The sequence below is a fragment of the Apodemus sylvaticus genome, chromosome 1, assembly GCF_947179515.1.
Source record: "Apodemus sylvaticus chromosome 1, mApoSyl1.1, whole genome shotgun sequence".
Taxonomy (NCBI): Eukaryota; Metazoa; Chordata; class Mammalia; order Rodentia; family Muridae; genus Apodemus; species Apodemus sylvaticus.
In genome coordinates this window covers 51982598-52103233 of record NC_067472.1, presented here as the reverse complement: position 1 = coordinate 52103233, position 120636 = coordinate 51982598, and the positions used below count along the sequence as shown (strand labels likewise).

At 40.4% G+C, this 120636-nt stretch overlaps 4 protein-coding genes across 6 annotated transcripts; all 4 read right to left on the bottom strand.

Moving 5' to 3' along the window:
- Positions 1 to 2318: 2318 nt before the first annotated feature.
- On the bottom strand, positions 2319 to 17037 carry Ms4a1 (membrane spanning 4-domains A1). Its single transcript, XM_052189725.1, has 7 exons — positions 16875 to 17037; positions 10772 to 10945; positions 10207 to 10326; positions 8684 to 8743; positions 6320 to 6556; positions 5296 to 5397; positions 2319 to 4012 (listed from the first exon to the last, which is right to left on the bottom strand). Exons 2-7 carry the CDS (start codon positions 10928 to 10930, stop codon positions 3794 to 3796), a joined length of 897 nt encoding a protein of 298 aa, XP_052045685.1. The 5' UTR covers positions 10931 to 10945; positions 16875 to 17037; the 3' UTR covers positions 2319 to 3793.
- Positions 17038 to 23570: 6533 nt separating this feature from the next.
- Positions 23571 to 32396, bottom strand: Ms4a5 (membrane spanning 4-domains A5). The gene is made up of 5 exons (XM_052173004.1): positions 32244 to 32396; positions 28769 to 28897; positions 27366 to 27422; positions 26261 to 26413; positions 23571 to 23675 (listed from the first exon to the last, which is right to left on the bottom strand). The coding sequence occupies exons 1-5, from the start codon at positions 32394 to 32396 to the stop codon at positions 23571 to 23573; spliced, it is 597 nt and encodes a 198-aa protein (XP_052028964.1).
- An 8269-nt stretch (positions 32397 to 40665) lies between these two features.
- Positions 40666 to 55906, bottom strand: Ms4a14 (membrane spanning 4-domains A14). The gene is made up of 8 exons (XM_052172992.1): positions 55769 to 55906; positions 53892 to 54020; positions 52550 to 52603; positions 49605 to 49754; positions 47389 to 47487; positions 43150 to 44110; positions 42986 to 43074; positions 40666 to 42805 (listed from the first exon to the last, which is right to left on the bottom strand). The coding sequence occupies exons 1-8, from the start codon at positions 55904 to 55906 to the stop codon at positions 40700 to 40702; spliced, it is 3726 nt and encodes a 1241-aa protein (XP_052028952.1). The 3' UTR covers positions 40666 to 40699.
- A 6607-nt stretch (positions 55907 to 62513) lies between these two features.
- On the bottom strand, positions 62514 to 80017 carry Ms4a7 (membrane spanning 4-domains A7). Of its 3 annotated transcripts, none has more exons than XM_052172971.1 (7): positions 79863 to 80017; positions 77091 to 77250; positions 69761 to 69895; positions 68187 to 68243; positions 66632 to 66838; positions 63380 to 63481; positions 62514 to 62684 (listed from the first exon to the last, which is right to left on the bottom strand). In XM_052172971.1, the coding sequence occupies exons 2-7, from the start codon at positions 77235 to 77237 to the stop codon at positions 62583 to 62585; spliced, it is 750 nt and encodes a 249-aa protein (XP_052028931.1). In that variant the 5' UTR covers positions 77238 to 77250; positions 79863 to 80017; the 3' UTR covers positions 62514 to 62582. The 3 variants fall into 3 exon arrangements, with proteins under 3 accessions (XP_052028931.1, XP_052028923.1, XP_052028937.1); XM_052172963.1 differs by lacking the exon at positions 79863 to 80017 and adding an exon at positions 78014 to 78157; XM_052172977.1 differs by lacking the exon at positions 79863 to 80017 and having other exon boundaries at positions 77024 to 77105.
- Between the last annotated feature and the right edge of the window lie 40619 nt (positions 80018 to 120636).

Below are 120636 nucleotides of genomic sequence, written 5' to 3'. Positions count from 1 at the left end.
TTAAAAAATTGATTCACAGGATTGAGGAAACCTCAGCGTTCTATAACTCCTCAATTAGTATCCACTCATTCCTTTACCTTTGGTCTCAGGAAACCATCATGGGCATGTTGTGTAAATGGAACCAAATAACATATGAACTTTTTAGACAGGCTGCTTGTTCCTTAGCAGGATGCCTTTTAAGTTAATGAGGAGTACCTTCTTTTGCTAGATGAGAATGTTCATAGTTTTTCCAGTTCATTCATTAGTTGGTATATATTTTAGTTGTTTCCAAATTTTAGTTATTTTGTCTATGGACAACTGGACTCAAGTTCGTGTGTTCACATTTCTACCCTCCTTGGGCATCTCTCTGCCTGGTAGTGAATTTCCTGCATCAAATGGAAGTTTTACATTTAGTATTTTTAATAATTGGAAAATAATTTTCCAAAGAGATGACATAAGTATGTGTATCCGTGTTCTATGAGCATTTAATTCCACTACATCCCAGAGGCACTTTCTTGTGTCTTGCTGTTGACGGCCAGTCTCATGAGTGTGAAGCTGTGTCCCACACTGAGGATTTTGTTCACATTTTCCTAGTGTATAATGATGGTGAATAGTTGATTTGCTTATTGGCCATTGGTACAATTTGTTCGGAGAAGTACATGTTCCAATCATTTGCTAATTTAAAAGTTCAGACTACTCCCCATCACCCCCACGTTAAATTAATTTAAGCTTCCTCTCTGAATTCTGGTGACAGTACCTTTGTCAGATTCAGGATCTGTAAATGTTTCCCCTTTATGTGAGTTGTGTTTACACTTTTAAAATTTGTGCCCTTTAAGTCATAAATTTTTAGAGCCTAGGAGATGACAGCTCAGTGGTTAAGAGTGTTTACTGTTTTTTCAGAGGACCTGGGTTCAGTTCCTAGCACTACATAGCAGTTCAAAAGCCACTTTTATCTCTAGTGCCAGGGGATTCAATGACTCTCTCTGCTCCAGCACACATGTGGTACAAATAAACACACAGGCTCACATAAGTGCACATAAATAAAATAGTTAAAAAATCTTTAAAAATCAAAAATTTAAAGTTTTGATGCCTTTTAATTTTTGTTAGTTGCTTATTCTTTTGCTATCATATTTAAGAAACTGTTGTCTAATTCAGGATCACAAATTTTAAGCCTTTACTTTTCTTTAAGGTATTTTTTAATGGCAGCTTTTACATTCATGCCTCTGATCCATTTTGAGTTAGATTTTTTTGTCCTATGTGAGGTAAACATCCTGTTTATTTAATTTTGTGTAGCTATCATGAGTCTCATGAGCATTTGTTGAAATGGTTATTCCTTTCTTGGAGTCCAACTCATTATCTTTGTACACAGTTTTATTGTCTTCAATCAGGCACTAACATTTTTGAAGTTGCGGGCCTCAGTCTTGTCTTTATAACTTTCTTAACAGTATGCCTTATCATATGTTGTGATTTGGATCTTAAATACCCTCTAAATATCTGCTGCTAAAAGCTTGAAATGCCCTTGAAGGCTATTGGGACCCAAACCTTTGCAGATTCTTTTTGCCTCTGAACTGTCGCAAGGGGTGCAGCATTGTGCCCCCACATACCTCGTTGCTTGGTATTCTTCTGCCTTATTTCTTGTCCTCAAACCATGGAGCTGATCAGTCTCTTCACTGGTGGGGTGGGTGTCTAGTCAGTGGGTGCGAGTGATTTTTTTAAAGCTTTTGTTTCTCTACGGTTAGAAAATTGCTTTTATAAAAATAAAAAATGAGAGGAAAATCTAACTTAAAGCTAGAGTTAATACCTTCTGCTTTGATAAACATGTCTGCCATTGGGTAATGCAATTTGATTCTACAATAAGGGAGGATTCTTGGGGGAGGCTCACAAGAATGTTTTACTCTCTTTAAATAGACACTAAAATTCTCATAGTCATGAGAAATTGGTAAAGACTAATTATTTGAGAATCTAACAGTGTCTAAAGTAAAATCCTTAAGGAAATGCATTTCGGAGAGGGGAAACTTTACAAATTGAATACTGCATTTAAATTTTTTTCAGCTCAACACTCCCCCTCCCACCCCCTCACTTTCTCCAGGTACTGCCATTTCTTCTTTAGTTTAGGGTACCTTCCATGTGCTGGATATGGAAAATCATGCTGTGGTTTACAAGAGTGAGCAGTACTTAGTAGTGACCTACTGGATGAATAATTTCCTTGGAAGCATGTGTCAACTATGTAGGAATAGTTCAATATGACTGGATGTGTCACTATTCAAACACGGATTAGTGTTATGCTGCAGAAGGCATCCCATTGTTTGATGTTATGAAGAAGAAAGTAACACCTAAGGTGGAGTTATCTATCACAGGCATGGACACAAAGTTTTATTTACTTAGAACTTCTTTTGAAGACCACACAGGGAAAAAGTTCTACTTCCATTTTCTTTGTAATTACAGGAAAATTCTCCCACCAGTAGCCTCTAAAAACATAGAAATATTCCAAGGAATGTAACTTAAATTGTTCATATACCCATCATGTTTAGAAGCAGACTGGTCATGGTATGAATGATAGGTTATGGTGAGATCTTCTTAGGCTAACAGTGCTAGGATCCCTGCACAAGAACAGGGATGGGAAAGTATGGTGGCCTGAGATTTGGTATTTTAACTGTGCCGTTTCTTAGCAATATCTTTTTGTAGTATAGTGCATATAAGACGTATTTATAGTGCATCTTATAACTTACCAGCTAATTGCATATTAATGTCATGACTAGTTTTCCAAATGTTGTAAGATTATGGGTGTCTTTATTCATATGGTGTCAAATCCAATTCTGACTCCTTCGTAACTCAACATATTGTTTATAGAGTATGTTCTTTCATATTGCTTATGCAGACTTATGGGCATAGATTATTTGGTTATTTCAAACATCACTAGAATTTGAAGAGCTGGGACTGACTCAAGTCCCCACAACTATTATAGAATACCTTGGCTTGCTTCTTACTTTCAACTTAATTGCAAAATAGTGATAGGGATTCTTTCATGGTCATGAAAGATCAAATGAAACTATTTCATAAAGTATTCTGTCATCTGGAAAGCGCCTTGTAAGCACAGATAGCTGTTGCTTATGATTTGAGACCTGGGTGCCCATTAATGATATTTCTGTCTCACCATTCTTTCATCTCTTGACTACAGAATACAAATACATAAACAATGTGACCAGAAGCCAAGAAACTGGAGTTGGGCAAAGTTAAGACACAGAGACTTGCTTATGTGTAAGCTATGCTTTTTGTACAGAGACAGGCTTAGGAATAGTCCTCTCACAGCTTCGCAAGTGGGATACAGAAGCTTGAAGAACATGCCATATTTTGTGCCTTCCACACAGGTATATAGGTGTCTTATTTTCTCTCATTATTATTACTATTTCCTTCAAACATCCCTAATGCAAAAGGGACTCCAGTAAACGTGTAGAACGAGTCAAGAGAGTTCATAGATGAATGAAACAATCATGTGTCTTTTCCCTCTGCTGTAACTGCTGATGGAGGAAATGAGGAAAACCCATTACCACTCCTGAGACTACCCATCCAAGGAAAAGGTGAATGAGAATTACATTCTTCAACATTTTTGCCAATGTAAGACTCCCTAAGCAAGGACAAAGACAATCTTTTATAATCACTGCATTCTCCAAATGTGAAGGAGAGCTAGATGTGGCTTCTCTATGCAAAGATAAGCTGTGGAAATATGGAGAATAGATTGTGAAAGGCCACAAGAGAGAAGGGTAACTATGTGTCTTGGAAGCTCTATAAACAATAAAGCTTATAAAAGAAGACTTTAAGGAGCAATCTCATTTTCCACTGGCAAGGATTCCTGCTCTTGGGGAGGTGCTGGAAAGTTTGTTTCTGCTTCCTCTTCTTCCTCCTCTTGCACTGGAATAATTTCAATTTCCTCTTCATTCTTTGGCTGGGAAGACACCCCACTTAGCTCAATGATTTCTTCTTTCATTGTAATCTTCTGCTCTTTTTGTTCTCCAGCTGACAGCAGAACCACATTCTAGAACACAAACAAACGCCTGTTGACTTTGACCCTTGACATACCTTCCAACAATCTATGTATGTCCAACTGCCAATTTATTCTCAGGCTTTTTGTTTAGTTAACTCTATACTATAGATTCCAGGACTGGCTACATGGATGCTCAAATTCTTATCAAATCACCTACCTATTAAATCTCAAGTCTGAGTAAACCATTAAGGGCTTCAGGCATTTGCCATTTTGCCAGGAATAATCATACCACATGAAAAAACAAAATGTTAAAAACAGAGGAGTCTAGATTTAGAACTGATCTACCTTTGGTGATTATAACCCGGGGAAGCGATTCTCATTCCACCTTCGTCCCATCTTTGTAATGAAGGAATCAGTAATGATTACTAGGTTCTAAGCTAAATCTTACAGTCTGTCACTTTGAGGTAGTTTGTGATAGAGGTACTATTGGAATAGTCACATTTCCCAGTTTTGGAGACTCTAAAATACTATTGTTTTGGAAGTAGAATGAGTGAAGGGAGAAGGCTGAGAAGGAAACACTAAAAAAATCTAAGAACCAGTGACTTTGTCATCCTCCAGCCTTCCACCATCCTAGCCTATGTATTAAGATGGGAGAGGACATGTAATCAAGGTGTGAATAAGAATGTTTACCATAGGCTTACATTTTTCAATACTTGTTCTGCAGTTGGCAGAACTGTTTGGGAATGATCAGAAGTGTGGCCTTGTGGGAGGAGATGTGCCACTGGTGGGAGGCTTTGGGGTTTCAAAAGTCAAAGCCATTTCTAGTTAGTTCTCCCTGTCTCCTGAGTTTCGGTCAGAAGTAAGCTCTCAGCTACTTCTAACTGTTCTAGAGCCATGGCTAAGTGCCATGTCCTCCCCATGATGGCCGAGAACTCTAACTAATCCCCTGGAACAGTAAACCCCAAATAAATGCTTTCTGTTATAGGTCACCTTGGCCTTGCTGCCTCATTACTGCACTGTGTAGAACAGTAAGATAAAGTGGGAGTGGGAGTCTGAGGTCAAGTAGAGGGAAAGATGGTTGGCAGGCACACTTGCGTACATGGGGAAGGAACTGTAGCATCTGTCTAACCACGCAGTTACTCTTCAAAATATTTTCTGTCACTACTGGTGTTTTTTGGTTTCCAAAAAAAAAAAATAAATAAATAAATAACAAAACATTTTTTTCCCCAATGAAACTCCTAGTTCCAAAATTTCACCAGATCATATTATATGTAAACAATTTTTATGTAGAGATCAATTGTTTAGGTGGTTGTGGACAGGTAACTCCAACTTACAGATTTGTGTTGGGAACACATTCTTTTCCACTCATTCTCCACAATGCCGGCTGACACAAGTTTCTGGAAGAAGGCAGAGATCAGCATCAACGACAGAATGGCCTGGAAAGCACAGATGCAAAGGTTAGATAATAGCAGACGGTCGTGCACAGTGCACAGCCAAATGACTGTAACCCAACAAGCAACAATTCTGTATAGTTTTTTAGGTGAGAGAACTGAGGTGCTGTGGGGAGTGGTTGCTGTGAGATAACATCTTCAGGTGCAAGAAAGTAAGTTGGAACCAGGAAACTGAAAAATCAACTCTTTTTAAGAAAGAGTCTCACAGTAAATTCTTTCAGCTTGGCCTGGTACCATAGCTCAACTGGTAGGATACACCCCTAGTACACTTGAAGTCTTAGGTTCCAGTCCTACTATGTAAACTAGGCATATCGGCACATCCCTATAAAATCCCAGCACTAGGAGATGTGGAGTCAGGAAGATCAGCCATAACACCCTTAAACACTGCATTCACAATTCAATGATGACTAATATATCAATAACATTTTAGGAATTTCTTCCATGTTTTTATTAATAATAGTAATTGTTAACGTCCTCAATGACATTAACAATGATGAACACAGAAAGCTTGGTGTGGTGGCATGTGCCCATAAGTCCAGCATTCAGGAAGTAGAAGCAGGATTGTTGTGAATTTGAAGCTAGTCTAGGCTGAACAGACAGCATTAGACCACCCAGGACTACACAACGAGAGCATTCCTCAGAATGATAAAATAGAATCTCTTATACAAATGACACTGTTCTAAGTGCATTGCCTATGGCAACTAATTTGTTTCTCAAATCAACCCAAGGAGATACAGAGTTTCACTCTCTGTATTTTACAGCTAATGAAATGGAGGCAGTGTATGAGGAGGGTTCTAGTCCAAATCCACATACAGAAAAAATAGCAGACACAGAGCACCTGGACCTGAAGTTGATGCTCATAATAAAGCATAGCACATTTCTGAAGAATCACTGCTTTCATACTTACCAAGAACACAGACTGCACACTGTTACAGTACTTTGTAGATGGGGAGTTTTTATCTGAGGAATCAGATGGTTCACAGTTGTAGATATCAACATATATCTTGGGAGTTTTAATAAGATCCAGTCTCTCCATTTTTAAAAAATGAGAAACTGTAATGTTAAGTATGTCCATGATTGAAAGAATTATTCCAGAAATGGCAGCAAAGAGGCTCAGAGAGTTCATTACCACTTTCGCTTTGACCTGGAACAGAGGTGGGTTTGTTCATTAGATTTGACTTCTGTTTGAAAAACTTAAAACAGGATATGGGATTTCAGCCGATTCCCCTGAAGCATGAAGACACCGCCCCTGAGTTCTGTTTCAGGTCTTTCTATGGATTTTATCCTCTTTGCTGCCCCGTTTAGCCTCCTCCCGCACTTTTCCAGTCTCCTTGTCTTAAGCCATCACCATCCATTCAATTTATGAAACCAAAATTCTGGTTATCCTTTACCCACATTTTGTATCTGCCACCACTTCCCAGACATGCCGTAAACACTTAATGAGCAAGTGAGGATTAGTGGTACCTGGATCATTACCTTTTACATAATACCACAGTGGGCAGAGGGATAAGAAAGCTTTTGCAGCATGGCTAAATCTCATTGAAGTAGATATAGACAGAACCTTCTAGGCTTGCATAATTGTTTTGACTAATCTTGTGTTAACTCCACATGCAAACTAGAGTTATCAGAAAGGAGGGAACTTTGATTGAGAAAATGCCTCCATAAGATCTGGCTATAATCCACATATTAAATGATGTCCAAAAAGAATGGAGGAGTGGCCCCTGGTTCTGGAAAGACTCAGTGCAAGAGTATAGGGGAATTCCAGAACAGGGAAGTGGGAAGGGGTAGATGGAGGAACAGGGGGAGGGAAGAGGGCTTATGGGACTTACAGGGAGTGGGGACCCAGAAAAAGGGAAATCATTTGAAATGTAAATAAAAAATGTATAAATAAAAAAACAAAAACAAAAACAACAACAACAAAAAGATCTGGCTATAAGGCACTTTCTTAATTAGTGATTCAAAGGCAGGCGCCCAGGCCATTGTGGGTGATGCCATCCCTGGACTGGTGGTCCTGGGTTTTATAAAAAGCAGGCTGAGCAAGCCATGTGAAGCAAGACAGTACGCTGCGTTCCTCCATGGCCTCTGTATCAGCTCCCACCTCCAGGTCTCTGCCCTGTTTGAGTTCCTATCCTGACTTCCTTTGGTGATGAACAGCAATGTAGAAGTATAAGCTGAATAAATCTTTTCCTCCCCAACTTGATTTTTGGTCATAGAACTTTGTCACAGCAATAGAAACCCTGACTAAGGCAACCATCGAATAAAATGTATCAGCCATAACAATAACACCTCTGGTCCCTTCTGATGTCATCCATCAGGGCAAATTTGTCCTGGTAGCACAGTCTAGAGAACATGGCTGTGACTGCTCTAACCTGTGTGGGTGATAAAAGCTTGGTACCTCACATGCCCTATGGTGAGGCATTCTGGATGTGTTTCACTAACATAGTTCACTCCTGGCTGTGACTTATTGATGGCAATTTTGTAGTTTGGGCTAGATTTCATATTTGTAAATTCCCCTAAATTGATTTTTTTCAGATAATTTATAAATAAGAACCATCTCAATCTACTCAGTTCTTTATCAACTCAAAGTGACTTGCACTTAGTGAGTATAAGTATTGTTAGAGGATTTTCTAGAGAGAAATTTGGTGGTGATCTCTGGTCACCCACCCAGATTTAGGAATTCTGTAGGTTACTTATTTTAAGAGGATATAAATAAATCTTTATGGATGATCAACTGTAGGCCTTATGGCTACACTATCGCACAAAGTGCCACATCTCATCCTTATATTGATTTTCTGTGTCAAGACTAGCACTTCTGTTCATGGGGTGAGGGTGGGGGTGGGATGGGGTGGGGGTGGAGACTCCAGGGCACTCCTGCACTCCCTTGGGGTTCTGAGTCTAATTGTAAGGCTACAATTAGGCTGGAACCCAACTCAAGCATATGGACCATTTTCCTAAATGGAGTATCATTTCCTAAATAACATTCTTTCAAAATGTGCCAGGTCTGTCATTTCCACAGGGAACTTAGCATTGAGAAAGTATTAAGTGCGGTCTTCTGACCCTGCCTTTGATTCCCTCACCATGGACAGACTTAAGGCAGTGCTATGTTTGAGTTTCTCTTGAAGAAAATCACATCACAACCAGAATGATATAGGATCCGCTGCTCAGAGAAGAGCCTGTGACCGCTAAGCTCTTTTCAGGGTCCCTGGGCTTGTTTTCTACTGAGAAAGTGGCTGTGTGTCTCATGTGTGGGAAAGGACATATGATTACTTGCCAAACTCTTCCTGGAGGTTTTCTCTGCTGCGGCTGCCAGGAGTGATCCTGAAATAATGTACTGCAAAGAGAGAGGTGGACAGAAAGGGGGAGGGCAGAAGGGGAGAGGCAGAAAGGGTGACTGTTATTCACTGATACCTGGTTGGGAAGGAACCATCTATCTATGTATCTATGTATCTATGTATCTAAGTATCTATCATCTATCTATCTATCATCTATCATCTATCTATCTATCATCTATCTCTATCTATCTATCTATTTTTTGTTGTGTGTGTCTTTCATTAAACTATGCATTAAATTTTTATCACATTAAATTATTTCTTGGCAGCTATATTTCTTTGTTATTTAGGTTTATACATGCAGTCTATGCTGTTCAACCTTTGAGACATTAGCTAGGAATAGAATAAGAAAAGAGAGACAGAATTCACACTTTTCCTTGTCAGTGAGAACTCTCTGGGCCCATACCACGAAATCGAAACATAAGAAATCATCTCCAAGAACATGACTTATTCCTTATCTACACAGGCTACAATTAGACTTTGTCTCTAGTTTTTTTATGTGTGTGGCTGTTTTGTCTGCACGTTTGTGCACTAAGCGCATGCCTGGCCAAGGAGGCCAGAAGAAAAGTGTTGAATTCCTCTGGAACTGGCATTGTAGGTGGATGTGCGCTGCCATGTCAGTGCTGGGGATTAAATCTGGGTCCTCTGGAAGGGGAGCTGGTGTTAACCATTGAGCCATCTTTCTAGCCCATCTCTCTCATTGTAATCAGTGAGAATGTTCATGTAGGGGTTATAGTGCCTAATAGCCTTGATGCCACTGAGTGATCATGCAGAAGGCAGGACTTGAATATGCTACACTTCACCACATTGCTGGTTGCTACAAGAAGCAATAGTAATTATTTCTCAGTTTTCTTTTCTAAAGCTCAAGAAATAAAGTGCAGTAAAGTCTTATGACCAATCTACCTTGGTTCATTGAAGCTTCAATTCTGGACTTACTCTTAGAGGGACAAGGTCATGAAAAGTGTCCTAGCAAAATAAACACTACCTAGTCTCATGTCACCCACAGAATTATAAGGCTGGAAAACATATACGTTAAGTAGCCCAAAGAGTGGGGCTGAACTCATAAGTACAAAGGATTGTTTGAGATAAAAATAATTTAATCAGGTGCCTTAGTAATTAACAAACTCGTAAGGACAGGGGAGGACTTAGGATGTTTCCATTTCTCTTTTCCTTCCAAAGTGCCAAATATCCAGCGTCTTACACCTTGTGCTATGCAGAGATCCTGCTTTGTCCAGTCTTCCCTGAGAACAGCTGGCAGAGCTCCTTTCTGTGGATCCACACGGAGCACGGCCACCCTCACCCACAGGAGCCTTGTAGTCTAGTCTACCCTTCCTACTTAACTATGCCAACCTTAGAGGATTCTTCCTGCCCATATTACTTCCTCAACACAGAGACAACCTATATCTTTTTGACTTTTCCCCCTCCTTCAACATCTCAAAAGTTGTTTCTGTTTATTGCAACTTACCAAAATGCCTCCCCACAGAGGGTACCATACGCTCAAACAGATGGGTGCAAAGACCCCCGTGGGGATCATCAGCAGTCCCCCCAGGGAAATATGGAAGAGGCCATTCATGATTTGGACAGCCTGGGGAGAGAAGAAAGGCACTGGTAGTGAACTGAACTCACTGGTCGGGGGCAAAGGCAACATGGGAGACCTGAGACCCCAGTGGAAAGCATGCAAAGGTCCTAAAAGGAGTGGTCGCACTGCCAAGAATTTTGCCTCCTTCTTTTTTTTTTCTTTCCAGATCTCTCTCTCCCACCACACAGGGCATTTACAAGGAACCGATATGTCTGGAATCTGAGTAATGGACCAGCCTGGTCCTCCAAACCAAGAGATGATGCAAGATCATTCTGCAGTGATCCAGGTGCTACCTGGTGCCCTCTGGCATCACCCACTGTGAGAAACATGAAGAACACAGTCACTTAGACCTGCCTGTGCAAGGCAGACTGAATTCCATGTACAGCCTGAAGCATCAATGTCTGCAGGCCAGAGTATCTCCAGAGTGTGGAGTGGAGGAAAACAGTCTTACCCCCAAAGCCTTCGATTCCCTCATGAAGAAGCTTTGTGTGGGGCCCACCAGTGAAGATGTCCTTCTGAGGTTCACTTTTTGAGCAGGCTGCATGGCAAGGGGGCCTTTTGTAGGCTCTGTTGGGAAAGGTCCACTTGCTGAGTTTCTGGGTGTTGTCATTCTGTTTTCAAACTCCTGAAAAATAAGATAGTAAGGTGAGACCAAAGACAAAGTCTTGGCAATCTTACCTTCTGACACCATTTAATACTTCTACATGTCCTCTTCTTAGAAGATTCAGGTGTAAGGCAAGGTCTACTACTATGCTATAGGAAAGGATCTGGAGGGGCTATCTCAGGTAAGGGAACATGTGCTCAGGAATCTGAGTTAGAATGATAATCATGTTTGGACACATGTTAATGTTCAAGAAATCATGATGTAGTCAATTACTCTACCAGTGAGCTATACTCTTAGAACATAGCATACCATGAATGTATGTCCATATGTATTTTTCTCTGCTGGGGCTTGAGCCCTTAGGCCTTGTGTTTGTTAAGAAAACACCACTAAGCTTCATCTCTGCTCTATGCATTTGTCTAGCTGGTCCCTCCTTGGCTGTTCTTATGACTTAATATTCCAAAGCATTATTTTTATTGGCTTGCTCATATGTTCAGAAGAACAGTGTAGTGTCCCAGAGATGCCATTCCTGATTATGGCTGGGACTGTCCTTAAATTCAGGAGGGATGTTGCTTCAAGAATGTTCTCTGATATCACATGTGAGTCAGACTGCCTGGTTTTAAACTAATTCTAATTACTCTGAGGTGTTGGTCAAGTTCCCTGGGCCTCTAGTTCTTCAGATCTAGACTGAAAATAGTAATAATCCTTGTCTCACAGCTTGTTACAGGAGGTAGATGATCATGGTTCATGTTGTCAGGTTTTTTTTCACCCAGGTGTAGTTTAAACACCAGCTATCTCCAGAGGCCTTCTCTGAAACTCTCCACCTATCACACACGCTCTTGTGTATGCATGACCCCTGCCTGCCACAACACATCCTGTTCTAGTCACCTCATTTCAGTTATTACTGTGGTAAATTACCTTATATGCAAGTTTCTTGCAGTTCTCTCTTGATAGAAACAAACGATGTTGTTGCTTCTTGACCAGTATCTAAAACAATGCTCACATGTTACAGCTTCTTAATAAACATCAAAGGGATGCTAGATTTATGCAAAGCACCCACATCTGAATAAATATTAGCTGCTTTGTTGAAATTCTTGTTATACACTTATAAGCTGTAGTTTTTTACTTTATGCATCTATAAAATGAGAACAGTGTCCTTCCCATAGAATTATCAGAAGTGAGTGGCCATATGTGCCTAGCACGGGGAAGATGGTAGCGAGTACCATCTGCTAGTGACCATGCACTGCTTCTGAAGTGATGAGACAATGAGCCACAGTCCTTCCAGCTCTGACAGGTTAAGGCTGTTTAGCCTTCTTCATGTGTCTTGTGTTGGGAGTATCCATCCATTGGTTATGTCAAACACATATTTGAATGCCGTTGCTATTTTCTGCACCCTGGATATCCCTCTGTAGGGTCACACATCTGGCTAATTGTAAGCTGTGGAATTAAGACTGTCTACCCAGGTTGCTGAATCTTACTAAAGACATGGAGGGCTGGGCAGGTGAATCTCTTACAGGTCACCCTATTTTATCAGTACAAAGAAATCCCTCCTCTCTTTTGCAGAGGAGGGGGCAAGGATAGACAGGTTAGGTAACTCACTTGAAGTTATATAATTACTAATGATCTGAAAAGAAGCCCTAACTTGTCAACTGAAGTTCAGACTCACTGCTCTGACACTGTGGGCAACAATTCTGTTTCTCTTCCTTTCCCTTCGAAATATGCACACTCTGAATGACTTAAAGCAACCCAGAATGTGACCTGTGTGCGCCAATAGCTTCAGGGAAGCATTTCTTACTTTATTTCCCTCCTGTTCTAAATTAGCAGCTGTCACTTGGCCCAGGGGAATTTGCTTCATCACACGAGACCACTAACCACAAAAAAAAAAAAAAAAAAATTACATAGCCCACCAAGGAGTTTGCAAATGAATTCTGGTTTAGAACTAGAAAAATCTCAGAAACTAGTTTGTTCACATCACAAATATGGATCCTTCTTCTGGACACGGGGCATCCTTTTGCAAAGACCTTATACCTCCCTCTGTGGATCCCCAGGCTAGATTGTATGACCACAGTTATTTGCTGGAGCATGAACTGCATCCCAGGGTTATTAGTTGTGCTAGTTCCAGTTTTTCTTCTACCTCCCAGGAGGCATTGCATCACCTTTCAGTAGATGTGCCAATAGAAGTTCCCATAAGTTATTTTCCCAAAATCTTTTGGCAACTGCGGAATGAGATAGAAGTCATTTCACTCCATTATAGGGAACGAACTAATTTTAGTGATGGTGACTTATGCAAGGTCATTAATTATTCAGGGTGAAGGAAATGATTGGACTACTATTATAATTCCACCTGAGTTATCAGCTGCTCATTAAGTCTTGGGTCTGTGTTGTGACTGAGATAAACCTTTTATTTTGGCAAAGTCTGGTGGGGGGTGTCTGTATGGCCTATTGACAGTAATAGTATGGAGAGAAGAACATCCTGTTAGAAGAATATTTTTGGAATAACTGTATATCTACAAAATGTTGAATAACTATTACTACAAAATAGTATTTTGTAGTCAAAATAATTACCTTCATATGCCATCTTACACTAATGATCTCCCTCTTCTCCTTCTCTTTCTCACACACATGAGGGCACAGCAGGTTGGGACAATAAACTTACATTTAATGGCAACAGAAGCTAGAGCTGGTTCATATACTCCCACAAATGTAGGTTTTTGCATCATTGCCTTATTAAAAAAATCATATAAAATTGCTTCAAAAGACTCCAGCTCACAACAAAGATTGTTTGGTAAATTGGAAGGGTTACAGATCACATTGGTCAAATATGACAATATGGGCTTTATTTTTGCAAATATGAAAATCAATACTGTTACTGAAATGATGACTTAATTTGCTCCCACACCATTCCATCTTATTACCCACTGCAGCTCCCACAAACCCTCTGACTCCTAAAAGCACAACCATTTTTTTTCCTCTGTCCCCTGAAGCTCTCAAAGTATCTTAGCTTAAATAATGACTCTTAGGTCCAATAATTCCATCATCTTCTGAGACACTTGAAGCTCCCCAACCTCAACTTCCCCCTTTGCCACTCAAAATAGCTTTGCATTTGTTCTCCCTGCACCATGCTATGGCTGCAGGTGAATTTTACATTCTTTTTTAACTCTTTTAGTCCCTTTCCTTTCACCAGATGTTTCCTCTTTCCAGATCCTCCTTCCTGGGACCTGCTCTCACCCTTGTGTGGCAGTGTATAGTAGGAAGAGCTGTCCACATTTGTGATCTCTCTAAAAATAGGATAAGTGTAGTTGTCCTGGGGTTGATATGATAATAAGTATTCAAGGAATAATTACTGCTACTGTCCCTTATTATGCCACCTTGCTTCCTAGTCCCCAAACTCTCATTTTAAAATAAAGTGATGTCCCCATTACCACCCCGTTTCCCCTTTCTTCACTTCAGCTTTTTCAGTTTTTGCTTTCTACCTTTCCCCCAGCTTCCTCCTCTCACACAGTCCCTGATTCTCTCCAACTAGACTCTGCCACTCAACCAAAACTTGTCTGTACAAAGGTTGTGCTGTAGCCTGTGTCCTCAGCAGTCATGTTTGGACATGACTCCTGCCTTCTTTGCTGAATCTGCAAAAGCTTTGGGCTAGTCCTCCCCATCTCTCTCCACGTTCTGCCAACCTCCACATAAGGACCATCGTGTTACCTCAGGCTCTTCCTTGACTGAGGCTAAGAACTACTTCAGAGTCAGCAGCTGTTTGTGTTTATTATTTTCTACAACTACTTTTATGTGACTCTTGAAACACCCTGTCAGTCCAGCAAGGGAACTGTGCAGGATGATATGGTGAACCTGCCTCCTGTGATGCTGTGAACTCAGTCTTAAACAGACCATTGTGCTCAGCACTCTCCTTTGGCAGGTAAATGCTCAGGATGCTTTCTGTTCACAAGGTGATAACCTCCACTTCACCTGACCATCGGAGAAACAAAACCATTATAAGGAAAACAGGGAAAGTCTGTCTGTCTGTCTGTCTGTCTGTCTGTCTGTCTTTCTCTTCACCCACTTGCCCCTACATACACACTTATTTTACTGCTTAGTTCCAGGAGTGCATTAGCACATGGTTAAAGTCAATCCTTCTACCCCTTGTCTTCGGCACCCTCTCTCACCCTTGGCTTCTTAGATTGTAGACAGAAAACAGGGTTTGTGCTTAGGATTCCACTGCCATGTTGGAAATGCTAGACAGTAAGCCATAACACTATCCATGATGGCGCTTACACTGAAGTTTTAATTTTGGAAACAAACTCAGCTGAAGCAAGAAGAATGAGGGTTTGAGTCTTGTAGCCAGGATTGTTTTCTAATTTGGTCTCAGGCAATCTTTTTTTCTTTTTTTTTTTCTTTTTTACTAGATATATTCTTTATTTACATTTCAAATGTTGTCCCCTTTCCTGGTTCCCACCCCCCCAAATCCCATAAAACATCTCCCCTCCTCCTGTTCCTCAACTCTTCCCCTGTTCCCCAGTCAACCCTCTCCCACATCCCTGTCATGGTATTCCTCTACACGGTGGCATCAAATCTTTCTAGGACCAAAGGCCTCTCCTCCCTTTGATGTCCAACAAGACCATCCTCTGCTGCCTATGCGTCTGGAGTCATGGGTAACTCCATGTGTACTCTTTGGTTGATGGTTTTGTCCCTGGGATCTCTGGCAGTACTGGGTGGCTCATATTGTTGTTCCTCCAATGGCGCTGCAAACCCCTTCAGCTCCTTGGGTCCTTTCTCTCGCTCCCACATTGAGGACCCTGTGCTCAGTTCAATGGCTGGCTGAGAGTGTTCCCCTCTGTATTTGTCATGCACTAGCAGAGTGTCCCAGGTGACAGCTATAGCTGGCTCCGGTCAGCAAGCACTTGTGGGCAGCTACAGTAGCATCTGGGTTTTGTAACTGTATATGGGATGGATCCCTATGTGAAGAAGGAGGAATATTCCTCCACTGCTGGTGGGATTGCAAGCTGGTACAATCACTCTGGAAATCAGTTTGGCATAATAGTACTGGCGGACCCTGTTATATCACTCCTGGGCATATACCCAGAGGATTCTCCAGCATCTAATAAGGACACATGCTCCATTATGTTCATAGCAGCCCTATTTATAATAGCCAGAAGCTGGAAAGAACCCAGATGTTCCTCAGTTGAGGAATCAATACAGAAAATGTGGTATATTTACACAATGGAATACTACTCAGCTATTAAAAACAATGAATTCATGAAATTCTTAGGCAAATGGATGGAACTGGAAAATATCATCCTGAGTGAGGTAACCCAATCACAAAAGAACATACATGATATGCACTCACTGATAAGTGCATATTAGCCCAGAAGCTTGGAATACCCAAGACACAATTCACATGTCAAATGATGCCCGAGAAGAAGGAAGAACAAAGTATGGATACTCTGGTTCTTCTTAGAAGGGGAACAAAATACCCACAGAAGGAGATACAGAGACAGTGAGTGGAGCAGAGTCTGAGGGAAAGATCATTCAGAGTCTCAGGCTGTCTTAAAAAGATTCAGTATCCTAGGTTTAATATTCATGATGCAGAGGACCTTGCTATTGTTCCCATTTTATGGATGGGAAAACTGAGGCATGGACAAGTTCAGTAACTCACCCAAGATTATGCAGCTTCTATGTAGTAGAGCCCCAGGTTGAATACAACATTCTAGAGATCTTATCTCCATGTTAGAATCCACACACCACCCATTGCCCAGAGTCATTTTTGAGAGGGGGACGAGTTAGGAGGGGGTGGCCCATCCAGCCTTGAAGTTACCACACTTTAAATCATGCTGCCATTTGAAAGTCTCACCAGGGACAGCCCAGATTGAAAGCTGGCTCTCTAGTCCCTAAAACCACTCCTCTTTTCATCCGGCCTTTCTTTTTATAAGACTCACTAAAACAGAGCAGACTCAGTCCTTACCTGGGTCTCCAAGGCTTCAAGGCTCAAGGGCCAAATTAGCCGCTCACGGCTGAGATCAGCTGGCCTCTTCTATCTCAAGTACTTGAAGATGAGTGAGACACACCAGGTCAGGAGGGGTACCTTTGACACCAGGTGACAGGAAATTAGCAGCTTCTGCTACCTTGAGATTTGCTCCAATCACTTTGCTTTGATATAAAGGATATACAAAAAAGTTTCTGCCTTGCCAGGAGGTTTCACTTCTTAAAAATTACCCTGGGGACTGCCTGGTGTGCTTCATGCTACCTTAATTAGAAGAACTTCTGCGCCCCCGCCCTGTAAGCAGGTGTGGATGGTGGGTCCCCAAGGGCTGGAAGAGGCCTAGAAATTCTCCAGAGATGGCTGCCAGGGACTGACCTGACCTTCACGCTTCACTTTTGGGGCTGAGTAGGTGGTGGTGGGGCACCCATGCAAAGATTCCGAGCCCCCGATCAGGTACACTTGGGAGTGTGGGGCTTGTTGGTTTTTAAACAGTACCGTCATTTGCTCATACTCAAAGCTCTAGAGGGCCATGCAAATCTTACATCAGATTTAGCAGAAATGGCCTGAAATCTAATTTGTCTCTGTAAAACATGCACCCAGAAGCATGAGGCAAGACTCAGCCCCCATCTTGGGTGCTGTGAACCGAGGCAGCACTTCTACACACGAGCCTATCCTCTTCCTTCCTGCTTCCCTCTCTGCAGTATTTCTTAGATCTGTAATGGCTAACTTCAGTGTTGGAGCAAGTAGTGAAGTCAAAGTTGGTGACATGGGGAAAGTCTATAAACATTTGAGAGGCAAATACTAAATTTTTCTTAAGCCTTTTCCTCTTTGCCATACACAACCTCATGTTACACTTATTTTTTTTTTTTTTTTTTTGGTTTAAAGTTGTTTTTTTGTTTTATTATTTTTTAATAGTCATTACCTCCTCCCTGTCCACCCTCCCCCACAGTTCAACATTTTATTCCTCTTCTCTCCCCCCCCCCCCCGTCTCCAAGAATATGTTCCCCCCAACCCCTCCAGGCCTGCCCACTCCCTGGGGCCTCGAGTCTCTGGAGGGTTAGGTGAGTGAAGTCTTCTCTCACTGAGGCCAGACCAGGCAGTCTCAGCTGTATATGTGTCAGGGGCCTTAGACTAGCTAGTGTATGTCGCCTGGTTGGTGGCTCAGGAGAGCTCTTACTGGTGGAGAGCTCTTAGAGGTCCAGGTTAGTTGAGACTGCTGGTCTTCCTATGAGGTCAACCCCCTCCTCCGCTTCTTCCAGCCTTTCCCTAGTTCAACCCCAGGAGCCCCGACTTCAGTCTACTGGTTGGGTGTAAGTACCTGCTTCTATCTCAGTCAGCTGTTGGGCCTCTCAGAGGGCAGCCATGCTAGGCTCCTGTCTGCAAGCACACTATAGCATCAGTAATCGTGTCAGGCCTTGGAGCCTCCCCTTGAGATGAATCCTAATTTGGGCCAGTCACTGGACCTCCTTTCCCTCAATTGCTTCTCCATTTTTGTCCCTGCAGTTCTTTTAGACTGGAACAATTCTGGGTCAGAATTTTTGACTGTGGGATGGCAGCCCCATCCCTTGGCTTGATGCCCTGTTTTTCTACTGGAGGTGGGCTCTACAAGTTCCCTCTCCCCACTGTACGGCATTTCATCTAAGGTCCTTCCCTTTGAGTCCTGAGAGTCTCACTTCCCAGGTCTCTGGTGCATTCTAGAGGGTCCCTCTACCTCCACCCCCCAGGATGCATATTTTTGTTCATTCTACTGGTCTTCAGGGCTTTTCTCCCCAATACCTGATCATGTTCCCCTTTTCCCTCCTCCTCCCACCCAGATTCACCCCATGATTGCTTTGTTCTCCCTCCCAAGTGGGATTGAAGCAACCTCACTTAGGTGGGCCCTTTGGCTTGTTAACCTTCTTGAGTTCTGTGGATTGTATCCTGGGTATTCTGTATGTGTTTGATTAATATCCATTTACTAGTGAGTCCATACCATGCATGTCCTTTTTGGGTCTTAGTTACCTCACTCAAATGGACACTTTCTCCATTTTACCTAAAGTGTTGAAATACAGTAACTATATTAATTAACATGAGACTATTTCACCCCTCTCCCTCCTCTCTTTTCCCTCCCCTCTCTGTCATTTAAGATGGTTTAGATATGATTAGGACCACTGGGCAGAAGTATTTCAGGGGAGGCTGGTTTTAGTGGAACATAAACATGCTCAAGTTGCTGAAATTGTTTATTAGTTGTATCAGAAAACCCAGGTCACAGACTCTCAGTCTCCTATAGGAATGTTGTAATGGTGTGTGTGTGTGTGTGTGAAAAGGACAGGTCTGCCAGCCATTCAAGATCCCAGTTGTGATTCTTTGTATTTTTTGCAATGTGGTGGATATAATGACATAATGTCAGAGTCTGTTTTGGCTGCTTCAGTAGAATATCTTAAGACTTTTATAAATTTATAAATAACAGAGACTTAGTTATTAAGGTTTAGGAGTCTGGGATGCCCAGGGTTTTCATGCTCTGATATATGCCATGGAGATGGCAAGAGAACAAACATTCATGGAGGGGATTGGGGAATGGGTGTTAGCTAGTTGTCATGGTAACAGTATTAACATTATAGGGTAGAGTCCTATGGCCAATCACCACTTAAGACCCACTTCTCAGCACTGCCACACTGGGAATTAACTTCTAATCTAAGATCTTTAGGAATGTATCCAAACAAGAGTGCTCCAGACCCAGGCTGTAGTTGAGACTCATATCCAGACATGGTGGGTGGGCTGGAGATATGTACCTTTTGGCAGGGCAGGGCCTGGCAAATGTATGGCCTTTGAGAGTCCTGACCCAGAGATATATCACCTGATCTTCATATTCAAGACCGATTTTCCTCCAGTCTTAGGCTGTTTGTTCTTCTAGTCTTTCTAGCCACTTGACTTTGGCTCAATGTGAATCCCTCCCAAACTATCTCGAATTCAGTTTATATGGTCAACTTAAGTTGTCTTTGCTGATTTGGACTGAGTGTGCTCAAATGCCTACCACAATTAGGACTTGTCAACTATACTGCCTTCGATTCTATGCTTTTTCCTGTTTTATGCTTGACATTTTGTTGATTCTATAAAACACTTAACATGTTTCCTTTGCTGTATACTCTTTTATTCTGTGACTCCACTCTTGAAAAGATGTTGTCTGACAGTGTCTGCAAGTGTAACAACTTTTATCCAGTTAGCATTTGCAGATCCACATATACCACTCCCACCCCATCTCTCAGTACAGTGTTTCCCTCTTCTAAAGAATACATTCTTCGTCGTGATTATTTGTGTCTCTTCTTACTCAGCCTGTGGTCTCTTTAAAAGTAGGGCAAGGCTTTTCTGGGTCAGTCTTGTGCTTTCTGCAATGTTATGGGAAGTAAAAGTCCTGGTTTGACTCTTTCTCCCATGATGATGACGGCTAGCAGGCAGCTCATTATTAGGAAGTAAAGTGATGGCATGTCACCAACTCCTCAGCAAAGCTCTGACACCCAGGACAATCTCCCTCCTGCGGGATTTTGTTTCAATGCATTGAGAAGGGAGAAGCAAGGTACCTCAAAACTGAGGCTCAGTTTCAAAGTGGAGTAGAAGATGGTTACAGACCTAAAGATATAATGTTGTGCCTATAATGTAAGTTTAAACATTTAACATTTGTTTTTTAGTTCTTTGTGCTCTGAGGGAATACTTCCCATTTTCTAACAGGAAAGTAACATTCATCAAATGCCCATGAATATGCCAAGTACTGCCTATGTAGAAAGTCTGATAACACACACACACACACACACACACACACAGTATCAACTGTTTGTTTTATGATTAGAGAAACCAATGCTTTGGAAATGGAGAAACTGGTCCCCAAATGCACTGTTAGAAATTAATAAAATAACATTTTCAAAGCAAGAAAATCCTAATTATAAGTCCCTACACCATTTATCTAGTGACTTCAAATTCTAAGGACTGAAGGCTCACAGAACCAGGTAGGTATTGTTGAATTTTAGCCTAGGGATTTAAAGCCTGTAGTGTTTAAATATGTTCAAGTCTGTGACTGTGCATGATAAAATGACATTTAATATTCAGTCTAAATTACCAGTCCTTACTGTCATGTGTCGGGTTTTTATCTTTAAATACTTCTAAAGCCTTATATATCTGGACATCACTTGCTCAGTTATCATAGTTACCAAATATTCTTTCACTAGAACCTCTCTCCATGGGAAATAAAAACTTACCTCTCTTGCCTGAATACAAACACCACCAGCTTTGAGCATACATCAGCTCCTTGCAGCTCAGAGCAGAAATCTAGGAAAGCTTGTTAGTTCATTCATTTGAACAGGCTATGATTCTCCCTGTACCCAAGACAGCATAAAATTGAGACTTGCATGTGATAATGAGATACCCTTTGTGCTCTTAGAAAAGTTGGCTGCTTTGGGTTTCAGTTTCATGTCTGTGATAAAAGGCACACCTCCCTCACTAGGCAGCCAGAACAGTTGAAATGATATAGGAAGTACCTCAGTGCTTAGCAGTAGCCACCACAATGCAGTACAATGTAGTGGTTCTCAGAGTGAGGATTGGAAAGTTTCTGAGGCCCTCAAGACTCTTTTTGGGATTCATGGGTGCACAAGGGTTTTCAATACAACATAAGGACCTTAAAAAGTGTTAGAGGTAGTTGTGTTCTGTCCAATGTGAATGCTGGGAAACAAACTATGGAAAAACAGGAAATAATCTTGAGCCATCTTTCCAGCTCCCACATTAAGATCTTATTTAGCTTTTTCACTGGGTCATGCTGGTGCATTCCACAGTTTACAGAGCATGAGACATGACAGACCAACTACTGGCAAGAGGCCTCCAAAGTATCTGGTTGCCCCCATTTTCCATGCCGCTGTCTTAAAGCAGTGTCTCCCAGATACTGCGATGGAACACCCCATGAATCACTCTCTGAAAACTGATGGAGTGCATGGCTCTACCACACTCTGATGAAATGGATGTGTACCCATGGTGCACTGGGGATGTGTGTGTACCCATGGTGCACTGGGGATTCTAGGAGTTCCTCAGAAGATGTGAGCCAAGTGTGTGACCCATTTCATTAAGTGGCTTTGGAAATAAAACCAGTGACATTCTCCGTGCCACTCTAGAAAATATAGTTGTTTTGGGGTAAAAATATTGTTTCTGTCAACAGGTAATGGCTCTTAATTTTGAAGGGTATAAAGGGGTTAGTTCAGAGACTGAAAAAGAGCTTGGGAGATAGGCATTGTTAGATAAGGAGTGAGACTGCTCAGGCTGTGGAACCAGACTTCCTGTTTCTGTGGACCTATCACTACAAGCCCTGTGACGTTGGACAAATCTTACTCTTTTTGCATGTCAGCTTTCTTGTTTGGATAGAACAATAAAATTTGCCCCAGGATTTTTGTGAGGTCAAATAAGCAGCAGCTGTATCACTTGGCACAAAGTCTGAGACATAGTGAGTCCACCAATATTTGCCATCGTTGATTACTGATTTGAGTATTTACCCTAGTTTGATTCTCTGTTGCGATGGTAAATACTACAGCCAAAAGAGGACAAAAGGTGTTATTTGCCTTATACTTTCAGATGACAGTTCACCACTAAGGAAAGTCAGGTCAGAGACTCAAAGTAGGAATCTGGAACAGAAACCATGAAGGAATGAAGCTTACTGTGTTCTGCTACCCACTGTGGTAATTTGAATAAAAATGGCCCCCATAGGCCCATAAGGAGTGATGCTATTAGGATGTGGGGCCTTGTTGGAGCATGTGTAGCCTTTTTGGAGGAAGTATGTCTCAATCTTCCTTCTTGCTGCCTATGAATCCAAAAGTAAAACTCTCAGCTCCTTCTGCCATACTTCCCACCATGATAATGGACTATTAGACCTCTGTAACTGTAAGCTGGCCCCAATGAAATGGTTTTTTTTTTTTTTTTTTTTTTGTAAGAGTTGCCATGGTCATGGTGTCACTACACAGCAATAGAAACACAAACAAGCATCCATACAACCAGCTAGCTTTTTTTATATAGCACCCCCAACACCTGCTTGGGGATGATACTACCCACGGTGACATGGGCCCTCCCACAGCAAGCATCACAGTGTCCCACAAACATGATCACAGGGCATTTTATATGGGCAATTTCTCTTCCCAGGCAACTCTAGTTAGTGTTGAGTTAAAAATAAAAACTAACCAGTAACAGTACAGTTAACTTTTGTAGATGTCTGGCTCATAACATTTGATGATCTTGTGATTTCAAGGCACAATTTGCTGACCAGCCCATTTTTCTTTCCGGTTCCTCTTTCTGCTTCATGGAGCAGGAGCCCTTTTGTGGGGTCTCTTAGGTGACTCACCATGAGACTGCCACGAGTAGCAAAGTCATGTGACTTGGTCATCCCTGAGTCTGAGCCTTGGATAGCTTTGCTTTTAGAGGAGCCATGCCACAGTGAACAAGAGGGGGGTGATCACACCAAGGTACTCATTCTACTGTAGGAGGAAATGCCATGATCAGGGGGCAGAATGTGCTTCACCAGCCAAAATGGTACCCTATGAGTCACTCCCAACCCATTTTGCTTCAAAAGTAATCGTGAACTTTAAGTGTGTAAGTGTGTTGGCTCTTTTTCATAAGCAAGGCTGGCCTCTGAGTTGTATCACTTTGCGTTTTTACTTGTACAGTGCTATTTATTCAACAGCATCCCCCATATCCTTCTGAGTGGCATCCCAAAACTGAGGAAAAGAGGGAAATGAAGAGTTCAGCAATGCTGAAGATCATCAACATAGCCAAAATCCCCTGCAACAGAGAGAAACATCATAGTCATTATACTAGGACAGTTTTCTGATCATCACGAAGTTGTCACACTGTTACCACATGATAAGCCTTCACCTCTCGAATTAGTGAAAGATAATGGGAACATAAGTAGTACCAGCATAGCATATCATATCATAGCATAGGATAGCATAGGATAGCATAGCATAGCATAGCATAGCATAGGATAGCATAGCATAGCATAGGATAGCATAGGATAGCATAGCATAGGATAGCATAGGATAGCATAGGATAGCATAGGATAGCATAGGATAGCATAGCATAGCATAGCATAGGATAGCATAGGATAGCATAGGATAGGATAGCATAGGATAGCATAGGATAGCATAGGATAGCACAGGATATATCCTATCCTATCCTATCCTATCCTATCCTATCCTATCCTATCCTACCCTACCCTATCCTATCCTAGCATAGGATAGCATAGCCTAGGATAGAATAGCCTAGGATAGCATTGCATGGCATAGCATAGCATGGCATAGGATAGCATGGCATAGGACAGCATAGCATAGGATAACATAGCATGGCATAGGATAGCTTAGCATAGCATAGCATGGCATAGCATAGCATAGCATAGCATGGCATAGGATAGCTTAGTATAGGATAGCATAGCATAGAATGGCATGGCATAGCATAGCATAGCATAGCATGGCATAGGATAGCTTAGCATAGGATAGCATAGCATAGAATGGCATGGCATAGAATAGCATAGCATAGGATAGGATAGCATATCACAGGAAATTGTTTAAGAAAAATTAAATGGGATATTTGCTAAGTTATATACAAATGAAGTTCTCCAAGAATGCATATCTGAGAGGTGATCTCTTGAAGGATGAAGAAAGTCAAGAGATAGGGAAATGGTAAAGAGAAAAATAGGAAAGGAAAGAAAAAGCAGGGAAGAGAGACAACCAGTACTCCAGAAAAAGAGTCACTCAGAGAACAAGAGACACGAAGAGAAGCTCAGGCTAAAAGCAGCACTGGGATCTTTCTAATTGGTGTGGAAGACTTTTAAAGTATGTTGCCCCAATGGCAGCTGAGAGCACGCATAGCCAGCCATACAGCCCTGGCCAGCCCAAGCTTGCCCTCTTCCAAGAACAGATCCTTCTATTGCCATTGCAAAAGTTCGTGTGATTAACAGTCTGTTCTAGGCTATATCTGTCTACTGTACCTTAATGATAGGTTTGAGATTACCTGTTTTTCTTTTTAATAGCAATGTGATATATCAATATCAAAATACTTTACAATTCTGTCACAGGAGCTGATTTATTCCCTTAATTTTTCTGTGGTTTTCTTCCCTGTTGTTTTTGTTTTGCTTTGAACATGCTGCAGCCGTGTTCTCATAAGACTTGAGTTCATACAGGTGATTTAGGTGTGATGGAGAGAGATACTGGGCAGAGAGCTCTGTGTGCCTTTTATGCATGTGTGTATGTTGTCTCATCGGTGTGCCACCTCAGGTAATGATGCATTTTCACCATACCCCTGACCGCCATCCTACTTCATTAATCCTTAATGCAGCCTGGAAGCTTCTGACTGCATCCTAGTGATGCTGATCACATTGATTAATAAATTCCCAGACTTTTGATAGAAAGCAAGTTGAAGGTTTGTGTGTGTGTGTGTGTGTGTGTGTGTGTGTGTGTTGTGTGGGGAGGGGGTAGGCAGGGGGATGAACTCATTTTTAAAAATTAATTTATATCCAAAATGTTGCCTCCAGATCCCCTCCCAGAATTCTTCCCCCATCCCCTGTTCCCTTTGCCTCTGAGAGGCATCCCCCTTCTCTGGGGCATCACGTCTCTACAGGATTAGATGCACCCTCTCCCACTGAAGTTAGACAAAGAATTTTTCTGCTACAGATGTGCCAGGGACTTCAGATCAGCCTGTGTTTGGTCTTTGGTTGGTGGTGTAGTCTCTGGGACCTCCCAGGATTCTGTGTTAGTTGACACTGTTGGTCTTCCTATGTGGTTGCCATCCCCTTCAGTTCCTTCAATCCTTCCCCTAACTTTTCCATAGGGGTTTATGACCTCAGTCTAGTGCTTGGATGTAAATATCTGCATCTGTATATTATCAATATTTAATATGCCTATTTGACTATCTTTTTTATTTATAGATTTATTCATACCATCTTACATTATTTTACACCAATTATCATAGTGCTTTGGACAGAGCAGAAATGTCTATTTTCAATCTATCATACTTTCTCAGAGCTCTAACCTAAATTATTAAAACCAAATAAAAACCATAGACACACACAGTTATAAAGTATACAGGGAACTATGACCAAAGAGGACACTTGTAAGCTCTGCCATTTAAAATCATTTTATATTTATATTATCCTTAGTTACTTGCATGTTTTATATCTTTTATAAGTTGTTAGCATTTATTGTTCTATTCCACTATGCGTGGTATAATGCTGATCTAATACAATGGGCTCCTGAATGAACAAAAGGAAATATACGTGTATCTATAATACTATCTGGATGGTGCTGACTGGGTGATAGCCTTTTTGTTGAAACCATCTGCTTCTCACCCTAGAAATGACATAGGATACTTACAACGAATAGAATGGTAATAGCACCACACTGCATACCATCTGGAGAATAGCCACAGATGAATTCTCCATCTAGGAGGAAGCCAAATATGAGGAGAATGATTCCAGCTGCTGCTCCCAGGGCACTAAGTAAATTCATCGCCTGGCTCATTTTTATCTACAACAGAATCAGAAAATAAAAGACTTAGGCCTGTCTTGTTTCACAAAGAGGTGAGGGTGGAGGACTGGAGAGATGGAGTTTGACAATGCCAAGAAACCATATATACATATATATTTACCATATATACAACTCATTCTGTGCCTGGCTTAACTTCCATTCAAACAGAGGTATCTATGGCCTATTTAAATGTTTATTTAAAGACTGTGTTTAACTAAACACTGCACTTCTCCATCACTTTTCCATCTCCCTAAAAATTAAAATCTTTAGGGCTGGCGAAATGGCTCAGCAGATAAGGCACCTGCAACTTGACAACCTGAGTTCTATCCTTAGGACTCAGATGGTAGGAGAGAACCAAGTCCTAAAAGCTATCTTTGGATCTCCACAGGTACACTGTACATGGAAATGTACCTCCACTCCCCGCCCTCCCCTATACACATAGCTAATAAATAAAGGCAACACATTTTAAAATTATGAAATTTTAGGATGCTTTTTGATGCAAATAACTTACTGACTTATGACTATCTAATATCTTTGTTTCTTTGACTAAGATAGACTATTCCTACAAATATACATGGATCAGCAATGTATTCTTTATCTCTGGAATCTGCTTGTGATTTAATTAGGTTGTGTGCACTGTGCTTTTCCTGTGAGTCAATCAATAGCTTGTTAAAGCATCTGGAATCCAGTAGGCACCAAAAATACTCATCGAAAGAACAAATGAGTGAATGGCTAGATTACTGAGACCTACTCTACATTAACAACAGGGGACCAAGCAAGGATGGAGTCACTCAACAGTTCTGTGTCTCTATATCTTCATGTAGACCATGAGACTCTGACATGATAATCTGGAAAAGTGTCCCAATATGAATGGCTTCTGATTCTATGATGATTTTTGAATCCAGGGAAATTTCTCAACAATTATTTTTAATAAGGTAGACATAGAACTCACCAGAGTGTCTGTAGTTTTTCTTTTCAGAGCAATCAGGAAGGCCCCAGAGTTAATGAACTACAAAAAGAATAATAAATAATAAATATCCTAATGATGGACATGAAAAGATGGTGCTGAGGGTCTCTCAGGTCAGGGCTCTGAACACTTCTTTCCTATACCTTCCTTCTAACTCACAGAAACCCCACCTTACAGAGCAGAGGACAAAAGGCTGGATCTTTAGTCTGAACCACCTCTTTGAACAAAAGGTTGTTTCTACCTTACTGGGCTTTCATATCCTTATCCATTTTCCTGTTGTTGATCTGTTATTGATATCATGACTCAGCTTCCAAATGCCCAGTGTCATCAGTTTATGAGCACTAAGGCCATATAGTTATCATAGCCCAACCAGTTTATTCTGTTGGATGCAAACATAAGGCACAATTTCAGCCAGAAGACTGATAATTGAAAAAGAAAAAAAAGAAGAAAGAAACCACACACACTAATTTTCATGGAGGTGGATCAGATATGGCAGCCTCATTGTCTAGCAGAAACTTAAAATCTGAGTTCCGTCCAGCTGTGTTTAAATTTCCTGCCTCTCCCTCCAGATCCATTAGTAGAGAATGCTCTCCCAGACCTTCTGACAATGAAACCTTCTTCCCTTTTCACGCAGACACCCCCTATTCCCATCCTCTGTAAATGCTTTTCATCTAACTAGATAGCTCTTCATTCTTTAAGACTTGGTCCAGCTGGAAGTGACTCTGGACAGTGCCCTTTCTTTTCTAGAAGCAGCTTCTGTGTCCTGTGTCAGTATTTCTCATACCCTATGAAGAACTGCCACTGGGGACTGGCTTCTACTGAATCCTCACACCCTGCCCATTCTCTGAAGCTAAATAGGTACTAAGCTAGTAGAAACTGTGTACAATTAAATCCGCATCTCTTTGTGCTCAGACACTTGGGAACTGTCTCTGCTCCTTCACTTTCTGCAGAGCAAAGTGCTTATCAGTGTCTGAAGCAACACCATATAGATGCAAGAAGTATGCTGACCTCATACCATGATTTCTTCCTTATTAGACTAATGCCTATTGGAGGATAATCACTACTAAAATTTGGATCTCCATTGCCTTGCTCCATAAATACAGTTTATCATATGTTGCAAGTAATTTTGGATGAATTAATGGGTTACAAAACCACTGTAAAACCTAAAGGAACATTCCCTCCAAATTTCAAGACCCAAAGATGGGCTACCATCAGCTCTGGTGATTCAACAGAGCAGAGAGCTTGCTTTAATTGCCATGAGGTTAGGCTTAGTGGCACTTTCTGCAGAGTCACATACCCAAATCTATCTTGTTTCATAACTAAGAATCCATTCACTAACACCTTGCCTGGTTGACATACTTTTAATTGAACTAGATTTTAATACTCACCAAAGCAGAGCCCCAGAAAGGATATCCTGAGATAAATATAAAAGGAAACCTTGGGTATGGGTTTACCAAGGTGAAAAGGAAAATGACTCCAAATGAAAAGTTCATGATTCCAAACAGGATCTGGGTGGTCTGCAAATAGAGAGGAACGTCACCACTCAGGGATGGGGCTAATTGTGCTTAAATAATTAGTTCAAGGCTCTGGCAGTTATCCTCTTTATAGCCAAGGGAAGAATAATGATTGTTCCTTTATGATATTCCTTGATGGTTTCTTACTCCTACTCCCATCTGATAATTACTGAGAAGAAAATGAGTCTAACCCTTTTGCTCCCAAACTCAGGGTCAGCTGTGCCATGAGTGGAAAATTCCAGGTCCTATTCTTGACTCACTAAAATCACCAGGTCATCAGCACATATGTGTGAATGCTGACTCCCAAATTACTGAATCAGCCTGGCCTCAACTGGACACCCAGGGAAATCCTGTGTAGGGGGAGGAGCTGATACTAAAATCTGATTCCCTGATTGGTTCTTGGTTGTGTCAATAAAGAAGACAGAAGCTAATTGCTGGGTGAAAGGGAAAAGGTGGGATTTCCGGTCGGAGAGGAAGCGTTGGGCACAGGGAAGGAGCTTTTTGGCTAGGCTTTGGAATGAGAACGTGCTGCAGCCCTGTAAGGTCTTAGGGCAACCAGAACCAGCAGCCTCTACCATCTGTAGTTGGCTGTAACAGGTCTGCTGATAAGAGCCCAGCAATTGTGCTGTCTGGCTAGTTTTAAATTAATAAAACTGTCTAGTGTTTTTCTTCCTCTGAGCTAAGGTGGGCAGGGGAAAGAGAGAAGATGGCGTGATAGCTGGCAGTTTGGTGAAGCTAGCTGAGAGGGGCCTGTGGAGTGCGGACTGCAGCTCTCGGATGTCCGGGATGGTTGCAATCGAGTTGGAGCGAGGCTAGAATGCGGGCTGTGGCACTGGGCAAGGAAGTAGCATGTTTTTAAAATTACACGTTACACTCTTGAATGTGGATGATTCTCACATTCTTGGAGCCTTTGGGAGCAGTGCTGTATTGCCTGGCGCAGAGCATCTCTCTCAGGGGCTGTTCTCAATGCGCCCTGTGCAGTGCTTGTGAGACACATTCCACAGGTGCTGTTAATGCTGGGCAGGGGGTTGATGGGTGCTAAGAAGCCTGACAGGGATGACAAAAAGAGCTGAAGGCTTATGGCTAGGGATTATGTCCTCTGTGACCTTTTCAGTACACTTCCTTGGAGAGCTCTTTTGTTACTCATTTAGCACCTTAGTCCTAAGAGGTATTGTGTGTATTTTCATCACATCTGAGTGACTACCCCTCTTGAATGTACCACTACCAACTTCCATACGTCTTAAAATGAGTTCGCTTTCTCCCTTTAAACCTGATTTTCTGACTTCTTTTTCTCTGTTGTTGATGCTGTCGTCTTTCTAGAGCTAGGGTCTTCCGGTCATCTCAAGTTTCTTGATGGCAACAGTTCCAGAGTAGCTAACTTTTCTGTTATCTCTACTCATGAAACCATGCATAGTTCAGCCAGCAAGATGGCTCAGCAAGTAAAGGTTCTAGCCACCGAGCCTGACAATCCTGAATTCAGTGCCTGGAACCCACAGTGGTGGAAGGGGAGAGCGGGGTCCTGCAAGTTCTTCTCTGTCTCCATACGATCATGTGTACACACAAACAAATAAATACATGTAAAACTACAATTAGCATTCTGGCAGAAGGATTGAAAAAACTACATATCCAGCTTCTATCCCATTTTCTTGTTGTAGACAGCACTGGGATGCTGACTTCATAGCTTTCATGTTTCTCCTACATGTCGGGGGATATGTAGAGATATCCCTCCATCACCCATCACCACTCCAGAGCACTCACTGATTCTTCCACGCAACAATATGAGAATGAGACTCTTCATGCTTCCTCTTGGCTTGTTAGCTAATTTCTTGTCCTACAGAACACGATTCCGTTGTATGGGTGTGACAGTGACTAATTTGTCAAGCAGGCTGATCCTTTTACTAGTCTTAAATCCTTTAAGCCTAGGTTGACCTCCCCCAGCTCTCCTCCCCCTCCCCCTCCCTGTGCTTCCCTTTCTTTAGCTCCCAGCGTGTCCTCCTTTTGTTTCTACTTGTTGAAATGCCATTTCTTCAGAGTCCGTATGAAATGCCCGATTCATTGTGGAATGTGCTTGTTCTGTTTAGCTGGAGCAGCTGTTCCAACTGTGGGTGTTCCCATGCCACTCTTACCATTTATGACCCTTCTAGATACTATTTTCATGGTATTATTATTTTCGCATGAAACCTTTATTTTTCTAAGTGAGGAAAAACTAGCTTGTATTTTTTTTTCTGTGAAAACAGCATCTAACATAGTTGCTTGCACCTAGTTCAGTTTCTGTTAAAGCAAACTGTTTCATTCAAGCTTGGAGTTCATTATATTTGAAGAGATGAACTTCAAATATGCTGAATATGCTGAAGCAGAGTACATTAGTGTTTTTTCTCACATGTCACAGAATGGTCTTTATTTCTGGTTTAATTTTATTGTATTTATTCTATTTTATTTTATTGTCCTGAAAAGGATTACTTTCTGCTTTCCATCATGAGAGGCCAGTGCTCAAAGGGCAAAATATTCTCCAAGATATGTGTAGCATTACTGCCTCAAACATATCTCACTACTTCCTACCTGTCCATTATCATAAGAAAGGTTTGGTAAATAAAATAAAATAAAATAAAAAATTTTTGTGGAATGACAGGTTGATGGATGGAGAAATGAATGTTTGCCAGGGTCCATCCAACCCTAGACAAAGAACTTAAGGCAACTAAAGGGAGACTTGATCTTTTCTAGTGATAATCCCCACCTCCAATTGATTATCCAAGTACAATCAGCCAGCAACACTAATCAAACTCAGAAGGTTGTATTTATATATTTGTGCATTTATATACATATGTAAACAATAACAAAGAAAAAGGGACCATAAGTTTGAGAGGGAACAATGGGGAGGGGCCATGAATGAGGTTGCAGATGACGTACTTATAAATTTAAAAAATTAAAGAAGCTATTCTAAAAAATCTTTATACTTATATGCATAAATAAACATATATCTGAATACTGTGTAAGAGTCTGAGTTCTGAGGTCTGTTTGGGAAGCTGTAAAAGTGTATGTTGCAGTTTGCTAAGAGAGGGAATCTGAGCTAACGTCTACTTGGTTGACCTTTTACCTTTTGCTCTCTGAGATTGAGAGAAATAGAAATAGAAAATTCTCAAAGATAGTTTGGAGGCTGTAGTTTTTAAGAGTTCAAGAACATTGAATTTATTCATTTTATATTTATTTTCCTATTCACAGAATCTAGTTCATAATTCATGTAGAAGCACAACTCATACTTCCTGAATTGAGTGGCAATGACATATGGAGTTGATTCCTATTGGACATTGTGTGCCACCAGATTTTATATATAGGAACATATTTTACTTACCCCTAAGATCTTCAATTTTCTAATAATGATTTTCTGCACTCGGTTTTGGGAATTGTAGGCTGTGGCTGTAAGTTCTGTTGTTTGGTATTCTTGAGTGGTGACCTCTGGAGGAAACACCAGGAACATGGGACTATGCACATTTTTTGAATTCATGATGGTATAGTTGGTTTTGTCAAGTGGAAGAAAAGGATATAGCTGGTACTCCCATTTAGACCATGTTCGTTTCCTTGGCTGAAGCTGTCTAGAGCACTGGCATTGTTGTACTCTGGCTTAGAATTATAGAACCATAAAGTCACAGAGTCATAGAATTTCAGGTATGGCCAAAAGCGTAAACATAAGAGTTAAAGTGCCCATGCCCGTGTATTGGTTTGGAGAAGGTGACTAGTAGTCTTGGTTTGATCAGAAAATACTGTGACTTTAGGCAAGTCACTTACTCCTTTGTTCTTACAACTACCTCATATATATATTAACCTGTCAAATCTTTTAGTTCCCAAGTTTCTAATTCTTCCATTTCAGGTGTAGAGAGGACAAAACCTCTCAGGCCTTAGAACTCATCAGTCATATTATTCATGTTGCCTGTCACTTAAAAGTTTTTTTGTTGTTGTTGTTTTGCTGTTAACCTCATTTTTGCAGACTTGTTTAATATACCACACTAAAGCAGAGTGGCTTCAAAGAACTACAATTTTTTTTTTGTGGGCACTCTGCCATTTACATTGCTAGTTTTTTCTGGGTAGTACTGTTCTATTAACCCCTGCAAAGTTTTCTTAAACATCTATGGTTCAATAGTGGATTGTACAGAATTAGATAGTCTCAGTCATGTGTCTTCATCAGTGGATCTGGCTGAAAAAAATGCAAGAACATAAATGAGCAGAAGACTTTATTTTTAACTGTGTGTGTGTATGCGTGCGTGAGTGCGTGTTGATGTTTTTGTGAATGTATGCATTTTGTGTGAAGGTACATGCAGAGGCCAGAAGAGTTCATCAGCTCCTCTGGAGCTCTTCGCTGCAGTTACCTCTGTCCCACCATGTCATTGATCATATATATATATATATATATATATATATATGCACGCACACACATATATATGTATATATATGTATGTATATATACATACGTATATATATGTATACATACATACATGTATATGTGTGTGTGTGTGTGTGTGTGTGTGTGTACTGCTCTGTTATTTTCTCACATCTTCCTTAATAAAATTTTCTGTCAAGACCAGCCTCGTGCTAGCTGAAGGTTACATCCATATATCACAATTTCTTTTTGAGTGTATGTTTCTGACATTTAGCTTTGATGGACATAGAGGCATGCTCATGGTCATCCTTCATTGAAATCGTAGGGAGTTTGTTCCATTTCCTTTGAGTTAAGTACTATTTGGGCCAATATATATATTTCAGTATATATATATATATATATATATATACATATATATATATATATATATATATATATATATGTATATATATATATATATATATATATACTGAAACATTTACCAGTCCTGGATCCTCCATCCCCAAAAGTTCCATAAGCCCCTCTTCCTTCCCCCTGTTCCCCAATCCACACCTTCCCACTTCCCTGTTCTGGTATTCCCTTACACTGCTGCACTGAGCCTTTCCAGAACCAGGGGCCACTCCTTCCTTCTTCTTGGGCATCATTTGATATGTGGATTGTGTCTTGGGTATTCCAAGCTTCTAGGTTAATATCTGCTTATCAGTGAGTGCATACCATGAGTGTTCTTTTGAGACTGGGTTACCTCACTTAGGTCAAAGGGATACAAATTGGAAAGGAAGAAGTCAAACTATCACTATTTGCAGATGATATGATAATATACTTAAGTGACCCAAAAAACTCCACCAGAGAACTCCTACAGCTGATAAACAACATCAGCAAAGTGGCTGGTTATAAAATCAACTCAGACAAATCAGTAGCCTTCCTATGCTCAAAGAATAAGCAGGCTGAGAAAGAAATCAGGGAAATGACACCCTTCACAATAGTCACAAACAATATAAAGTATCTTGGTGTGACTGTAACCAAACAAGTGAAAGATCTGTATGACAATAACTTCAGGGCCAGTGTATTTTGTAAAGCACTACATGGCCTTCATTTCCCATGTTTTAACATTGCTGTGGGCCTTTTCAATTTTATTTTTCCCCAAGCATGATAACATTCTTATAACTATCTGATAAATGGAGAAATAACTTAATTTTTATGTTTTAATTCATTTAAACTACTTCTCATGATCCACCACAGGACTCATGAAAAACCAGAATTAATCCTAAACCATTTTAGAAGTTAAGCTTATTCCTTGAGAATTTCATATATGTATCCAATGACCACTTAATGTCTCATTCTCAAATTCATTTATTTAGTAGCTGTTGGTTCAAGATAAAAATATCTATTAACTTCTCTGTTCATGTTAGTTTACATATTTATTGAAACATGTCATGTCTTCTTTGGACTGTTGATGATGTAATAAGGACATTTTAAGTGGATTATAATGCACTTGGTCTGTAAGTCAAGTCAATGTTAGTAATAATAGAAAATGCTATTAGCATTACTTATATTATTTCTGTTCTATCTATTATGGTCAAATATCTTATCTCAATTTATTTCCATAGTTAATTATTTATCAGATTAATATGTATCTATAAGTTTAACCATAAGAAATTGACAGTATCACAATGCGTTACTGCAGGTGTTACTGTCCTGTGGTTCTCTATTGCAGGTGGTTGCTTGCTAATAGACATCTCAGGTGTGTTTATTCATACATGGATGGTGTATCTGAGCTCAGCTTTAGAAAGCTTCATATATCTCCATGTGTCTTATTTTCCAGCATTACAAAAATCTCCCTTCACGTGAGGCCCTCTAACTTTAAAGTGGTATATGAATGATTGAATACTATTTGTTAGGCCTTAAGGTTCCCTAATCAAACCTTTATCTTGTTGCTGCCTGTTCTTGGGAAGTTAATGATGATGCAAGTGTTCAGACTGAGTTCAGGCTTCATCTCTGATTTCCTTGCTTTGTAAGAAAGAGTCCCATGTTCTTTCATTTATGTCCTACTATAGATGAAGCTTAGTTTTCTTTGTTTTTAAATTTCTTATCTTTCTATTAAAAAATTCTCTCCTTCCAAAAAACCCATATACAATGGCTAGAGAACAGGACATTGGCAAATGTCCTCTGCCTGGAGGTCTCCAAATCTTCTGGGTGTCATTGTCTCTTTAAATCACAGTGAGTCTAGGTCTTATTCCACAAGGGACTGTGAAAAGTTCATTATTTCCCCCAGTGTGTTCAGCTATGTTGGGAGATCTACAAGGAGACATGAGAGGAGGAAAGTGGCCGGGTTTCTGTTTATCCTGGGCTGCTGCTTTTAGGACTGACTCCTAACACTGTGCCGTCCTGCTGGTCATTGGACTGAAGCCTTATTACCTTCAAGTAGTAATGCTGCAGCATTTCAAGTTGTATAGATTATTTTAAAATAAAAATGGCAACCTTTTTTTTTAATATAACCTCCATGTCTTAGTCAGGGTTTCTAATCCTGCACAAACATCAAGACCAAGAAGAAAGTTGGGGAGGAAAGGGTTTATTCAGCTTACATGTCCACATTGCTGTTTATCATCAAAAGAGGTCAGGACTGGAACTCAAGCAGGTCAGGAAGCAGGAGCTGATACAGAGGACATGAAGGGATGTTTCTTATGGGCTTGTTCCCCTTGGCTTCCTCAGCCTGCTCTCTTATAGAACCCAAGAGCACCAGCCCAGGGATGGTACCACCCACAAGGGGCCCTCCCACCTCAATCACTAATTGAGAAATTGCCCCACAGCTGGAGCTCATGGAGGCACTTTCCCAACTGAAGCTCCTTTCTCTGTGATAACTCCAGCCTGTGTCAGGTTGACACACAAAACCAGCCAGTACACTCTTACACTCAAAGAGCAAGCACTAGGGATTCCCCACTAGGTGTGTCTTCTGACAAATACTTTCTAATCCTACTCACTGACTGGGCAGTGCATCCATATACATGTTCTCTGTATAGTACCCCCTTGTGACTACCAGGGATTTTGCTGTCAAGGACAAATTGGTATTTAATTTATGAGGACTGATGTTTGTTGTTGTTTTTATGCTCTTGTGCTTTCTACCATCTAAGAAAAGGTTTGTGTTTGTATGTTCGGGCCACCATAACTAAGTACCTGAGATTGGGTGATTTAAACAACACAATTTTATTTGTAATTTTAGACAACAGAAAATACAAAATATGGGTGCCAGCAAACTTATATTTTTAATTTTTTTTAGATTATAATTACATCGTGTCTCCCTCCTCTTTGTTCCCTCCAATCTCTCCCATATATTCATCTTTGCTCTCCTTCAAATTCATGGCCTCTTCTTTTTTCACTAATTGTCAGTATATTTCTAAATATAACCTGCTCATTCTGTATAATGTTAATTGTATGTATGTTTTCAGGGATGACCGTTTGCCACTGGACAACCATTTGGTGTGCCCTTTGTCTGGGAAAGACCTTCCTCCATCCCCAGCTTTTCTCAGCTGCCTATAGTTCTTTGTTTAAGGTTGGAGAATCATGGGCTTTGCTTCATCCAGTTTGACATGTTAATTGGTACCATCCTCATTCAGTTCATGTTTGGGCAATCATATTGGAAAGACTTTGTGACCATAAATTCTGATGTTACTACATGATGCAGGCTCCCAGCAAACTCCTTGATTATGTGGCTTTTTGCAATCTTTTTACCCACTCTTTCACAGCATTCTCTGAACCTCATATGGTTTTGTTTTGTATATGCTTCCACTGAGACTGTGCTCCACAAATCTGCATTTTGAGTTGTTATGGTTTTTCTATAGACAGATCCTGTCTGTTGCAAAGAGAAGTTTCCTTGATGTGAAGACTATACTTGTCTATAAGTTGGAACTAACTTGAATATCCCTTCCCTGGGAACTAGCTTTCATGGTGCCAGAGGCACTATGTAAATTTCCAAAAGAGGGAGGCATTAACAGTTCTAGCAAACTAACATGCCAGTGAACCACATCAACAATCAGTATGCACAGTAATCCTAAAAGCACAGTAGCAGTACACAAAGCTTGGTGGAAACCAAAAGCTAATTATACATAAGACCAATTCAACAAGAGGGAAACCATTCTTTTTTAAATTAGATATTTACATTTCAAATGTTATCCCATTTCCTGGTTTCCCCTCCTCCCCCTTAAACAATCCCCCTCCCCATGCTCACCAATCCACCCACTCCTGCTTCCCTGTCATTCTCCTATACTGGGGCATGGAGCCTTCTCATAACCAAGGGCCTCTCCTCCCTTTGATGTCCTACAAGGCCATCCTCTGCTACAGACACAGTTGGAGCCATGGGTCCCTCCCATGTGTACTCTTTGGTTGGTGTTTTAGTCCCTGGGAGCTCTGGGGGTACTAGTTGGTACATATTGTTGTTCCTCCTATGGGGCTGCAAACCCCTTCAGCTCCTTGGATCCTTTCTCTAGCTCCTCCATTGGGACCCCTGCTTGGTACTAGAAATCTAGTTTTCAGACTGGTGAAATCATGGCTATCGGGTAATAGTCTATAGCCTCTAATTTACTAAACTAGCATAATCCCTAACAACAATCTATAAATAATTGTTCTTACCTGCAAACCTACGTTTTTATGGCAGCTCTATTTTTGGCTGATGTCTTTTTGATACCTTTATATGACATTTCCTCAACTCTCTCTCTCTCTCTCTCTCTCTCTCTCTCTCTCTCTCTCTCTCTCTCTCTCTCTGTCTCTCGTGTGTGTGTGTGTGTGTGTGTGTGTGTGTGTGTGAATGACAAAGTGTAATCCAAGTTAGCTTCAAGCTTACTGGTCCAGGCTGCCTTTGAACTCACAATTCTTCAGATTCTAGAGTGTTGGAATTATAGGCATATGCCACTATAGCAGGGCACTACTGCCATCATGAGGGTCCCTCTCTTGTATTTTCATCTGAACCTAGTATCTTCAAAGCTCTATTTCCAATGTTATAACATTAGGAGTTAGGACTTTTGCATTAGAATTTAGAGGTGGGATATTTCAGCCCAAAGGAAAGAGATAATTGATTAATGCTATGAAGCAACATCTACTATCTCTGTCATCTATCTATCTACCTATCTACCTATCTACCTACCTATCTATCTATCTATCTATCTATCTATCTATCTATCATCTCTCCACCCATGTAATAATGGTTTGTTCACCTAGACATCTATGACTAATATGATTTTTGATCTAAGGAAAGCTTCTGTGGAACAGAAAAAACTCCCTTTCCTGATGTTTACTATTTAAAAAACAGTGACTCTTACACATTTGTTCTGGAGTTTTCTAAATAAGCTCTTCAATCCCATCCAATATAAAGATGCTAATGTGTCTGTCTTCAATCTTAGAGCACTATTAGTCCATGGCTTGTCCTGATTCCAGAATCTTACAAAATTTCCATTCCTCCTGCTCCTATCTAAGCATTTATAGACAAGAGTCTAGGTGACACTCACTGCTCATGATACCTGAAAATGTTTTTCAGAGTGCATAAATATGAGGTTGATTGCTGCTACTTTTTCCCCCTGGAAAGAGTAGGGAGAGGGGGAAGGAGATCAGGGATTTTAATTCCCAAAGCAAGCACAACAGAAATGATCCACTACTGTGTGTTCTATTTTCTGTAGTACAGAGTTAATGTTGCTGAAAACTAAATACAAGATCTCACTTAGCAACTGGCTGGATAGCAATGCAAGTTGAATTCTCTGTTCTTCGAATCACTGCTCTTAAAGTGGGGTCCTTGGTAAGGACAATTGGAATTCTAAAGTTGGAATGGCTAAGTATGGTAAGATTCTGAAAATCTGAAAACATTGAACCCTGAATTCTAACGAGTCTACTATATTCAGGGGAAGAAGTGTCTCTGTCCCATCAGGGCCTAACTGTGTGAATAATCCCTGTTGACTGAAGAGACTGAAGGCCTCATCAGAAGGAGTTGCTGTGTTGGATGATACTACTTCAGAGTCAGGGCACATCTCTACCCATCCTTGCTGTTTCTGTACTTTAACTGGACTTAATTGCCTGAAGACTCCAACTTTATGGTAGAAAATGTGGTTCAGGAGGCTTGCTAGACTACATCAAAGTACTCGAGCTTTCTTCTCTATAAATACAGAATCCTAGAGAACACACATGGAGATACATAATATAGATAAGGGCTAATTTTGGGATATCAAAATGTTGGATCTAGGTTAATTTATTGATATATTTTTATCAAGCAGAATTTCTGCATTTAATGTCTTTTTAACAAGGAGTTAAAAAGGATTCTTAACTGGTTGGTTGAAATTTAGGTCAAAATATGGCTCATGTGAGTAAACTGAAAATCCCAGACCTGTTTTGCTTTAATGTCAAGGAAGGATTAAAAGCTTTTGAAGTATTTCATGTTTGTCAAGATCTCGTCACCCAGCTTGGGGCATTTCAAAGGCACACCTGTACCGTATGGTGATACATTTGTGAGGATAGCGCCATGTTCACAGGTATAAGCCAAGAGATGACTCCTCTGGACACTTAGGATGATAGACAGTAGGTTCAGGATGGCAACTGTATGCCAGAAATGGAGCTTGAGGGCTTTGGCATCGCTTGTCGAGGGTCCCTCAAAGAGGACTTAGCATAGGAGACAATTCGTTGAGCATCTTTAAAAAAAAAAACAGTAGGAAGTAGGGAGTTGAAAAACAAGTAAGAAAACAACAGACCCAATTCCAGGGCAAAGAAAATACTGTGTAGGCAAGTAAATCCAAAGCTTTAGAGCTGACACTAAAGCAAGATCTTGTCAAAGACATCAAACAGGAAGAGGGTCAGAAACTGATTGGCTTGGAGGTTCGTTTCTAACACAATTTCTTTGAGCACCGAAGATGAAATTGGCTCCCAAGACTGACAAAACAGTGAGAGCTGGCCTGTGTGAAAGAGAACAAAGTGGACCTCCTTTCAATACAACCCAGTTTATCATATTTTCTACTATAACATGCACATGGCTACCCTTCCCTGTGTTCTACTCTTCTGTCCCTAGCTATGTTTCACCAAGTACTGGGCAAACATAGTACACATATCTTCAACACAAATGTGGGAAAAATAGTATTATGGGAGAATAGATCTGTGAAGTAGTAATCCATGAGATGAACTGATGATCACAAATTAAAAAAAAAATTGATAACAAAATGTTTACAGTTTACATGAGATTTATTCCTTCAACCCCAGAAGATTCTGATATAGTGTTAACATTTAGCTTGTTGTCATTTTGATTTAAAAAGGAACAAGTTCTTTGAAGATCCTGCGTTCCCTTTAACTGTGGTGCATGAATTAGACAGCAAGGTTAGGCAAGAACACAGGTTAGGGAAGAATCAACCTCTTTCTCCTCATCTGGTTCCATTATCTGGATATCTGTGGTTTTTGGTTAGATGTGCATGTTAGTCTGAATCTTCAGATTGCTGTTGATCTCTTTGATATGATGAGGAAGACGTGGCATTTAGATCTTTGGATGAACCTGAGCAAGGTGTATTGTTCTGTACCTCTTGCTCTGAAGCTATGTTGGATAAACAGGTTACATATGTGTATGGAACCAGGCTCTGACAAGAAACAGGGTAATTATCTGGCCTCATGTCTTCTGGCTGCTGGTTTATTGGTTTCTGGCAGGTATCTTCTGTATCTCCTGGTTCTCTGTCTCTTGATTGAACATCATCTTCATATACATCTTCTATTAGAACACCAGATTCAGAGTCTTGTTGCCTACTACCTTGACACAGGCCTACTTGAAATATAAAGTTTTGCAATTGATGATCTGGGGTGTGATGAACAATGGTGGTGCGGGGTTGGATTTGTTGGTATAGCGCCCTTTGTCTTAAGGATTCTCTCTCTAATAGCTCTTGGGATTCCCAGTCTAGGGAAGGCTGCACTTCAAACTGCCATTCTTGTGCTTTCCAATCTTTGTTTCTCCAACCTTGACTTATCCAGTCTTGGGATCTCTGGCTAATAGGCTGCCAGGATGGAGTTGACCAAAATGAACATGACCTTTCTGTGTGAAAGCTTTGGGATTCCCAATTATCACACAACTTCATTGAGGCTCTCTTTACTAGGACTTGTTGTCCTCCTTGCCAATTTTGGAGCTGGGTCTTTGGGACTTTCTGCTCTTTGGGATGCTGGTCTTCCTCTGGTTGAACTTGAGCTTGTTCTTCTGGAGGTTGCTCTTCATCAGACTGCTTATCTTCATCCTTTCTGTCACTAAGATGTTGTTCTGGCATTATCTCCTCTACAGATTTTTGGTCTTTGATTTGCTCATCTTGGGATTGTTGTACTGGGACCTCCTCTTTGGCCTGCTGATCATCAGTTTTCTGGTCCTCAGCTTGTTGATCTTCAGCTTGCTGATGTGGGAATTGCTCTGTGGTTTGGGTAAATGCATCTTGTTTTCCTGTGGTACTTTTCTTTGGGGATATCCAGGCTTTGATTTGCTGATCTATGGATTTCCGTCTTGTAGTTTTACTTTGTAAGTCCTCAGAATATCTCCTTGGTTTCTCAGTTTTGACTTGAAGGTCCACAGAATATCTCTTGGGATAGAATTGCCCATGTTTGCCTGGCAAGGATAAGGAAAGTCTTCTTGTGGGTTTCTTGCCCTGATTAGACTTCCATTCTTGAGTCAGCTCCATGACTTCCGTTCGGATGTCCCTATAAAATACTTCTGGATATTGCTGGATTTGAACTTGAAGATCTGAGAATGGCATGTCTTGAGGTACTGTATTTTGGGTTTGTGAACTTTGGGATAATTTCTCTTGAGATAGTATGTCTTGATATTGTATATTCTGGGATGGAGTATTTTGGAATGGAGTATCTTGGAGGATAATCTCTTGTAACGGAGTCTCTTCGTATTGGATGTCTTGGGATGGTGTATTTTGAGTTAGTGTATCTTGGAATGGAGTTTCTTGGTATGGAGTCTCTTGAGATGATGTGTCTTTAGTTAGTATATCTTGGAATGATAGCTCTTGGGGTGGAGTCCCTTGGAGTGGAGTCCCTTGAGATGGAGTCCCTCGGGGTGGAGTCCCATCAGATGGAGTCCCTTGGGGTGGAGTCCCTCCAGATGGAGTCCCTTGGGGTGGAGTCCCATCAGATGGAGTCCCTTGGGGTGGAGTCCCTTGAGATGGAGTCCCTTGGGGTGGAGTCCCTTGAGATGGAGTCCCTTGGTATGGAGTCCCTTCAGATGGAGTCCCTTGAGATGGAGTCCCTTGGTATGGAGTCCCTTCAGATGGAGTCCCTTGGGGTGGAGTTCCTTGAGATGGAGTCCCTTGGTATGGAGTCCCTTCAAATGGAGTCCCTTCAGATGGAGTCCCTTGGTATGGAGTCCCTTCAGATGGAGTCCCTTGTGGTGGAGTCCCTTGAGAGGGAGTCCCTTGGGGTGGCGTTCCTTGAGAGGGAGTCCCTTGGTATGGAGTACTTTCAGATGGAGTCTCTTGGTATGGAGTCGCTTCAGATGGAGTCTCTTGGTATGGAGTCTCTTGAGATAGAGTCCCTTGGGATGGAGTCCCCTTGGGTGGAGTCCCTTGGGATGGAGTCCCTAGAGATGGAGTCCCTTTGGATAGAGTCCCTTGGGAGGGAGTCCCCTTGGGTGGAGTCACTTGGAATGGAGACCCTTGAGATGAAGTCCTCTTGGGTGGAGTCCCTTGGGATAGAGTCCCTTGGGATGGAGTCCCCTTGGGTGGAGTCACTTGGAATGGAGACCCTTGAGATGGAGTCCCCTTGGGTGAAGTCCCTTGGGATGGAGTCCCTTTGGATAGAGTCCATTGAGATGGAGTCCCTTGAGATGGAGTCCCTTTGGATGGAGACCCTTGAGATGGAGTGCCTTGAGATGGAGTCCCTCGGGATGGAGTGCCTTGGGACAGAGTCCCTTTGGATAGATTCTCTTGTAATGGAGTTGCCTGGAATGGTATTTCTTTTGTTAGTATATATTGATAGTGAGTCTCTTGGGGTAATATATCTTTAGTTAGTAAATCTTGGTATGATAGCTCTTGGTATGGAGTCCCTTGGTATGGAGTCTCTTGAGGTAGAGTCTCTTGAGATAGTATGTCTTGGGCTAGTGTATCTTGGTAGGGAGTCTCTTGGAATTGAATCTCTTGGAATATGTCTTGAGCAAGTATATCTTGGAATTGTATGTCTTGGGATGGGGTATATTGAGAAGGGATGTCTTGGGATTGGTTGTCTTGAAATGGTACGTTTTCAGAAAGAAAATCTTCAGATATCAGATCATAAGACTGTGAAATATGGAATGATGGCTGTTTAGATTGTAAGACTTGTGTTGACAGAGATGCCATTAATGATTGGGATGACAAATTTTCAGGTGAAAAATGGAGGAAATTATGTGAAGATGGAGTTTTAAGATTTTTGACTGATGCATTTTCATAGTCAAGCAAATTGGATTGCATATCAGAAGTTTGATGTATAATAGATGATAGGTCCTCATCATTCAGGTGATCAGTTCTAGAGTCTTTCTGAGAAGGAGTAATTTCTGAAGAGTGTGGTGTTAATGGGGGAGGTAGAGCATTCAGTTTGGTTTCTTGCTCTGGGGAGAGTGGAGGAATAGCCTCCTGTTCCTCTGGAACATGCATAGAAGATGTACCTTTATCACTTTTCTGTGGTATAGTTTGGGGAGCTGAAGGATTTCTTGAGACTCTTAACTTGAAGAAAGCATAACCTCCTAAGAAAACACTTTTTATGCTTGAAGCTCTATTATCCTTGGAAGGTTTTTCTTGAAACTCAAATTGTAATGTATTGTTTTCTTCTGGGGCAGGATGTTCAGTATTTTGAGGACCTTCTGAAGGAAAGAAGAACACAGCCTATAATATTAAGGAGAATGGAGAGTGTTAATAGAGAATTGTCTTCATGTCTTTTTTTTTTTTTTTTTTTACTGTATTCTCAGATTATCTTTCCTCTTTCATGTACAAATGTAGGTAGAAGGGAGAGGAAGAATAAAACAGCAAGAAGCTCTCCTGTCTTTCCTATCTATTAATAAGTATTAATTTGTGTGAGTCACTATCCTTTTAAATTTGATGAAAATTACCTCAGGATTTCTCCGATACTGATTAATACTAAATTTTCTAAGACATTTAAAGCATCAGGTTAATAGTCACACACAAAAGTCTAATATTTGATTTATTAATCATCTAGATGAACTGAGTGTTACTAAGGGCATACAGATATTACCACCCTTAAAGTGCTTGCAATTATAATCAGACAAACTTATGAGTAGATAATGATAAAATTATTAGCACACACCTATTATTGACATAGGTATGATATTCTGAGGAAGAAGTTAATTTACAATATCATTTAAAAGAATGATATAGTCAAGAAAAAATATCTACCCAAAGAGTTAAAAGACTACTATGCTAAAACCTGCAAAATGTTGCTGAAAATATTTATAAGGAAAACTAAACAAATGGAGATCTTACCCATGTTTGTTTATAAAAAGGTTTAAGCTTGTTAAAAAGTCAACTATGTAAAGATATACAAATTCAATACTATCCATATCAAAATATAAATAACTTCTCTCTCAGTTATACAGAAAACAAAATTTAAATTTATATGGAATATTAAGGGGCCTAGAAGAAGCAAAATAATTTAGACAGAAGAATACTATTTAGAAAAATAATTAAACTTCCATAAAATATAGGAAGATAGACGGGTAGATAGAATAGAGAGCCCAGAAGCCAAACATACACCTATAGTTCTTCCAGTTTTAAAAGTAATACCAGGATCATTCTATATAAAAGCACAGTCTTTTTTTAGCAATGGGCAAGAAAAACTGGATAGTCACATGTAAAAAATGGGCTGAGCATTTACCCAGTATAGACAAACAACAACTCACAGTGGATCAAACTTAAAAGTCAAAAATGTACAATTTGGTGGGCCCCTTTCCTCTGTAATTCAAGTATCCTGGAATGATTCTGACCACAGATTTTCCTTTTCCTTTCTAGAAATATCCTCATAGACAAGCACAAAGGCCTTCTTTGGTCATCTAGGCTCTTTGTAATCCAATCAAGATGTAAATCAGAATTAGCTGTCACAGATTTGCTTATGATTTCATGGGAAAGACAACAAAAGAGGGTTGGAGAGATGGCTCATTTTGTAAAGTACCTACTGTACACACACAAGGACCCGAGTCTATATGGAAGAAGCCGCGTAAAAAGCAAAGCATGACAATACATTCTTGTTATCCTAGCCTTGGGAGCATGGAAATGAGCTAACCACATCCATGAATCCCAGGTTCAGTGAGAGACCCTGTCTCAAAAACAAAAACTGGCCCAATCAAGGAAAGCCACACCATGCTAACACAAAGTGCATGCATGAATATGCACTTACATATGCACACTTATGTTCACAGACCACACACACAATAGCACACATACAAGCAAACATGTAATCACAAAAGAAAGAAAAAGAATGCATAAAGCAGATTTGATAAAAATATGACTTTTGTTCATTGAAGATACTGTCCAGAATGTTAAAAAAATACTCTGAAGGGTGAGGGTGGGATGAAATATTTACAGACCATATGTCTAATAAGAAATTGTATATATGAAAACACTACACTTCAAGAACAAAACAACAATAAATAAACACCCTAATTAAAAAATAGGCATGAGTCTATAAAAAGCTCTTGTTCAAAGATCTATCACTGCAAAAAGGTGCATCACCATAAAGAAAATCCAAATTGACCTTTGTGGGTATGGTGGGAATAAACCATGTCTTGACAGTAGGTAAATAGATGTATATGTTTTGTCAAAACTTACTGCATGGCATACTTAGAATGGGTGCATTTGATTGCTTAAAGATAAAAGAAAGTAAGGAAATAAGCAAACATTCCACTCAGAACACCCTATACTGGTGTTGTAAATTGGAAAACAAGGTTAGAAACTGCCCCATGCCACTCAGAATCCTAGTGTTCTGTGATACTGGAGATATTAATTAACCTTTTTGTTAAGTCTTAGTCCATTTTGATGTAAAAAGATACAAGGGGGCTGTATTGGCTGGTTTTGTGTGTTAACTTGACAGGCTGGAGTTATCACAGGGAAAGGAGTTGAGGAAATGCCTCCATGAGATCCAGCTGTAAGGCATTTTCTCAATTAGTGATCAATGGGGGAGGGAACCTTGTGGGTGGTGCCAACCCTGGGCTGGTAGTCTTGGATTCTATAAGAAAGCAAGCCGAGCAAGCCAGGGGAAGCAAGCCAGTAAAAAAACATCCCTCCATAGCCTCTCAGCTCCTGCTTCCTGACGTGCTTGAGTTCCAGTCCTGACTTCCTTTGGTGATGAACAGCAATGTGGAAATGTAAGCTGAATAAACCGTTTCCTCCCCAACTTGTTTCTTGATCATGATGTTTGTGCAGGAATAGAAACCCTGGGCATTGATATAGTATTAATATGGATATTAAGTTCTCACCCAGTGATTACAATAATGTGTAACATTATAAATAATCAATAAAGGTAGAAGGTATAAAATTTCCACTTTACTATGGCTTTTCTACAAAATCCTGTATTTCCCTTTTTATTTTTTTTCAGGAAAATAAAGAATTATATATGAACAGAGATAACTAAGGATAATATATACAAGGAAGGAAAGGAAGTTAATCTTAAAGAGTAGAGTGAGCATCAATTTTAGGTTCAGCTCCCGGTGACCTTCCTAAATTTAGGAGTTTCAGTGTGGTATCTCAACATATTGCTTCTGTACAATGCAGGCTGATGATCTCATTGTGGATGCAGTAGCACCAACTTCTGTGCTATTTGTACTCTTAGAGGTGGAAGGAGACAAGAAAATCAGGATTGTTGGAAGCTTGTGGGCAAGAAGGTCTGGAGTACTCCATAGTGAACAGCAGGAGAGACCTTTTCTCAAAACAGGGGACAAGGTAAGGACCAACATCTGAGGTTATCCTCTGACCTCTACCCTTACTCTGTCGCATGAGGATGCCTGCCCCCTACCCCCCACACATGTGCATGCATGCTCTCTCTCTGTCTCTCTGTCTCTCTCTCTCTCTCTCACACATATGCACACACACACACACACACACACACACACACACACACACGCCCCCAATTTTCATGACAAACTTGGGCGCACCTCTCTTGGACTGGTCCAGCATCTGCTTCTTAAGGATACAATAGTCACAGAGATGCTGAACTCTACTATGGTGATGATTAATAAGACTGACAAAATTCCCTGTAAATAAGGAAGAGAAAGAAATCATATTTAGGACAAAAGAGGCATCACTTTAAAAACAGAGGCTGAGAACATTTTACATCCTATGGCTGATTTTGTGAAAACTCATATTCATGTTGTTCTGTAGCTATTAAATGATTTCATCATTTTCATGTCTTTTGAGCAAGAAGGAGGTAGCAAACTCCAATGTCCATAGGGCTAAGATAGTTTCTGGAGTGAAAGAAGGGGCACAGTGGAGGGCAGTAGCATTCCTAAAAGCATCTGCCACTTAATTGCAATGCATGGATTCTGTTTGGGAATACAGTAACCCAATGTTTGCTTTTTCTTGACCAAGGAAGCTAGATATGCACATTCTTTGAAGGGAAAGTTTCAGCTATGTACTCACCTATGTTAGTCAACTAAAAAAAACCCTTCAAGATGGATCTAGTGCACAGATTGGCATTTTGTAGGCACTACTTTAAGGTAATGTTTTGATTAAGAGGCAAGATGGTGCAGTGTGGTATTCAAAAGACTTAAATACTAGATTTGTACCAGCAGATTATACCAGCAAAAACTGGGTTACAATTGGTCCCAAGGCCAGCTATGCTGGGAAAGTAACTAAAGCTCTCTGAATCTCAGTTTCCTCTAAACACATGCAGAAGCTTAGATAACTCTCTTGTTGCTAAAGCTGAAGTGTGTACACACTACTGTGGGGAGTTCCTTGACTTCTGCCTTCTAACAGGAGAGAATTGGCCCCAGTCCTTGTGAAATTTCCATCATATGCACTTGGACAAAGTAGCATAGGACTTCATTCTTCTATAATTGTTTTCTAACTTCCCTTAGGAACTCAAGTCTAATTCTGGAGTCTGTCTCAGCACATTCAAGAAAGTCCTTTACTTCACTTCAATGGGTGATTACAGGAATTAAGTCATAGAAGATAATTTCCCATGATTCTACTTCACCTTTGTTCTATTGGTTCACATTTTCGAATTCTAGACCCAAGTATTCAGGATGTTACTATCAGAAAGAGACTAATGCTCAGACTTTGCTTTGGGATCAGAGGAAAGACCTACTGGAATCTTTGACATAATTGAAAATGATTTCAGCACTGGCCTGATGACTCAGCATATATAAGCATTTGCTACTATGCCTGACAACATGAATTTGAGTCCCAGGGTTCACATTTTTAAAAAAAAAAAATTATTTATTGTATATATATGAGTACACTGCAGCTATCTTCAGACACACCAGAAGAGGGCATCAGATCCCATTACAGATGGTTGTGAGCCACCATGTGGTTGCTGGGAATTGAACTCAGGACCTCTGGAAGAGCAGTCAGTGCTCTTAACCATTGAGCCATCTCGCCAGCCCAGGATTCACATTTTTGAAGAAAAGAACTAATTCCTGCACATTTTCTCTGATGTCCACATATAACCTATGCATTATGAACCACATACACCTCAAGTAAATTAGTCTAAAAAATAATATAATTATGTCATGTTATATGATAAAATAGACTCTTAAAATCTTAACTATAATTAGGGGTAAGAGAGATGACTCAGCAATTTTGAATGATGTCTCTCTCCAGAAGGACCTGGGTTCAATTCCCAAGCCTACACATGGTGGCTCATAAATATTTGTAACTCCAGTTCCAGAGAACCCAATGCTATCTTATGGCCTCAGAAAATACTAGGCATGCATATGGTGCACGGTCCCACATTCAAGCAAAAGACCCACATACATAAAAATAGTAGGTAAGATAAACATTTATGTGTAATTGTGTTTCTTAGTAAAGGAATATATCATTTACCCTATTGATTTAAAAATTATATAATTATATAAAATAGCTTGTTTTAAAATTATTGGAACAGCTTACTTAAATATTTTATTCTACTATATTTAGTATCATGCCAACAGAGCAATTTTTGATCAGCAAAAAGGTAAAATTGAATACAATCGATGTGATAATAGTTATTACATATATAGCTAAAAGTAGGATTAAAATTCAAGAGACTATGTTTCCAGAACCTTCTATAATTCCATAATATGAAATCAGGATTAAAAATCAACTCATCATTGTGTCATGGACAAGGCTTGGCTAAGGTTTTGAACTCCTTATTTGGAATCAGATCACTCACAAGGAGAAGTGTTCTGCCCACAACACATGGTCCTTCAAGGGAGGGTGCCTGACAGTATTTGTGCTGCTGTGTAAAACTGAAGAGGATCAAAGCAATCCCAGATAATGCAGCCACCAAGCTGAGGACATTCAAGGTTGTGACGGCTTGCTTCTGGAAAACAGATGATATGATAAAACATGATAAAGCAAGTAAAACTAAAGGTAAATATACCTTATAAGAAATTCTCAGAACTCTTCTACTTCTAGAGGACTCATTAGATCCATGTGATTAGAAGGCTTGACAAGTTCAGTTCTGACTGGTCATAGTCAAAAGGTAAAGTAAACTATAGAATGGGGGAATAATAACCTATAGATAATGCTACAGAAAATGTTCATCTCATCTCAGCAACAAACCCTTTCATAACCTGGAAGGATCAACTGATATATATCAACTTGGAAATCAGACTTGATTTTGAGTCTAGCTCTTATTAGAACTTGTGCCAACTATTTAAGCCGTCCAAGTCTCAATTTTTACCTTTAAAAATGAGAATGACTTTAGAGCAGTATTTATTTCCTAAATAGTATATACTAAATATGTATCATTAGGCCCGGGTCTATCTTAAAAACTCTTATGGGACTTGAAATCCCACCATTATGTGGCTCACTTCTCTTCCCCAGGAAGATCAAGTGGTAATTAACAAAATCATTAATATGGTTAAAGATGGTAAAATTGTACTAGAGGTTAAAGAGTCCCTTTTTGTAAGCTCAGTACTTCAACCATGGGAGGCAAAAAAAAAAGTTGATTGCTCTACTTAGTTCCCTTCAATTAAAAAATATTTATTGAGAATTTCCTATATGAGTATTGTTTACAACATTCCTTTCCCTCTAACTTGTCTTGGGTTTTCCTCTCATTCTTCAAATTCGTGACCTCTAATGATTACTTTTTACATCTATGCACATATACCTACTGAGTTAATTTATTGTGTGTTTGTTTAGTGCTAAACACTTGGGTTGGGATCATCTACTGGCTTCCACAAAGAGCATTAACAGACAAAGTTGTTTGGTGGATATATGATCCTTCATGCAGACTGTACCTTACAAATTGACACCCAGCCCTAGTCTCACCTGACCCTTATTACAGGATTGAGATGTCAGGAAGACACTTGCTACCCATGTTTTAGAGAGGCATTGTATTTAGAAACTAAGTGACTGAGTCATCCCATGCTTGGCAGAAAAGCTGTGGTGGAAACCAGGTCTTTTACAATTGTACCCCCCATGTGTCATGTCAAACCTCCTTCCACCTGTAAAGCTCTCCATGAGGCATGGATGACCATTGAGTATGTCTCAGTCTCAGCTCTGGAGAAGGCAATATAGGGACTGTCAGTATTGATCTCCAGAGGGTAACATGGGTCCATTCATTCCCTAGGACCTCTCACTCAGGTTTATAACAATCCCTGATGAAACTGACAGAGGGCAATAAAAACAGATCCAATAATTTTGAGAGGAAGCCCCATTGTTTTCAACAATGATTAGATGAGAACAGGAACATTTAAACATCACCGTGTCCTTTTATAAGTAATATCTTAATCTTCAAAGTATCTCTGAGAATCCTCTGGGTATATGCCCAGCATGTAATAAGGATACATGCTCCACTATGTTCATAGCAGCCCTTTTAATAATAGCCAGAAGCTGCAAAGAATCCAGATGTCCCTCAATGGAGGAATGGATACAGAAAATGTGGTATATATACATAATGGAGTACTATTCAGCCATTAGAAACAATGAATTCATGAGATTCTTAGACAAATGGATGAAACTGGAGAACATCATCCTAAGTGAGGTAACCCAGTCTCAAAAGAACACTCATGGTATGCACTCACTGATAAGTGGATATTAGCCTAGAAGCTAGGAATACCCAAGACACAATTCACATTTCAAATGATGTCCAATAAGAAGGACGGAGTGGCCCCTGGTCTTGGAAAGGCTCAGTGCAGCAGTGTAGGGGAATACCAGGACAGGGAAGTGGGAAGGGGTGGATTGGGGAACGGGGAGGGAGGAGGGTTTATGGGACTTTCGGGGAGGGGGGGATCCAGGAAAGGGAAAATCACTTGAAATGTAAATAAAGAAAAAAAAGTATCTCTGAGAGATAATCTCTTTTTGAGTTGACAGAGCAATGACAGCCAGAGAGCTCTGACTCAGTCCTAGAGTCATGTGACATCAGTGCCACATTTTGGTCTGGTCCTCAGGCAGGCCTCTGAACTAAGCCTCTGTTGGTGTTTGAGGTGGTGTTGGAATAGGCCGTGAGGATTACTGTCAACTTTGAGATTGAAGACATTTTGGTCAGATGATTTTTGTATTGGAGGACATCTTGTGCTTCCTTTGTTTTAAAGCACATTTAGAGAAAGTTAAAGAGTTGCTAGTGGTTAACAGCACTGACTGCTCTTTCAGAGGACCTAGATTCAATTTCACAAGTTGGCTTACAAATATCTGTCATTTCAGTTACAGGGGCTATGACACCCCCTCTTCTGGTCTCTGTGGGCAAGAGGCATACATATTGGGCACATACATACAAACAGGTAAAACACTCCTACATATCTAAAAGGAAAATGCATGCTTAGAAACAACTCTGTAGCTGACAATATGTACCCTATATAGTTATGACAATCAAAAAATATCTTTGGACACTGAAGTATTTCCTTGGGGAAAGAGAAGGAGCAAAAAATCTACTCCCAAATAAAAATCATTTAATTATAGCCATGCAGTGTGGTTCCCAATGAATAGCTTTTATTTTGCTTGACCAGGGAAGAAGGATCAAGGAGAAGAATGCAGGGATAAACCATTCAAGGCTGGGTTTCAACTAGAAATTTGATACTTAAAGAACTTTCTGAGAAACATTAAAGCTTAAGGCCAAAGCTGTCAGAAAGCAAATAGATTTTAAACAAGATAAAAGTCATCAAAGTGACTTACCGGAATTTGTCTTCGTTTATCATGGAACATTGTGACAAATCCTGTCAGAAAAAACTGTTCAGAAGACAAGAGGTAATAATTAACAGGTGCTGCATTTAACCTGTCTACAACACAGTCTTCTTTGGGTTTTCAAACTGCTTGTAACAACCCCCAACTCCACCCACAAAAGCATCTAGTCTTTCAAGCCTGAGTGTTGGGGGAAAAGTCCTTGTTTTTAATTCCATCTGTAGGAGTTGGTATAGGTACCTGTAGACAGTTGGGTATTAGTGGTTAAAGTCCTTTTATCTATGTGTCTGAGAAAATCATTTCTCAGAAAGGGTTTTGTTTAACATTACTTACAGACCTGGGACATTACCAAGAAGATGTAGTTATGCATTTAATGATTGTCTTCCCCATGGAGAATGGATTTTCAAAAGGCAGCAAATACAACCTTATTAAAATCCACACCTGTCGATCTCACAAATCATACAGTTGGAGAGTGAGGAGGTAAGGGCTGGGTTTACCTGCTCTTTAGAGTAGGTATAGTTGAGAAATCAACATCATAGTAATTTACTGGAAAAGTGAAAAATGTTGCCAGTTGTTTTTGAAACTCAAGCTATAGAAAAGGCATGGAATGCTTATCAAAACACAGTACTCATTTTAATAGAGACAGTAGTCTCACTGGTTCCTTTTTTTATTTATATTGATTGACATGTATTCAATCACGCATCTCATATCTCAAGCATGATTCTAATTTCTGAGATTATAAAAGCAAGTAAAACAAACCCACTCTTGCCCTCTTGTATATTTTAATTTGAGATGTTCTAATGAGTTTACCCTTAAACGTTCAGCACAGGATTACTAAGGCTTAAGGGTTCTGTGGAACTAGCATTGTAATAAGAACAGTTTTATGGCTCTGTGATCACCCGTGAGTTAGAGCCATAAAAATCCTCTGGAGCTAAGAAGGATGCTGAACTACAGTGATCTTAAAGTTTTCTTTCTCACTGAGTCTGACTCTGTGAGTGCTTCCTGCATGTGCTCCAGTTACTTGTGTTCAAGTGCACTCATCTGCATAGGATAAAGTAGGCTATCTACCCATTTCATCCCCCAGATCCATACTGCAAGGATGTATTATGCCTATTGGCTTTGGAAAACTGCTCTGTGCCTAGGGACAGTTGTCACTATAAGGGTGGTAGGAAAAGGCTACTGGAATGATATGGAATAGCTTCTTTTGCCATGGAGTGGATTGCCTGCTTGATATCCTGGAAGGAACACATTTGTTAGATTTATTGTTATAGAGATAAAGCCAGTTATATTGGCCTTTATAGCAATTTCTGATAAGTTCTTAGCAGATGGTACTTACAATAACTGCTCCCCAGAATGGATATCCTGTGAGGACCACGAGAGGAAATTTTTTGGATGAAAAGATGAAATTAAGTGCTAATATAATTCCAAAGCCTAAAATGACTAGAGAAAGGAGAATCTGGATAGCCTGGAAAGAGAAAATGAACATGAGGTGACCAGAGCCCAGGACTGGGGGCTGCCCTAGACATACCTCTGGCTGCAAACTACCCCAGTCCAAACATGTCCCATGTCACCACCACGCTTGAGTGCCTCCTAATTTTAATTCTCCACTGTCTTCCTTTACTATTGCCCAGAATCACCAGTATATCTTTCAGCATACATATTTGAATTCATGTGTGATTAAACCTAGTTTTGTAAGTGGTTATAAACTTCTTGAGGACAGGGCTCCAAAACGATTCTCTTATACCCCTTCCTCTTCTATCTCACTGACATCTTATAATTAGCCTCCACATTTTCAATGTTAAGTACAGTCATTCCTTGGTTTGCATGAGAAAGTAGGTGGGAGGCCTGGTTCCTGGATTACGTTCTGAGGAAGTTTAAGTCTCTTGTATTAAAAATACATAATATTTGTAGATATTCTATACATATTCTCTTCTTTGTACACTTTTTGTTGTTTAGACAAGGTCATCTTCTGTATTCAAAACTGTCCTCAAACTCACTGTATAGTACCGGATGACTGTGATCACCTGACTCTCCTGCATCCACTTCCCAAACTGGGATGGCAGGCTTATGTCACCACACTATACTCCTCTGTGTATTTTAAATAGTCTTTTACGATGGTAGTATGTAATGTGCCATACACATGAGCATCAAAAACTTAAGCATCATGCATAGGAGTGAATACAATACTTAAGAGAATGTAAAAGCAGTAAGTAGTTGTTTATTGTACTGTCTGTGGAACGGGTACAAGAAAAATAACTGTACATGTTCAGTACAGGCAAGATTTTTTTTTAAACAAATTTTTTTTCACACCATGTTGGTTGAACCATGTGGTTATGCATCCTTTAGACCTAGACTCCACTGGTGGGTTTTGACCTCACTTTCACTGGCTTCTTAAGTCTGTGAGAGGTATTACACACTGGGGTCACTTCCTCAAGAAGGTATTTAGACAAATTTTATAGTTCCTTGCTTCCCTGTGCTAAAAATCAAAGATCAGAACTAGCCCTACCAACCCACAATGAAACATCTCTAGGCGCTCCCTGGAGTTAGGTGAGTTCTTAGAACAGTCACTCTTAAGAGTTACTTAATCCATCACCTCAGCAGCATTTCTGCATTGACAGCTGAGAGTTAACATAGACCCAAGACACACTGTGCATTGCACTTCTAAAGAGATCATTTGTTTCTCTTTGTTTTAATCAAAATCCAGGGAAGTGTCACATAGTCTCTTTGGATATGATTTTCTTGCACAAGGAATGACTTAGATGTGCTGCTTTTATATTTTTTGAAAATTTCGTATATGTATACAAATTCATTTATCACATTTACCCTGTTACCTTCCTTACCCCCTCCCACCCATGCTGACCCTTTCTTTCCAACTCTTCTTTCATTTTCAAGTCTTTTTGGCAACTCACTGACTTTAATTATAGGTGCTTATTTTGTGGGTTTATTGGAGCATGGGCAAAACTTACCAGTACTTACACTACTGAAGAAAACTACTGACCTGCCCCTGCCAGCAACCACTAGTTGTGAATAGCTCCTCTAAGAAGGTAGAGATTTGTGAGCTTCCTTCACTCTAGGAAGGATACATTGCAGAAGAAAGGCCAGGGAGGCTAACTTATTCTCTGAATGTTATTGCACAAAGCCACCTCTGTAGACAAACATGAAGATACAACTCCTTCTTTCCCCTTTGGTTACCCATGATAAGGCAGAACTCACCCCTAAAAGTTTTGGCTCCCCCCTAAGGAATTCCAGCAGAGAGCTATGAGGTCTATATGGATAGGCAGTCAAGACAGTTTCCTCTGGGTCTATAGTGATGACATGGTTCCTTCTCTTCTCCTCAGATGGTGACTCCATGATTCAGTGGCAGAGCTTTGTTAGGAGAGGAGCGAAAGGATATCGTAGCAATAATCATGATGTATTTCTTCCCTAGGGCCCCATTGAGTCCTCTGCAATGAGCGCTTAGCAGTTATATACTACTAGAACCACAGAATCCCAGTCATTGAGTCATAGAATATGAGAATTCTAGAGTGTGCCAGCCCTCTCGATTCTTACACAGGAAACCTGGAAAGCTTATTCTATTATCTGATTGCTTGCAAAGCAGGATAGTAAACACAAAACTAGATAGATGGCACACACAAAAGGAGTTCCTGTGTTTGTAGTCACATATATGCATACCTATACATATATACACATACACACATACATATGCATACACATGTATTTCACAGTTATGCTCTGATACTCTACCAGATACTAATTATAACAACATATGGCTTAGAATTTTGTTTTTCAGCCTAAGTTTTTATATTCATCTGTTTGTTGTGATTTCAACTGCCAAATCATCAAGGTAAACAGTTTAATAAGGCCAAACATAATATATGCAAGTATCATCTTAAATATTTCCTGGACTGCAGCAATCAAATATACCAAGGTTTCTTAACTTTTTCATATTGGCATTTGGTCATACTACTTCTCTTGAATTTTTCATGATCTTGCTTATGAAACATAAAGGGACTAAACCTTTGGCATATCTGGTATGCCCTAGGCCCTGTACATAGGGTTTGGTTTGTTTCAATGTGTATTGCAGTGGTACATTTGACAATATTCAATGCTCAAACTGAGGACTAGAAGGGCCATACTGCCAAAGGATAAATACCAAGGGATAGGTGAAGGAGCCAGTCTTTCTGTCTCCAAAAATCTGTTTTTATTGTTCAATCATACTTTCTCCTTTTGCAAATGGAATTTCCTTCTTTTAGAAAAAATGTTATTGTTTAACAATATGCCTTATAGTATAAAAATAGTGAATTGTGACTATGTTTTCCAGCCCTTTAAGGATATAACAAACAAACAAACAAACAAACAAAAACAGTCAAGGAAGCAAATGATTTAATTATAAATGGGCAAGAGGTCTAAACAGAGAGTTATAAATAGAAGAAATTAAAGTAGCTAAGAAATAGCTCAAAAAGTGTTTATTATTCTTAGCAATTAGGGAAATAAAAATTAAAACAACCTTGAGATTTCATCTTACTCCGATAAGAATGACAAAGATCAAAAACACTGATGACAAATACTGGTGATCTTGTGGGGAGAGGGGAATCTTTATTCACTGCTGGAAATGCAAATTATTGCAACCGTTCTGGAAATCAGTATGGAGAATCCTCAAGGAACTAAAAATAAATCTACCCAATGGCCCAGCTATACCACTGCTTGGCATATGCTCAAAGGAGTTGACATCCATCTCACAGTCCTTGCTCCTGCTCAGGGAACATCTCAGAAGAGGGAGCAGAAAGATTTTAAGAGCTGGAATACCAGGATGTCTGCTTGAAACAGTCTTTCATAGAAATGGCTGCATAAAGAAGATCTGGAGAGCCAGGCGGTGGTGGCGCACGCCTTTAATCACAGCACTTGGGAGGAGAGGCAGGCAGATTTCTGAGTTTGAGATCAGCAGCCAGGGCTATACAGAGAAACCCTGTCTTGAAAAACCAAAAAAAAAAAAAAAAAAAAAAAAAGATCTGGAGAATGGTAAACATGCTAATGTGAAAGGGTGAAAAAAATCTCATGGGAACCTACGTCTATATAAAGAAATATTGCCTGCTAATGACTGCTGAGAGAGGAAGAGTTAGCCTCCCCTAGGGATGAGTTCCCTAATTGGTTGTCCAATAAAAAGGATTCAGCCCTGAAATCATATGCATACAACAAATACAGACTCACTAGGCTATGTTAATATATTTGTGCATAGTTGTGAATATATATGTAGCATATGTATATCATCTATATATAAAAATAGTAATCAGGAAGGAGGAAGTTATCAACTTGTTAGGAAGAAACATGGAAGGAGTTCAATGGAGAGGACTTGAGAGGGGCTGCATGGAAAAAATGCAGGGGACAAGTAATGCCATTATATTTTAATTAAAATGTTTAAGATGATAACAACGACGACAACGACAAGAAGACGACGATGATGATGATGTAAATAAAATAAAAGACTTCTTCCTTTCCAATTTGTATCCCTTTGACCTCCTTATGTTGTCTAATTGCCCTAGCTAGTACCTCAAGTACAATATTGAAAAGATAAGGAGAGAGGAGGAAGCCTTGTCTAGTCCCTGATTTTAGTGGGATTGCTTCAAGTTTCTCTCCATTTAGTTTGATGTTGGCTACCGGTTTGCTATATATTGCTTTTACTATGTTTAGGTATGGGCCTTGAATTCCTGTTCTTTCCAAGACTTTTAGCATGAAAGGATGCTGAATTTTGTCAAATGCTTTTTCAGCATCCAGTGAAATAACCATGTGGTTTTTTTCTTTGAGTTTTTTTATGTAGTGGATTGCATTGATGGATTTCTGTATATTGAACCATCCCTGCATCCCTGGGATAAAGCCTACTTGATCATGGTGGATGATCGTTTTTATGTGTTCTTGGATTCGGTTGGCAAGAATTTTATTGAGTATTTTTGCATTGATGTTTATAAGGGAAATTGGTCTGAAGTTCTCTCTCTTTGTTGGATCTTTGTGTGGTTTTGGTATCAGCATAATTGTGGCTTCGTAGAATGAGGTGGGTAGTGTTCCTTCTGTTTTAATTTTGTGGAATAGTTTGAAGAGTATTGGTGTTAGGTCTTTTTTGAAGGTCGGATAGAATTCTGCACTGAAACCATCTGGTCCTGTGCTTTTTTTAGTTGGAAGACTTTCTATGACCCCTTCTATTTCTTTAGGGGTTATGGGACTGTTTAGATGATCTATTTGGTACTGATTTAATTTTGGTATTTGCTATCTACCTAGGAAATTGTCTATTTCTTCCAGATTCTCCAGTTGTGTTGAGTATAGGCTTTTGTAGTAGGATCTGATTTTTTGAATTTCCTCAGTTTCTGTTGTTATATCCCCCTTTTCATTTCTAATTTTGTTAATTTGGATACTGCCTCTGTGCCCTTTGGTCAGTCTAGCTAAGGGTTTATCTTTCTTGTTGATTTTCTCAAAAACCAGCTCCTGGATTTGTTGATTCTTTGTATGGTTCTCTTTGTTTCCATTTGATTGATTTCAGCCCTGAGTTTGATGATTTCCTGTCTTCTTCTCCTCCTGGGTGAATTAGGTTTTTTTTGTTGTTGTTGTTCCAGAGCTTTCACGTGTGCCACTAAGCTGCTAGTGTATGCTCTCTCTTTTTGGAGGCACTCAGGGCTATGAGTTTTCCTCTTAGCACTGCTTTCATTATGTCTCAAAGATTCGGATATGTTGTGCCTTAATTTTCACTAAATTCTAAAATGTCTCTGATTTCTTTCTTTATTTCTTCTTTGGCCAAGGTGTCATTGAGTAGAGTATTGTTCAGCCTCCATGTGTATATGAGTTTTCTGTTGTTTTTGTTGCTATTGAAGTCCACTCTTACTCCATAGCCACAAACAATATAAAGTACCTTGGGGTGACTCTGACCAAACAAGTGAAAGATCTGTATGACAAGGACTTCAAGTCTCTGAAGAAGGAAATGGAAGAAGACCTCAGAAAATGGAAAAATCTCCCATGCTCATGGATTGGCCGGATTAATATAGTTAAAATGACCATTTTGCCAAAACCAATATACAGATTCAATGCAATACCCATCAAAATCCCAACTCACTTCTTCATATAGTTAGAAAGAGCAAAGAGCAATTCTCAAATTCATCTGGAATAACAAAAAACCAAGGATAGCTAAAACTGTTCTCGACAACAAAAGAAATTCTGGGGGAATCAGTATCCCTGACCTCAATCAATACTTCAGAGCAATAATGTTAAAAACTGCATGGTATTGGTACGGTGACAGGCAGGTGGATCAATGGAATAGGATTGAAGATCCAGAAATGAACACACACACCTATGGCTACCTGATCCTTGGCAAAGGGGCTGAAAACATCCAGTGGAAAAAAGATAGCCTCTTCAACAAATGGTGCTGGTTCAACTGGATGTCAGCATGTAGAAGAATTCGAATTGATCCACCCTTATCTCCTTGTACTAAGCTCAACTCCAAATGGATCAAGAACCTTTACATAAAGCCAGATACTCTGAAGCTAATAGAAAAAAAACTGGGGAAGACCCTTGAGGACATCCGTACAGGGGGAAAGTTCCTGAACAGAACACCAATAGCTTATGGTCTAAGATCAAGAATTGACAAATGGGACCTCATAAAATTACAAAGTTTCTGTAAGGCAAAGGACACCATCAAAAGGACAAATCGGCAACCAACAAATTGGGAAAAGATCTTCACCAACACTACATCCGACAGAGGGCTAATATCCAATATATACAAAGAACTCAAGAAGTTAGACCCCAGAAAACCAAATAACCCTATTAAAAATGGGGTACAGAACTAAACAAAGAATTTTCACCCGAAGAACTTCGGATGGCGGAGAAGCATCTTAAAAAATGCTCAGCATCATTAGTCATTAGGGAAATGCAAATCAAAACAACTTTGAGATTTCACCTTAAACCAGTCAGAATGGCTAAGATTAAAAACTCAGAAGACAGCAGGTGTTGGGGAGGATGTGGAGAAAGAGGAATACTTCTCCACTGCTGGTGGGGTTGCAAATTGCTACAACTACTCTGGAAATCAATCTGGTGGTTCCTCAGAAAACTGGGCAGGTCACTTCCAGAGGATCCTGCTATATCACTCCTGGGCATATACCCAGAGGATTCCCCAGCATGTAATAAGGATACATGGTCCACTATGTTCATAGCAGCCCTATTTATAATAGCCAGAAGCTAGAAAGAACCCAGGTATCCCTCAAGGGAGGAATGGATACAAAAAATGTGGTATATATACACAATGGAGTACTATTCAGCCATTAGAAACAATGAATTCATGAAATTCTTAGACAAGTGGATGGAGCTGAAGAACATCATACTAAGTGAGGTAACCCAGTCTCAAAAGATCAATCATGGTATGCACTAACTAATAAGTGGATATTAGCCTAGAAACTTGGAATACCCAAAACATAATCCACACATCAAATGATGTCCAAGAAGAGTGGAGGAGTGGCCCCTGGTTCTGGAAAGACTCAGTGTAGCAGTATAGGGCAAAACCAGAACAGGGAAGTGGGAAGGGGTGGATGGGGGAATAGGGGGAGGGAAGAGGGCTTATGGGACTTTCAGGGAGTGGGAAGCCATAAAAGGGGAAATCATTTGAAATGTAAATAAAAAATATGTCGAATAAAAAAAAAAGAAAATAAAAGAGTATGTATTGCTCTTTCAATGGGCTGGAGTTCAGTTCCCAGCACTGATATATAGTGGCTCAGAACTTCTTATAAGGGGCAGCTGATACCTCTGGCCTTGAAAGGCACATGCGTGTGTGTGTGTGTGTGTGTGTGTGTGTGTGTGTGTGATTTCAATATATATTGTAATCATTTAGTAAGAAATAAGTTTTTTCAGATCAATTTTTTATTTGATATATATATATATATATATATTTTTTTTTTACATTTCAAATGGTTTCCCCTTTTCTGGTCCCCGACTCCCCGAAAGTCCCATAGGCTCTCTTCGCTCCCCCTGTTCTCCCATCCACCCCTTCCCACTTCCCTGTTCTGGTTTTGCCCTGTACTGCTACACTGAGTCTTTCCAGAACCAGGCCACTCCTCCGTTCTTCTTGCACATCATTTGATGTGTGGATTATGTTTTGGCTATTCCAATTTTCTGGGCTAATATCCACTTATTAGTGAGTGCATACCATGATTAATCTTTTGAGACTGGGTTACCTCACTTAGTATGATGTTCTCCAGCTCCATCCATTTGTCTAAGAATTTCATGAGTTCATTGTTTCTAATGGCTGAATAGTACTCCATTGTGTATATATACCACATTTTTTGCATCCATTCTTCCATTGAGGGATACCTGGGTTCTTTCCAGGTTCTGATTATTATAAATAGGGCTACTATGAACATAATGGAGCACGTACCTTATTACCTGCTGGGGAATACTCTGGGTATATGCCCAGGAGTGGTATAGCAGGATCCTCCAGAAGTGACGTATCCAGTAGAAAGAAATGTTATTTTTTTTCACTTTGTACCCAGGCCGACCTTGAACTCATGGCAATCCTGTTTTAGTCTCTCAAATGCTGGGATTACAGGCCTGCACCATAATGCCTGGTTATGGTTTATTATTCCTTTTGATTGTTGGAGTGTCAAACCCAGGACCTTGTATAGGCTGTCATATTTTCAAAGAATCTCAAATGCTTTTGGAAAGCATAGTGTCTAATATTTAAGCAAAGGAATATTCAAGCAATGCAGAGAAAGACCTTATCCAGCTGTATGACCCTGTCAGCTTCCAGCCCTGTACATGCCTTCTCATTTAACAACAGACGATGAAACACTGTCTGCTCCCTCTATTTGGAGAAGTTCATAAAGTTTGTGGTCATTACAGAATGTGGAATCAGGGAATTTTGCTGCCTTGAACTTTAGGAAATGATTTTCAATGGAAATGAAATGACTCATATTGAAAGTACAACAGGAAAGCTTTTCTTCAGCTTTTTATTAGGATCTACCAAGGCTGAGGCTTCAGGAGGGTCTAGCTGGGCTCTGCACTAGATCTCTTCTTTCTTCTTCTGTATTTCATATCCATTCTGCAACAAATTGCTTTTGACAAGTTGAGTATGCTCTTGTGATTGAGGCAAGAAAAATGTACCCTAAAGAATAAAATTTATTAATAGAGTTTAACACTTTGATTTTGGGGGTAGGGTTTAAAATATTTTCATATATTTCCCTCAATATATAGCTATGCATTATAGTAACAGTTTACATTACTACTTATGCAACTTTATCATAATATACGGTTGCAGCAATATTAGTTCAAGCAAATGCCACTCTCCGTCTCCACATTTGTTGTTTTCTAGTCTCATAGTTGAATCATAATTCATTCAAATTCTAACTTTTTCTCATTCACTGTAGCATTTAGGAGAAATGAATACAGTTAAAAATTATAACACTATGGGCTAAGAGAAAGCAAGGGAAAGATCAGAAAGACATCAACAAAACAGTAAAGTCTTGGTAAAATCACATTAGCAAGGGTTTGGCCATGGAAACTCTCTAAGAAGCCAGATGTCAGTATGTATTTCAAGAACAAGGCTGTATAAACTCTTTTTCTATCCTGTATTTTTTTTTAATCTAGGTCTTGGTTCACTTTTGAAATTTTATGAGCCAACTTCTGGAAACATGTAGTTTCTTGGGGAAGGATTTTTCTGTCTGCTCTGCTGTCCCGTAGGCTACTCTTTAACTCTTACTCTTATTATTAAAGTCACTTTCCATCTGATCTTTTGGGCCTGCCTCATTGCAGCTCAGAGCAGTGGACACAGTGGGTATCACAGAGATATCAGGTACTTACCCCAGGCTTGTTGGAGTAGACTTGCTTCCACCAAAAGATAGAACTGTATACAGCTAGCAAGACCTCCAGCACAGTGAAGAGGAGCATCATCCCCAAAGCACTCTGCAAAGCAGCACAGGCCTGGCTGGGACCTCACACAAAGCCTTTGGGCCCCACTGAGAGGAGGTGGGGGTGGGGTGGGGCAGGGTGGGGCCGGGGTGGGGAGAACAGAAGGAGCAGAGGCAAAGGCTAGATCTTTTTCTCTGCTTTTTCATTTAGTGATCAAACAGAGATGAGAAGCAAGAGTGATTGGCCATCCATCTTTGCTCATTTTTGCAATTTCCTGGTTGTTCTTGCTTCATCCTGTTTTCAGGTGTGGATTCGAATCCACTTACCCTATAGGGTCTTCTGTGGGTTCCTTCAGCATGCAAGTTCATGTCTTTGATTTTGATAAACTCTCAGATAATTATTTTTTCATAGTCTCTCTCCTAACTCATTTCAATTGGAACTCATGTCCAACCTTTCTGAGTAACTTCAGCCTCTGTTCCATTCACATTTTTCAAATTTGATATGATTTAATGATATATTTCTTCAAATTCATTAGAAATGCTTTACACTGCAGTTTTCAGTTTCAAAGATAATTTTTCTACTTATAGTTCCTGTTTATCAAGTCCTCCTGTCCTTTTGGTCTTACTGTCCTATTGTCGAGTTTTGGTCTTGTCTTAGTCAGGGTTTCTGTTACTGTTATAAAATACCATGACCAAAAGCAACTTGAAGAGGAAAGGGTTTCTTTTAGCATATACTTCTAGGTAATAGACCACTGCTGAGGGAAGCCAAGGCAAGAACTCAAGGCTAGAGCATGGAGGAAGGAACTGAAGGCCATGGAGGAACATTGCTTACTAGCTTGCTCCGCCTGCTTTCTTATAAGCACTCAAGCCTGCCAGACACAGTGAGCTGGACCCTCCCACATTAATCATCAATCAAGCAAATGAACCACAGCTTCCCGACAGGACAATTTGATGGGTCCATTTTCTCAGCTGAAGTTTCCTTTTCCCAGATGACTAGCTTGTGTCAAGTTGATATAAAACTAGCCAGAACAGGTTCCAATTATGTTAGTTAATTAATTAACTATTAACTAATCGATTAATTAATTAACATGTATAAGAATATTCTTTTATTATGTCCTTGTTCAAAAGAGTACATGATTTCTACTTAGGCTAGTAACTTGCATCTTTGCTCTACCTGTTGCTGCTGCTTTCAGGTTCGAGTTCATATTACTCATATTTTTATCATTATATAGTTTAAGTACAAATATGGTGGCAATTGTGTTAGTATATTTCTTTAATATGTGAGAATCTTGTGAGTGGAACTGATTGGTATGTCCCTAGACAACTGTTTTAAGTTTGATTTTGTAAGGACCTCAGGAGTTTCAGATACAGAGATACAGAGCAATTTTAAAATCTCATTATAGAAGCACCCCTAGAGTCTACGGACATGTGAGTTGAGATGTGCTAGCTGATTGAATGGATTTGTGAAACTTCCTGGGATATTGAGTACCATTTCTTTCTCCTATTGATACAAGTGAAATGAATTTCTAATCTGTTATTAACAGTAAACTCTTACCCTGGGCATCCTAGTCTCTATCACCTATCTCTGTGCAGATTCTGCTAATTTTCTGGTTTGATGATTTGTCTTTAGAATCCTTGTTAGCTTCTGCAACCTACACCATCTTTATGTCTTCCTTCCTCCAGCTTCTTTTTATTTTTTCAGTCTTATACACACGCACACACAGAGTTATGTTTGTTCAGGTTAATGCTGTATTTATTAAAAATTAGCATTCCTTTGAGGTTGACTTATTCTTCCATGTTGCAACTTTTCTGATGCTAAGGAAGTTCTTTTTGGCTTTACCTATATGAGAATAGGAGACTATTTGATGTACTGAAGTTAATATTAATTATAACAGTCCCTGGGAGGGCTTTTCACATATTGATCTATCCTGTCTGTTGTGCAATGTGATCTATCCTGTCTGTTGTGCAGTGTGATCTATCCTGTCTGTCATGCAGTGTGATCTATCCTGTCTGTTGTGCAATGTGATCTATCCTGTCTGTTGTGCAGTGTGATCTATCCTGTCTGTTCTGCAGTGTGATCTATCCTGTCTGTCATGCAGTGTGATCTATCCTGTCTGTTGTGCAATGTGATCTATCCTGTCTGTTCTGCAGTGTGATCTATCCTGTCTGTCATGCAGTGTGATCTATCCTGTCTGTCGTGCAGTGATCTATCCTGTCTGTTGTGCAGTGTGATCTATCCTGTCTGTCGTGCAGGGTGAGCTCCTGGGCTTTGCCTGATCACTTCTTTTTTATTTTTTATTTGATATATTTTTTATTTACATTTCAAATGGTTTCCCCTTTTCTGGCTTCCCACTTCCCGAAAGTCCCATAAGCCCTCTTCCCTCCTCCTATCCCCCCATCCACCCCTTCCCACTCCCCTGTTCTGGTATTGCCCTATACTGCTACACTGAGTCTTTCCATAACCAGGGTCCACTCCTCCGTCCTTGGACATCATTTGATGTGTGGATTATGTTTTGGGTATTCCAGTTTTCTCGGCTAATATCCTCTAACCAGATGAGTTTCTGTTCTCTTTCATTTCCTTTAGCTCTCAGATCTGATCTACGTTTAGAAAATAGGCTAAGCCAGGCTTGTCACTAACACTAGGCTGTCAAATTTGTGCTAAGTAACTTCTGCCCCAAAGCACTGATGCTTCACAGGAGTCATATCTACTGGGTGGTTGCCTCCAATTCCCCATTCCTCTTTGCCAGCCCTAGGCGATGTGCACTTAGGAAATTAAGCACTTTGTATCCGTTCCAAGTCTCAGGGTACCTGTGATTAGAAGGTAAGCATCTCTAATCATCTAATCTCTAATTTCAGCTCCAGGCAAGGACTCGAATGAGCTTCTCATTTCCCAATACAAATAGCAACAAACAGCATTGCTTGCTGTGATTTAAAACATTCTATTGTATTTTCTTCCTCTCTTCACAGTTCCCCTTTCTGCTGTGGTTCATGCACCTCCCCCACACTGAATCTGCTAGCTTTCTGTCATATTTGTTTACTGTTTTTCTTCCTGTCTGCCCTTGACAGTCAGGCCAGCATGACCAGAGACTGCTGAAAAAGCTGTAACTATCCAAGTGTGTGTGTGTGTGTGTGTGTGTGTGTGTGTGTGTGTGTGTATGGACAATGGAGTTTTACATGATAAGATGTTCAGTCTGGAACTACTTACTATAGCACTGACATAAGCCAGGTGACAGTTCTTGTCTTCATTCTTCCAATGGTGGGATTTCAAATAAGACAACAAGGACAGGATTTTCTTTTCTGAGTTACAGTGTGGAAAGGTGGTGCCCAGGGCTATCAGGCAATAGGTGAAGAGGCCGAGGCCAATCACAGCAACAATAGAGCTTGCTACATTGGAGGCCAGGCTGCTCAGTGCCTGGAAGAGAGATTCTGTGTTGGGTTCTCATCACAGGCTTGGTACAGGGTTCTCTTTCCCTCTGTCCTTTCTACTGCAATGGCTCTTCCTTGGGGTTGTTTCTAATATAACCAGGCAGTCTATAACTAGATAGGAAATATGTGGCAAATGGGACAATGAGAACAGCTCCCCAAAGCCTAGTTTCCTAACTCTCCATGACACTGAACACTGATCCAGGATCCTCAGCCTGTTGCCAATATCTCCACTGACTCCCCCAGTGTTCTTAAAACTGTTCTTGGGCTGGAAAGATGGCTCAATGGTTAAGTGTCAATTGCTCTTCCAAAGGTCATGAGTTCAAATCCCAGCAACCACATGGTGGCTTACAACCATCTGTAATGAGATCTGATGCCCTCTTCTGAGCTGTCTGAAGACAGCTACAGTGTACTTACATATAATAAATAAATAAATAAATAAATAAATAAATAAATAAATAAATCTTTTAAAAAAAATAAAAGAACTGTTTTTATTTTGAAGACCTCTTAAAATATGACCTTTGGCATACTCTGGAGAACCTAGACTAAAGTTTTATCTAACGTAAAGAAGCAGCTTTTGAGAATAGTGGAAGCAAACTGTAGAAGATGGATACCTCAGAGGGTGATCAGGCATAAGAGAAGATAACCTGTACTTTCATTTGACAAGCAATTAAGAAAGATGAACTTTCTATTTCCCTCCGGGAAAGGGCCAGAAGTACTGGTGTGTGGGCTTAGTCTCTGTAGTTCTTGCCATGCTCAGTCTCCAAAAAGTATAATGAATGAATCATAGTCTTTAAAACACAGGAAAAAGCAGCTAAAACTGTCGCTCCTGTGGGTACTTTGTGCACATACCCACAAGGTGAAAAAGCCACATCCTAACTTCAGAAGATACAGGGTCTGGCTAGCTATGGCTGAGAGCACACAGGTGGCTTAGGAATTGACACTTGTTCCTGATAACTGAAGCTACAGTATAAACCCAGGAGTTATGGGGTGGTTTGAAGAATTCTCAGCATTTGGATGGGGCCATAATTCTGGGCTTGGTATCAGGAAATGTAGACTCCTATCTCAGCTGTTACTAATCTCTGTGCACTTGAACAAGCATGCTCTTTCCTACTCTGTACTTCCATTTTTCTCCTATCACATATGGAAAATGAGCATCCATCACTTTATAAGTTACTTCCCAAGAGTGTCAGTGGGCTAGTGGAAGATTAAGATGCTCCCTAACCTGTTCTGAGCTTGATTTCCCTAAACAGTACAATGGAAGATCGAAACTAGGAGACTTAACTATGAGGTTCTAACTATCCCAACAACTGGAGTTTGATGGTTTTCATACTTACAAAGGGTTTGGTTGAGATTTTCTCAGAGACAATGGAGAGAATTCCAGCAATGGCAAACTGTTCAGGAGAGAGATAAAAGAATGAGAGCTGTTCTAAGCTGCTTTCAAATCACTCCCCAAAAGTGATGGGAAGCTTTCAGGGAAACAACCCTGCAGGAATGATGTGCCCATATTGCTAGGGATGCTTCATTTCTGCTTTGGATGCTTAGACAGACTTTGTAGAATATCATCTACCAGGGGTCCAAGCTTATTGTATAATCAGCCTCTCACTCTGGACCCAACAAGTGATGCTCTGAAATGGCTAGAATCCAACAGCCTCTTCAAAGCCTCAAGGTTTATGTTACTGGAAAGCAGCAGCTACTGCAGAGCAAATGCAACAAATGCCTGGCAAATGCTACCAAATTGTGAAATTGAAAGAGGAGCTTGAGGCATATCCATGATTTAAGACTTGAGACAGTATAGAGACAAGGAAGCCAACAGAAGCACCCAAGAAAGAAAGCACCTCCTGTGGCAAGAGACAGAAAAATATGGCATTGAAGCTATGGGTGTAGGCTACCTGAGTATTACCAAGAGTTTAGGAAATAAGGAGGAAAGGATCCAACAAGGAATCTTTATTATAAGCACTGAGAAGCCAGCACTTGCTTCCAGTGGAACTAGGGGCCAGCAAGCAGAGGGATGACAGTGTGGGAAAGCTAAGCCATTGATTATGCCTGAGGTTTGAATATTGAGTACTAACAATTAGAACCAGGAAAGAATTAGCAGAAGTTTCATTAAGAAATGTGGACGCTACCATCACTGGTGAGACAGTAAGGTAAAAAACAAACTGTACTTTGAAGACAGGAACAGAGCTTTGTACACACTGTGCAGGTTATGCCCACACAGGGACTTTGGTCACTAAAAACCTTTTGTATACTTTATCTTCTCAGATAAATTTTCCTCTTTTCCTCATTTCTTCAAGGTTTTCTATTTGAAAGAATTGTTCATTGGTAAGATGCATACATTGGGCCTAGCAACTCTAAAAATAAGATCCAGTAGGGTCTTTGTCCATGAGCCATTGTATGACAAGATGCCCAAGAGCTCCACAGATGTTAGGGTTACACATAAGCAGAAGAATGCTTCTGTTTCCCATGAATCTTGTCATTACTGAGATAAATGTCTGCAGATCTGTGGCACCTGTCAGGGGTCCAAGCTTATTGTATAATCAGCCTCTCTTGTATAATCTGGACCCAACAAGTGATGCTCTGAAATGGCTAGAATCCAACAGCCTCTTCAAAGCCTCAAAGATGGCTATGAGAAATTATCCTCTGGTCTAAGAGGATGTAGTATCAGATAGGAAAGGTGCTGATGTGCCCAGTGTATTGTCTTCTCCTTCTACCTTCTGTCCTAATTAGACCCCCCTGAAGTGCTGACTTTTGAATGGGAGATACAGGACATAGGCAATAACATAGGCAATAGGATGTTGAGTTGGCTTCTTCCTGCTTCCTTTCCTCTTGAAGATAAGTTTTTCTGTGACTGAGTGCCTAGAGGGGTATTTAGAAAGCATACATTTTTTTTTCCAGACAGCATTTTACTTACACTGAAGGATCCAATAAACAGGTACCCAGACATCAAAGTGGTGGAGGCTTCTGGGTTGAAGTAGGAAGAGTAGGAAGCTGACACCAAAATGCCCCCCAAGCTTGCAATCATCAGGGCACATAGTAGCTGGATGGTCTGCAACACACAAGGCACACAGGGACTTCTAGACCATGATTTAAATAGATGCAAAGGATTATTTGAAAACACAGGGACTTACAAAGGAATTTAAAATACATTAATTCCTATATTAAAGGGGGGGAACCCTCACAAGGAACAAATAAGACTATTCTAAGAGAAAATTTCAAAATTTACCTCTTTTATTTTGTGGAAGTCTCATTAAACTCAGGAAGTGATTATGTGAATGTATAATTTTGAAAAATCTACTTCACAAAACATTTCCTTTTGGAAAAGTCATTAGGAAAAGTCGTCCAGACTAGAGCCCAGTTAGGTGAGTATAGAGAAGGAACATCCTGTGGGAATCTCAGGGCAGGCCTCGGCTTCCACTGAGAGCCGTTGAGCATCACATTTCTGGTGCTGTCACTTATCCTTTTTGTCACTGGATTTTAAGAATCATTGTGATTTTTATGGTGGCAGTTTTCAAAGTAGTTTACATTTGTTTAAGGGTGTCTACATTCTGAGCAGTGTTCATCACATCTTTGTAACAGAAGAGAAACACAAGGGAGTTGAATTGTACCAACTTGCGCAAATGCCAAAACTGGAATGTTGTTTGACCTTTCCTGTTTGAAAGAGAATTCATACTTTTGTTCACTTCTGAATATATATTATAATTAATGCACAGGCAAAATTACCCCAATGAAGATAACTCATCTATTACCACAATTCCTCATTGAGTACCCATGTACCAAGAGGCAGGCAGGAAGCAAATGAAAGTTACTCTGGTAGATTCCACTATCTTACGTGTTCCATGTAAAATCAAGTTCCGTGGCAACTGGGATAAAGTATTATCAGAACATGTAATCAAGGATGGGTCCATCAAGGATAGAGATTTGTGATTAAGTTGATGGGAGATGTTGGAACAGCAAAGATCCAGAAGAGAACTCATATGAATATAGCCATCTAATATTTTACAAAGTGTCCCCAACAAATGGTTCTGGGGAAATCCACATGTCAAAGAATGAAGCAAGATCCCCATCTCTCACCTGTACAAAAGTAATTCAAAATAGGTCAGATTCACTAAGGTAAGGTCTGAGGCTTAGGAACTTATAGAGCCAAACACCAGGAAAACTTCAAGATGCAAGGATTTCATGAAAAGAAGCCCAATAACTCAGATAACAATGGGAAGAGTTGTCAGCATTGCATGTGATGAAAAAAATCTCTAGAAGTGAAAACAAACATGAGAGTGAAGTGACAGTCTGAAAAATCAAAGAAAGCCATTGATGCCTATATATCCTATGAGGAACCTCAAAGCTTAAACACTAAGAAAACCAAATCAACCAGTAAGTAGGCTAGAGAAGGTAATAAACAGTTCAAAAGAAGAAATATATACAACCAACAAACATTAAAAAAAATCATTCAACATCCTAATATCTAATTAGGGTAATGTAAATAAAAACTGATTTCACATTCCTTTTTATCCCAGTCAGACTGGTTATTATCCAGAAAACAAATGACAACAGATCTGTTGAGGATGCAAGAAAAGAGGAACTATCAAATAGGAATGCAAACCAGTGTGGCCACTGTGGAAATCAACACTGGTTCCTCACAAAACCAAAACTTAAGTAGAGCCAGTATATGCTCCAGATGATGATTCTTGGGTTTTTCCTAAGGAAATCAAAGTCAGCATATTGCAGAGAGGCCTACACATCTAAGCTCATTGCTAAACAATAGCCAAGGCATGAAACTATTTAGATGTCTATCAGCTGATAGGTAGAAAAAAGAAATGTGGTTTTTACATACAATGAAATGTTATTAAACAATAATGAAGAAGAAAATAATGCCATTTACAGAGAAATGGGTGGAACTAAGGAACTAAGGAATATAATACTAAGAAAATTAAGACAGGCTCAGAAAGATAAATACTTTATTTCTTCTAATACATAAAATGTATGTTTAAACTCCTGGGAATATACCCAGAAGATGGTCTAAAATGTAACAAGGACACATGCTCCACTATGCTCATAGCAGTCTTATTTATAATTGCCAGAAGCTGGAAAGAATCCAGACGTCCTTCAACAGAGGAATGGATACAGAAATTGTGGTATATATACACAATAGAGTATTATTCAGCTATTAAAAACAACAAATTCATGAAATTCTTAGGCAACTGGATGGGACTATAAAGTGTCATCCTGAGTGAGGTAACCCAATCACAAAGAACACAAATGGTATGCACTCACTGATAAGTGGATAGTAGTCCAAAAGCTCAAAATAAACAAGTTACAATTCACAGACCACAGGAAGATCAAGAAGAAGGAAGGCCAAAGTGGGGGTGCTTTGGTTTTTCTGAGAAAAAAAACCAAAATACTCACAGGAGTAATTATGTAGACAATGTGTGGAGCAGAGACTGAAGGAAAGGCCACTCAGAAACTGTCCAACCTGGGGGTTCATCCTATCAACAGTCACCAAACCCTGACGCTATTATGGATGACAAGAAGTGCATGCAGAAAGGAGCCTGATATGGTTGTCTCTGGAGGAGCTCTGCCAGAGTCTTACAAATTCAGAGGCAGATGCTAGTAGCCAACCATTAGACTGAGTGCGGGGTCCTCAATGGAGGAGTTGGAGGGAGGACTGGAGGAGCTGAAGGGGATTGCAGCCCATAGGATGAACGAGGATGTCAGCCAGCCAGATGCTCCAGGGCTCCCAGGGACTAAGCCATCAACCAAGGGGTACACATGGTTCGAGCCAAAAGAATGGCAGAGGAATGCCTTGTCAGATGTCAGTGGGAGGAGAGGTCCTTGGTCCTATGAAGGCTCAATAGATGCCCTAGCATGGGGAAATGGGGGGGGGGGTAGGTGGGAGTGGGTTAGGTGGAGGGACATCTTCTTGGAGGCAGGGGTTGGGAGGATGGGTTGGGGGTTTTTCAGAAGGGAGGAAAACCAGGAAAGGGTATAACATTTGAAATGTAAATGAAGAATATATTCAATGAAAAAATGTATGCATATATTCATAGAATGTGAGAATGGAAGAGGAAATGGGAGGAGAGAAAGTGGTCCAAAAGGTAGGAGATAAGAGAAAACAATGGAAGAAAAAAGACAAATGTCATGCTTTCTTTCATATACATAATATTTAGCTATGTACTATATGTATGCACACACACACACACACACACACACACACACACACACACACGATAAAAAGGCAGAGGAAAACCAGCAAGAGGGTGGGAAGGAATAAGGAATATAATTAATAGGCCAACATGATTTTATATATATAATTTTATCATCTGTCTGTCTGTCTGTCTGTCTGTCTGTCTGTCTGTCTGTCTATTGGAAGAACTGGTAGTGATATAAGGGCCAAGATCTTGGTATGAAGATAGTGAAATAGTCACCTAGCAGCATAACATGAGTTTCTGAAAGGAGATTCCAGGGGTGAGAAGAAAGATAAAAGACTGATTGATCTCAGAGTCCCAAGAAACAAAAAGACAGTTCTAATTGTCTTTTCAATGATCTGGGGCAAGAATTGCAGAAGGAGTGTTTTCAGAAAGCAATGTGCTGTTGGCTAAACAAAGAAAGGCATTTGAGAAAAGAAAAGGGATAGAGTCCAACAGTTAAGATTTAAGATGTAGAGCATATGCTATTGGTGTTCTGTTCAGAAACTTTCCCCCTGTACCGATGTCCTCAAGGGTCTTCCCCAGTTTCTTTTCTACTAGCTTCAGAGTGTCTGGCTTTATGTGGAGGTCCTTGATCCATTTGGAACTGAGCTTAGTACAAGGAGACAAGGATGGATCAATTCCCATTCTTCTGCATGCTGGCCTCCAGTTGAACCAGCACCATTTGTTGAAAAGGCTATCTTTTTTCCATTGGATGTTTTCAGCCTCTTTGTGGAGGATCAAGTGGCCATAGGTGTGTGGGTTCATTTCTGGATCTTCAATCCTGTTCCATTGATCCACCTGCCTGTCACTGTACCAATACCATGCAGTTTTTAACACTATTGCTCTGTAGTATTGCTTGAGGTCAGGGATACTGGTTCCCCCAGAGAATTTCTTTTGTTGTTGAGAATAGTTTTAGCTATCCTGGGTTTTTTGTTATTCCAGATGAATTTCAGAATTGCTCTTTCTAACTCTGTGAAGAATTGAGTTGGGATTTTGATGGGTATTGCGTTGAATCTGTATATTGCGTTTGGCAAAACGGCTATTTTAACTATATTAATCCTGCTGATCCATGAGCATGGGAGGTTTTTCCATTTTTTGAGGTCTTCTTCCATTTCCTTCTTCAGAGTCTTGAAGTTCTTGTCATACAGATCTTTCACATGTTTGGTCAGAGTCACCCCAAGGTACTTTATACTGTTTGTGGCTATGGGGAAGGGTGTCATTCCCTAATTTCTTTCTCAGCTTGCTTATCCTTTGAGTATAGGAAGGCTACTGATTTGCTTGAGTTGATTTTATAACCTGCCACTTTGCTGAAGTTGTTTATCAGCTGTAGGAGTTCTCTAGTGGAGTTTTTTGGGTCACTTAGGTTGATTATCATATCATCTGCAAATAATGATAGTTTGACTTCTTCCTTTCCAATTTGTATCCCTTTGACCTCCTTATGTTGTCTAATTGCCTGAGCTAGTACCTCAAATACAATATTGATCACCAATAGCGTATGCTCTAAGATCAAGAATTGACAAATGGGACCTCATAAAATTACAAAGTTTCTGTAAGGCAAAGGACACCATCAAAAGAACAAATCGGCAACCAACAAATTGGGAAAAGATCTTCACCAATCCTACATCAGATAGAGGGCTAATATCCAAGATATATAAAGAACTCAAGAAGTTACACTCCAGAAAACCAAATAACCCTATTAAAAAATGGAGTACAGAGTTAAACAAAGAATTTTTCACCTGAAGAACTTTGGATGGCGGAGAAGCATCTTAAAAAATGCTCAACTTCATTAGTCATTAGGGAAATGCAAATCAAAACAACCCTGAGATTTCACCTTAAACCAGCCAGTATGGCTAAGATTAAAAATTCAGGAGACAGCAGGTGTTGGCGAGGATGTGGAGAAAGACGAACACTCCTCCACTGCTGGTGGGGTTGCAAATTGGTACAACCACTCTGGAAATCAGTCTTGCCGTTCCTCAGAAAACTGGGCACCTTACTTCCAGAAGATCCTGCTATACCTCTCCTGGGCATATACCCAGAAGATTCCCCAGCATGTAATAAGGATACATGTTCCACTATGTTCATATCAGCCCTATTTATAATTGCCAGAAGCTGGAAAGAACCCAGGTATCCCTCAACAGAAGAATGGATGCAAAAAATGTGGTATATAAACACAATGGAGTACTATTGAGCCATTAGAAACAATGAATTCATGAAATTCTTAGGCAAATGGATGGAGCTGGAGAAAATCATACTAAGTGAGGTAACCCAGACTCAAAAGATGAATCATGATATGCACTCACTAATAAGTGGATATTAACCTAGAAAACTGGAATACCATCTAGGAAAGACTTTGGTATGCAAGTGAGTTTTCTGGAGATGGCCCACCATTTTACATGGCCTGGGATGGGTGAGCTCTGAGATGTAATGTCCTTAGAAACTTCATCCCAGGATTGCTTCTTGTTGCTGATGTGCCTTTCCTGTCACACTTAGCTTAATGATTCCTGGCCATTACCCCACCCTATTGGGCAAATTTCCTGCAGATCAATATGAAGATGTACTTTCATACAGTAATGTTGTATAGATGAATTGATGGTTTCACAATCTCTGATAATGATTTTATAGAACTCTTAAATTGATACAAATAATTCCAAACCCTCTATAGACTAAAGATACAAATACAGCTCTGTAAACCTTCATGTGTCACAGGCTAATTGCACTAGGATAAGAAAGCAGGCTTGAAATGAATTTGTAATCAAGAAAAAGCTTTCATCATAGGTCAGGTCCAAGGATGAAGCCACAGGTCTGCACTATGATAAAGAAAGGCCATGTGAAAACTATTGCTTTGAATGTATAATAAGCTTATAGAATGAAAAATTGCTTTGAACTCTTAGTATCAACATCTTTCACTAACTCTCCCTTTGTGTAACATTTTATCTATTATTAGGTAATTTCATAAAGAACTTTTGCCTTAGAAGGTATTAGAAGGCCAGAAAGAAATAATAAAGTGTGGCATCTGGGGCTCTGCCCACCCAGCTCTATCAACCAAATGCATGCATGCCCATGTATATGTGTATGTATATGTGTGTATGTGTGTATGCATGTATATATAAATACACACATATATATGCATTTACATATGTCTATAAGCATGTACATACATATGTGTGTAGGTATATGTGTATATATGTAAATATGCATGAATACTTGTGAAATTGTTGAGACAGGTAGTTGTGCTCAAAGTGTGTGTCTGTGTGTCCATGTGTGCTTAAATTCTCCCTCTGTTCCTCCTCTTTTCTCTCTGGCTCACAAAGAGTTAATAACTCCTAGCCTCTCACCTGGCCAGGGAACTCTTGAGCCAGAAAGAAAACAACCCCATTAACTAAGTTTGTTTCTGTTGCTACCAGCAGAGGTTAATTTTCAGAAACCAGCAGCTTTTAGCCACAGAATAGCAAGAGAGAGTTATGTTGTCAGAGACCATCAAGAGTAACAAGGCGCAAGGTCCTCAGGCTCTGACTCTGTGTTCCATCTCAGTATCTGTGATGCAGGGAAGGTTCCCAGCAGGAAGGTTTCTGAAAGTGGGAAGGAGTAGGGATTGAGTCTCAGCAGAAAGTATTCAGAACCCTAGGATGAGTAGGACCCTGCCTATAAGGGATAATGATGTTGATCCTTACATGTCTTACAGGTGCTCATGTATACACAGAGATGAAAGCAGTTTAGATGGTATCATCTCAAAGTGTTTGAAAAACAAAACTTGAGGTGAAAAGACCTAATTTAATAAGACTAAATAATATCACAAATTTAAGTCAGAAATCTCCACTAAAGACAATGATCAGACACTAATTTCTTAATTATGCAGTGATCTGGTGGGAAAACACAAGTGGCTTTAGCTCTTTTAAATGAAAGCCCTAGGAGGACATAGTTTCCCACTCTATTTCACATTCTGGTTTGTTTGTGGAAACAGCCAAAACAAGTCAAGGATGCTTCCGACTCACTATAGGTTTGTGGTGTGGACACATTCTTAGTATGTCTCTCCGGTTCCTTCTAATGAGATGGACTTACTCCAAGAACTGTGGCTTCACTCGGCACACCGATCAGCAGGTCATCTTCCTTTTCATATGTATGCTCAGCTTTCTCTCTTTTGTGGATAATGACATCCTTTGGGAAGCAGTCCCACCCAATGCTCTTGGTGCCAAGCTGTAGACCCATGATGCCAAGAATGCTAGAAGAGACATTGGACTCAGTTAGTCCCAGGGTTTGTCTCACAGACACCCACAGGCACCAGGGTCTGCAGGCAGTGAAGAAAGATGAGTTGGCTTTTTATTTTTTATTTTTATTTTTTATTTTTTTTAGATAAATAAAAAATATTTATTTTTGTATGTTCAGGGTGGGATGACCATGGTCGGGCTTGTTTTACAAACAAAATTGGATCTTAGAGGGAGCATAGGATAGACTGCACTCTATCCATGATGAGCAAGAAACATTCTATTTGGGGAAAATTGCAAACATTTTCAGGAACTCCACAGCTAGGAGATTAGCAATCCAAACAGAATTTGCCTGCAGCAACTGTCTTTACCTCATGCCTGTCCCCCAAGTCTTTACTGTCAGCTCCCTTACTGTACCTCTTGAACCTCTGCTTCCTCTATCATACAATCTATCACATCTCCCGGACATCACACTGAAGCTACCTTTATGCTGTCCGGTCCTCCCTATTCATTTTCTCTCCATTAAATTATTGAGTAAGTGCTTTCTAGTATATAAAAAGTAAACACCTAACCCGGAATGTGTTCTTTGCTTCTTCGACCAGCTTAGTAACTATCAATATAAACGCTTAAGTCACATTGCTTTTTCAGGCACTAGAATATCAAAGGTCTTAATCCTTCAAAGAGTCTTATCTCCTAGATGTTATTAAGTCTATTTCATATATTAGCAATCCAGGACTAATAAGTTCATTTCATTAAATGAACGTTTCAAAAAGCACTTACCTGCTGCATCTCATGTTTAATACACCGTAGCAAATATAATTATTGTTCGTCTATGTTTGCAGAACTTGCAGGTGCATGAGCTATGTCTTCTGGGATGAAGATCTTGCAGTATTTTCCTCTATGTGACATTAATTCTCCTCATCTTGCCTTTTCTGTCTTCCTAATAATATTAACAGCTCCACTCAAGAAATACACAGTGCTCAACGAGGTCAACAGTACCAAAGTGAACCCAGATTCTTGTTACTAGTGGGAAGGTGGGGATGACCCTGCAGTGGAAGCCAAATGCTGGTTGCATCTGAAGCATTAGCTGTCATGTCATGCACCTAGGAATGGCTGTGATCCTGGGCAAGGGTGGTAAAGGTGTCTCTTTCCAAAGCTGCCCCGATATCGGGAAACCTGGATTTCAAACTGATCTTTGTTGCTAAGTCTATCACCACAATCCCCTTCAGGTTTTCATTTCTTTCTTGGATTTTCCAGGTCTCATATCCAAGAACTATGTTGTATGCTTTCTTCCAAGCTCCATGTAAGGAACTGGATGTCAATTTGATGCTCTCCAGCCTGTTAACATCATGTGCATTTATTTACTGTTGGTATTTTTAAATCGACCATTTGTTAAAAGAACATATAACAACAATGTCAACTAAAAAGAAATACAGTTTGCATGATTCAAAATGTTCCTGACTCCTCAACAATTAATATGAAGCTGTCAGTTTCAGTTTCCTTTATGTTCCTTTTCTCCTCTTTTCAGTTCTCTCTTCTTTCTGAATTCTAACATTTTACAAATGGCCATTCCAACCAATTAGAATTCCTATTAATCTTTGACTAATTATAATAGCCTTAAGTATAAAAGGCAAATGTTATATTCTGACATATATCTAAAACATTGATAAACCTCAAAAACAAGATGTCAAATGAAGTCAAAGAAGTCAGATGCTATGTGGTTCTACTTAAGAGGTATCCCGACTACTCAGTTTTATAGAAAAGTAAAATGGTGGGGGAGGGTTGGTGAAGAGCAACTGTTTAGTGGATTCATTCACACACATGAATGAACCTGATGCCACTGAATCGCACACTTCCAGTAGTTAGAATGCTACAGCTATGTAATTAGATTTTTAACTATAATTAAAAGACTAAATGAATGCATTTCATTAAACTGGATTCATATTCATGGTCATTTTGGTTCCTCCTATTTTTTTTATCACTATGAACAACGTTGTAAGAAACACCTGTGCACTTTAGAACACATAGAACTTATGCTTACTTTATATATTCAATTATCTATTTACAATAGCATATAGAGACGTATTTACTGAATTTAAGCTATTCTTAAATTTGGATACATATGGCTATTTTGGGTGGAACTCTATATAATGAAGTTTCTTACATTTTATAGTATGTCTGGCAACTGACAGCATCATAGCCAAATCCAACTATACTTTGTCCTTCCACATGGGAATGACCCTCAGTTTTCAAAAAGGGTCCCCAAATTTCTACTATTCTGGTAAACACTTCTGTACACAATGCTTTCCTGTGTTGCAATGTTAGTTTAGAACCATAGTTTCCAAATTCAACATTTTCTCAAATCCCAGTCTTCCTTGAGAACATATTTTGTACGTGGAAACAGTGGGGAAATTAAAGGAACTGTAGAAGGTCATCACTTCAAATCTCCACTGATCCCAAAGGTGCTTTCCTTTTTAACAAGTAAGTAAACTGAGGCTCCAAATGGACATGTGATTCACCAAGTTATGCAAGTGGTCAACAGAAAAGACAGGATGGGAATCCATTTCCCAGACTGTCTATTTAGAGCACAATCTCTCCCAGTGGTTCGATTCCACCCCAAAGTTCCTACCTGTCCTCACAGCCCTGTCCTGTGTGTTGTAGCTTCTGGGCCGGTGCACTCTGCTCCTGGGAGAACTAAGACTCAACCTCTCACCAGCTGTTTCCTCCAGAAGTTTCACTGTCTGTCTTCAACACTCAGGCATTTTATGTGCTTTTCCCGGAAGTATTCATGGTTACATAGGATGTGAACTTGCAGTAATTACAAGTAGTTGGAAAATGAGAAACTGCTCTGCTTCCCTTTTCTGAAGTTTGAGGTTTAGAAAAAATAACACAAAATAAAATGATCTCAGGAAACAGAAACAGATGTGGTCAAGTCAGGAATGATTCCTTGCATTTCTATACAGTTGCATTAAGTCTGTCCCCTTCTGAATGAGAGACATTAGAATGCACCATCTGACTGTTACAGAATTAATGAGAAAGGAAGTAAGGAATTTATGAAAATTAGAGTTAATTGGATTTGAGAACATTTGGATTTGAGAGAACTTATTGATATGGAGACAATCTCCAGCTGATTGGAAATCACTTTTAAAAAGTAAACCTCAATAGCTGCTCCCAAGGAAATATTTGTTTCTTCCAATGGAGTCTTACTGAATACACAAACCACACTTAAGGCAGCAGGTGGCCAACACAAAACGAAGTCAGTGGTATTTTTGGAAATGTTTATCTCATAATGCTTTGCTTGGTCACTGTTTTTTAAACCTTCCTTGTACTTTGCTTGTCCTTGTGGCATCTGATTTTGTAGTTTGATGGGGTTTGTTTGTGTCTATCTCTGTATGTGTATGTGTTTCCTGTGATTTTCCCTTTTATTTACTCTATTTTTCTGTTTGCTTTGCTTTATTCTGGTTTGTTTGTTTGTTTACTGGCCTGTTTGTTTTCTAAAGAGAGAAAGACAAAGAGTTGGAAGGGTGGGAAGGTGGAGACTATCTGAGAGGAGGAGAAGAGAAGAAACAGTGATCAGAGTATACCTTAGAAAAGCAAATTTTTATTTTTAATAAAATAATATTTTTAATAAAAATGAAGTATGTTCAAAATATCTCCAAAATAAGTTTAAAAAAAAACCAAGCAGAAATCCAACCCACACCTATTGCATAAGTCTAAAAGAGTATGGCCTATAAAATGAGAGAAAGAAGCAGAAGAGAGATACTATAGAGATAAAGAGAAAGATGGAGATTCCAATGCCATGGAAGATGTTCATACACTACCTGTGTACTTGAGGCTAAAACTGTTGTTATAAATTAGCATGGCCCCAAGAAAACCACCATTGGTCAGGCTTTATGTGTGCTGTAAGCATGAGTTTGTTGCAAACCTAAGCATAAATTAATTTTGATTTGTTTGTTTTGTTTAGTTTTAATTCCATGTGGTAGCACCCACCATCCTTTATCTGTACTCTTACTTTCTGTAGTTTCATTATCCACAATTCACCATGGTTTAAAATGTTCATAGGTAGTTGCAAACACAAATATTTGTTAGTTTTAAGTTTCTATTCTGTGAAGTGTGGCGGAATAAAATTAATTAAAAAAAAAAAGAAATAAAGACTCCACAGTCACATATTCCCTGCACTTCATGCACTTTGACTGGGCTTTCATGAAAGGCCCTTGCCATTGCAAAGAGAAGCTTCTTTGGTGAAGTGTGAGAACTGCACCAAGCTCTGGGTACAAAGGTAAGTATTCAGAAGTAGCTGGGTATAGTATCAATTTAGCAAAATGTTAATAGCAGCTTCTCCTCTAAGGTCTCTGACCTCTCTATCCAACTATAGGGCCCCAGAGCTCACTATGTAACCCAAGCTGGCATCATAGTCAAAATCCTCCCAAGTTCTGGGAACTTAGCTGTGAGCCATTATAGACTGCTAAAAGGTCATTTTATTGATATGAAATGTCATCTTCATGTTTAAATGATGCTCAGGCAAAATCTCTATCTCCCTCAACCAATAATAATTACCTGAATTCTTGAAAATAAATGTGCTAGTAGATTTATTAGTATAGGTGTTGCATGTAAATTTGATATTTTTAACTTTTATTCATGTATGTGGTCAACATTTAGCTTCCAAAAAAAATGACCTCAGTCTAAAATGTACCTCAGTGACATTTATTTTATACTTCAGTCTCACTGCACCCTGTTCAATTTGCTGAAGCTGAGAAATAAATTTTGGACAATACATTTGTCTCAAATACCCCATTTGTGCTCTCCAGAGGACAAGCTTTTAGTCTGCAGTTGGCATGAAGTCTGAAGCACTTTCTTTACCTATATTTGATTTTTCTTGGGGAATTTCAGACACTGTGTTTTGATTGTACTCACTTTTCTCCCACTCTTCCAAGACCCCTACACCTCCCTTCCTCCCAACTTTGTGTCCTTTATGTCCTTTTATTCCTCTTTTCTCAACAAATCCAATTTGTGCTGCCCAAATATTTGTAAATATGTGCCCTTCTAACTGGAGTGTGAGTGACTTTTCAAGGACACTTTCAAAGTAAACTGAGGCACAATAACATTTTAAGGATTTTATTCGAGTCATGACTTGAGAAGTTCCAAATGAGAAATGGTAAAGGTGACAATGAAGAAACACCAAGGGGCTGGCTAGTCTTTCACAAGACAGTCAGTGAAGTCAAGCAGAAGAAACACTTGGTTCTACTTATACAGTTGCCTTATGTATTATTAGAAAGCCCCTGTTCTGTAAGAGTAAGTTGGTTAGATGCGTAAGATACATTGGACTCACTCCTCCCCAACCTGATTCTTCAGAGGATATATGTCAAAATCAGCAATGGTGTCTCAAACTGCATGGCTCTATACCATATACCTTAGGTTTTCTCCTATAGAACAATTATATTATGCTGTGGTTAACTTGAATTTTCAGTCTGTCTGTCTGTCTGTGGGAATATCTGATTGTGGAGTCATTATTTCTTTCTTTTAAATTAATTTTATTCATTTACATTTCAAATGATATCCTCCTTTCCAGTTATCCCTCCACAACCCCCCATCCCATCTGCCTTCTCCTCCCTCCCCTCTGCCTCTATGAGGGTGCTCCTCCACCTACTCACTCCCACCTCACCGCTCTAGCATCTCCCTACAATGGAGCATCAAGCCTCCATAGAACCAAGGGCCTCCCCTCCCACTGATGTCAGATAAGGCCATCCTCTGCTACATATGTATCTGGAGCCATGGATCCCTCCATGTATACTCTTTGGTTGGTGGTTTAGTCCCTGGGTGTTCTGGTTAGTTGATACTGTTCTGCCTGTTCTGAAGGGGTTGCAATCCCCTTCAGCTCCTTCAGTCCTTCCCCTCACTCTTCCATTAGGGTCCCTAGGCTCAGTCCGTTGGTTGCCTGTGTGTATCTGCATCTGTATTGGTCAGGTGCTAGAAGACCTCTCAGGGAACAGCCATATCAGGATCCCGCCAGCAAGTGGTTCTTGGCATCAGCAATAGTATGGGGGGGGGGTTGCTAACTGCGATGAGATGGATCTCTAGGTAGAATAGCCTCTGGATGGCCTTTCCAAATGTGGTACATTTCCACAATAGAGTACTACTCAGCTATTAAAAACAATGACTTCATGAAACTCACAGGCAAATGGAGGGAACTTGAAAATATCATCCTGAGTAAGGTAACCCAGACACAAAAGAACACATATGGTATATACTCACTGATAAGTGGATATTAGCCCAAAAGCTCAGAATACCCATGATACAATCCACAAACCATATTGAGCTTAAGAAGAAAGATGACCAAAGTGTGGATCCTTCTTTCATAGAAGGGGGAACAAAATAATCACAGTAGGTACAGGGGTGGAGGGACCTGGGAGGGAGAAAGGAAAGGGATGGATAAAAAGGGAGAGTCAGAATCAGGTATTGGAAAGAACAGAAGAGAAGCACAGAAGGTCAGGAAATTGAATAGAAATATGTAGCAGTGTGGGATGGGAAACTGGGGGTAGCTACTAGAAAGTCCCAGACTCCAGGGAAGCAAGAGGCTCCCAGGACCCGGTGAGGATGACTTTAGCTAAAATATGCAACCAAGGGGAGATAGAACCTGCAGAGACCACCTCCAGTAGATAGGCATGGCCCCCAGTTGGGGGATGGGGCCACCCACCCATCTTAAAATCGTTAACCCAGAAATGTTCCTGTCCAAAGAAAAGACAGGGCCAAAAAAAAAAAAAAAAATGGAACAGAGACTGAAGGAGTCCTTATTTCTAACTGGGGACAGCTCTAACACAATTTGTAGCTGGTCTTTGCTAGTTTGTAGATTTGTCTTTGTCCCATCTTTTATCCCCCTTGTTTCCTCCTTTATCACTAGATAGGAGGGGAGGATATTGGGGAACATCCCTGAGTCCTTTTATTTCTCCTTTGAGCATGACCACTAATAAACTGCAACCAATCACCATGGATGACTGCCAACCATCAACCTCATCTCTCAAGGACCTAGCATTTATAGACCCTCTGGAAAGTTCCCAGAATTCCATACATCACGCAATCACAGAAACCACCTGCAGTTGAAAAACTATGCTTCTTGTAGAGAGCATCAAACAAATCATGCCCAAAGCATCCACACATCCCTACACCTGGATTCAAATGAAAACCCATTCTTATAATATTTCTATGTTTTATAAATAAATCAAAATTCCAGAACTCAAAAATGTCACTACAATTCCTACGCCCAAAGCTCAAGGAACACCTCAGAAGAAGAGGCAAGATGATTGTAAGAGCCAGAGGATCTGGAGGACTACTGTAAATTAGTGTCTTCTGGACAAGCCAGGAACACTGTCCCTATGAGCTCTCAGCATCAATGGTGTACTAGTCAACATTCCAGGAAGGATAGGGAAAGGTTCCACCCCTTAGTCGAGGAGCTCTAGGAAGTCAAAGGCTCCTGAGGATGAATGAGTCAATCTTGTTCACGGCTCCTGCCCGAGTGGTCATTCCTACACTCCTGTGTATATGGTAATTACTAGTTAGAGTCAGTAGGTTTTAGACACAGACACACATGTACTTATCTATATCACAACAATAACTGTGGGAAAAACATGGGACATGAATATGAGAGAAGGATGTACAGGGAATGTGAAAGGAATTAAAACGAGAGGAAAGGGTAGATGTAGCCAACATACATTGCACTCATGTTTAAAATTCTAAAAATATAAAAATTAAACACAAAGCAAACAAGCAAACAAAATGTTCAAACAACAGAACCGTTCAGGTGGCTCAGTGGGTAAAGATGTGTGTTGTTAAGGTTAATGACCTGCATTACATCTTCAGGATCCAGCTGATGGAAGGAGAATTCTGATGCCTCCTGTAAGTTGTCTGCTCTCAACCTCTCCCTCCTTCCCTCCCCCTCCCTCCCTCCTTCCCTCCTTTCCTTTCTCCCTCTCTTTCCCCCTTTCCTTCCCCCCCTTCTCTACACACACACACACACACACACACACACACACACACACACACACACACACACACAAGCAACTGTTTTAAAAATGATTCCAGAAAGGGGCTGAAGAAGTGGATCAACAGTTAAGAGTGATTGCTGCAATTGCAGAAGACCCAAGTAGGATCTCCCAAGGCTGGCATCAGATTAGATCTCAACCTTCCAAGCATCCATGCTTGGATTCAAGAAGCCATCTGGCCATGTTTAGAGTCTGGAGTCACAATGACCATATGATATTAATGTATTAAACCTCTCTGGTTGTGGTTATTTGTTATGTAGCAATAATGAAACACATGAACCACAGAGCAGAAGGCCCTGGTCTTGAGTTCCTTTTCTTCTTCAGAGTGTGTTGGACAAATGTCTACCATTTCCTCAAACAGGGGCACTCAATCAATCTTCTCACATGCTCTCACTGTGGCCTCTGTCTCAGAGCTGGAGTTGAGAGTTCTCTTATGGTGGAAGGAGAAAGAAAACTCATATACAACGTCAATAATTTTCTTTCTTTCTTTCTTTGTTTCTTTGTTTCTTTCTTTGTTTCTTTGTTTCTTTCTTTCTTTCTTTCTTTCTTTCTTCCTTCCTTCCTTCCTTCCTTCCTTCCTTCCTTCCTTCCTTCCTTCCTTCCTTCCTTCCTTCCTTCCTTCCTTCCTTCCTTTCTCTCTCTCTTTCTCTCTCTCTTTCTTTCTTTCTTTCTTTCTTTCTTTCTTTCTTTCTTTCTTTCTTTCTTTCTTTCTTTCTTTCTTTCTTTCTTTCCTTCTTTCCTTCTTTCTTTCTTTCTAACTGAGTCTTTGTATGGCCCAGACTGGCCTTCTTTCAGAAACTCTCCTGCCTCATCCTTCTGAATGCTGAGATTATAGAGATCTGAGGTCCTTACCTCAGTCTTAATCTCATTGTAATCATTAAACTTTGTTTATAGGCGGATATAAGAAAAAAATCATTATTTTGATTATTTCTTTTGTGATTATTTTTTTTTCTTGAGTGCATGGTGTTGCTTTTTATAAATTGCCATCTCCCTGCATACTAAGAACAAGGAATGTGTGACTGCTTTCTCTAGTTATAGAAGTAAGGGTCGGTACTGTCTGCAGAAAATTTAAAACAAGCTATCTTCCTTTTAACATTCATATGTTGGTGATTCTTAGCAACACTGGTAAAAACAGATTCCTTTCAGAAAAAAAAAAAAGGAGGAGGAAAAGGAGGAGGAGGAAGTTCTGAATTCTAATTGTCTCAGGAGCAGACTTTACCTCTTCCTCACTCTGTCCTAGTGTTAGCACAGATTTCTGCTGATTACTGTCCTTGAACCTCAGATGAAATGAACAGAGTCTTGCCTGTGTCCCATCTTATCCATATGAACACTCATGCTTCTAGTTTTTCTATTCCCTTTTATGTATAAAGTAGAAATTGGTGCTCTGTCCCAAGATGCTTTGCTACCACCTACTGGGTAATTGATGGCGAAACGACAACAATTCATGAGAATTGTGAAAAAGCAAATACTCTCTTGAGCTTTGTGGTGTTGCACCCGGGCATTCTTATACGATGACAACCTATGTGTGCATGTGTATGCACAATGTGTACACGTGGGCACACAAACAGAAAGATGAAATGCCACTTGCTCGAGGATATACAGAATTAGTGCACATGCATAAGAGGGTATCAGAGAGTTGTGTGAGTGAATTTGAGGAAGAACATTGTAACTGTGTGTAGAGATGGGAGAGAGAGGGAAGAGATGAATTTTCCTGTGCTATAAAGTGTTGTTCATAGAGTTCGGTATATGCTTTTTGCATTCTATTCCTTGGAGAACTGCTATGGAGCCATCTGCATTCTGTAGACATGGAGGAAGGCACAGAGCAGTTAAGAAAGTTAACTAGGATATAGCCTTATCCTAATGAATGCGGGTGATGGAATGGTGTGGTTTCTGGGAGGAAAGGTGTGCATTCACTTGGTTTGTAGGGTTAGACATCATGCTTATCTCCTCAGTGTGGGCCCGAAAGACTTCACTGTTGACTTTAACTTTACTCCCATGACTAAGGCAGGGGATATCAGGTTTCTCCAGTGTAAAGCTATTGATTTGAAAGACAATGTTAGCAAATATAAGATAAATAAATGGTGGTGTGCCTTAAAATATGAGAAAGAAAGGCCACAGAGAAAGAAGACCCTAGGGAGAACATTCAAGATGTGAAAGTTACCAGGGCAGAGAAACTAGGACAGGGCATGGAACACTGAGCCCTTTGCAAGAAGAAAGCAGGGAAAGGCTGGCATCCAGTTTCCAAAGGAGAAGATGTGATATCCATCACTGCAGGAAGAGTGGATCTGCATGTTTTGACTAGTGGCTTGCAATGACCCATGCAGGGGTAGCAGGCCTTTCTGCATTCACTAACCCCTGAACTTGTCTAACTTCTAAAAAGACAGAATGTGTGATTGGGGCAGCCAATTGGCTGGTACCCGCTGTGCTGGACTGTGGAGAGTATAAAGGCATTTCTCACTATTACAATAAATGAGTCTGCTTCTGCTTCTCACCTGGCTCCTGGAATCTGTGTTGCTGATTCTGCCCCTTCTTATGCCCTACTCCCAAGGACCATCTCGGGGGGTGGGGGAAGGTAAAGGCTAGGGCAACACATCACATGGATGGCTAGTTTGAGGTCAGTGGTGAAGCCCAGGTACAGATGTGGGACTCTTTGTGCCCACAGTCATGGCAATTACAGCTGTGCTGCAGTTTCTCAACAGGGCATTGGTACCTTGCCTTCAGGTCTGGAGGATGCTCAGGACAAGTGAGGAAGGCCGATTGAGGTGGGAAAGCAGAGTTATATATCTGGAGACTCTGTCAAAAGTATGTCCTGAAGACCTATTCCCGAAAAACTCCAGTGCTAGGGTTAACTTTTTACTGGAATAGTAGAAAAAAAAGAATTTAATTTAGTTTTAATTGATGTATTAGTGTGTACATGTACGTGGGTGACCAAAGGCCAGAAGAAGGTATCATATTCTTCAGAGCTAGAGTAACAAGACTTTGTGAGCTGCTTGATGTGGCTGTCTGAAAACTCAGCTCTGGTCCTATGCAATAGGAACAAATTATTATTATTATTATTATTATTATTATTATTATTGTTATTATTATATTTTTTCCAGTCCAGTTGTTATCCCTTCTGGTTCACCCTCCAACAGTTCCTCATCCCATTCCTCCCCTGCCCCCAACTCCAAGAGGATGTCTCCACACCATCCCCACTCCACTAGACCTCCCCATTCCCTGGAGCCTCAAGTTTCTCAAGGGTTAGATGCATCTTCCCTCACTAGGCCAGACTAAGCAGTCCTCTGCTGTATATGTATCGGGGGCCTCATATCAGCTGGTGTATACGGCCTGGTTGGTGGCTCAGCATCTGAAAGATCTAGGGCATCCAGGTTAGTTGAGACTGCTGGTCTCCCTATGGGGTTGCCCTACTCCTCAGCTTCAGGAACAAGGATTTTTAACCACTGAACTGTCCTCCACGCTCCTATTTTCGCAGACACCATGTAGGAGGAAGTGGGATAGGCAAGTGAGTGTCCTTGAGACAGCCTGTTTTGCACAGGTGTAATGGATACACAGCCCCAGAGGGTTCATCCCTGGATTGCTTCTTGCTGCTGCTGTGCCTTCTCATGTTTGTCATTGCTATAGTCCTCCTGTACCTAGCATAATGACGCTAGATACATGTTAATAGTGTGTTAATCATTGACACAAACATCAATGCTTTGTGGTTACAATGAATTTGTGGAGAGAAAGATAGATGGAAAATATTCAGTTAGGTATGAGTTTCAAACAACAAATATATAACCAATCATCCTGCTGTAATTTCCTTTTGTGTAATGACTTTAGCCTGCTTTAAAGAATGTTTTTGTGATGGTTGTTTTTGGAGAACATGTAACTTGTGACTATGAGGTAATCCTTTTTCTTACATAAAGGACTTTTTTCTTAGGTGGTATACAAAAGGATAAGAGAAAGAACAATCAAGTTGTTGGAGCTTGTTGGAGCCTTGGTTTATCCTCCAAGTGGGTGTGAGTGTGTGCCTGGCTTACATTGTTGATGACCCCATATCCCCTCTGTGGATTGCTGCACACACTTCTGGAGCTTGCCTCTGATACCTGGCACCTTGGCCAGAGACCCAGGGAGGTCCGTTTAATACAAAAGAAAAAAAAGAAGTTGTTATTTTAAGAACAAAGAGGTCATTTGAGATGTGGGTAAGAATCTCATGCCAGATCAAGGACCACTCACTGTTGAGACAGCTTAGGAAGGGTTCGGAACCACCATTGTGTGAGTGTGTGATTGTGTGATACCTTTTCCCTCACTATGGGACAAAGTGAATCTAAGGATGGAAAAATGATTATCGATATTATCCAGCTTGTACTTTAAGAAGGAGGAATTAAAGTAAATACTAGTCAGCTTACAGATTTTCTCCTGGTCCTCAGACCAGAGAACTTGAGATGTAGAACCATGAGATGCAGTAGGAATATATATAAAAAGCTAGTATACTAAGAATTGAGGTAAAGACATGTGTTGTGTTGCATTTTCTATTTGGAGTGTGCCTAGACAGGCATTAGTGAATGATAAGAGCCTGTGTGCTCTCTGGAGCCTTCTGCTCCACCTTCCATATGAGGGAACTCCCTTAGGACCTTGTGCAGGATCTAAAAATAATAGTTTTTATTTGATAAAGGCTCCCGAGGAAGACCGTTTATGAGACAAAAGCAAGAAGTCCAAGGATGATGAATTTGGCCTAAAGAGGAGGTGGAAGATATCATAGCCCTGACTGGCCTCCCCTCCAGCACCACCCCTAAGACCTGAAAAATGTTAAAAAAAAAAAAAAGCAACATAGGGAGCCTGTGGGGTTTGCTGCTGCACAACATGCCCAACAATAGGGGAAATCTTTAGGGTGCTTTCCCATTATTATGGGACGCAAGAAGCAGAATGAAGAGCTCAGGTGGGAACCTTTTCCATACAAACTGCTTAAGGAGATAAAGCAAGTTACAGCTGCCTATGGTCCCAATTCTCCATATACTATACACTTGTGGAATTTTTCTTATGGAAGGTTGAGTATCAGGATTTGATTCATTAGGAGTTATCTCAAGTGTCAGAAACAACGTAAAGAGAAAAGGTGCTGACTTATGACAGGGGCTTGGGAGACTGGCTTGGTTTGCCTTCACAGTTAAAATGAACTAACGTCATTCTAAAAACAGTGACTGTTGTGACTCTAGGGGCTTGGCAAAGATTGCCTCTGCAGGACACGAGCACTAAGGGGCTTACTAAGTGCAACAATGGTCAGAGGACCTGTTTGAAGAAGTTATTGCCCATTTGACAGTGGCAGCAGGAAAAAGCCATTCCCAGCTCTGAGGCCAACTATGTTCTTTTAAAACAATTGGTTTTTGAAAATGCTACACCTACTTGTTAGTCTTTGATAAAGCCCATTAGAGCATCTGAAACATCTCTGCTTTTACTAAAGCCTATGCTGAGGACACTCCCTCTTATCTTTGAGGTGTGGCTATTACTGCTGCATAGACCACTACTTGGGTTTTAGCTAACCAAAGGAAAGGAGTTTGGTCAGGGAGGTATGGGCCACAAATGGTATTTGTGAGGCAAACCTGGACATATTAGTGAACAATGTTCCTATAAAACAGGAGGGCCTGTGAGCCTCATGTCTCTCTTACCCAGCATATGAATCCAGCATGCTTCAATAACCCTGTCCTCCTTGGTAAAAAGGATATCGTTGCTAAATGAGTGCAGATCTTGCTTTCACAAAGTGGTATTCCATTGCATTATAATATCATACCCCCAAATAACATAAAGCCCCTGTTAAGCCAGGAAAACTTATTGAGGAGCCCATTCCTGGCCCCTCAAACAGTGGGGGTAATTCAACAATTTCAAACCAGTCGATGTGCTGTCCAACAGAGGACGACCCAACAGCTACAGTGGGCAACTTCAGGCAGTGCAGGACTGGACAGTCGTCATTCCATCTCCCTAATTATACTAACCTCTGACTTCCCCATTATTCACCTTTCTCTGGGAGTCTATGGCCCCCCTCCTATAGGAACATTGGGACTCATATTGGACTGTAGTTCCTCCTCAGTGCAGGGAATAAATGTGGTTTCAGGGTGATTGGCTCTGATTTTACTGCAGAAACTGAGGTTATTGTACAGCCTACTACAAAGCCAGGTTTAGATTCGTGCAGGACGTTCAGATTCATCTGCTTTTACTCTCATATCAGACTTCAGGCAGCCCAATGACCTGAGCCCCACAGGCAGCTGCAGAGCGTGACCCCAGTGGTAAAGCTTTCTGGGTTCAAGAGCTTAAAGGCTCCCACCCAGTAAAAACCCCTAAAGGTCAGAGAAATCAATGTGTTCCATCAGATGGCAGTGTCGATAATGTCCTCTAATGAACTCGAGTGTTACAGATGGGCTTTGATCCAGAAGGAAGCCTTGGTAAACAGGCCAAGGCAGGATTGAGCCCATTATTTCTAGTAAAATAGAGTAGTGGAATAAATGTTTTTTAAAAATTAGTCTTTGTTCATATATGTGTGGGTACTTATTCTCAAGTTATTTGGGCTACTGCCTGACCTGACGAAGGTTTCAGGGATGTGGTGTAGCATTGGTTCTGCAGTTTTATAATTTGGAGAATGCAAGGGCTTAAAAACAGACAGTGTTACTGTTTGTACTTCAAAAAAACTTTAAAAATTGATGTGACTTTTACTATCTCACACTCCACTGACATTCCCTATTGACATTCCCTATAGTTCATGGAGACAGTTATTATGGAATGAATCCATCAGACCTTAAAGGCACATATATCTAAATTACAAAATGGAGATTTTAAATACTCTCTTTATCAAAATTTACAAAAATATTAGTTCCTTTTAAAATATTTTTGTTTGTTTGTTTTATTTTAAACTCCAGATTTTATTCCCCTCCCGGTCCACCCTCTGACTGTTCCACATCCCATACCTCCTCCCCCAGCTTCCTGTTTCCACAAGGATGTCCCTGCCCCACCTCCCTCACCACCCCACCAGACCATGAACACCCTAGGACCTCCAATATCTTGAGGGTTAGGTGCATCTTCTCTGACTGAACCAGACCCGACAGTCCTTTCCTGTATATGTGTTGGGAGCCTCATATCAGTTGGTGTATGCTGCCTGGTTGGTGGTCCAGTGACTGAGAGATCTCAGGAGTCCAGGTCAATTGAGTTTGTTGGTCCTCCTACAGGGTTGCCCTCCTCCTCAGCTTCTTCCCTAATTCAACCTCAGGGGTCAGCAGCTTCTGTTCATTGGTTGGGTGCAAATATCTGCATCTGACTCTTTCAGCTGCTTGGCTTCTTGGGTCTTTCGTAGGGCAGTCATGTTAGGTCCCTTTTTGTGAGCACTCCATAGCCTCTCCTTGAGCTGAATCCCACTTTGGGCCTGTCCCTGGACCTTCTTTTCCTCAGGTTCCTCTCCATTTCCATCCCTATAGTTCTTTCAGAAAGGAACAATTATGGGTCAGAGTTTTGACTGTGGGACAGCAACCCCCTCCTTCAATTGATGTCCTGTCTTTCAGCTGGAGGTGGGCTCTATAAGTACCCTCTCCCCACTGTAGGGCATTTCATCTAGGGTCCCCCTCTGAGTCCTGACATCTCTCACCTCCCAGGTCTCTGGTGCATTCTGGAGGATCTCCCAAACCTCTTTCCTCCCAAGGTTGCATGTTTCCATTCTTTCTGCTGACCCTCAGGGATTTCGGTCCTCTACCCCTACCCAATACACCTCCCCCCTCCCAAAAAAACCCTCTCTGGCCCTGGACTTTTTTGGGGGAGGTAGGGAGACTTTCTGCTTCTATTTCTTTAGGAGTTAAAAGGCTGTTTAAAATGTTTTCCTGATCTTGATTCAACTTTGGTAAGTGGTATCTATCTACAAAGTCATCCATTTTGCTAAGGTTTTCTGGTTTTATGGACTACAGGCTTTTGAAGTATGACCTAATTATTCTTTGATTTTCCTCAGTGTCTGTTGTTATATCTCCCTTTCCCTCCCTGATTTTGTTTATTTGGATACTGTCTGTGTATCTTTTGGTTAGTTTGGCACAGGGTTTGTCTGTCTTGTTTATTTTCTCAAAGAATCAGCTCTGTCTTCATTGAGTCTTTGTATTGCTTTCTTTGTTTCATACCTCACACACACACACACAAAACCTGTAGATTTATGTTTGTATTTAGGGTTGATAAGTTAAGATTGGATGACCTATCAGAGAACTTATCTTTGGAACAAACTAAATCAGTCTCTCTCTCTTTTCTCCTCCCCTCCCCTCCCCTCTCCCCCTCCCCTCCCTCCCCTCCCCTCCCCTCCCCTCCCCTCCCCTCCCTCCCTCTCCCCCTCCCCTCCCCTCCCCCTCCCCTCCCCCCTCCCCCCTCCCTCCCCTCCCCTCCCTCCCCCCTCCCCTCCCCTCCCCTCCCCTCTCCTCTCCTCTCCTCTCCTCTCCTCTTGTCTCTCAGCAGCCATTGACAGCCTGTAGCCCTTTATCTGTGGATGACATTTTGTGAAATTTCTCTATTCACTTAGGTATGTCAGCTGATGGTATCTTATTGCTATTGTTCAGGCACATGTAACACTGAATTTTCATGGGTATAGTTTTTCCTGTCATGTCTAGAGACATTATTTAGCAGAACATATCTTGATCCTCTGTGCCTTTTTGATATTTCTGCCCCCTCTTATATAATGTTCCTGGAGCCTTCAGTGTAGGGATTGATTCAGTGTAGTTATAGATATATCGATTTGGGGTTTAACACTTTATGGCCAATTGCACTCTGCATTTTTACCAGTTGTAGATTTCTGTAATAGTCTCCATGTACTGCAACAATAAGCTTTTCTGATGAGGGATGAGAGCTATACTCACTTGAGAATATATGAACATGTATTTAGAATCTAGACAGACATAATACTGATTTAAAAATCAAAACATGTATCCTTCTAAGTTGCTTTTCTATAAGCTTAAAAATGATAACATCCAGAGGCCAGGCGCCTGCTCCACTGCCTTTACCATGGATAAGTAATGGAGAGATAGTAAAGAGAGAGAAGCAGAGCTGTTTTTTGCACTCTGAAGAGGGTTGGAACTAGAGACACGAGGGCATTGAGGAACAGTTTGAGGTGATTGGCCTGCATTAACCACCTGATGCCATGGTTATGTCTGAGCCTATGCTGCTGGCAAGGCCTTGTCTGGGTCCGGCAGGGGTCTGGGTCAATGTCCATGGCCTGTGTAACCACCAATGGCCATTCTTGGTCTAGGCTGCTATCTGAGGCCATGCCAATGTTTGAAAGCCTTGGTAAGCTGGCCCCTGCTCTTCACTGTCCACAACATAGTGGTGCCTGTTGTGGCATGGGTACAGGAGAGCTGGCTCCATCTGTCACTTGGGCAGTTCAGGAGAGCTGGCCTTGGTGGCATGAGCATGGGAGGGAGATGGCCTTACTCTTCCCTGCTTACCCAGGAGAGCTGGCCCTAGTGGTGTGGGTACAAGAGAGCTGGGGGGTTTGACCAGCTCAGCCACTTCCCTAGGACCAGATCTTTGGGCTGGCCTACCACAATGGTGTACCCCACCTTTGAGCTGCTGGAGCAGGTGAAATGGCATGTCCTGTTGAACCAAAGCTCTGGGATCCCCATAACTAAGGGCAATAGCAGGTATCATAGAGGAGTTTTGTTGAGTGTCTATTAATATTGGTATAAAAAAGCCAGAGGTCTAGAATCAGACCATTGCAATGGACATCTTCAAGTAAAGCTGCTTGGGCAAAAGAGTATTACTGTGTGACACACCATGACATACTGAACCTTCCATGGCAAGATTCTTTTTAATTTGTTTTATTTGTTTTTAATATTTCAAAGGGAGTTTGCAAGGGCAGAGGGTGGATATGGAAGGCCTGGGGAATGAGTAGATTGGGATGCATGATGTAAAATTCACAAAGAATCAATACAAATTATGGGAAAATGATAATCATCTTTATTGCCACTAACCAAATACATGTTGGAAAAAATTGATAACCAAAAAAATTTGATAACCATTTTTAATGCCACTAATAAAATATATTAATCTTTATTATTACATGGGATAATTAATGCTAACTCAGTTGTATTACAGAACATTCTATACGGTTTAAACTGTATTAGTCAGGGCTTTCGAGAGGACCCAACCCAACAGAATAAATCACTCTACATGAATATATACTAAAATATATGGTGTGTGTGTGTGTGTGTGTGTGTGTGTGTAGCGAAACTTTTTAGGTTGGCTCACCCCATATTGTTAGGGTACTCCAACCCTTACTGTCTTATAGCAGAGACAGAACTCTTTAGTTGGTTCAGTCCACAGACTGGGTACCTAAACAGTGCTAATTATGCACTGAAGGCCTAATTAATCCACAGAGGGAGGATTTCTGGAGAACTGCTAATCTTCAGTCCAAGCTGGAAACAGGAAGAAGGGGTACTAAATTGATGAATGAAAGACTTAGCAGAATCGGCAACATAGTAAATGAATTCAAGAATTAGAGGGAAGATCAAGAAGAAAGAAAGAGTGGAAAAGCTTTTTAGATAAAAGGAGTGGGTCAGACCAGTAGCGTTTTAAGTTACTATGAACCCATACTGTCCTGGATGGTTTAGTGTGTCAACTTGACACAAGCTGGATTTATCACATGGAAAGGACCTCCCTTGAGGAAATGCTCCAATGAGATCCAGGTATAAGGCATTTGCTCAATTAGTGATTAAGAGGGGGAGGGCCCATTGTGGGTGGTGCCATCCCTGGGCTAGTTATCTTGGATTCTATAAGAGAGCAGGCTGAGCAAGCCAGGGGAAACAAGCCAGTAAGAAACAGCCCTCCATAGCCTCTGCACCCGCTCCTGCTTCCTGACCTGCTTGAGTTCCAGACCTGATTTCCTTTGGTGATGAACAGCAATGTGGATATGTAAACTGAATAAACCCTTTCCTCCCCAACTTGCTTCTTGGTCATGATGTTTGTGCAGGGATAGAAACCCTGACTAAGACACATACCTACAGTGTAAGTTAGGAGATACCTCCTAACACTTGTGTGTGTGTGTGTGTGTGTGTGTGTGTGTGTGTGTGTGTGTGAGAGAGAGAGAGAGAGAGAGAGAGAGAGAGAGAGAGAGAGAGAGAGAAAGACAGACAAAGACACAGAGAGACAAGGAGAGACAGAGACAGAGAGACAGAGAAAGAGAGGGAGATTTCTCCAAAATACTCTTTGTGTCCCTACCATTTGTCCTGTCTCACCATTCTGACCATCCTCTGTATGTTCATTACTGAGTTCATTCAAGATGACATAAGACATGTGCATCCTAATGTAGAACTGGAAAACCTGGGATCTAGCATTGGATCCTATGTCTTTTATACTTTTTAACATGTTTTCCAAGGTGTGGAAATGTTCTCAAGGAAACCTGGTTGTCCTGCTAGGAACATGTGATGTACTGGTGAACTTAGCACTTTTATTTTAGCTTTCTATTTTTTATTAGATAAATTCTTTACTTACAATTCAAATATTATTCCCTTTCCTGGTTCCCCCAACCAAAATATCCCCTAACTTATCCCTGCTCCCCCTGCTCACCAATCTACCCACTCTCACTTCCCTGTCCTGGCTTTCCCCTATACTGAGGCTTTTAGCCTTCTCAGGTCCAAGGGCTTCTGCCCTTTGATGTCCAACAAGCCCATCCTCTGCCACATATGCATCTGGAGCCATGGGTTCCTCCCATGTCTACTCTTTGGTTCGTGGTTTAGTCCCTGGGAGCGCAGGGGGATACTGGGTGGCTCATATTGTTGTTCCTCCTATGGCGCTGCAAACCTCTTCAACTCCTTGGGTCCTTTCTCTAGCTCCTCCATTGGGGACCCTGTGCTCAGTTCACTGGTTGTCTGAGTGTCCCCCTCTGTATTTGTCAGGCACTTGCAGAGCCTCTCAGGAGACAGCTATATCAGGCCTTTCTCAGCAAGCACTTGTTGGCATCCACAATAGTGTCTGGGTTTGTAACTGTATATGGGGATGGATCCCTGGTGGGGGGTAGTCTCTGTATGGTCTTTCCCTCAGTCTCTGCTCCACATTTTGTCACTGTACCTCCTCCTGTGGGTATTTTGTACCCCCTTGTAAGAAGAACCAGAGTATCTATACTTTGTTCTTCCTTTTTGAGCTTCATTAGGTTTGTGAGTTGTATTTTGGGTATTCCAGACTTCTAGGCTAATATCCAGTTATTAGTGAATGCATACCATATGTGTTCTTCCTGTGGTTATGTTACCTCACTCTGGAAGATATTTTCTAGTTCTATCCATTTGCTTAAGAATTTCATTAATTCATTGTTTTTAATAGTTGAGTAGTATTCCACTGTGTAAATATACCACATTTTCTGTATCCATTCCTCTGTTGAGGGACATCTGGGTTCTTTCCAGCTTCTGGCTATTATAAATAAGGCTGCTACGAACATAGTGGAGTATGTATACTTATTACATGCTGGGGAATGCTCTAGATATATGCTCAAGAATGGTATAGCAGGGTCCTCTAGCAGTATTATGCCCAATTTTATGAGGAACTATCAAACTGATTTCCAAAGTGGTTGTACCAGCTTGCAATCCAACCACCAGTGGAGGAGTATTCCTCTTTCTCCACATCCTTCCCAGCACCTGCTGTCTCCTGAGTTTTTGATCTTGGCCATTCTGACTGGTGTGAGGTGAAATCTAAGGGTTGTTTTGATTTGTATTTCACTGATGACTAAGGATGTTGAACATTTCTTTAGGTGCTTCTCAGCCATTTGATATTCCTCAGTTGAAAATTCTTTGTTTAGCTCTGTACCCCATTTTTAATAGGGTTATTTGGTTCTCTAGAGTCTAATGTCTTGAATTCTTTGTATATATTGGATATTAGCCCTCTATCAAGATGTAGGGTTGGTGAAGATCTTTTCCCAATTTGTTGGTTGCCAGTTTGTCCTTTTTTTTTCTTTTTTTTTCTTTTTTTTTTATTTGATATAATTTATTTACATTTCAAATGATTTCCCCTTTTCTAGCCCCCGACTCCCCGAAAGTCCCGTAAGTCCCCTTCTCTTCCCCTGTCCTCCTACCCACCCCTTCCCACTTCCTCGTTCTGGTTTTGCCGAATACTGTTTCACTGAGTCTATCCAGAACCAGGGGCCCACTCCTCCTTTCTTCTTGTACCTCATTTGATGTGTGGATTATGTTTTGGGTATTCCAGTTTTCTAGGTTAATAACCACTTATTAGTGAGTGCATACCATGATTCACCTTTTGAGTCTGGGTTACCTCACTTAGTATGATGTTCTCTAGCTCCATCCATTTGCCTAAGAATTTCATGAATTCATTGTTTCTAATGGCTGAATAGTACTCCATGGGTGTATATATACCACATTCTTTGCATCCACTCTTCTGTTGAGGGATACCTGGGTTCTTTCCAGCATCTGGGCAATTATAAATAGGGCTGGCTATGAACATAGTAGAGCATGTATCCTTATTACATGGTGGGGAATCCTCTGGGTATATGCCCAGGAGTGATATAGCAGGATCTTCTGGAAGTGAGGTGCCCAGTTTTCGGAGGAACCGCCAGACTGATTTCCAGAGTGATTGTACCTATTTGCAACCCCACCAGCAGTGGAGGAGTGTTCCTCTTTCTCCACACCCTCTCCAACACCTGCTGTCTCCTGAATTTTTAATCTTAGCCATTCTGACTGGTGTAAGATGAAATCTTAGGGTTGTTTTGATTTGCATTTCCCTAATGATTAATGAAGTTGAGCATTTTTTAAGATGCTTCTCCGCCATCCGAATTTCTTCAGGTGAGAATTCCTTGTTTAACTCTGTACCCCATTTTTAATAGGGTTGTTCTGTTTTCTGGAGTCTAACTTCTTGAGTTCTTTATATATATTGGATATTAGCCCTCTATCTCATGAAGGATTAGTGAAGATCTTTTCCCAATTTGTTGGTTGCCCATTTGTCCTCTTGATGGTGTCCTTTGCCTTACAGAAACTTTGTAATTTTATGAGGTCCCATTTGTCAATTCTTGCTCTTAGAGCATATGCTATTGGTGTTCTGTTCAGAAACTTTCTCCCTGTACCGATGTCCTTAAGGATCTTCCCCAGTTTCTTTTCTATTAGCTTCAGAGTGTCTGGCTTTATGTGGAGGTCCTTGATCCATTTGGATTTGAGCTTAGTACAAGGAGACAAGGATGGATCAAGTGGCCGTAGGTGTGTGGGTTCATTTCTGGAACTTCAATCCTGTTCCATTGATCCTCCTGCCTGTCACTGTACCAATACCATGCAGTTTTTAACACTATTGCTCTGTAGTATTGCTAGAGGTCAGGGATACTGATTCCCCCAGATTTCCTTTTGTTGTGAGAATAGTTTTAGCTATCCGGGGTTTTTTGTTATTCCAGATGAATTTGATAATTGCTCTTTCTAACTCTGTGAAGAATTGAGTTGGGATTTTGATGGGTATTGCATTGAATCTGTATATTGCTTTTGGCAAAATGGCCATTTTAACTATATTGATTCTACCGATCCATGAGCATGGGAGGTTTTCCCATTTTTTGAGGTCTTCTTCCATTTCCTTCTTCAGAGTCTTGAAGTTTTTGTCATAAAGATCTTTCACATGTTTGGTAAGAGTCACCCCAAGATACTTTATACTGTTTGTGGCTATTGTGAAGGGGGTCATTTCCCTAATTTCTTTCTCAGCCTGCTTATCCTTTGAGTATAGGAAGGCCACTGATTTGCTTGAGTTGATTTTATAACCTGCCACTTTGCTGAAGTTGTTTATCAGCTGTAGGAGCTCTCTAGTGGAGTTTTTTGGGTCACTTAGGTAGACTATCATGTTGTCTGCAAATAATGATAGTTTGACTTCTTCCTTTCCAATTTGTATCCCTTTGACCTCCTTATGTTGTCGAATTGCCCAAGCTAGTACCTCAAGTACAATATTGAAAAGATAAGGAGAAAGGGGGCAGCATTGTCTGGTCCCTGATTTCAGTGGGATTGCTTCAAGTTTCTCTCCATTTAGTTTGATGCTGGCTACCGGTTTGCTGTATATTGCTTTTACTATGTTTAGGTATGGGCCTTGAATTCCTGTTCTCTTCAAGACTTTAAGCATGAAAGGATGCTGAATTTTGTCAAATGCTTTTTCAGCATCCAATGAAATGACCATGTGGTTTTGTTCTTTGAGTTTGTTTATGTAGTGGATTGTATTGATGGATTTCCGTATATTGAACCAACCCTTCATTCCTGGGATAAAGCCTACTTGATCATGGTAGATGATCGTTTTGATGTGTTCTTGGATTCGGTTGGCAAGAATTTTATTGAGTATTTTTGCATCGATGTTCATAAGGGAAATTGGTCTGAAGTTCTCTTTCTTTGTTGGATCTTTGTGTGGCTTTGGTATCAGCATAATTGTGGCTTCGTAGAAGGAATTGGGTAGTGTTCCTTCTGTTTCTATTTTGTGGAATAGTTTGAAGAGTATTGGTGTTAACTCTTCTTTGAAGGTCTGATAGAATTCTGCACTGAAACCATCTGGTCCTGTGCTTTTTTTGGTTGGAAGACTTTCTATGACTCCTTCTATTTCTTTAGGCATTATGGGACTGTTTAGATGGTCTAGTTGGTCCTGATTTAATTTTGGTATTTGGTATCTGTCAAGGAAATTGTCCATTTCCTCCAGATTCTCCAGTTGTGTTGAGTACAGGCTCTTGTAGTAGGATCTGATGATTTTTTGGATTTCCTCAGTTTCTGTTGTTATATCTCCCTTTTAATTTCTAAGTTTGTTAATTTGGATACTTTCTCTGTGCCCTTTGGTCAGTCTGGCTAAGGGTTTATCTATCTTGTTGATTTTCTCAAAGAACCAGCTCCTGGTTTTGTTGATTTTTTGTATGGTTCTCTTTGTTTCTACTTGATTGATTTCGGCCCTGAGTTTGATGATTTCCTGCCTTCTACTCCTCCTGGGTGAAATAGCTTCTTTTTGTTCCAGGGCTTTCAGGTGTGTCATTAAGCTGGTAATGTATGCTCTCTCCATTTTCTTTTTGGAGGCACTCAGGGCTATGAGTTTTCCTCTTAGCACTGCTTTCATTGTGTCCCATAGATTTGGGTATGTTGTGTTTTCATTTTCATTGTGTTCTAAAAAGTCTTTAATTTCTTTCTTTATTTCTTCCTTGACCAAGGTATCATTGAGTAGAGTATTGTTCAGTTTCCACGTGTATGTGGGTTTTCTGTTGTTTCTGTTGCTATTGAAGACCACTTTTACTCCATAGTGATCAGATAGGATGCATGGGATTAATTCGATCTTCTTATATTTGTTGAGGTCTGTCTTGTGACCAATTATATGGTCGATTTTGGAGAAGGTACCATGAGGTGCTGAGAAAAAGGTATATTCTTTTGTTTTAGGATAGAATGTTCTATATATATCTGTTAAATCTAATTGGTCCAAAGCTTCAATTAGTTTCATTGTGTCCCTGCTTAGTTTCTGTTTTCCTGATCGGTCCATTGAGGAAAGTGCAGTGTTGAAGTCACCCACAATTATTGTGTTAGGTGCAATGTGTGCTTTGACTTTTAATAAAGTTTCTTTTACGAAAGAGGGTGCCCTTGCATTTGGAGCATAGATGTTCAGGATTGAGAGTTCTTCTTGTTGTATTTTTCCTTTGACCAGCAAGAAGTGTCCCTCAGAGTCTCTTTTGATGACTTTGGGTTGAAAGTCAATTTTATCTGATATTAAAATGGCTACTCCAGCTTGTTTCCTGAGACCATTTGCTTGTAAAATTGTCTTCCAGCCTTTTACTCTAAGGTAGTGTTTGTCTTTGACCCTGAGGTGTGTTTCCTGTAGCAGCAAAATGTAGGGTCCTGTTTACGTATCCAGTCAGTTAGTCTGTGTCTTTTTATTGGGGCATTAAGTCCATTTATGTTAAGAGATATTAAGGAATAGTGATTATTACTTCCTATCATTTTTGATGTTATTTTTTAAATTTGATTGCTTAACTTCTTTTGGGTTTGATGAAAGGTTACTATCTTGCTTTTTCCAGGGTGAAGTTTCCCTCCTTGTATTGGTGTTGTCCTCCTATTATTCGTTTTAGGGCTGGGTTTGTGGATAGATATTGGGTAAACTTGGTTTTGTCATGAAATATCTTAGTTTCTCCATCTATGGTGATTGAGAGTTTTGCTGGATATAGTAGTGAAAAGTCTGCTGTGATTCTGATAGGTCTTCCTTTGTATGTTACTTGACCTTTTTCTCTTACTGCCTTTAATATGCTTTCTTTGTTTAGTACATTTGGTGTTTTGATTATTATGTGACGGGAGGTATTTCTGTTCTGGTCCAGTCTGTTTGGTGTTCTGTAGGCTTCTTGTATATTCATGGGCATCTCTCTTTAGGTTAGGGAAGTTTTCTTCCATAATTTTATTGAAGATATTTGCTGGCCCTTTAAGTTGTAAATCTTCACTCTCATCTATGCCTATAATCCTTAGGTTTGGTCTTCTCATTGTGTCCTGGATTTCCTGGATATTTTGGGTCACAAGCTTTTTGCATTTTGCATTTTCTTTAACTGTTGAGTCCATGGTTTCTATGGAATCTTCAGCATCTGAGATTCTTTCTTCTATCTCTTGTATTCTGTTGTTGATATTTGCATCTCTGTCCCCTGAGAACCTGAGATTCTTTCTTCTATCACTTGTATTCTGTTGTGGAATCTCGCTTGCATCTCTGACTCCTGATTTCTTTCCAAGGTTTTCTATCTCCAGAGTTGTATCCCTTTGTGGTTTCTGTCTCTTCCTCCACAACTAAGCTGGCTGTCAACTCCCAACTCTTCTGATGGGCTACCTCCGGCCTTTGTTCCTGTGAACAATAAGGCGCCTCACCCCAAGGCGGTTTCACCTGACTCCCAACACAGACTCGCCAGTCTGAAGGCAGGCGACCCGCTGAGACCTGCAGCCAAAGAAGATTCACAGCCCCGCCTTTGATGTGACCGACTTCTTGGAGGGGTGGTGGATTCCCCCATGACTATATAACATGCCTTAAAAATATTAAAGTCAGTCTTGACCGGATTTCCCGCCTTGACTCAAATCTCTTTCGCCTTAACCTCAAAATTCTCTTTCAGGCAACCCAGTTCACATGTAGCCGCAGGCGGTCTACAGGTTTCTTCATTGTTTCTACTTCCATTTTTTTGCTCCTGGATGGTTTTGTTCAGTTCCTTCACTTGTTTGTTTGTGTTTTCCTGAAATTCTTTAAGGGATTTTTGTTTTTCCTCTTTAAGGGCTTCTACCTGTTGACCCATGTTCTCCTGTATTTCCTTAAGGGTTTGTGTGCGTGTGTGTGTGTGTGTGTGTGTGTGTGTGTGTGTTTCCTCTTTAAGGGCGTCTACCTGTTGGCCCATGTTCTCCTGTATTTTTTTAAGGGAGTTATTTTTGTCCTCTATCAGCATCACAAAATGATGCTTTTAAATCCAATTCTTACTTTTCCAGTATGTTGGGGTATCTGGGACTTGCTGTGGTGGAAGAACTGCATTCTGATGTTGCCAAGTAGCCTTGATTTCTCTTGGTAGTATTTTTGCACTTGCCTTTCACCATCTGGTTATTTTTCCTGTTAGTTGGTCTTGCTGTCTCTGGCTGGTGCTTATCCCTCCTGTGGGCCTATAATGCTGTGTCCCTACTCCTGGAAAACCAACTGTCTCCTGGCAGGGTCTGTGCACAGGAGGCTGTGGAGTTGTCTGGCTCTCTGGTGCAAATGGCAACCAAAGGCTCCTGTCCCCACTGCTCCACTGATTGTATGTCCTGTGTGTTCCTAGCTGTTCCCCTCCAGAGAGCTATTGGAGAGAAAGTGGACCTCTCACCTCTGTGCTCAGAAGTGGAGCCTCTGCTGGGAGATCTCTCTCTCCCTGCAGACTGCACACAAAATGCTGTGAACTTAGCACTTCATTGACGCTAAAGTCACACAGAAGCTCATTGAAAAGTTTGAATAATACACATAGACACACACACATGTACACACACTCAAAACACACACACAGAGAAACTCATACATACAAACACACACTCATACACAAACACACATACACACACATACATACTCACACGTTATATGTAGAGGCTTTGGGACTAGGCTGTATCTGAGAGAGGTTAAACAAATGCTATAAATACAGAACAGTGGATGGAAGGAGGGGATGGAGTTAGAGATCTTGGCATGTAGTTTCTTATGCTAAAATATGAGACATTATGATCTGAGGAAAGTGGCTTATAAGCCAGGAAGACAATGAATGTCATTACCAATCAACTGTACCTGAATCTTTTTCTATTTTCAGCTTCCTTTCCTTGATATCCAACATCAATGCGATGTATTTAATTCAGCCACAAGAGGGAGGTGGTGGGCAAGAATACATGCTCAGAATTCTCAGTGAACTTCTAGTGCCATGGAAGGTTATCTTGAGATGAATGAAGATGTACAACCTTGGCTCTGGGCAGTGACATTATCATATTTGGGGAAATATGACAGATATATTAATTTATTCAGCTGAAAGTCAGCTTTAAAGGTATTAGTGCTCATGTTAAGAGGTATTTGTAGGCCCCCACCTCCATCTTCCCTGCCTGCCAGGGCGGAAAAGCAACCCCAGGTACTGAGATATCCTGAGTTTAAGAGCTCTGGGGGGCGCAAACTGCCAGGGGTCTGCCTGTGCCCAGGACCTGAGCACATAGGTGGTCCATGGTTCATCTGCCAGCCAGCCTGTGTCCTGTGTGGGGATCAGCAGAGGGAGTGACTTCCTGCCACCATCTTCCCTGCCTGCTGGGGCAGAAAAGCAGCCCCAAGTACTGAGATATCCTGAGTTTAAGATCTCTTGGGGTGTAACCTGCCAGGAGTCTGCCTGTGCCCAGGACCTGAGCACATAGGCGGTTCATCTGCTAGCTGGCCTGTGGTGGGGCCTGTGTCCTACGTGGAGATCAGCAGGGGGAATAACTCCCTGCCACCATGTTCCCTGCCTGCCAGGGCAGAAAAGCAGCACCACGTACTGAGATATCCAGAAGTTAAGATCTCTGGGGGCGCAAACCACCAAACAAACAAACAAACAAACAAACAAACAAATAAACAAATAAATAAAAAGAAAAAAAGAAAAAGATTTTAGTGAAATGAAGGCACAACATGCCCAAATTTATGGGACACAATGAAAGCAGTGCTAAGAGGAAAACTCATAGCTTTGAGTGCCTCCAAAAAGAAATTGGAGAGAGCATACACTAGAAGCTTAACGGAACAACTGAAAGCCCTGGAACAAAAGGAAGCTAATTCACCCAGGAGGAGAAGACAGGAAATCATCAAACTCAGGGCTGAAATCAATCAAGTAGAAACTAAGAGAACCATACAAAGAATCAACAAAACCAGGAGATGGTTCTTTGAAAAAAATCAACAAGATAGATAAACCCTTAGCCAAACTAACCAAAGGGCACAGAGACAGTATCCAAATTAACAAAATTAGAAATGAAAAGGGAGATATAACAACAGAAACTGAGGAAATTAAAAAAATTATCAGATCCTACTACAAAAGCCTGTACTCAACACAACTGGAGAATCTGGAGGAAATGGACAATTTCTTAGACAGATACCAAATACCAAAATTAAATCAGGATCAAATAGATCATCTAAACAGTCCCATAACCCCTAAAGAAATAGAAGGGGTCATAGAAAGCCTTCCAACCAAAAAAAGCACAAGACCAGATGGTTTTAGTGCAGAATTCTATCAGACCTTCAAAGAAGACTTAACACCAATACTCTTCAAACTATTCCACCAAATAGAAACAGAAGGAACCCTACCCAACTCGTTCTACGAAGCCACAATTACGCTGATACCAAAACCACACAAAGATCCAACAAAGAAAGAGAATTTCAGGCCAATATCCCTTATGAATATTGATGCAAAAATACTTAATAAAATTATTGCCCTGCGAATCCAAGAACACATCAAAACGATCATCAACCATGAGCAAGTAGGCTTCATCCCAGGGATGCAGGGATGGTTCAATATAGGGAAATCCATCAATGCTATCCACTACATAAACAAACTCAAAGAAAAAAAACCACATGATCATTTCATTAGATGCTGAAAAAGCATTTGACAAAATTCAGCATCTTTTCATGCTAAAAGTCTTGGAAAGAACAGGAATTTAAGGCCCATACATAAACATTTTAAAGGCAATATGCAGCAAACTGATAGCCAGTATCAAACTAAATAGAGAGAAACTTGAAGCAATCCCACTAAAATCAGGGACTAGACAAGGCTGCCCTCTCTCTCCATATCTTTTCAATATAGTACTTGAGGTACTAGCTAGAGCAATTAGAGAACATAAGGAGGTCAAAGGGATACAAATTGGAAAGGAAGAAATCAAACTATCACTATTTGCAGATGATATGATAGTCTAGTTAAGTGACCCAAAAAACTCCACCAGAGAACTCCTACAGCTAATAAACTTCAGCAAAGTGGCTGGTTATGAAATCAACTCAAGCAAATCAGTATCCTTCCTATCCTCAAAGGATAAGCAGGCTGAAAAAGAAATTAGGGAAATGACACCCTTCACAACAGCCACAAGCAATATGAAGTATCTTTGTGTGACTCTAACCAAACAAGTGAAAGATCTGTATGACAAGAACTTCAGGTCTCTGAAGAAGGAAATTGAAGAAGACCTCAGAAAATGGAAAAACCTTTCATGCTCGTGGAGTGGCAGGATTAATATAGTAAAAATGGCCGTCTTGCCAAAAGCAATATACAGATTCAACGCAATCCCCATCAAAATCCCAACTCAGTTCTTCATAGAGTTAGAAAGAGCAATTCTCAAATTCATCTGGAATAACAAAAAGCCCAGGATAGCTAAAACTATTCTCAACAGTAACAGAACTTCTGGGGGATTTAGTATCCCGGACCTCAAGCAGTAATACAGAGCAATAATGCTAAAAACTGCATGGTATTGGTACAGTGACAGGCAGGTGGATCAATGGAATAGGATTGAAGACCCAGAAATAAACCCACGCATCTATGGTCACTTGATCATCGACAAAGGAGCTGAAAACATCCAGTGGATAAAAGATCCTTTTCAATAAATGATGCTGGTTCAATTGGAGGTCATCATGCAGAAGAATGTGAATTGATCCATTTTTATCTCCTTGTACTAAGCTGAACTCCAACTGGATCAAGGATCTCCACATAAAACCATACACACTGAAACTAATAGAAATGAAACTGGGGAAGACCGTTGAGGACATAGGCACAGGAAGAAAGTTCCTGAATAGAACACCAATAGCTTATGCTCTACAATCAAGAATAGACACATGGGACCTCATAAAATTACAAAGTTTATGTAAGGCAAAGGACACCGTCAAAAGGACAAAACGGCAACCAACAAATTGGTAAAAGATCTTCACTAACAGTACATCCGATAGAGGTCTAATATCCAATATATATAAAGAACTGAAGAAGTTAGACCCCAGAAAACCAAATAACCCTATTAAAAATGGGGTACAGAGCCAAACAAAGAAAACTGAAGAACTTCAGATAGCTGAGAAGCACCTTAAGAAATGTTCAACATCATTAGTCATTAGAGAAATGCAAATCAAAACAACCCTGAGAGTTTACCTTACACCAGTCAGAATGGCTAAGATTAAAAACTCAGGAGACAGCAGGTGCTGGTGAGGATGTGGAGAAAGAGGAACACTCCTCCACTGATGGTGGGATTGCAAGCTGGTACAACCACTCTGGAAATCAGTCTGGCAGATCCTCAGAAAACTGGCCATGACTCTTCCGGAGGACCCTGCTATATCACTCCTGGGCATATAACCAGAGGATTCCCCGGCATGCAATAAGGACATATGCTCCACTATGTTCATAGCAGCCTTATTTATAGTAGCCAGAAGCTGGAAAGAACCCAGATGTCCCTCAATGGAGGAATGAATACAGAAAATGTGGTATATTTACACAATGGAATACTACTCAGCAATTAAAAACAATGAATTCATGTAATTCATAGGCAAATGGTTGGATCTGGAAAATATCATACTAAGTGAGGTAATTCATTCACAAAAGAACACACATGTAATGCAATCTCTGATAAGTAGATATTAGCCCAGAATCTCAAAATATACAACCCACATATCAAATTATTTTCAAGAAGGAAGGAAGGAGAGGGCCCGGGACCTGGAAAGGCTTGATGCAGCATTGTAGGGGATTGCCAGGACAGAGGAGTGGGAGGGTATTGATTGGGGAACTGGCAGAGGTAAGAGGACTTATGGGACTTAGGGGGAGGAGGGAATCAGGGAAAGGGAAAATCATTTGGAATGTAAACAAAGAATATAGTAAAAAAGAGGTATTTTTTAAAAGCAAATAATCCAGTTAAGTAATGGGGTACAGAGATATACAGAATTCTTTATAGATGAATCTCTAATGACTAAGAAGCACTTAAAAAATGTCCACCATCTTTAATAATCAGGAACATGCAAATCAAAATGACCCTGTGATTTCATCCTACAGCCATCAGAATGACTAAGATAAAAAACTCAAGGGACTGCACATGTTGGCCAGGATGTGGACCAAGTGGTGCATTTCTCTATTGCTAGTGAGAGTACAAACTTGCACAACCACTTTGGAAATCAATTTGACTGTTTCTCAGAATATTGGGGACCCAGCTCTACCACTCCTGGGCATATATATATATATATATATATATATATATATATATATATATATATATATATATATATACAAATTAGATGTTACACACTATACCACAAGGACATTTGCTCAACTGTGTTCATAGCAGCTTTATTTGTAATACTCAGGAACTGGCAACAACCTAGATGTCCCTCAATGATTTAATATGTGTAATAGCTATATGCTGTCCAGATCACTGCATTCCACAGCACTTCCAGGCTATGTCTTATCCTGAGGTTTAAGATACGGCTATCAAATCTGTGTGCCAAGCACATGCTGGAAAATTATGAGCATCTAAATTTGGATCCCCAGAACCTGTGCATAATGGAGGTGACCCTTCTGTAATCTCTGCTTCCTGCTATGAGATGGCAAGGGGAGGCAGAAGCCATGGACACTGTGGATCAGTCAGCCTGACATCCCTAGCAGGCAACAGGAAACCCTTTGTCAAGGGAAGTAGAAGGTGAGGATCAATGCCTTAGGTTGTCCTTTGACCTTTTCACATTAATGTGGCACGTACATGTATAAATGTACGAATACAAACACACACATGTTCTACACACACATACAAGAAGATAAAAAGGAAAAGAAATTGCTAGTAGTTCAATTTATTCTGTAACTTTAATTAAAAAACTTTCTTCAAGTAAATTAAACATTATGAGTTGATTTTTAAAGTGGGTAAAATACTTCCATGAATAAGAAAATCATATTTGAACTTTCCCACAAATTCAGGATGTAGGTTGAGTTCAAAATATTAGGTTTGACCAACAATTATTTGTTGATTACTCATTAGAAAGTACATTTCTGATGGATAGGTAAGAATTAGAGAAGTCACTCAAGGGTGGCAGGTTCCATTTTTCTATAGACAGATAAGAAGAAAGAAGGATTAGAGTTTTAGCTTGATTAGCCTCACATTTGTAACAAGAGCTTAAGTTTGAAGCCTACATATGGGGGCCCACTTTGGGACGAAGAATACAAACATGTATCTAGCAGTATCAATACAAATAATATCTTTTATTAGTTGTTGTGCTCTGGACACTCTACCAAATGTTTAATTGTACAATTCCATGCCAAGCAATCACTACAATCTACCATCACTGTGTAGTGAACACTCTAGGCCTTCAATGTTCCAGGTACTGAAACCAGGGTTCAGAAATAATCAGTCTTCTCTGGAAGAGCATAGGCAGGCACCTAACCACGTTGCTTTCCTGATCCCATTTTGACTTCCCTCACCTGACCACAGAATTGGGTGTTTCCAACGTGCCACTTCATATTGAATTCTTTTCTAGGAACTGAGAGGGTTCTGAGGGTCAGCTGCTGTGCAATCAGGCTCTGATGGGTAAGTACCACACAGCGAGCCTTCGTTCAATGCTTTGAAAGAAATATATGCTCACTTTCTGCAATCCTCTTCATACTTTGTTTTCAAGTGTCATCTGTGAAAAGTCACATTTTTTCCTTTTGATGTGGTACAGATATACCAGTTGCTTGATCCTCTTAGCTTTCATGTATGTAGTTTTATAAGAAACTGTATGTCTTATAAGAAACCTGGAAAATTAGCTCCACAAGAGTTTGTTTTGTTTATGTTTTTGTTTTCCTGGTTTCCCCATGTTTACTTCAAGCACTTTTATTATATATATTTTATATTCTTTCCTAATGATATCCCTCTGAGATGTGTTATAAATATTTTGGTATTTAACCAAGAATCTCTATTCGTTTCTTAAACAGTCAAATGAACATTGTAATTTAAACATACACACAATTTCCTTATAAAATATTTTACTAGCTATCTTGCTGAATTTCTAATAGCTTTAATTAGTTTTCATTTACTTATTTCTAGAGGTTTGCCATGTATGTTTTATTCATGTTTAAATCATAGTAATATTAACCACCTAGTTCAAATCTTTTCTTTAATGTTTGGAGAATAGTACCATGGGATATCTCTATTCATACACTGAATTTAATTTTTTTTGGTTTTTTTGTTTGTTTGTTTTGGGTTTTTTTCCGAGACAGGGTTTCTCTGTATAGCCCTGGCTGTCCAGGAGCTCACTCTGTAGACCAGGCTGGCCTTGAACTCAGAAATCTGCCTGCCTCTGCCTCCCAGAGTGCTTGGATTACAGGTATGTGCCACCACGCCCGGCTCACTGATTTTAATTTTAATAAAGCACATTTACTATTTCTATTAATTATTTATGATCTAAGTTTTCAGATCAAGACATTTGCCAACACAGCATGATTAATGTTATTCTCCATTTATGTTTATATGAAGAGTAATTTAGAATAATAGAGATTTATTATTATTATTATCATTATTATTATTATAAAATATTTTTTACATTCCATTTGTTATCCCCTTCCTGGTCCACCCTATAACAGTTTCTCATTCCATTCCTCACTCCAGTCTCCAAGAGGATGTCCCTCCCTCCCCCACCAGACCTCTCCCCTCCCTGGGGCCTTAAGTCTCTCAAAGGTTAGGTGCCTCTTTTCTCACTGAGGCCAGACCAGGCAGTCATCTGCTGTATATGTGACTCATATCAGCCGGTGTATGTATGTTGCCTGGTTGATGGCTCGGTGTCTCCAGGGTCCAGATTAGTTAAGACTGCTGGTTTTCCTATGGGGTCAACCTCCTCCTCAGAACTTCCAGTTTTTCCTGAATTTGACCACAGGGTTCCACAGCTTCTGTCCATTGGTTGGGTGTAAGTTCTGTAGCTGGCTCTTTCAGTTCCTTGTTGGGACTCTCAGGGGGCCTCCATGCTAGGCTCCTGTCTGTAAGCATTATCATAGCATCGGTAATAGTGTCAGGTCTTCTAGCTGCCCTTTAGCTAGACTCCAATTTGAGCCTACACTGGACCTCCTTTCCCTCAGTCTCTTCTCCATTTTTGTCCCTGCAGTTTTTTTTAGACAGGGACAATTCTGTGTCAGTGTTTTTGACTGTGGGATGACAACTCCATCCCTTCACTTGATGCCTTGTCTTTTTACTGGAGGTGGACTCTGCAAATTCCCTCTCCCCACTATTGGGCATTTCATCTAATGCCTCTCCCTCCAAGTCCTGAGTGACTCTCACCTCCCAGGTGTCTGGTACTTTCTAGAGGAACCTCCCACCTTTTGCCTCCTGAGGTTGCCTGTTTCCATTCTTTCTGCTGGCACTCTGGGCTTCACTCCTGACTCTACTCCCGCCATAGTTGATCATATTCCCCCTTTCTCCTCCCTGTCCTCTCTCCTACCCAGACCCCTCCCTTCTTCTGCCCTCCCCTCATGATTAGAAAGCAATATTGAGTTTAATTAGCATTATAAATAAGAATATTGAGTTACAAGTACCTTTTCTTTAATTTGTTTTTAAAGGATTCATTTTATTATGTACGTGTGTGTGTGTGTGTGTGTGTGTGTTGGTGTGTTTCTGTGTATGTGTACATACATGCCTACAGAAGATAAAAGAGGGCAGATGTGGGTATACTGACATAGGTACTGGGAACTGAATACTGGTTACTGGTCCTCTGCAAGAGCAGCTAACAATCTCAACCACTGAGCCTACATCTCAATAATAGCTATCCTTTTAAAACTTTCAATTAGAGTTCCACATTTTAAGTATTTGTACATTTAACAGTTGCCCACTTTCAATCAGTATGATAAATAGCTGTGACAATTAACTTATAAAGAGGGAAGTTTCACAGTCATCCACTTCCCCCAACTATTTTATTTTTTCTGCTCCCTGTTTCATAGTTTCTGTTTCTGTGGGTTTGTTGTTGTCATTTTTTGTTTGATTTGATTTTTAAACTCACAGTTTAAGAGGCATCAGTGCATTGTGAAATGATCCCCATGGGGGATCCGGAGGTTTGTACTCTGACTATGCATCACAGTGGAAGACCACGGCGAAGCAAACTGTTGACCTCATGGTTGGGAGGACAGAGGGGAAGAAGGATGCTGGCTGCTGCTCTTCGTTTTAAGGACAAGCTACCAGTAGGTCTCAGGCACTCTCACTAAAGCCATTTCCTTAAGATTTCATACCCACCCAACAGCACCACCCTGGGTACCAGGACAGGGTCCTGGAGGGACAGTCAGCTCCAAATCCAGGGCTATTTGTAGGAAATGTTCACATCTTCCTGATTTACTTTCCATAGGAGGATGGATGGTTTTATTTTCTGTTAGTTTCTACCAGAGATATTGAATCCATTCAATTACTTTTGAATGAATTCAAAAGCTTAATTTTGAATTAATTTGAAACTTAATTCATGTGTCAAGAAGTCATCTGAAGAACACAGCCTGGGAAGAAACAGGATCCGATTTTTGACAAGAGATTTGAGATGAGACTTAAGAAGAAACAAATTAGGAGTCTGTAGAAAGAAGCATGGTAGAGAGATACGTGTTTGGAAGAAGAGCAAGTTATAGACGAGACATTTCTGAGAATGTGGATGAACTGTGTAACTGATTTCCATTCCTTTTCAGGTCCAAAGCAGTTCAGGATGGAGCATCAACAGCCCTGTTTCCAACTTATTTGACAGAGATCTTCAACATTGCCCTCAGCGTGAAGGTTTTCATTTGCCTTCCTTGACTACAGTAGAACCTCAGATAGATACATGGTCCATGAGTATACTCATTCTAATGGCCAGTGCTTCTTGTATTCATGGATTTATGATAAAAGTAATTCTGATGTTTGTTGGCTCCAACAACATTCTTGAATAGCAGAATCTTTTTTGAGAAGCTAGAAGTGAGGGACATAGTGAGGGTCTTTTATTTAGATGTCAAGTCTACATCTCCTTCTCCCTGCTACTCTGGAAAAGACAAGGATAAAGAAGAAGTTCAGAGCCATAGAATGCCCTCTTTAGAAACCATCATTAACAGTTACTTGTATTACTTTTTATTAATTTCAAAGCATGTGCCAGGAGATACTGTGATTCTTCTAAACTTAAAAGCAGAGGTTAACATTAGAACAAACAATTCACTGATATTTAACTTTTATTCTTAGGTAAAACAGAAAGAGGTAAATAAATTATTATTTGATGCAGGACTTAAAGGAATTTGAAGTTGAACATTCCACATTTATTCCTAATTTTGAAGAACTCAAGTACTCCAGATGCATCTACTGATGCCAGGCTATTGAAAAAAAATTTTTAAATTAATCATTTTATTTGTTTACATTTGAAATGATATCCACCTTCCTGGTTTCCATTGGATGGCAAACCCCCCATTCAATATCCTCTCTGACTCCTCCCATTTTCCTCTATGGTGGTGTTCCTCTACCCACTCACCCTCTCCTGCCTTACTGCTCTAGCATTCCCCTACTCTGGGTCACCAAGCCTCCACAGAACGAATGGCCTCCTCTCCCAACTTGCTTTTTTTATGTAAATGTTTAGATTTGTTGTTCTTTTAAGATTTTAATGAGATCACTTTTTAAGATAAATAATAAAATAATTGATCCTTACCTTGTAACTGCAAATTGCCATCTGCAAATAAGAGCAAGTGGCTGAAAAAATTATCGTGTTTACTTACACTTTGTTAATGTATAATGCATTGCTTAGTTATGAATATATGTGTGTTCTTGGGAATAATTTGTATTTTTCATTTGTAACAATTAAAATGCTTATTCATGTGAAGGTAATAGGAAACATGCTTTTTCTTTCATGTAATCATTCACTAGAAGAAAAAGAGAATGTAGTCAACATTGTAATTTTATTCTGCTTGAAAAATGTTGCTAGAATAAATAAGCTGTGGAAGAAAAAATAAAGTTGATGGATCTTGCTTGTTGAAGATTAATTCCATCCAACAAATGTGCTCTGAAAATTAGTTTTCTAAACTGAAAGTTTGACCTTCTAGATGGAATCTGATTATATCTCCTGAACTGAGGGAATGGTCCACTACCATTTACAAAATGGCTTCCTATGCTAATGTCCTAGGAGAATCAAGGAATGTATAAGCCAAAGATGCCACAGATTTTGCAAGAGTACTCTACGTTTCCAGATGATTAAATTGGTATGCCTAGTATTACACGAGCAGTCACCAGGGACATTGTGTTCAGAGTCACTTCCATAATTCATCCCTACCTTTCCCTCTTGGGTCACCTATTTCCACTCTGTAATCAACTGGAATATCTTTGAAAAATTGGAAAGACCAGTGAGATGTCTGAGACTGACAATGTACTCATTTGATCTGAGCTTTCAAGTAGGAGGGAGAAATGTCATTTAGCCACAAAATGTTATGAGTTTTCTTTGGAACATACGTAGTAAGTAAATTGCAACACTTGTGAAAGAGTGATAGAAGAACAGTGCAAGCTGATGCAGCTGTGAAAGGAGAAAGAACTTATTATGCACACGGCAGAAGGTCTTGAGATCAGGAACTGCTCCTCTATTTTGGTAGAGTAGTAGATGGGCAAGGCAGGCAGATTTTCTGCCTAGAATTTTTCTTAGCTTCGGTGAAACAATGATATAAAACAGAAGAAGGTTGTTGTATTTTTTGTTTGAGAGTGAGATGTATAAATGATGGTATAATTCACACTCAGGTTTATGAAATTGTCAAAAATTCTATATAGAAAATATTAATGTCAACTTACAAGGAGAGTCCAGCTTATAATTTTAATCACTTATTTTCATCAAGGACCCAGGAGCAGATCTAATTTTCAATTAGCCCAAAGATAGGAGGCACAACATGTGGACTTCCTTGACCAGATGGATGAAATCGACCTCCCCACCATGACAAAAGAGGAGAAAGTAAGCATTCCCATGTAGAGCAAGACCAAGGCTTATATGGAATTCTTGTAATACACATGAACTTGGACTAGGATTTACTTAAATGAGATTATTTTGAACAGAGATTTTGGGACTTTTCATTTCAACTTAAAGAGTAAAGGAAGAAGAAATAATCTTCATTGACTATTGTGTCTTAGTCCTGTCTGAGAAGTGGAATCCCTCCAAGAAAAATTTAAATGGGCTGATTCATGGGATGCATCCCCAGGTAAGGTGTATCTTCCCCCAGGCCACTGCCATTACAATGGGTAAGTGGTGGTAGCGAAATAGGAATGAAATAGAAGCTGAAGAGTTTATGCGCTGTGAAAGAGGTAGCTTGGAAACATGAACAACTTGGGAAATAGCTTGTTGTGGTTGGCCTGCATTACCACGAGATGTCATGGTAATGTCTGAGCCTATGGTGCTGGCAAGGCCATGTCTGGGTTCATAGTCCTACTACATCAGGGGCCTGGGTCAAAATCCATTGCATGTGTTACCACCAATGGATATGTGCACAGTTGTGATTTGGGCTGCCACCTGAGGTCATGTCAGTGTTTGTGAGCTCTGCTCAGCTGGTCCCACTTCTAACTGAACACCTCACAGTGGTGCTAGTTGTGGCATGTGTGTAGGAGGGATGACTTCAACCATCAATTGGGCAATGTAGGGGAGCTGACCCTGGTGGTGTGTGCACAGGAGAGCTGGCCCCACCCTGTACCAGTTCTGGCACTCAGAATATCTGTCCCTGTCCCTTACCTGCATACCCCAAGATAGCCGTTCCTGGTGGTGTGGGTGCAGGAGAGCTGGTGATCTGACTAGCTCAGCTACCACCCTAGGCCCAGATTGAGGTTTTGAGCTGACACCCTCTCAACACATATCCCATCTATGAGCTGCTGGAGCATTGGAAGGGTCTGACCTTGTAAAACTAAAGCTTTAGGATCCCCGTGACTCACAGCAATAGCAGGATATCAGAGAGGAGTCTTGGTCCCCTACTGTTAGTGTAAAAGTCGCAAGTGGTTTAGAATCAGATCATTGCAATGGATACTATGTTTCTTGGCCTTTTAAAAACCTTTCATTTCGAGGAAATGTCCTAGACATACCAGAAGAGGGCATCAGATACCTTTACAGATGGTTATGAGCCACCATTTGCCCGCTGGGAATTGAACTCAGGACCTTTGGAAGAGCAGTCAGTGCTCTTAACCACTGAGCCATCTCTCCAGCCAGTTCGAGGAAATGTCCTAAAGGGCCCTTGGTTCCCCTAGCATAAACATGTAATATACTGATGAATGTAGAAAGAACTACATGTGTCTTCTCGTTTTCTATCAGATGCAATACTCAAGTCACTAGGAAGCTCACTGAGAAGTTTGAATCACATACACACAAACATGCATACTTTTATGCGTATAAACACACACACTCGGATTCTGGCAAACACACACACTCATACAAACAAAACCCACAAACTCATACTGATACAAACATACACACTTATTTACACACAAATACAGACACTCCTATACACATAAACACACATTCTTATACATACACACATATTTATACAAAGAGAAATAAAAACACACACTCAGCCATATACAAACACACATATATATATATTTATAAACACACATTATTATACACACAGACACACACAGACACACACACTCATATACACACAGAGACCTTATATGTAGAGGTGCCAGACTAGGCTGTACCTGAGAGAGATGAAACAAATGCTGTAAATACAGAACAGTGGATGGAAGGAGGGGGAGGAGTTGGAGATCTTCACATGTAGTTCTTACAGTAAACTATGAGACATTATGATCTGAGGAAAGAAAGTGGCTTGTGAGCCAGGAAGACAATGAATATTTGTTACCAACCAACTGTACCTGACTTTCTCTATTTTTAGCTTCCTGATACCCAACATCAATGTGATATATTTAATTGAGCCACAAGAGGGAGGTGGTGGGCAAGAATACATGCTCAGAAATCTCAAGAGAACTTCTGGTGCTGTGGAAGCTTATCCTGAGATGAATGAACATGTGTAACCCTGGCTGTGGGCAGTGACATTCTCATATTTGGGGAAATATGACAGATTTGTTAATTTATTCAGCTGAAACACAGTTCATAGGTATTCTTGTTCATGTTAAGAGGTGTTTGTAAAACCAAATAACCCAATTTAAAAATGGAGTACATAAATACACAGAGAATTCTTGAGAGGAAGCTATAATGGCTGAGAAGCATTTAAAAATAAGCTCAATGTCTTTAGTCATCAGGGAAATGCAAATCAAAACAATTCTGAGATTCCACCTTACAGCCATCAGAATGGCAAAGATCAAAAACTCGAGGGACATCACATGATGGTAAGAATGTGGAGCAAGTGGAGTACTCCTCCATTGCTGGAGAGGGTGCAAACAGTACAACTACTTTGGAAATCAATTTGGTGGTTTCTCAGACTATTGAGAATATTTCTATCCCACAACCCAGTTCTACCTCTTGTAGGCATATATACAAAAGACGCCACACGATACAAGGACACTTGCTCAACTATTTTCATAGCAGCTTTACTCATAATAGTCAGAAACAAAAAAACAACCTAGATGTACCTCAAAAAAGAATGGATGAAGAAAATGTGGTACATCTACAAAATGGAATACTATTCAGCTATTACAATCAGGGACATAATTAAGTTTGTAGGCAAATGGATAGAACTAGGAATATCATCCTGAGTATGGCAACCCAGACACAGAAAGACATGTAATGTAGCCATAGAGTACAGGATAACCATGCCACATTCCACAGAACCAAAGAAACTAATAAGGAGTGCCAAAGAAAGAATGAATAATTCTCACTCAGAATGGGAAACAAAATAGTGTTAGTATGGAGAGGGAAATGTGTGTGAGAGGGGAGAGGAAAGGAACAGGGATAGCAATTAGGTGTGGCTAGAAGGGCAGTGGTTAGGAGTGAGAATGGAAATTGTTGGGGGGCATCTCTGGGATTAGCTACAGGTTCTGAGGTAGGGAAGGCTATGGGGAGTTTATGGGGGGTGAGTATAGTTGAGTTTCCTACCAGCAGGCAGGTACAGAGATTAAAGTTTCCACTTCCTGTACCCAGTCAAGACTTCCATTGGAGGGACGGGACATCAAACCACTCACAATACCGTCTGCCCTTAATTTGTCCTACCAACAGGAATATGTGCAGGGATAAAGATGGTACAGAGACAGAAGGAACTTCAACCAATGACTGCCCCAACTTGAGACCATGATGCTATTAATGATACTCTGCTGTGCTTGCAGACAGAAACCTGTCTTCTGAGATACTTCATCCAGAAGGAGATGGAAACATGCAGAGACCCACAGACAAACATCAGGAAGAGCTCATGGATTCGTGTGGAAGATTGGGGAATAGAACTGAGCAAATTGGAGGGGCAAAGGGCACCACAAGAACATCTATAATGTCGACTAATCTGGTCCCATGAGGGCTCACAGAGTTTGAAAAACCATAGAGTATGCTTGGGCTAGACCTTGGCCCCTGCACATTTGAAGCTGATGTGCAGCTTGGTCTTCATGTGATCCCTTGACAATTGGAGCAGGGATTTCTCTGACTCTGTTGCCTGCCATTGGATCCTCTTCCCCTAACTGGACTATGTAGTTGGGCCTCAGTGGGAGAGGATGAGCTTAGTCCTACTGGGACTGGATGTCTCAGGGTAGGGTAGTACACAAGGGGGGCTTTGCCTTCTCTGATGAAGATGTGAGGCGACAGTAGAGGAAGAATTTTAAGACTGGACTGAGAGTATAGGAGTGAGGAGGGCAGGGATCAGCATGTAAATAAATAAATCAATTAATGAAAAAAAAGGAGCTTATAAGAATATGAGAATAATTAACCACTTAAGTATGATAGTGATAAATGTAACTCTAATTTCAAAAAGTGGTTTTGTTTACTTCTACCTTCATCCTACCCTGTACTCTTGATAGAGATAAGGGAATCTTCTAGTTTTTTGTCTCTTATTTACTCATTTTCCCTTTCCCCCCTTTAATGTGCTTATGACATAGACGCTAGCAACTGACCTCTCATCTTCCATAAGAGCAGCAACTGCCCTTAACCACTGAACAATCTCTTTAGTCCCAAATGCATTTGATCATACTTCTCCTGACTCCATCCCTCCATCTCATCCTCAGGCCCTCCCAAACACATCTTCCTTTCAATTTCATGTATTTTTAATCCATTGTTTTATATTTGCGAATATCCCCTCACAGCTCTTTGCTAGCTAGCCAATGGGGATGAAGATTCTAGGTCACTAGCAGCTTGATTCAGTCATGTTGTTTGACTCCTGTGTTGTGTCTTCAGTGAGAGGGTCTTACTCTCATGCTCAAAGTATAATCAAGAGCAATGGTAACAACATTCTGACATTCAGAAAGGTGTAGAGTCATCTACTGGAGCGTGAAAAACTACCAGTGGCCAACCACCAAAGAACACTTACTGTTCTTCCCCCAGCAGCTATGAATTGTCAATAGCTCCTTGGCTAGGGATGGGCCCTCAGCAGTGCTCTCTACTGTATGCTAGAAATTTTAATCTGCTAGGTCTCATGCAAGTCTTAAGCACATAACTACAGTCTATGATGTAATATGTGTAACCACCATATGCTGTCCAGAGCACCACATTCCACAGCACTTCCAGGCTATGTCTTATTCTGAGGTTTATGACATTTCATCCAGGTCATCAAATCTGTGTGCCAAGCACATGCTGGAAAAGTATGAGCATCTGAGTTTGGATCCCCAGAACCTATGCATAATGGAGGTGACCCTTCCATAATCTCAGTGCCTCCTGCCGTGAGCTGGCAAGTAGAGACAGAAGCCATGGACACTGTGGATCAGTCAGCCTGACATCCCTAGCAGGCGACAGGAAACCCTTTGTCAAGGGAAGTAGAAGGTGAGGATCAATGCCTTAGGTTGTCCTTTGACCTTTTCACATTAATGTAGCATGTACATGTACAAATGTATGAACACAAACATACACATGTTCTACCCACACATA

Excerpts from the sequence above, each read along its gene's own strand:
- Ms4a1 (XM_052189725.1), bottom strand. The coding sequence starts at position 10,930 with ATGACAACACCCAGAAACTCAGCAAGTGGACCTTTCCCAACAGAGCCT. Across the intron at positions 5,398-6,319 it reads GTGTGCAGTCTGTGTTCTTG|GCCATTCTGTCGTTGATGCT; the intron begins GTAAGTATGAAA and ends TGTGCTTTCCAG. Across the intron at positions 4,013-5,295 it reads TGTGTTCCCAACACAAATCT|AATGTGGTTCTGCTGTCAGC; the intron begins GTAAGTTGGAGT and ends TTTGTGTTCTAG.
- Ms4a5 (XM_052173004.1), bottom strand. The coding sequence starts at position 32,396 with ATGAATTCAAAAAATGTGCATAGTCCCATGTTCCTGGTGTTTCCTCCA. Across the intron at positions 27,423-28,768 it reads CTTTCTGGGGCTCTGCTTTG|TTCATTAACTCTGGGGCCTT; the intron begins GTGAGTATTAAA and ends TTCTTTTTGTAG. Across the intron at positions 23,676-26,260 it reads CTATTACCATTCTATTCGTT|GGGATTTTGGCTATGTTGAT; the intron begins GTAAGTATCCTA and ends TCTCTGTTGCAG.
- Ms4a14 (XM_052172992.1), bottom strand. The coding sequence starts at position 55,906 with ATGGAGTCACCATCTGAGGAGAAGAGAAGGAACCATGTCATCACTATA. Across the intron at positions 49,755-52,549 it reads ATAAACGAAGACAAATTCCG|AAGCAAGCCGTCACAACCTT; the intron begins GTAAGTCACTTT and ends TCTGTTTTCCAG. Across the intron at positions 43,075-43,149 it reads CAAAGGGACTCTGTCCCAAG|GGACTCCATCTCAATGGACT; the intron begins GCACTCCATCCC and ends CTCCATCTCAAG.
- Ms4a7 (XM_052172963.1), bottom strand. Across the intron at positions 66,839-68,186 it reads AAATCTCAACCAAACCCTTT|GCACTGAGCAGCCTGGCCTC; the intron begins GTAAGTATGAAA and ends TCTCTCTTCCAG. Across the intron at positions 62,685-63,379 it reads TCTACTCCAACAAGCCTGGG|GGTACATTTTTCTTGCCTCA; the intron begins GTAAGTACCTGA and ends TTTATTCTTTAG.